The sequence below is a fragment of the Lepidochelys olivacea genome, assembly GCF_965140295.1.
Source record: "Lepidochelys olivacea isolate rLepOli2 genome assembly, chromosome: 1".
Lineage (NCBI taxonomy): Eukaryota > Metazoa > Chordata > Testudines > Cheloniidae > Lepidochelys > Lepidochelys olivacea.
Window position 1 is genome coordinate 115,120,413 of NC_140411.1, and position 144,179 is coordinate 115,264,591.

The following is a 144,179-nucleotide window of genomic DNA, read 5'->3' on the forward strand; positions in this document are numbered from 1 at the left end:
ATTCTTGCCAAAATTACCTAGGACGAGGTCTGAAATGTCAAGCTGGTGGTTCCTGCTGGCACAATTACTTTCTTCTCTCCTGCATTTTCACAACAAGCTTCCCAAAAACTTGATTCACAACCAAGAAAATGATCAAGGCTAAAGCAGATTTAATTAGCAAAGGAACAACAGAGATGGATCCTTCAGTTTTACTCCCTCACCCTTCCTCTCTTAACAGGATGAGTTCACAGTGACTGTTTATATTTATCCAAGGAAAACAGACTGGGGGAATTGGACAAGAGGCACATATATTTTTGTTTAAATCATTCTTGGACATAAGAAATTGGATGCTATTTGCAAGAAGAGTCCAACTTTGTGAAAGTGTTAGTTTCAGGTTCGAGTGGCTGATGTGTACATTAAACCAGAGACTCTCTGAAGCAGCTTCCCCACCCCTAACACCACACACTGAGCATTTTTTAATCAGTCTCAGCTACTAGAGGTCAGCCATTTGCTGTCTAGTAGCATATGCCAGACAAATAACAAAAGCAGGAATCTTTTTTAAAGTTCATTTATATTTTTCCTAATAAGATACACTAAGACAGTCATTTTACATTAAATTTCTAAAATTATGTTTCTCCCCACAACATTTTCACAATTCATTTTCACATTCATTGGCGATGCTATCCCCAAGTTAGGATTGTGCCAGTATTTCTACAGTAAACCCATAACTCACGTTATGCAACTTTTTACTATTTTAAACCTTTTTGCTTTTGTATTGCAGGACAAATCCATAACAGGAAGTACCCTGAATAACATTTACTCCAATTATCAAAGAAAACAGGCATTCAGAACAAAGGCACACACTCCGGTGAATATGCATTTTGAACAAAAAGAACAACAGAACATTAGGAGACCATCAATTAAGTCACATTTCCAACAAACATTTTTATCTACTTTTGTTACGAGTAACCCCTACAATTACTACAACAGAAAGAGAAGTTCTCTTCCATGTGTTCACTTTGCACCTCTGACACCACGTACACCCAGTTTTGCGGCTGCTGCCAGCCTTCCCCAGGCTCTGCAAAAAGGTGTTTAATGGTCATAGCAGCAGCAGAGCTAGTACAAAAAGGTTGGGAGGTAGATGTGCGAGAGAAAGGGTGGACCTGAGCATGTTCAGTGGGGTTGCCCTCAGGCCCACTCAAAAGTTGCTTGTGAATAAACAAAGGAGCAGTTATACTTTAAGTGTTTGTTTGTTTCATTTCTTTACCAAAAAAATCAGGATATGTTTTAAAGTGTGCTCCTCAGAAAGAGGTTTTAATAGTGAATTTAAAAAGTATTCAGTGTGACTGCCTCTCTGAACAGCTGTCTCTCTGCAAGTGAAAACAGAAGCACAAGCCAAGTGGTGGCTGCAGGAACAACACCTTTTTGTAAGGCAATAAAAGGGAGTGGGGCTGCAGACTTGTACAAGTGTAGGTAGCAACTGCCAAACCACAGTCCAACAGATATGCAGGGGGTGGGGCCATGGCCCTAACCAAACACTCTCCCTCTGCAGTTTCTAGCACTAGCTTCAGAACTGGCAGGCTCTTTTGGAGTCCCCAGCATCTGGAGTCAAACTGTGGCCAAGGGTGGAAAGCGGGGTCACGTCATCTTACTCCTCACACCCTCTTCCTCCTAATGCTAGGGAGTCCCTAATTTGGCCCTAAATATGTAAACTCTGTGGGGCAGGGGTCATGTCTTCTTACAAGTCTGTAAACAACTCAGGATAATATGGTACTGTAAAACTAGTAAACATAACAAAGAATCAAAGTGAGACCAACATATATTCTTTAAAAATGAGCAACACAGTGCAAAGGTGAGCAGAGTGCCAGCTTTAATTTTCAATTTAAATTGCCTTTTGGAATTTAAGTCACAACTAGGGTGCTTTATTAGAATACTAAAATGGAAGTTAATGAAATATATATTTACCATTCAAAATAATTCTGCTTCCAGTCCACATGTCCTGTCTATCCTGTTTACTGTAACTATATATTTAAAAACCCAGGCACTTACTTACAGCTGAAGTTTCTTCCACAGCCTGGAAAAGTATTTGTTCTGTTTTGAAAGCACTGACAATTGTATCATACACATTATACAAATATGTTTAGTTGTAATTATTAAAATATTCTTGACAATGGTCTTTCAAGGCCTCAGTAATGTTCCTTTGTAGCAGAAGCATATGCAAGGAGTGTATATTACATTCATGAGCACAATATTTGAGTTTCACTAAAATAGTGGATATACAAGTCAAGAGTCTGAAAACAAATCAAAAAGCCATTTCTATTTAATACAGTCAATATGAAAGTATGCAAGCAGCATAAAATGTTATTCACAGTTTGCAAAGTTAAATAAAAATCTTACGATCTGAAATACACATTTTAAAAGAGAAAGATCCTCCTGTCACAGCTTCTCTATAACAAAGACAGTTGTGCAGATATTGTGCAGAAAAGACTCAAGGAGAAAAGAATCATGACAGCAGCAAATGTTCAGTTGAACTAGTTTTGAAGTCAACATAAGAAACAGTGCAGACATTTTCCTGCTATGATTTAAAAATGTAAGAGTGAACTATTATGAACTGAAATCTTTTTCCACCAACTTTGTCCTGGCATTGTTTTAATTTTCTTTTTTACAGTCAGCTGTGATTAGTCTAAATTAGGATTAACATCTAATGATTTAAAACAAATCACTGATGTGGAAGGGGTGCTTATAGTCTGAAAATGACTGTAAAAACACCACAGTGGCAGCTTCATGTCTTGTCTCAGCTTCCACAGTTGCAATTGTTCAAAAGATGGTTTTCTAATTGTGAGGCTTGCAATCCTAGATTGGAAAGTCAAACTGGGTGCTTTCTGACTCATCTATGACCCAGGACAATTCTGCAACTAGAATTTAAGAAGTGCATTGGTTTGTGCCAAAAAGGATTCATTCTATAGTAACTATGTTGGCTTTGCAGTGCTAACTGCAAATAGCAATTAAAAAACATGTTTTCCCCTCAATATAATAAGTCAACAGAACTTGAAATACACACCGGAAGTGGAGATGACTAAGAAGTTATTTACATATAGTCACTTTCATATCAATAACCACTCATTATAGAAATTCTGTTCTCATAGCAAGATAATTTCTACTGCTGTTCTTGCTGCCAGATTAACCACAGTCCTGATTAATACTATGTTATCAAGGGAATGGACACCAGAATCTCAGGACTGCTTTTCCCTAACCCTGCTCTTGCTGATTAGTGTTTGTACAGTGTGGTATGGCAGCAGTATCTGTTGTAGAGAAAGAGATGCTGGTGGGTCTAAGTGTATATCTTCCCTCCCCTCTGTGTTCAAAAGTGTCATTTTAGGACTGAATAAGACCATATTGGAGAAGAGGTGACAAATGCCTGAAAAAGTCTTGGATGGTAGGTGAGAAGAATGCATATGTACATATAATAAATTTACACACAAATAATGGAGTAATTAAGAGAACAGAACTGGAATATGCAGAGGAAAAAGACAGCATGGGTTAGGAGGAAAAAGTCAAACAAAACACACACACAAGCTGGGGGGAGGGAGTGGGGGAGGAAACGAGCGCACTGTTTACAACAGAATTATTCTTATTCTTACAGATGGAAGTGGTATTTCCAGAAAAGCCATGAAGTAGCAGAATCTAAAATGAAGCACAAACCACTTGACCAAGAGGCAGAGACACAAGGAGGAGTGAAAAGAGAAAGGAGTAATTTCTTTACATTAGAATGCCTGCAAACTGCATCTGCTATAAAAGTTTTCCAAGCAAACACACTTCCTTCTTTCCTGGCAGTTTTATTTAGGATTGTAAACTTCAGCCAATTCAGATCCTTCCTTCTAGATCTTGTTCCTACCTTTGTTCATTAGAACAAAGTCCTTTTATTTCAGTATAGCACGATGGTGCCAGAGCCTGCTTACAACTTCTTGCCTGGTCTTCATTACTCAACCCTCAAGTTGCCTATGCAGATTCCAACCTTAGACAAAGATACCTTAGTTTAAGCCCTCTCCCCTAGAATTTCAGCCCACCTGTGTTGCTGATTCTTGAAAATGTCTGTCCTGGGCCTTCTCTGAACGCTCTCTAGCATCTGATCCAATGTCAGGACTTGAATATCCATCCGACATATTAATATCCCAAACACAGAACAAGTTTTAGCCGTCACTAAACTCTTTGGCCCTAAGCTTTATATTCTGAATCCGTTTTTGCTGCAAACTTTTACTGAGAATTTAGCCAAAGTGAAAACAGAAAATGCCAAATATCTTCAAATTCTCTTAAGAGCCATGCAATATTTTAGAAAGATCATCATGCAGTGCAAACAGTTTGATATACTTTGATATTATAGTATATGGACAACAGATTTATAATAATACAAACTATTCGTTTTCTTCACATTCACTGAGTGAAAATAGCATCCTGAAAATGTATTTTTGAAGTACTTTACTAAGAATTATTTTACCTATTGTTCTAGTTATTAAATATGACATTTTTAATAAAAATAAAATATGTGATCAGTTTGCCAAATTATGCTCTCAAGTAATCAGTAACTTTTCACCCCTTTCATTTTACTTCTGAATACCAACTTGCTTAATCTAAACGTGTTTACAAGAAACAATTAAATAGTTTGGTGCAGTCAGAACCTGTTCTTTAGAAACCCTCTATTCCGATTTTTAGGCTAAGATGCATTGCCTAAGGTAATTTGCAAAATCAGAAAAATAAAACTGTCAATGCTACACATGTAAGGTTCATTCTTCTATAGTAAAATTTCTCTGTTAGTGCAATTGTGGAATGTAAATGTCTAAAAGTTTTCCATTGTTTCATCGAAGTCCTGACCAACTGTGAAGGTACGAAGCCCAACCAGAGGGCCGTGATGCACTTTCTTCCTCACCTGAAGGGAGGAAAAATATGCTTATAATCTTCACCAGCACTAAACAACAACTATGCACAAGTGAACTGAATGACGCAGTCTTATGCGGGAAAGACACAAAACATTTACTTCTGTCAGTTTTCCTACATTCAAATCCCATACTTATGTTCACCAGTTATCTTTTTTGAAGAGATATCTTAAAATACACTCTGGAAAACTGCCACCACTTTGACAGATTTTGTCATCATGAAACACCACTGTTCAGTGTACACTTTGTTTAGAGCAGTGGTCTCTTTTTACACACAAGATCACTTTTTGAATTTAAGTGCAACCCAGGATCTACCCTGCCTGTTCCCCAAAGCCCTGCCCCGCTCACTCCATCCCCCCATTCCCTTCGTCACTTGCTCTCCTCCACCCTCCCTCACTTTCATTGGGCTGCGGCAGCGGTTTATGGTTTGGGATTCAGGAGGGGGTATGGACTCTGGGCTGGGGCCAAGGGGTTTGGAATGTGGGAGAGGGCTCCGGGGTGAGCCTGGGGCAAGGGGTTGGGGTGCAAGCTCTGGGAGAGAGTTTGAGTGCAGGAGGAGGCTCCGAGCTGGGGCAGAGTGTTGGGGTGCAGGAGGCGGTATGGGGTGCAGGAGCAGGTATGGGGTGCTAGATCTGGGAGGAGGCTAAGGGCTGGGGCAGGGGTTTGGGGTGAAGGAGGGAGTTCAGGATGCTGGCTGCGGGAGGGGGCTCAGGGCTGGGGCTTGGGTTGCATGTTCCCGCCAGGCTGCACTTACCTCGGGCTGCTCCTGGTCAGTGGCACAGCAAGGCTAAGGCAGGCTCCCTGCTTCTCCCAGCCCCACACCACTCCCGGAAGTGGCACACCCCTACGACCCTGGCGGGGCGGGAGGCACATGGCTCTGTGTGCTACCCCTCTCTCCAGGCACTGCCCCCGCAGTTCCCAGCCAATGGGAGTTGTGGGGGCATGCTTGCAGGCAGGAGCAGTGTGTGGAGACCCCTGCCACGCCCCAGGGATCACGGGGGCATGCTGGCCGCTTCTGGGAGCGGCTTAGGGCTGGTGCAAGCAGGGAGCCTGCCTAGCCCCATTGCACTGCTGGACTTTTAGCAGCCAGAGATCGCGATCGACTGGCAGAGGCTCCAGGATCAACCAGTCAATTGCGATCTGTGGTCACCAACCCATTAGTTTAGAGTATTTCAGGAAACATGTCTGCATTTGGAAAAGAGATAAAAGGCCTGTTTATTGACTTCACCTTAAGGATCCCAGGTTAGTGGTAAACTCTATTCCCTAGTGATTACCAGAACAGCAGTACTCAATGCTAGGAACCTTTTCTGCCTTGCCATTCCAATTATAAATCCTCCCACTGAGTGCATTAGTGTGTCTACACATTTCACTGTCATGCTCACTTCTCCTTACTTTATGTTCAGCAGTAACTGACTTATTCCTTATTTTAAAAATGATCTGGAAAGGGCATACACTACAGCTGACAATCTAAAACGTTTAGGGAAATTGTAATTAGTTAAATAGGGAAAATGACAATAAATACCCAATAAAAATGTTTTGAATGGGATAATACAAAAAGCCTATTTCAAATTGCAGAGTGAATTTTATTTTTAACTTTTGGCTAACAGTCTTGTTTTATTACAGTTATGAATAGCTTAACTCCCTCCTAAATGACCAGAATAGTTCTATTCCCTGTCTGTTTACACCATGTTCTTGAGCTTTATTGTTCTGGAAGATCTGCACAGAAGGAAGTCACACCACATTTCATTTTGTCTTTTCTACTTTCATATTCTGTTTCTGCAACTTTTTGATAAAACACAAGTACTTCTCATACCCTGGGCAATTGCAACAAGTTTTCCTCTCTCTTCAGGGCTGAGCTGCAACATGGTATCCATTACTGGAAGAAGCCTCTCTCTTTCACTTCCTGCCTTCAGAAATATAAATTGCAGCAGAACATTTTTCAAGTATTCCAGATTAGCAACAGACTTCTCTCGCTCTTGGTTCCTTTCCAGTCGTCTTACTTCACTCTTAAGAAGCTGCACACAGAAAGAGACCATTAAATATTACATTTTCTTACTGATTTTTATAAAATGAACGACGGAATACAAACTACTCTGAGGAACAAAGCACATGTATATTAGACATGCAATAAGGTATTGAAAGTGTTCAGTAGTTTACATAAGATGTGTTCTGGGCAAAGATCCCATGGGGCCTAAAATGTACAGCTGGCCTCCAGATAACACTGTTGGTTCAGAATTCATTTAACCTATTTATAATCTTAAACACCTTTTTGGAAGAGTTTTGCAATATTAGTTACAAGCAATTTAGTTGTATAAAGGAAGTATGGGGGAACAAGATACAGACTGGGCAATTCTGGTGATCAGGAATAAAATGCAAAGAGTTGAGTAGATATGTTACTTGGGTTATGTTTCGGCAAACTATTCACTCATCTAATTAGGAAATATTTATATAGCAAAACAAGTAGTATGCACCCAAATTTTGATATTAACAGACTGTGCACCTCACAAGAACGCTGGTTTGAAGACTGGCTTCAAAAAGCTGTTACATGCAGTTGCAGAAAATGCAAACTGGCTTTGTTAACTAAAGAGGTAAAACAGTTAAAATTAAGAAAAATTAGTTACATGGGAAGAATAATTCAACCTAAACTGTTGTGCTTTTTCTGAGAAGAAATTATGTCTTTTTTTGCATGTGAGAACTGACTTTTACCTTACCAAGTACTGGGTGTATTTTGGCAATGTTATGTACATATGAATAATTTGAAAAAATTACAGGTAATTAAATTTTGCATCTCTCCAAATTTCAACCATTCAAGTTTGAATAATCAGTTTTGTGAAACAACTAATTTGGTATGAAAGTATAAAAGGATTTGCTTGGGGACACATACATACATACAGTAAACAAAAACAAACAAACAAGCCCCCATAAAGAGCAGTATCTAAAATATCAGTGAATGCATGGCTACTAACCTTAATTTGTTCCATTAATATTGCATTGGTTGCTTCTGACTCATGAAGCAATCCATTCAAATGATCAGCACTTTTTGTTGTTGTGTTTAGCTTCTGGACCAGCTCTTCTTTGGTGAGTTCTGTTTGCCATTGAGGTGGCTCTGCAATTTTATATTTCAAAAAAAGATTACTTTGCAGTTTACTTTACATTCAGAGTGATGGTTTATCAAGGACATTTTTCAGAATTACACTGGTTTCATGGTGGCAACATCAAATCATAGCAATGAAAAACTCTGAGAAGTCAGATTTTACATCACCACCCATTACTATTCTTGCTGCCAAACTTTTGGTTTGTGATTTTTTTTGTATATACACAAAACTAAAAAAAGTACTAAAAAGAGTCTGTTGCAATCAAACTATTTTTGTAGAATCTGACTTCAGTGTTTCTTTAAAGGGAGAAAGGTTTGGGGGAGGCACCTCCTGTGTTGTTTTTCCTTTTGGAGGAGGATTTCAATATTTCCTCAAAACTGTTTTTGGACTTGCTTGTCATCTCTGTACAATTAGCCGGTTGTCCTGCATTTCCCTGCTCTACTTTTTTGCGACTTGAAAAGCAAATCCATGCACTTTGGCACAAGTTCCCACTGATCCCATGTTCTCCAGTAGCCCAATCCAGCTCACATTAAAGCCAGTGGAAGTTTTGTGTCTGAATTTAATAGGAGTTGGATGAAAACTTAATAGCCTTCTATGCAGTATTCTGAGCTGTTCTCTTCACACTCACAGTTCCTACAGTTTATGTACTCATTCACCCATCTGTTCTCCTTCCCATGAAAGTCCCTAAATGTAAAATTTTTTACAAATTTTAAGTAGTCTTGGAATCCATGAATAAAAACTGTAACTAACATAACCCTTAATCCCTATTCGAGGACAAAGCTTATACAAAAATTAATAATGTGAATGTACATTCAGTGCTAACAATGCATAGGGGTCTAATGTCTGCAATATGAAGGTATCAAAGTTCAGATTTCTAACCCCTAGAAGATGCTAAATTACTCTCATAAACCTCAGCCAACTCCTCAAGTAGCAATGTTTGTCATAGCAGCAGTGTCTAATGCTCTATTAGAAGGGGTGGGATTCTTAAGGCGCAACTCAGGCTGAGCATTACAGGACCTAACTTTTAGATGACCTGCTGCCAAGTGGAATTCACAACCCCGAGCTAGGAGCCCAGGTTTCCTATACAATGCCTGAAGAAAGTCAGGTACCTAAAAAGGGGGATTTACAGAAGCCAACATGTTGAGTGGAGAGCCATCTAAGCTAGCCAGTAGGAAATGCTCAGGAGAGGGGTGTGGCCTCAGTCCTACCCCTCAAAGGGAGTTAGGTGCGTATCTCCATTCAGGTGTCACAGCCACGAACCATCTCCTGGGGATAGGTGCCTAATGCAAGTCACTCATTTTTGTGTGCACACACACACACACTTTTAACCCATAGCCCAGTGGTTCAACACTCCCCCAGGATGCGGGAGAACTGGTTTGAATCCCCACTCTGCCTGATGTAAAGCAAGGACTTGAACCCAGCTCTCCCACATCCCACTGAGCTAAGGGGTATTCCTGGGGTGAAACTCAATCTCTTCTGTTGAAGCTGTTCCACTTGTATAAAAATATATTTAAAAATACTCATTACACCAGAGAGAGAGTGTTAGGGCACTCTCCTGGGATGTGGGAGACCCATATTCAAGTCCCTGCTCCACATCAGGCTGAGGGGGACTTGAACCTGGGCCTCTCACAACCTACATGAGTGCTCTAACCACGAGGCAACTGGATAAAAGGTCATCACCACCACATTCTCCTCCATTTTATGCATGGATCTATGCATGGATCTATATATTAAGTCTCCCTTGGAAATCCCACCCAAGGTTGCTGCAACACCAGGGAAAAAAAAGTTATGGTAGTAAAGCGGGAGAAAGAATGACAAGTATCTCAATGCTCTAAGGACAACTTTCTATGGCACCCAGAAAAGTACCAAGTAATACTGATTCTGTAACTCAAAATTAGTTAAGTACTTAAACATTTATTATTTAAAAAAAGGTTTTACTTGCCAAATTTTGTTTCAGGAGAATTAAGAAGTTGTTCCAATGATGGCATATAGGTACTGGCAGAAGACACAGACTCTGTGTCAGTTGTTTCCATTCCTTCTCCCTCTTCCCTAGCTACAGTGTGCACATCAAGAAGAGGAAGGTCAGTGTTTCTCCGTTCTCGCAAGTTCTTCACTGGCAGGTTTGAAACAGATGGACCTGAAAAAGAATTTCTTTCGGATGGCATACATTAATAAATAACACTGCTGTATGCTGGGAATGATCACCCAGAAGCCACTCAACCGGATGCGAAGGAGAATGTGAGAACTAAAGATGTTGAATACATCTTTTAGCATCTTAAATTAAGGAGATGTACATAAGCAGTAAAGTGAAACAAAGCATCATGTGAGAAGTTCAGTCATCCGTAAAGAATAAATGAATATGAATAAAGCATATTTCACAATATAAAACACAGCCTTTCACTTCGAAGACACCACTATAACCAGAGCCCAGATTACCAGTGATTTAAAGCGTCTTTTAAATGACCTATGTGAAATAAGTCACTGGTGTAACCATCTTAAATTTGGGCAGTGGGGAAGGTGGAAAGTAAGACCAGAGATGAGGTGCATTAATCCTACAGCCACAGTGAAAGGGAAAGGAGGAGTGAAAAGCTGGACAGTCATCCCCTAAGAGATTGCGCCAATGAACCAAATGGGTTATCTCAGTCCAGTTTCTGGTCCGTGCCCACTCACCCACACAACTCCCAGCAGAAAACATTCTGGATCATCATATCTTTTTTCAGTACATACGCTAAAAATACGAAAGGATGGTGCTGGTTTTACCTGTATCTTTCTAAAGATCAAGGGTTAGTTTTTTACTCTTTTTGGAAGGGTAAGCATTTCATAGCACACCTGTTCATTTAACCATAATTAGTATATGGTTCAGTAACAGTGGTGAGGGATTTTTTTTTAAGTAAAATAGTAGAGTGTTTCAATTTAGAAACTAAACCTTAAGGGATTTTAGTGCTTTTGAAAGTTGCATGTTGACAGATGTGGAAAAAGAGACAGAGACACAAGCTCAGATGAAATAAAGTACCAGCAGAAGCAGCATAAACACAAGCCCCTTCTTCCCCCGTGCGTGCCCCCCCCACAATGTGCCTAGATCCTGAACTGGGGAGACCCCTTCTAAAAGTGACTTTAGCTCAGCTTCCAGAATCAGTCTTCAATTCATTTTCTGAGGCTGCCAACAAGGGTGCCAATTCAGATGGTAATCTTTATAATACTGACTGACCCATTAGGAAATGGGCGGAGACCACCAATTCACTCTATACACGTCACTGTGTGGCCAAAAAACATTTGAGGACTACCAGCTTAGGTTAGGTTTCTAATCTATAAAACCAATATCGGTGCTTACCATTTTATATGTAAAAAACAGTTGGTAAATGGGCACCCCATATGTTTTTGGAGATGTTTGTATGATTACCAACTACAGAGAAGTGATGAATCAGTCTGCCAGTTCGCTAAACATGAATAATCAACAAAAAGGGATTTTTTGGGCTGCAGGACTGTACAAACTTACCTCTTGTGCTAGGTTCACTCTTAAGTTGGAAGAATTGGGCTTCTACTTTGGATAGCTGCTGTTGCAACGTCTCTACAGTTTTCCTATGCTCTTCTTGCAAATGCCTCACTTGATCTCTGAAACTGTTCCGAACAGCTTCGTTCTGGGTCGTCAGCTGACTCACAGTCTGTGCATGCTCTGACTTCAACACCATGTTCTCAGACTGTATAGTACAGACCCTGAAAGGTGAATGTTTACCTTATAGATGATTCCCAGTTATGTTATTTTTTTCCCACTAATTATGCCAACCTCAGGAAAAAAACTGTGCCTCATGCTTCACTGCTAAGCAAAAGAGCCAGGTTCAAGTACCAGGTCCGGTCTTTGTTTCTGTGGCCAACAGGAGCTAAAAGTATCTTTGGTTACTCTCCACCCATACCAAATGCCAACAATTCCAAAGACTATTCCATCCCACTCTCTGTGACAAGAAAGAAGTTTGATAGTACTACACAGGGAAGCAGGAAGAGAGGAGGGGAAGGATGGAGTTTGTTGAAGTGCCCTGAAGCAGAAAAATTTAAGTCAACCATAACACTGTCTGAAAAATTAAAAGTCACAGATGCTCACTCTGATCGAAATAGTGAAGTGGGGGATTGTGGGAAGGAGATATTTCAAAATGTTACCTTTCACAAGGGCACTAATTGGACTTTAAATGGCAATGATGGGATTCCCACCATTCTGTCTGTACTGCAATTTAGATATCTGAACATTTGCATCAGATTACTTCACTAGATTAAATCTTTCAACACAATGGGAGTTCTGTACATGGTACTTAGAAATAGCAAGTAGCACTCAATGAGCTGCAAAAATGTAATCTTTGAAAGTATACAGTTAAACAGAAAAAAGTGTAGGGAAATTTGAGGAGGAGGATGTTTAAAATCCCTGATCTTCAACCATTAAATTCTCATGGAAGAAGCTCCAGAAGGTTGACAGCAAGAAATTAACAGCCCTTGTGGAAATCCCACTAACTTTCTGCACACAATTATACCCCTTCCATGAGTGTAGAGCAGTTCAAACAAACAAATGCTTGGCACCAACTGCACACACAATAATGCAACATATCTTGTCATCAGAGAACCATACTTTTCTCGGAGTTCTGCCTCTTTCGTCACAGTCTCCTGCAGCATCTTATTGTGCCGTTCCAGCAGGGTGTCATGTTCAGACTGCAGTGCTTGAAGTTCAGTGACACTGATTTGTAAATTATGCTGGGCATCTTGTAACTTTACTTTTAGTTGGTCTATCACCATTTCCATGTGTTCTCTAAGGAAAAAAACAATAGATATTTTAAAGAAAGTTATCCCATTTCAGAACAGCCAAATGTATCATTAGTATTTTGGGTAATCTATTCTATTAGATATGAATTACCTTTTCATTACACTAAATGGCTTGAATGATTCAGTGTTATGACAGAAATCTTTCTAGAATCTAACCCTAGCTGAAATGACAACAAAATAGCTGATTTTGGGATTGTCCCAGGAACACATGGCCTGTTCGTGTCCATGTTCCTGGAACAGCTCAAAGCATTGCCTGATTAAGGGGGTGGGGGAAGAGGAGGGAAAGTGTCATTAATAATCCTTTCAGCATTAGACACGTTATGGGGGACAAAGCTAAAGAAGCTGTGGGTGGGAAGGAAAATAGATAATGGGTGGGGTGCAGGTTTAGGTAAGAACTGTCTCTTGGGCATTTTTTGTATATGTTTGTTTGTTTTGCGCCAGCCTGGCAGGGGTGAACACAAGGTACAGGAAAGAAACAGGAGAGGGTTGTGAAAAATTGGGTTGGGGGGAGGTGGCAACCCACAAAAATTAACACCAGAAAAACCTGGCAGTGTGCTATATTCAGATAAGTTGATTCAGGCATGAGAAACTAGAGAAAAAAGGCCAACTCACCTGTCCCAATTCTGAGAAAAATACAACTTGAAGAAAGAACAAACTTATTCAAGCTCTTAGTCCTTACTGATGTGAATAATTCTATTGACTTCTAAAATGAACTATTTGTATGGTTAAGAGTTGTAGAATAACCCTTTAACTCGGGGAGTAATCCATCCTTTAAAATTTTATCCTGTATTATTCAACTGTTGATCAAACTGTTCCACTTACAAATTTCTGAAATTAACCCTTCCCCAACAGCCTATGTCCAGTAGTAACAGAACACTGCTTCCCATCAGAATTCCTCTGCTGGCAAAAGGGGAAGATAAATAAATGAGACTCCCTTGCAACGATCTTGCTTCAAAGAAATTCATGCCCTGACTAGCTAGAATCTGATGAAGAAGTCCTCTGAATTCTCAGTATTTTTTTTTTTTTAAATAGGCAATACCTGAGATGCTATTTTATAGTTTCTATCAGGGATCCCCCATAACAAATCATAGGACTCCCTCTGCTGGATCTGCAGCAGTATTTCCAGACCTGTGCCAAAAATCAGTTAACCACGGCTAAGACTACGATTCTGTCACACATATTTTTAGTAAAAGTCACGGACGGGTCATGGGCAATAAAGAAAAATTAATGGAAACCTGTGACCTATCCATGACTTTTACTAAAAATATGCATGACAAAATGAGGAGCTGCAGGTTCCCCCCATCAACCAGAGGGCCTGGCTCAGAGGTGCAGGGTCCCCCCACCACCTGTGGTGGATCCGAGCCTTGGGGTGCCTACGGGACTCAACTTGCGGGGCACCCCTGGTGGCTCGGACTTCCTGGGAGCCCTGCTGCCTGCAGTGGCGGGGAGTTTGGGGTCTCCCCACTGCCACGGAGCTCCTGGCACCCCGGCCTCTGCCCTGGCTGGGAGCTGCCTGCAGGGCACCCCTGCCTCCCTCTGCAGCTGGGAGCTCGGGCCCCCACAGTTCCCAGCCACCAGGGGTGTCAGGGGACCCTACAGCTCCCAGGTGCTGGGGGCTCAAGTCATGGAGGTCTCTGGAAGTCATGGATTCTGTAACTTCCGTGACAAAATTGTAGCCCTAACCATGGCTTATGCACAATGACTGTCATTTTAGGACACTGACCTCTTTTTGAGGATGACCATCAGGAATGGTTGTCCTGAAACAGGTAACTGCTAGCATAGATCCCACATGGAATTAAGTCTAAGACTTTCTGAAACTGCATTGAATTTGTCTGGCCTATACTTGCACTTAAAAGTTTTCAGTACTAGTTCAGTTCAGCTTCTCACCATGTTTATGCCAGGGAAAGTTTACAGAAAAAGGGTAACAAAGGGTAAAAACTGTTGTTTATGCAAGTTTTCTGGGACTGGAACTGTTTTGTTTTTTTTAAATCGCCATGTCAGTAAACCTTGCTGAAAGCAACTCTAATTGACATGCCGGTAAGAACTGGACTGGCCCCTGGAGCCTTGCCTACACTAGGCCTTTTGCTGATGCTAACAATGGTTCAGTTAAGCTGGTGTGAACAGCAGCTTTTTTGTAAGGAAGGCTGTAGCTGAAAACCATTTTCAACAGTATATTTTCATGCCACAAAACAGGCTTACGCTGAAACTGCTGACCAAAAGGCAGACATTAGTTTCAGCTTCATTCTGAACTCTAGGATCCATCCCCCAGCCAAGCTGAGACAAGAGATAATCCGTGCAGGAAAAAAAAAAGTGTTTTAAGTTTTGGTGAGGGAGAAGGTGGAGAAAGCGAGCATAAACATACATTCATTCAGGAATAAAGGTTACCTGTTTTCTTTTAAATCAGGAAAATAAAGCCTTACTTTAAGATATCTGTGTTATTTAGCTACAAAAAAACAACAAGTCAATGTATCAAAGTGTTTCGCCAACAGCCATTGGGTTCAAACTAGGAGTTGCAACACTAGTTACGGGAAAAGGGGTAGGGTCAACTTGGAAATCAAGGGATTCCTAACAAGGAGTTAGGATTAGACTCGGGTTCTAACCCTGTGCTTGAGTTTTCCTGCCCGCTTTTTTGGTTTGACAATCACACCACTATTCCCTCACCCACCAGTATTTTTTTCCATGTGGACGACACCACAGAAACAGGAGAAACTGGCTGACTAAATATTATTTACTGTAGCACCTAATAGCCCTCGGGGAAACAGTGAAAAATTTCTATTTTTCAGAGTAATATCAAATTACAGATATTTACAGAACATAATCTTAGCAAAAAATAGGGATTTTTAAAATCTTTTAGCTACAGTAACATAGATATGTGAAAAAATTTTAGACTGAAATGTGATTTATAAGTTGAAAGCATCTGTCATAACTATACAAGAAAGGGTAACCTCCTTTCTGTATACAGTGCTATAAAACCCCTCCTGGCCAGAGGCAAAACCCTTTCACCTGTAAAGGGTTAAGAAGCTAAGGTAACCCCGCTGGCACCTGACCCAAAATGGCTAATGACGGGACAAGATTCTTTCAAATCTTGAGGTGGGGGAACAAAGGGTTCAGTCTGTCTGTGTGATGCTTTTGCAGGGAACAGATCAGGAAGGCAGCATCACAATTCCTGTTAAGTTAGTAAGTAATCTAGCTAGAAATGCGTTAGATTTCCTTTTGTTTAATGGCTGGTAAAATAAGCTGTGCTGGAGGGAATGTATATTCCTGTTTTTGAGTCTTTTTGTAACTTAAGGTTTTGCCCAGAGGGATTCTCTATGTTTTGAATCCGATTACCCTGTAAGGTATTTACCATCCTGATTTTACAGAGGTGATTCTTTTACTTTTTTTCTTCAATTAAAATTCTTCTTTTAAGAACCTGATTGCTTTTTCATTGTTCTTAAGATCCAAGGGTTTGGGTCTGTGTTCATCTGTACAAATTGGTGAGGATTCTTATCAAGCTCTCCCCAGGAAAGGGGGTGTAAGTCTTGGGGGGATATTTTGGGGGAAGACGTCTCCAAGTGGGCTCTTTCCCTGTTCTTTGTTTAAACGCTTGGTGGTGGCAGCATACGGTTCAAGGCCAAGGCAAAGTTTGTACCTTGGGGAAGTTTTTAACCTAAGCTGGTAAGAATAAGCTTAGGGGGTCTTTCATGCAGGTCCCCACATCTGTACCCTAGAATTCAGAGTGGGGAAGGAACCTTGACAGCATCCTTTTAAAGTGTTCTGTCTGGGTATTTCAGTAATCCTCAATTATAAAATATGAATGCCAAAAATTAGATGTGAACCAAGAATCATCACATAGATGAACATTTCTGTCACATTACTACAGTTTGTTAGCCAAAAAGACTACTGAAATGGATTTCTCATCCTCTTCCCCCTTTATTTAAATAGGTATACAATAGCAAAAAAAGTCTTGCTTATTGCTGGCTTCATTAGTCTTTGACTACCAAGCACTTATAGACATAATTTTTACCTTTCTTGTTTGGCTCCCTCAGTTTCAGTCTGAGAAGCAGATTTATTCTTTTGTTGTTTTAAAACATTATGAACACGGACTTTGTAGCTTTCAAATTCAGAGGTAACAGCAACTTGTTCTGTCTAGAATATGAAAAAAGAAAACCCTCAATTATATAAGCCACTTATTTATATAAAACCAAATAGTTTCAGTTTTAATTTGTGATCTATATACACATTACATTGTTTAAAGATCAAGAAATATGAACAGTTGCATTTCCTTTTTTTCCTGTGTTGAATGGATGATTAAAATGGTTAAGAGAGCCAGGTCATTTAAAATGCAATATTCCATGATTGGTAGGTAAACTTTTTTTTGGTAAAGGGAGAACATTAGTGTTAATCACATCTGTCTTTCAGATAGTTTACAAATACACAATTTTATATAAGATATTGTAACATACAAATAGTACTATAAAACATTACAATGTTCTTAAAAATAAAAACAACTACACACAAAATATTATAAACAGCAACTCCAATACAAGATGGTGATAGAAACAACATAGACAATCATTTCCTCTGTCAACACACAGGCTTCGTCATAGTCAGCCACTGTTACAGTCATAATCAGACATCTATTTGTACTCAGACTTGATTTCTGAGTCATTCTGGTATTTTTGTTCAAGCAAACAAGATGATGGAAAAATTCCATAGTTTGTTTTTGAAAAAAGTATATACAGTTTATTTTCTGTCTTTTTACTATGCTTATACTAAAATCACTGAATATGTAAATTAAATGTATGTTGATGTAAATTTCCTGCCATAAAAAAAAAAATCAGGTAGCTTTGAAATCTTTGAAAAATCATTTGAAATCTTTGACCACAGTTCTTACAGCAAGACGAGTGTGTATTATCAAACTGACTTGACGAGCACTGCTCATCCAGTATTCAATGTTTTGAATATTTTCTAAAAATACCATCTGTGCAGGATTTTCTCTCCTGAATCTCAGCAAGCGGCGGGTGGAATTCCCATACCTTCTGAATTTGTTTTTTTTAAAACATTGAGGGCAACACAAGTCATGCCCTCTACTGGATGTAATACACCACTCCCTGATAAATATAAATATGGCTCTCTGAATGTTCCAGTTGTTTCTTAACTGTGGTTGGTGAACGAGTTTTCTTTCAGACATTGTACTTCAACAGCCATTGCTACAGCTCTTCTGGCTCCAATGATGTTCGTCAATATAATATTTTTTTAAACAAGTCCCTCACTTTTCCTTTCATTCAGGCACTTGAGTTAAAGTACTCACCCCCCAAATATTTGATAAGCAGCCTTTGTTGTATTTGATGCATCTTCACTTGCTCTGCTGTTTTTGCACCTAATTTCTTAGTTGTGACTTGGCAACTATCTTGATGCTCACCTTTTCATTGGTCACATGCTCCTCTGAGGTGTCAGTACTCTTTTTCTTTTGGAGATGTAGCATCCAAGAGAGAGGACTGGCCACACAACAGCTTCATACCATGTCAGTGTGGCGGAACTACATCCAGGATAGATGCTTTGCATTGCCCACGAAGGAATCAGCCAGGATGTGTGGAAATGCCCAATGAGTCTACAAAGGTTGCCCTGGATAGTGAAGAAATTTGATGAGTTGAGTGCCCCCAAACTTTCCTTGAGGCAAACGAGACACACTCCTACAGGTCTGGTGCCAAGAAACTCTCCCTCTTACAGCTTGGCTTCTGACGGATTAGAGGTTTGTAGGTATGGTATGTTCAAGCAGCTGATTCAGAAGCCATCTATTAAGTAGGACCTAGGGCTTCCAGTGGGAAAGGTTTGTAAGTGTAGCACAGTAAGGCCCATATGGACTCCTTTGCTTTCGCTACAAAAACTGCTTGACTACTTTCTTCGCCCGTCTCAGTCTATTGCACAGACTAACTCCTTCCAGAAATATCTTTTTTAGCTTATCATGAACTAGTCTCAGGTAGAAGTGTATCTCTGCAACCCTTTGTCAGTTTCAGGCAGGGCTCAACACTTCTGAAACCTCCAATTAAAAAAAACACCTCTGCAGCAAAATGCAAACATGGGCCTGATGAACGCTCCTTTAAAACACTAATTCCTATGAACTTAAGTTTCTTACACTGACAGTCATTTTCCTGGTGCTAGTGAATGGACGCACCTTATACCAGATTCATTTTTACAAGGATAAGGTGGTAACGTGGACTCACTTGAGATTCCCATCCGAAGTTATGTTAGTGTTCCACCATCAGTGTCAGAAATCCTTGGGAGTCTATTTCAAGCAGACTAACTCCACCCAATTTTATTTTATTTGATAAAGAAACCAAAGTTGCTGAGCAATGCTGTTACAAAGAGAACTATGTTCCAAAGGCATTTCACATTGCTATTATCTGGAAGCCATGTCAAGGCCTATTTGATTAGATGGATGTATCTACCACAGAGAATTGCAAAGCTGCTACTTGGTCGTCTCTCCAGACATTTACAAAATATTACTCCTTGTATTCAGTTTCCAGAAGATGCTCTGTGCTCCAGAACTTTTCCAAGATGGGGGATTCCAGAGCTCTGCCTCCCCTAAGAAGAATTTTATGTTAAGATGTCCTTTATTTTCAGCATGGAATTTTCTCAAATTGCGATCTCTTCCCACAGACTTGAATGTCGTTACACCTCTTACTATTTATGCTATATATTAACAAAACCTCTGTCTCTTCACACAGTTGGCACTAGCTTTGCTATTGCTGGTCATTGCACCTCTGCTCATGTTCATTTGGGATGTGAGAATCCTGCAAAAATAGTATCTTCAAAAGAGAAAATTACTTGTTTTTGAACTCTGCTTTTCAGATGATGTTGTCTTTAGGACACTCCCTCACCCACCTCCCTCACAGAGTTTGGAGTTTCTGGTTTGTGAGGTTATTTTCTTTTTTCCTCCAAGGCACATATACATTGATCATCTTGAGGTGGCTTCTTTTTCTGGGAACTTGTATATTAATTTAAATGGAATAAATGGGCCAAAGGTGTTAACATAACCCAGTCACTGCCTAACATTAAATAGAGTTAAATGAGGTCTGGGGTTTGGTAAACAGAGACCTCAGTCTACTTAGGACTATGGCAAACACATGGAAAATCTTTTAAATCCTTTATTAAAGTTACAGAAAAGCAAACATAGTTAAAACATTTGAAATGTATTTTAACAGCATTTTTTGTTCCTTTTTCCTTTAGTTGGAAAGAAGTTTAGAATGAAAAATCCCCTTGTTTGACCATCTCTCAGATGGTAATAACTGTCCTCTTGGGAAAAAGAGAAGATGTCAGCTGAGATGGGCTGGGGCTGTTGTTGCTACTGTTAAAGTCTGATCCTATTTTATCTCTAGGGGTATTTGGGATTCAGCTGGAGCTAGTAGGAGTGGTAATCTCATCTGGATCCCTCTCTCTGGCCTGGTCTGGTCAGGACATCACTCAGGATTTGTATGATGGAGGGCTGCCAGGAGATGGTGGCGGGGGCAGCTATGATAGGGAAGCTTGCTTCAGTAGCCTCTGTCTGTCTTCTCCTATCTTCCCCCCAAGATTTTTTTCTTTTTCTTTAAAGGACCCACAAAAGCAACGATGGATGGAATACCCCATCCCCTCATTATTTTGCCCACCAATTAGGCCTAATATTTGATGACAATTTTGTTTCATTAAATTTCTGGTTCTACATTTTTTATTTTTACCGAGCATGATTTCAGTTTAGTCCTTGAATTATATCCTCAATTTAGTCCTTGAATGTGGCCTCTTTTTGTTTGCACTAATTGAGTCTCTCTACCTGGGTCTCTTGCAGCTGTTTATAACATTCATTATTGAAAGCAACTTGACGTACTTCCCATCTTAAAGAGCTCTGTGTAGTCCAAAAGCTTGCCTCTTCCACCAACGAACGTTGGTCCAATAACAGGTATTACCTCACCCAGTGTGTCTCTCTACTTTCCATTGACACTTGTTATTATATCATCTTACAAACTTTTACATACTTTTTACAACCGAGCTCACTATTACAGTACATTTGTCAGCCCAGTTATCACAACAGAGCCTCAGCTCTGGTACAGTCAAAGAAACTGACTATAGTGTTTGGATGGCAGCATTTATATTCCACAGAAGATGGTGCACAACAAGTAGTAAAAGGCCTAACTTGTGCTCTATGCTGCTATTGCTGAAAAGGTCAAAAACCCTTACAAGTTAGGAGAATTCCTTCCAGTCATCTGCCAAGGACCTAAGATCCAGGAGTCAGAATCCTGCAAGATGGTATCTTTAGAGAAGCAAAAGTGCAAGTTAAGTAACTTTGTCTTCTAACAGTCTAAAGAGTTATTACTTATTTTATGAAAAAGTACCTTTGCTGTGTTGCATTCTTCTTGTAGGGTTGCAATTTTCTGCTGGTAAGCACTTAGAGTGCGCTGGTGTTGCTCCAAAGAGGTCCGCAGATGTTCTTGAATCTTGTGTTTTTCTGATGTAAGTTCAGCCAGCTGAATCTGAAAATGAGCACGCATTTCAACAAAGCTAGAATTTAGTCTTCAGAATTGACTCTTCTTTTCATTAGGTGAACAGAGAATGAAAAAAAGCATCCAGATATTCTGGTAATGGGAAACCTAGAAATGACTAGATACAATAAAATTAAAATCTGGTTTTAAAAAATATTAATGTGAAGAAGGCACACAGCCATATGTTCGAATGTATCTGAGCAGTATCACGTGCATCATTTATCATTTGAATTTTACTTAAAATAATGAGAAGAAATGTGCAGACAAATTTTTTGAGAGAATTATTTCATTTTTTCTCAATTGCTTTTTTTTTTTTTTTTTTTTGGAAAGCATAATCCCTATTTTCTGTAAATCAACAAATGTGTCATTTGGCAGCAAGGCAGATGCCTGTTACTAGCCATCAAAATTCATACTGATGAAAATTAACCTCATATTAAGGCTTTTTGCTGGCAATGTGTTTTAAATAAAACACTTTTTTAAAAAAGCGAAGTTTAATAAAGTAGGGCCAAAGGTAGATTAAAAAAATATATCCTTGTCATAGGACTCAGATTCCCTAATTCTCTCTTGAGAGATTAAAAATAAAAAGGGAGAAAGCAGCAAGCCAACTGAATATCTGAACCGTCGTGCATCAGTTCTGAAATACAACAGCAGCAGCACTTATACCTTACAGGGCTTTATGCTAGAAACATCAGAAAAAAGATGCAGAAGAGCAGTCAAATATAGTTTTTATATTTAGGGAAAAAGTATATATAGAAATTGTACTATTTACCCCAATTTCACCACTCATGCTATCACCCAAACCCCAAACAATGATTTCAGCAATGTTAAAGCAGATTAAATTCTCAAATGAATGAACTGAGTCAGATATGCCTCATATGATAGTAACAGATCAGCACATCTGACAGTGTGACAGATGAACCCATCTGTAGATATAAGAGCATATGAGGCTTAAGCACAGGGCGAGAAGACCGGTGATCCTGAGTTCTAACCCTGCTTCTGGCACGGATTTGCTGTGTAGCCTTGGCCAAGTCACTTCACCTCTCTGCCTCAGGCTCCCTGCTGTGAAACGGATATAATAATACACACAACTACCTATTAATTAATTAGTTAATTAGTTAATCCTCACAGGGCTATTGTAAGGATTAACTAGGGTCTGTGAAGTGCTTGTAAATTTAAAATGCTGGAACATGGGTAGGTATATGAGGTTGTGTGTGACAGCATGAGTGATGAAATTGGGGTACATGTTGCTTTTCAACATCTGTTGGAGATGAAAGTGAAAATCTTAAGAGCATGTCAGTGATAATGTTGTAAGCAATATGAAGGTGGCAAGGATGGTAGGACACTTCTTTCTGACACGCTTTTAAGGTTCTGACTGGATGGAAAGTGTCCTGGAGCAACCTTAAGTGTCACTAAATGTAATTTTTTATTTTAAAAAAAACAACACACCTAGGAAATTATTATTTCTACACCCTTGGTTACACACAAGTCAGGGAGGAAAGAGAGGAGTTGGATGGGCCTGGGCATCAGAGAGAGAAACTGCACTGCTGGACCTGCTCCTGGCAGTGCCCACACTCTGAAGGAAGTGAAAGACTACGATGTAGCTCAGGAGAATCATTGTAAGATTTTCCTCTTGGTATCAGAATCACCACCAATCATACCCGTGCCTTAGTTTCCTCTCCAGTTAGCAATTTTCCTCCAGGTGAGTGGGAGACTGGAAGAGGTTTAGCCCTGTGGCCAAATCAATCAGTGCAAATGGCTGTGGCCTCAATTAGGGCAAGAGGGTTAACTCTTTCCCTGCCAATTAGGACATGGACTACATCCCTTCCAACAGAAGAGTAGACGTCAGTACATGTGGTGGAAGTCCTGCTCCCTGCCAACCGAGGCATGGGGTCTATGCACCCATCATCACACTTAAATTTAAAGTCCCTGAAAAACGTACCCCAAAGCAAGCCATTGTATTTAGAAATGACATAACCCTCCAGTTTCAGGGAACCTCTATAAAGGAATCTGCATCTTCCTGAGTTGGGAGCATCTGTTGACTATGGGGACCTAGGTTTGCCTCCCCAACGCAATCCTGTATCACTGTTTAGAATGGTTTCATCATACCCCATAATTCAAGATACAAAGAGTTTCCACTGTTTAACTTTCAGGTCTGGAGCAATGAATGCCCAGGTGAAGTTGGGGCTGCTGACTAATTAGAAGCAAAGTCATTGAAAGTTTACTGACTGAGGGTTTGGGTCTGGATTGAGAGTTCCTAACAGACTGAGAATGTGTTTTGCATTGTAATCAACCAACTGGATCTATTAAATTTATTACTTAATCATGATAGGCTACCTAATAAATCATTTGATAACTTTAAAGATATAACTCAATCTTCTCTGATAGTACACCAGTTAGGATTTTTCATGTCAACAACTGAGAAATCAGAATACCAAAGAGGGCAGGAGAAAGCAGATTAATTTTCAGAGTCAGATTTGTATTCCCACCTCTGTAAATCGGCCTTTAGAATGCTACATACTCTCCAGGTGGCATGTACCTGGAAACTGGGCATTCTAAAGTTGGGTGAGATAGAAGTTTATTTCTGAAAGAATTGTGGCAACTGAAAGACAGGTTATAAGGCTCTATTTCTTGTCCCTAAAGGAAAAGAAGAGGGAACTGACAGCTGGGAGAGGGCTGGGTTTATAGCAGAACTATCAGAAACTGGGGGCAAAATATACTCAACAGAAGTGTTCAAGAATTAACTCAAACAATTCCAAGTAGGAGAAATATTTATTTCTCTGAGGGAAAATTTGAACAGATGTATTTCATCTTGATCCTGAAAAAGTTGTTAAAGGAAGAACTATTTCCTACTATTTTCATGATGCACTGACTGTAACTAGGATTTTAGTTAACAATTTAACGAAGGCATGATGGCAATGAGACATAATAATGTTCTATTCTTGGCAGTTCTCACCACCTTTAATGAAAATAGGAGAACTGTAAATATGCAGCAATACTTTCATTGGGGTTAAGTGAACAGACATCTAATAGTAGTTACTGACTTCCAATCTTCCTATTTTAGAAATATGGGATTCAATTGATGGCTATCACAAAGCGCGTGTATGGAACATGAACGCGTTTTATCCTTTAATGTAGGATGGACTAGTAATAATTTGGCCTGGGGTGAGGGGAGCTACTTTCATAAAGCCTTTGTGAAATCACAGAACAATTTTGTTACATCATTTCTTTATTGATGGACATTTTTAAGGGCATGTCTATATTACAAACTTAGGCTGATTTACAGCCACCGCAATAATTACTGCGGTGGTTTATGGCCATACTACCCTCCTTTTGTCGGTGGTGCACATCCTCACCAGGAGTGCTTCCACTGATTTAAGAGGGGCAGTGTGAGGGGGCTGAGAGCCCAGGCCCCCAGCTGTGTGTACAGCTCCCCACTGGAATCCCAGCAACCCTGCCCCCTCCCACACCCGGCTCTCCATAGCCGGGCAGGGAGAAGGGAACCTGGGGGCATCTCAGCTCCAAGCAGGGAGTCTGGGCAGTAGCCCAGCTCGGAGCAGGGGGCAGCTGGGCTCTAGCTGGAACCCCCAACCTGCCCCTAACTGGACCCCCACCTGCCCTGAGGTGACAGCCTGAGCTGTGAGCAGCTTTCTTGTCAATTTCATGGCTCTAGCAGGGAGCTGTGAAATTAACAAGAATTATAGCTAACAGCTGATGTAAGTAACCTGCAGTGTCTGCAGGACACTGTGTTGCCCTAACTACACCGACATAAGTTCTATGCTTCTCGTAGAGGTGAAATTATTATGTTGGTGTAGTAGGGTACTTACATGGGCGAGACCAAGGCTGTAGTGTATACACTGACATAATTAGGTTGAGGGTTAAGCTGCCTTAAGTCGACCTTACTCTGCAGTGTAGACCAGGCCTAAAGTACTTAACATTGGATTCTGCTCCCTTGTATGTATGCACTGTAACATCTTTATTTATGTAATCATGCGCTATATTTTCCACAAGACCTCTGTCTTGTTCAGTGCAGAAGTTGGCAGGTGTGCATAATGATTAAGGAAAAGGGATGCAGGAAGAGACAGGATCGTCTCTTATGGACAGGATGCTGGATTAGAATCAGAAAAACAAAGTTGTATCCCTGGCTGTCAAATTTCTTTTGGCATGTCTGGAAAGTCACTATACCACAGTTTCAAAACTGGTACTCATTTTATAGATGCTCAATTGGGACATCTATGACCTGATTTTCAGAAGTGCAAAGCACACACAACTTCAACTGAGTTAAATGGAAGCTATAATCTCAGTACCTCTAGAAAAGAGTCAGGCTATAGATGTGTAAAATGGGGAACCCAAAATTAGTGGTGACTTTTGCAAATGTTGGTCTTAATTTCTCTGTACCTCAGTATCCTCACCTGTGAAGTGGGGATAATACCACCTCTCTACCTCCTACAGGTGTTGTCAAGATAAATTCATTAAAGGCTGAAAGGCACAGCAGTGATAAGTGCTACAGGAAAGCACATGAGAAAATAAAACTTCCAAGTGTAGGGCAGCATTTAGATGATGTGCAGTAAATAAGTCCTGGGGCCATTCAGCTGAATAAGAATAAAATGGAATATTCAACAGCTGCCTCATTCTCAGAGCACTGTCTGTCCTGTGAAATGAGTGAGGCAGGGATTCTTTGAGGGCAAAAAAATAGTATGTGAGCACACAATTAAATATTACAGTAGAACCTCAGAATTACGAACACCTCAGGAATGGAGGTTGTTCTTAACTCTGAAATGTTCGTAACTCTGAACAAAACATTATGGTTCTTTTAAAAGTTTACAACTGAACATTGACTTAATACAGCTTTGAAACTTTACTATGCAGAAACTTTAAAATGCAGCTTTCCCTTTTTTTTTTAGTAGTTTATGTTTAACACAGTTGTCATAAATATAAAGGGAAGGGTAAACCCCTTTAAAATCCCTCCTGGCCTGAGGAAAAATCCTCTCACCTGTAAAGAGTTAAGAAGCTAAAGGTAACCTCGCTGGCACCTGGCCAAAATGACCAATGAGAGCTGGTAAAAGTAAGCTTAAGAGGTTTTCATGCAGGTCCCCACATCTGTACCCTAGAGTTCAGAGTGGGGGAGGAACCTTGACAACAGTACTGCACTGTGTTTGCTTTTTTTTTTTTGTCTCTGTTGCTGCCAGATTGTGTACTTCCAGTTCCAATGAGGTGCGAGGTCAGTTCGTAACTCTGAAGTTCTACTGTATCAGTGCACAGACAAGTGAGCAGAATTAAGGTTGTACAGCCAAACTTAATTCTAATATTTCCTAACTTTTGAATGTTTGACTTTGCAACATTTAACACTTAAACGTTAGTATAGTTTTTAAAAAATTTTCCAAGTGTGTGTGTGTGTGTGTTTTAAAAGAAAACTGGAAAAAGACAAATTCTATCACATGCAACAGTGATGATCCAGCCCTCTACATTGGTTATTAACAAAATTTGAATCCATAGCCTTCATAGCCTCACCTCTACCATTTGACTTGAAGGAGTAACTGATCTGATAACAAGAATAGGCAGTTATTCGTTACATGCACCATCTCGCAGAGAGTAATGCGGCACCCATATTGCCAGTCGATAAATGTATTTTGTTACTATGGTTCCAAAACACCCACCCACTGTGGAAACACTATGCACGAGCACAAAATAATTACAAGAAACTGAAAGACTTAGGGTACTATGTTAAATGAAACACTTGAGGACAATTGAGAGAACTGATTAAAAACAAAATTAGTGATACAGCTTTTGTAACAACCTGTTTACATTCTGTAGCATTCAGCCTATATTACCCCATAGCATTCTCTCTAGCTTCTTAAGTCAGAAAGCTTGTGCTAACAACAGAGAGTGAAGTTCCTTGCCTTATAGACTTCCACTTGCTGCTGACTTGCCTCTAGCTCTCCTTTTAATGATGCTTGAAGTATTAGATGGTCATTTTCCTGCAGGATAAAGATATCTTGGTTGATTTAAAACACTAAATATTTTTTTATTTCAAAATCTAAATTGGCAACTAAATTATAAGCATTTTGTATAAAAAAAGCATGTGCAGGAAAATAGGCACTTACAGCTTGCCTTGAATCTGCCAGTTCTTTTTTGGTTTTCACTAGCTGTTGTTTTATCTGGGAGTTCCTTTCCTCATACTGTAGCACAGAAGATTGAAGAGATTCTAAATGCAGAGGTAATTTTTGATGAGCAAAGGAAAAAAACCTGTATGGGGTGCTTTCATAAAAGTGTTGTAAATGTAACCGAAAATGAATGTTGCAAACAAGCAGTTCACCAAGAGTTCGACTTCAAATTTCCAGGTATCATACTGGTTTTCTAACACATCTTCAAGCAAATTGGGGTTATGCTTAAGAGGATGGCCAAAAAAAAGGCAACACACCATTATTTGGTAATGTTTTCCAGTAGGAGCGTTATGACTCTACCAGGGGTTTTCAGCCACTCAGCTCTGTAAAAAGACTCTGAAGGTATCACACTCTGGGATTAACACAGGCACGTGAGAAATGCCAATTCGTCCAGTAAAATATCTGACTATTAGTTTACAGCTTAGTAAACAAGTGACAGATGAACTACAGTAATTCATTTAACATGTGAGAAGGGAATTTTGACAAGTCTTCTTTCAACTGTTTCTTGGCAGCCCTTCTTGTCTCCTGAGCGGAGAAGGTTAAGATACACATACATGAGGTTCCCAAGCTGTTTGCCTCCCCCCCCCCCACATTGGATAAAAGAAGTCCCATTGCAGACAATGAGAAATAGAAAAAGTTAATATTTTACGCACTTATTTCTTCTTGTAGTGTTTCTTGGTTTTGTTTCTGAATTCTGATCTCTTGCTCAAGATCTTCAATTTTGTTGTTTTTATCTGTAATCTTCTGATTAAGTTCTTTCACTAAACGCTCATAATCAGCCATTTCCATATCCATTAGTGTGCTCTTCTGGGCATCCTGCAGATTACATATTTTGTAGTTCCAGTTTAAAATTGCTCGAGCTGATTTGAAGATTTTTGTTTTGAATACTCTGTACTGCAAAACTGTTCCTCACAATTCCAATTTTTGTTAAAGTCTATAGCCAAATATGCAACAGAGGAAAACTTATCCATCAGCATTCTAAATCTCATTTGTTTGTAACAGAATCAAAACAAGGAAACAAGTTACAATATTAAAATTCTGTCTAGTGTTCTGATAAGCATTCTAAAGGAATTTGGCTCTGGGAAAGCAAACAGTCTTGTATTAAGGCACTGGAGTGGGACTCAGGAGATCTGGATTCAATTTCCACTTCCATTCAGTCTTTTGTGTGACCTGGGCTAGTAACAATTTCTCTATGCCTCAGTTCCCCATCTATAAAATGGGATAAGACTTCCTGTCTCCCACCTTTTGTCTTACTTGGATTTTAAGCCTTGTGGGAAGGGATGTTCTATCATGTGTTATGTACAGCACATAACACAGAGGGGCTACAATCTTATTTGGGTCCTCCAAGCACTACTATAACAGAAACAATTACCCTACCCGCCTCGCCAGCTCTAGTTCCTGCATAGTTTTCTGAAGATGTTTCTTTTCCTTCTGAAGCTGCAGCTGAAGCTCTTCAAGTTCTCTTACAGCACTGCTGTGGTCCTGAAAATTAGTTTACATGCTTTTCAGTTACGTAATTTGAGTTCAAGAATGTTTGTTCATGAGGTGTATGTCACAAAATTTATGTTAGTAAGAATGACAGGTTTTTGAAAAAAAACCCTCATAGCCTCCAAATTAAACCCCAGATGGATTATAAAATTAATAGCCATGTTAGTTTAACATACAGTCATAAGGCCCCATTCTATTCTCACTACTGACTATGACAAAACTCTAAATGGGGGCAAGACTGAAAGGGTCAGCCAGGCAACAAAATATGATGCTGTATCTGATCTATAAAGGCAACAAAACCAAACTAGTTAAAATATTTTAAAGATTCAGCTCTAACGGTTTACCACACTTTCAAGAAGTCTTCCCTTCAATCCATTCAGAGAATAGCCCGTGCTTTATTTTTTATGGACCCACAACATTGCTTTTACCTTTATCTTTTGCTCTTTTAGAAATTTTTCAGCTTCCAGTTCTTTATCGACTTTTGCTTTGGCTTTTTGCGTTTCTAATATCTGGGCTTCTAGCAGCGTAACATTAGACTGTAGAGTTTCAATACGAGCCATAAGGTCTTCATTGGCAGAGTTTAGTTGGTCTTGCTAGAATGATATTAGTAACAAGATGAAAGTGAAAGTTAATATTCTTGCAATTCTTACAGGCAGAGATGCTGACTGTGTTATGTTGTTGTTTTTTTAGGAGATACACGAGGATTTCCACCCAACACCCTTTGTAAACTATTTCTGCAGATGCTTGAACATGACAGGACAAAACCATGTCCATACTAACAGTTTAAAACCAGAATAAGAAATAGCCTGGTTTAAAAATGGGTGGCATGATTTAGACACTCCTACAACACAATTTTGAAACTATATTACAACCCTGTTGCAGGTTTTTTAAAAGGGTTGATGGAGAACAGTGGGTAAGCTTGGAAAATAATTCACTAGCTCTTCAGGAACAGCATGCCAACCTCGGCTCAAATACAGCTGCCATAGTTCTGAGCAGATGTTAATGCCATCAACCCTGACTCCAAAGAAGCTACTTCAATACCACCAAATATTGCCAATTTATCTGTTTTAAATGAGATAAAGCTAAGGCACAGGTAAGAGATCTGTCCCTGTCTGGATTAGAGTTGCTGATGTTTTCAGGGTTTGTTTTGAACCACCAGCATTTTCACCATATGGTCTCGTCCTTCCCTTGTTGTGTGAATCCAGAATTAAGGATGAATACATGAAAAAAAAAAATTACCAAACAGCACAATTATTGATCATATTTTGTTCATGAAATATTTTATATCATCAATTTGAAAAAATTCACCTGCTGATAAGCAGTAGAATGTATTCAAGAGTGAGATTGGGAGCAAAAAAGGAGATTTTAAAGTCTCATGAGAGTATTTCAGCCAATCAATGATTGGATTTAGTCCATCATACAACCCACTCATTTTTCAGATGTTTTGGGTGTTGACTGGACACATTTTGCCTCTCTCCTCAGTATTTTCTGAGGGAGACAGGAGGGAAAAAAACCTCACTTCTAGTTTGAAACATTTTTAATTTACAGTTAGTATTAATATTTTAAAATTCTCGGTCCTTACTAACGGCTGCTGTATTTTGTAGAGGGAAGGGATAATATCAGTAAAAGGTAGATATAGCTCTGTACTACCCATTAGATATAAAGGACTTAAAATCTGTATGACCGCTGTCAGTGTTGTGCAGCTGCTCTTTTCTGAGAGCCAGCTCAAGCTCATGTACTACAGTTGTTGACAAACGGGCTTAATTTCAAATTTCTTCAGATTTGGGCCCTGATACTCCAAAAAGGCCCCTATGTTCTTGCAGTTCAGAGAGATATCCAGATATTTTTATAATGTCCCTATTTTCATTTAATTTTTTTTCCAAATCCAAATATTCCAAACACTGGGATTTCTACCTTGTCGAACACAAATATTAATTTGCTCATATGTATTCAAAAATACAGATGGAATTATGAAAATATTTACAGGGATAATTTACATAAGTATGTGTATCAAACTGAAATGGGACTTAAGATCAATTACTTCATATTTGTCATAAAAATTATTTGCTCAGTCACAAAATAAGCTACCTGCTGAGTTGAAGTCTGTAGTTGTCTTGTAAGATCATCTGTCTGATGTTCAAGATTAGTTGCTCGCTCCTTTTCCAAATCCAGCTGTTCTGCTTGCTTGTCATATTCCAGCAGAAGATTCTTGAAACATGCACAAAGCACTTTAATTTTTGTTAAATACATGGAAGCTGTGATGTGCTTATAGCAAATAAATGGGTATTTGCACATTCTTATTATTGTTCAGTACTTGATGTTTCTTATTGTGACATCAGAAGTACCATAGGTGAATTAAAGCTGCAGTTCCATTCTAGGTTCTAGTGAAAACAACTCTTTCAAGTTTTCCTCTCTAGATTTAAGTCATTCATTGAAGAGCTCTAAGTCACCACAGATTTTAAAAAAGGGTATATTAGTAAAGGAATTACTGGTTTTTTGGCAATGGAGGCTGTTGGAACCATATCTTTCATGTTTCTTGATCTGGCACTTTAACTGCATTAACAAGGGTTATTTCCCATAATATTTCTCTTTGTCTAAACTTAACGTTAGCATTCAAATGGTCCTAATTAAACTTTGAAATTCACACTTCAGTGGAAGTAATAGGGTAAGGAGAAGGGAATCCCCAAGTTTGCTGCTGGTATTGATTGGTTGGATACAGTTTTTACACAACTCTGGTTTCACAAGGCAGCAGCATTTTCTATTCATTTATATTCTGATAGCTGCAGTTTTTCCACCGAAAAAAGAATTTATTTAACACTGAAAGAACTAAAGAATGTCAGAAGTTTGCTGAAAAATTTAAATACTGTATCTATGATTTTCTCTTGTCTCTAATATTAAAGGTAATTTTTGGGAGTACTTTGTTGTACATGTTTTAAGGAGACAGTTTTCCTCATGAAAGCACTCTCAATATCACAGGTGTCCCTGCTTGATCACTCTAGCCACTCCAGCCAGATAGAATGGATCAATGGCACTAAGGCAGTGAGCATATTAACAAAAATCTACTTCTGAGCATGCTACCTTACAGCCTCACAACTCCACTGAGGCTTAGGACCATATTTTAAAAGCATGGTTGGATTTATTTATTTATTTTTAAACCAGATATACATGCAAAGGTGAATTGCTTATAATACAAAAAAGTTAAGCAAACTTTAAGGGCAGGTACTGAGCATGGACTATTTCCACATACAAGGATAAATGTTTCTGAAAGCTGAGTCTGTAAAGAGAGGCATTTTTATGGAAACTCTTGCAATTTTAATTATAAACGTAATTGTCATTGTCATTATTCTAGCGCCCCACCACACACACACTTCACGTGAATAACAAATTTAATAAAATAAGTATAATATATGCTACTAGATGCCAAGTATACATGCAGGGATCACTTCATCCATCACTGAAACCTCTGAGGTGAGATATGGCAATTGCTGAACAATGCACAGCAACACTGTACAATAGTTTAGGGCAGGAAGCAAAGAACACTGTAGCTACAGAGGGAAATTGGTAAGCTGACTAATTATGCAAGTAGTGAGTCATGGACACATCAAACTGGAATCAGGCTAGGAAATGCCATCTCTAAATAATATTTTCTGATAAATAAAGCATTTTTTAAGATATAGTACCTCTTACCTTATAGCTTTCTGCTCCTTGGATGATGTCCCTCATAGAAGTAGACAGCTGATCTTTCTCTGATCGTACCAACTCTAATTCTTCTCTCAAGGACTGCATCTTATTACAAAGCAATATGTAACAGTGTGATTACAACAGAACCTTACAATGCCAGAAATTTAGACCTCATGTTGAAAACTTAAGTTACCTCTTTTCTACTGGAATCTAGTTCTTTCCTTGCTTTCACAGCAAATACTTTAACTTTATTTAACTTCTCTTCTCTCTCTGCAGATTGCTTTTCCAGACATACTAAACACAAAAAAACAGAAACTAATTCATCTACGCAACGGAATAAGTAAAATACAAAACAAATATCTATGTGAATTTGAAGACATTAGCAAAATAAAAAAGGATTTGCATCCATTACTACTGAAAAACAGGAAGACATTTAAAACACTTCATTCACTTAAACTTTTGGAGGCCTGGTTTGAAAGCTAAAATTCCCAGCAACACACATAGCTATCATGGTGAACACTTCCACTGCTCCAGAGAGTTCCTTTAGCAAACTTCAGTTTGTTAGGATTTTAAAACTCAAAAAACATGCTTCCAGCTACTCCTGTGACAAATACAGTTGTTTCAATTTGCCATTACTTCCTCCCTAACATTTTAAAGTAACTGCATTTGTCATTTACATGTTGTAGGAATGCAAGGGTGAAGTGTGTTTGTCTGAGAGACAGGAGATTTTATTTCCTCCCTCTTCTCTTGAGGCAGCTGAGGAGTTGTCCCAGCTATACAACTATTTTCTCTTAAAAAAAAAAAAAAGCGAAAATAAAAACAAAGTAAACCCCAAAACACCTTGCCATTATTTTTCTACACACAGAAGTGGGAGAGATTTATCTCTGGCATATCTCGAACCCTTCTTGGACATCAGGAAGTCATTTGCTTATTTTAAGTATTTCTCAAACTAGGGTTAAAAAACGAAAGATGAAGTATGTTAAATAATGGTTTAAAAGTCACAACTAATTAAATGTAAAGGAATAAGAAAAGCACCAATTTTTTCTTGTAGTTCTGCTACTGAAGATTGTTGGTCATTTTTTACAGACGACTTCTCCATGAAATCCTGTGAAATAAAACAAAGATAATGAAATATTACAAACATTTTTGGTATCTGCTAATTCCTTGCATGTCACAATCAGAAACTGATTAATATATATTAAACTTAAGGCCAGAATCTGGGCTATTTCTATACAAACAAGACATAAATATTACGATTTATGTACAATTTGATGTTTTCTTGATAATTTACAAAGATACTTAAAATGTTTGGGCAGGGAAATGATCCTCATAGCAACTGCTTTCCATCCTACCCCGTCAAGAACAAGAAAGGACAGACCATGTAGTTCTTGCCAGCTGCTATTTCTCAGTCATTATCGGGCAGTAACAATGCTCTGATGCAAGGAAGTTCCAGCAAACTTACCACAAACAGGGCAGGGCAGATAACTGATCTAATACCAACTTTAAGTTGTGCTTATTTAAGTTGTAGATTTATAACATTTAAGAGCTAGGAGACATTATTAGGTCATCTAGGCCATCCCTCCTGTAAATGAAGGATTATTTGTGAGGTACTGGTGAGAAAGGGAGAAGATAAAAGCTTACTTGAGTAAAATATAAATGCTAAAGTAACTTTTAGTGTTGCCTTTTTGTTGAGGCACTCTCAATTAGAAATACTTATTAAAAAAACAGATCAGTTGATTTTGGGGGCTGAGGGGGGAAGGGGAAAATGGAGAAAGGACTTTTCTGAAAGGGAAAAATTCATTTTTGGGCCACGAAATAATGTGAAAATACTTTTGAACCTTCATTAAGTCTTAGAGGTTTAGTCTGTATACTGAAATAACAATCATAACCTTTAGAGAAGTCAGTTCGGCTTTCACGTTTCTAAGTTCAGCCTCTCTCTGTTCTAGACTGAGTTTTAGGTTTTGTTGCTCTTCTGTAAAAGATTCCTTCTGTTGCTCTTGTATTTGGCTTTCATAACATGCAAGTTTTTGAGAGATCTCTTCAATACAAGCTAGAAGATCTTGGTTTTCATTCCTTGCTTTCTCATTGGCACTCTTCCTCTCTTGGATGTCTAGCTGCAATGCTGCTTTTTCTGACAAAGCGCCTTCTAATTTTTCTGTTAAGAGACTCTTTTCTTTTTCAACGTTTTCCAGCAAAGATCTGAGCTCTGCACATTGAACTACATTTTCTTCCTGAAGTCTCTCAACCTTCTGCTGTAAATGAAGAACTTTTTCATCATTCTGCACAGTAAGGCTCTGTTTTTCTTCTTTCATTTTTGCTAAGGATTCATTTACAACCTGCAGTAAATTAATAGCATCATGTTCTTCATCATCATCATCTGAAAGTCTGGACCCTATTTGCTCAAGTAAACTGTATAGCTGAGTTTTGACAAGTAATGCATGTGCTTGTTTGTTTTCAAGAAGCATAGTTAAATGGTCTTTTTCTTCAATAGCAATTTGTAATCTCTTTTCTAAACTTTCAGCTTGTTCTTTAAACACTAGCCAATTCTCCTTTTCAGAGGCAACCTTTTCCAGATTACTACTTATTTTGTCTTTTTCCTTATTGATTTTCTCATTTTCCTTATGAAGAGTATATGTTTGAGATAACAGACTCTTTTTATCAAGCAAGAGAGCTTCCATTTGTTCCTCTAATTGCACTAACTTTTGGTTATTCTCATCCTTCTCTTTTAAAGCTTCTTTTAGTGTCTCTGTTAAATCCTCTACATTTTTTTTCAGGTCACTGTTACACTGGTTAACAAATTCTGCTTGTTGCTGAAGTTCCAGAACCTTTTCTTGTTCTTTTTTACACATTTCTTGGAGTTTTTCTACTTCTTCAGCAGAACATTTCAGTTCACTTAAGATACCATCTTTTTGAGAGGCAAGACTAGTCACCTTTTCCTCCAGTTCTTTTACTGTGGTCTCTTTTTGATCAAGAGAGATCACCATTGCCGCATTTGCCTCCTGAAAGCTGACTATTTTATGCTTAAGCTCTTCCACCTCAGCCTGTTTAGATGATAATTTTTCTGCTTCTTCCTGAAGACGACTCACTGTTTCAAGAAGAACATCCCTTTCATTGAAAGCAGATCTGAGTTTCTGCTGTAGCTCACTGACATCAGAAGCTTGCTGCTGCTTCATTGACTCAAACTCCTCACTGATCTTTCCAGCTGATTCCCCCAATTCAGTTTGTAGCGTTTCCAGCGTTTCCCTCAAACTCTCATAATTGAACACTGCGTCTTCCTTCTCCTGTATGAGCTTTTGATACTGTTCCTTAAGATCCTGTATTTCAAAAACCAATGCCATATTTTCTTTTTCCGAATTTGACAATAAAGTCTGATGTAGTTCCGAAATCGCTCTCTCTTGTTTTTCTCTCAGACTTTGAACTTCTAGGTTATGCTCTTTTACAGTAATATCATATTGGTGTCTTGTTGCTTGGAGCTCTGATTTTAGTTTTTCAATTACACAACAATGATCTTCTTTAGCAAGTTGTAGTTCGTTAATTTTAAACTCCAAGTCTTCCCGCTCATGAAAATACTCATCCTTTGCACGCTGGATTTCCTCCTCCAGTTTTAACTTAACATTATTCATATAGGTTAATTCATCTTTTAATATACTGTGTTGAGATTCCAGTTCTTTTAAAATATGTTCTAAGTATTTGACCTTTTCTTCCATTTTTGTGTCCACATAAGTTTCTCCTTGTACATCTTTAACATCTGTCTCATTTTCTTTATTTTTATTTACAGCTTCTCTTAGTTGCTCCAATTCATGTTCATATTTCTCATTACTAGCACATAATTCACCCTTCATGCTTTCTTCTTTTACCAAGTGCTGCTCTGTTAAGTCCAGCTTTCGTCGATTTATCTGGTTTCGCTCCTCTTCATATTCTTTAGAAGTGGCTTCAAGCTGACACATCAATTCTGACACCTCTTCTTGGTGTGCACCCTTCAGTTGTATAAGTTCTTCATGCAGATTATTGATTTCACTATAGTGATGTTCAGAATTATTTTTGATAACTTCGTGCAGATTTTCAATTTCTTTGTTTTTATCCTCACTGATAGCTTCCAACTGTTTGTTCAGACATAAAATCTGTTCCTCATATGTATGCTTAATTTGCTGGACCTCTTCTTGTAGTCTTTTAGTTTCCTCTTGTTGATTACTATGAAGTTCAAGCTGTTCTGCAAGCCCCATTTGTTTCTTCACTTCTTCCTGCAGTTCTTTCTGCAGTTTGGCTAAGTCTTCATTGTATTTGGACTGTGCTCTTCCTACTTCATTCTTAAGGCCTTCAGTATCTTTCGAGTGGTCAATGCTTGATTGTTCCAACTGCTTCTGCAGTTCTTCTGTCTTAGTTACAGCAACCTAAAACAAACATATATGTCAATAATTACACAGAAAGAAACTAAAACCAAAAATAGATAAAAAAATCAGTGACAAAGTCATTCATCTGCATAATAAATGCCATTTGAACTCATGCTAATGTGGAAGTTAGATATCAGTAACTAAACTGGTTAAATTTTACAACCTAATAATTTATCAAGTAATTCAGATACCTGCAAACTTGGATATTGTGATCTCTGAATTGAAAAGGTCTCTGTCCCATGTACAACCAAGGAAATTGGGAAAGAGTTTGGAATAAACAAATCCTTGATGTTGATTAGTGTACCAGAGATGGATGTCATATTAAGTTTTGTGGCCAAAGAACCTTAAAATCCTAAATTATCTGGAACAAGGAAATTACATTTGAGGACTTAATTCAGAATGGGAGAAGAAAAATGTACAAGCAAATTAGGGGAGATAAACTCGCTGGGAACAACAAACTCGCTGCAGGATGCGTGGTCAAAAGACAGAATGTAACAGTGTCGGCAAGTTCAGAGGAGAAGCTGAAAGGAACGTTTTAAGGTTATGATAGTTAATGGATTCTTTCTGCACAGACTGACTGTGATGCTGGTGGACCAGTTGCCAGCTCATGCCAAGGTCTCATAGATTCATAGACTTTAAGGTCAGGAGGAACCATCATGGTCATTTAGTCTGACCTCCCGCACATTGTAGGCCACAGAACCTCACCCATCAACTCCTGTAACAGACCGCTATCCCCTGACTGAGTTACTGAAGTCCTCAAATCATGGTTTAAAGACTTCAAGTTACAGAGAATCCACCATTTACACTAGTTTAAACCTGCGAGTGACCCAAGCGCCATGCTCAGAGGAAGACCAACACCCCGCCCCTGCCCTTGGATCTCTGCTAATCTGACCCAGGGGAAAACTCTTTCCCGAACCCATATATGGTGGTCAGTTGGACCCTGAGCATTTCAGCAAGTCCCACCAGCCAGACACCTGGGAAAGAATTCTCTGCAGTAACTCAGAGCCCTCCCCAACTAGTGCCCCATCACCGGTCGTTGGATATATTTTCTGCTAGCAGTCAGAGACTGGCTACATGCCATTGTAAGCAGTGACATGAGACCATCCCCTCTATAAACTTATCAAGCTCAGTCTTGGTGTTTTGCCCCCACTACTCCCTTTGGAAAGCTGTTCTATAACTTCGAACACTTCTAATCATCAGATGAGTGCCTAATTTCAAGCCTAAACTTGTTGATGGTCCCCAGACCTCAACTGAATACTGACAAATACATAGCTGAAATCAGTCTGGCTCACCTGTATGTTAGTATTGTTACAATAGGTATTGGGATTCCAACAATGTGTTTAGTGTGGAAACTTTATTGAATGCTTGTGAGTTGCTGCAAGCATTAATCTCACTTTTAACGTCTGTATCCCATACGGTAAGGTAATATTTGAGGATTTGCACTGTAAGTCTTTTTAACTGTGTAAATCACCAGACAAGAGAAAGACCTTAACTAGAGTGAAATGCTGGTCTCCAACAGAAGGTGTTATGTCCTGTCCAACAAGGAATGCCCATCAACACCAGACAGATTGGAGAGGAATATTAAAGAGGACAAAATATTTTGTTGTTTACTCTCCCCCAATCCCATGAAGATGAGTTTTGGAAATGAATTCCTCCAATCAAAGCAGAACGGGGAGGGAATTAAAAACCCCTAACAAGGAGGAACTGTATCTCATTGCTGCTTGGATTCTGGAGGCAGGGTTTCTAGACATAAGCAAGGAATCCCCAGCTGTTTAGCCTGGGTTAGCTCTAAAGATCATAGAAGCGTCTATAATAAGCAAGCTCTATATTACCTTTTGAAACTTAAGATTGTAACTCATTTGTGTTCGTATGTTTAACTGTTTTAACCTTATAAATAACTCTTTTCACTTTTCCTATTAATAAATCTGTATGTAGTTTGTTATACGATTGGCTAAAAGTGTGGTCTTTGGTGTGAGTTCTAAGGTGCAATTGACCGGGGGTAAATGACTGGTCCTTTGAGACTGGAAGTAACCTGACTGCTGTTGTGATTTGTGGTATAAAGGACCATTTATCACAAGGGTAGGCTTGCCTAGGTGATGAGATAGATTGGAGTACCAAGGAGTCGGTCTGTGACTCCATATTTAAGCTGTTATAGTGTCTGAGGAGCTTAGACTTGAAAATTGATTGGTGAAATTTAACTACAGAACCCGCAGCCAATTTGGGGTTTGTGCCCTGGTACTTAATAGTCTGCCCTGAGGTTGGTACTCACCGATGCTCCCTCTAATATTTTACGTCCATGCGTGGAATTAATTTTGTTATGTACATCAATATGGAGGAGATGTGTGGTGGGGGTGGGGCGAGGGGTTCGGAGTGTGGGTGGGGCTCAGGGCTGGGATTGGGGCACAGGGTGTGTGTGTGAGGGCTCCGGCTGGGAGTGCGGGCTCAGGGCTAGGGCAGAGGTGTAAGGTTGTGGGGGAGTGAAGGGTTCGGGGTGCAGGGGTGGGGGTGGGGGTCTCCGGCTGGGGGTGTGGGCTCTGCGGTGGGGCCGGGGCTGAGGGATTTGGGGAGCAGGCTGCCCCGACGCTGCGGTGGAGAGAGAGGACTCCTCACCAGCCCTCTCTTGCCACAGCAGCCTAGGGCCGGGGGAGAGGCCCCTCTCTCCTCCCCAATCAAGGACCCTGTGGCTGCATGCCTGCGTTGCCCTTGATAGCCTGCTGTGCAGCCATGCAGCTCAGAGGCAACTTAGATGCCCATGCTCCTGAGTCACAGCAGGACAACTTGACACTGACCATTTAGTCTGTGCATAACCCATTTGTTTTAAGACTTGCAAACAGGTATTGTAATAATTTTGGGAAAGTATTTACATTGGTGATTATAATTAAAAATATACTAACTATGGAGTATTATTAACTAACAATGAACAGAAAAGAATGAGAAAAAAAGGGATTAAAACGTGAACCATATATTCGTAATTATTACGATTAGGAAACGAAAATACGAAGGACTAGCAATGTTTTTAGCAGAAACATGTTATTGCTCAGTTCACTACCTCTGCTTCTTGTTTCCTTTTAGCATTTTCTTTTTTGAGGGCTACGCACTGCTGCTGGATCTCTGCTTTTTCCAAAAGAACAGCATCTAGCCTTTCTGAGAGAGCCTAATTTGGAGAGAGAGTGAGAAGACTGTTGGGAAAAAAAAATGAAAATGCAAAGTCTCAGCAACCTTTGCGAGGCAATGCTACAGAGCTCAGATATTGACCTTCAGATTTTCTGCACATTGTGCAACAGAAAACCAAGACCATTACAATAATTACCTTCAGTTCACATAGAGAAGATAGCAGTATAGTTGTCACTATACTCTAACAAAACACCTCTCACCGTTAATACACTAAGCAGAATGAACTTGCTGCACTGGAAAACTGGTTTCCTATTTTATTATTTATACCTCCAGAAAAAAAGTGAAGTGTAAATAATTGTTTTAACCATTAAACTAATATTTAAACAATCTGAATTTTGTTTCAATAGTTTACAGGTTCTTACACTAACTTTATATCTGAGTAGCTACATAAGTTACTATACTTTCAGCAAGATAGATGCTTTCACTACTAAACTCAAAGTGCCAGTTCAAATCTAAAAATATTTGAATAGTGTATTTATTGTGATAATTTCACAAAATAAAAAGCACTTTTTAACGGTTGGACTGAGTAAAACTGCTGCCCCATTTCTTTATAGTGGCAGTGCAAATGTTCATCATTATGAGCTGGACTACTCTCCTATCAAAGGAGAAACTTAAGAAAAGAGGATTAACATTTTACTAAAAAAAAAAAAAAAAAAAAAAAAAAAAGAACAGGAGTACTTGTGGCACCTTAGAGACTAACCAATTTATTTGAGCATAAGCTTTCGTGAGCTACAGCTCACTTCCGATGTAGCTCACGAAAGCTTATGCTCAAATAAATTTGTTAGTCTCTAAGGTGCCACAGGTACTCCTTTTCTTTTTGCGGATACAGACTAACATGGCTGCTACTCTGAAACCTAACATTTTACTAGTAATTTTTCAGAAAACTTACACAAAAATTAAATATTTCCATACTTGAAGTAAGACTCACAAGATACTTGGTGGAGAATGCTAAAGAAAGTGTCTTATGTGCATGAGAAGGACTGGTCCCAGATAGTCTGAGTAAAATAGTTTGCTATTCAGTAAACACCACCAGCGGAAAGATTTCCCTGGGTCATTTATTATGTATAGTACATCAAAAACAATTATATATTCCCACCTGAATAATATCATCAGCTCCTCCAGCAGCTGGTTTTGATTTGAGTTCAATCTCTTTTTCCAATTCTAAAACAAAAAAAATATTTATATAAAAATTCACCATAATCATTGTTTCACATTTCAAAGAGCAGCTTCTAACTCAGAAGAGAATATATAATTAATAAATACATACATATAATTAATGTATTACAATAGTATAGTAATGACATCAGATTTTAAAAATTTCAAAACACCAACTCAGTGTAACTTAAGAATTTCCTGGCATATTAGTATTCAAAAGTCACATAGTCATCAAAATATACATTAGGCTGAAACTTGGTATATAAAAATGTAGTATTTGCCTCAAATAGATGGGTTAAAAGTTGTGAAGCGTTACATCAGTGAAAGGAAAAAGCAAAAAATTTAGTTTTATCTCTCCACCTGTGACGGGGTGTACAAGACCCTCTGAGGCCCCGTAGCCCTGCCACACCCCACCCCAGAAAAGGCCAGTGGAAAAAGTTATCCAAGCTGTCTAAAGTTGCTGTGGGAGACACAGCCAATCAGATTGGCTGCTCCCTGCAGCCCCTATCAGGGCCCAGTACACTAGTATAAGAAGAGCTGCAGGGCCAGTCTGAGATCAATTCCTTGCTGGAACTGGAGGAGTGTGGCTGGCTGAGGAAGTGACAGGACCTTGGCCAGAGCAGAGCTGGGGGAAGAGTAAGAAGGAGCTCTAGGCTGGTTGTTAGGACTCCATCAGGACAAGGCCCTGAGGTAAGGGTGAAGAAGGTGCAGGGCTGTGGGGAAGTGGCCTAGGGAATCAGAGCAGTGGCATAACTTAGATAAAGGGACATGGCAGATGGCTGCTATCTACAGAGTCCCTAGTCTGGGACCTGGACTAGAGGGAGGGTCTGGGTCAGCCCCCTGTGCCCCCTCAGGCACTGAGGGAAGTGGCCTGGACTTTGAGGTGCCCTAGATGGAGAACTGAACTCTTTAGTGCCCCAGTGGGAGATCTGGGGCCTGAAACACCCAGAGGGCAAAGACATTGCCTCCAGGGGGAAGTCCTGAGTATGGCTCAATACCAGGGCTGAGACCACTGACAGATTCTTAATTAGTCCTGTAGCCTAAGCCCAAGGAGACCTACAGCATGAATTCTCAAACTGGGGGTTGTGACCCCCTCAGGAGGTTGTGAGGTTATGATGTGTGGTGGGGGGGGGGGGGAGAGATCGTGAGCTGTCAGCCTCCACCCCAAACCCTGTTTTGCCTCCAGCATTTATAATGGTGTTAAATATTAAAGTGATTTTAATTTATAATGGGGTGGGAGGATTGCACTCAGAGGCTTGCTTTATGAAAGGGATAACCAACAGAGAAGTTTGAGAACCACTGAGCTACAGAGAGAGAAAGTGCAGGCCTGCACACACTCAACCAGGGGGCACTTGTGAAAGGTGAGTGAACCCTGCTACACTACCCCCCTCGTGCTTTTTTTCTAAACCAGATAATCTATTCCCATAATTAACCCAAAATGGGGTCTGCAATCTTTTACTATTTCTTTTCAAATGAGGCAACATTGAATAATTACACAATAGCTAACTTATTTACAAATATTATTGTACCCCCAAGACAGGCTTGCATGATGTGTGTTTAACATGTAAAATCAATTACTTGTCTTGGAATTTCCACCCTCCCTCTGACAACATCAAAACTTGCTACTGTATGCCATGACACGTAAAAGCAAATACTCTATCAAGGATGGGGAGCAGACACTCAATGAAAGGCCCCACTTCAAGATACAGGTCAGTTATTCTCTTAAGCAAGTTGTTTTCTCCCATCACACTCCTCCTTGCTTGGTTAGTAAAATTTACTATAAGATCAATGCAATTCCTCTTCTTCCCTCCACTCTGAGCTTCCTACCTCTATCCTCTCACAGAAGCAGGGAAAATGGAATAAAATGGGCTGCTGGAAAATCTAAGTTTTTCACCTGGGAATCAAATCCAGAGGTCAAACACTGTAACAGAGAACACTACCATTAAGTCAATACACCAGTTCCCTTCTCTCCCCCAACCCCACTTTTTTTTTAAGTAATACAAAAATCTTGGAACAGCCAAATAAATCCCTTTTCTGTATGGTACCTGTGCATCTTGACTTCACCCTCTGCATAAGCATCATTTGCTTCTTCGCAAATTTGATGAGATCTTCTTTGGACAGTGTATCCAGCTGTAAAATGTGATAGATTACAAAATAAGCTTTCCCTATGCCTGATGACTATAACACTGAAAACCAGGAATATTAAATGTCTGATTCTAATTCTATGTTAACTCTTACAAGTTAACACCAAAGGGCTTAAGTAGCTAATAGCAATGTGAAAGTAAGACTCGGCTGTGAAGGGTTAGCATTCAGAGATGGATTAAAAATCTTCAAGTAAAAAAAAAAATAAGGCCTGCCAAACTGAAAAAGCTAAGGAGGCATTTGAGAATCATGTAAATTGCTGAATGTTTTTAATATGGCATGCTGACTGACATCATTGTGCAAGTGGGTAGTAAATTTAAATGAAGAAATTTATACCCTAAAGAAATGAAAAGTCCATTGTTTGAACTGGAAGCTGCCAAGAGTTTTCTAAAAGGTTAGTAAATTTGCTTCCAGTAATAACTGCCAATAGCGTTAAAGATTTTTCTTCAGCATTCTCCAAAGTTTAACAGGGCTCTCTAGGTTTAACAACCACAATTTAGTTTTGGCAAATAGGAGTCAGTGTTTACCTTTAAAAATTAATCTCTGTTAAATGTTCCCCCAGTAGCAGCTAGTGCAGCAGGTTGTAAATCTGTCCAAATCTTTTACATTTCTAAAGAAAGTTTACCTTCGATTTACCACTTCCTGGTGTGGCATAGGAAGCCACCATATCTTGTCCAGCATCTTGCACCTGAAAAACAAAACAAAGCACAGCACATCAGAACTGAACTCTTCATTAGACTACTAATGGAACTGGTTAAGAACCTGTTGTACCCTGACAGTAATTAACAGCTCTAGTAGAACTTGGAACTCAAGAAAATTAAGATTTAAAAAGAAGAATGGAAGAAATGAGCTCAGATATCCATCACAGATAGCTGGATCAGGATAGATGCATCACAGCATGATTATGTGAGCCAGTATATTCTTAGAAATCTGTCTTTTAGATCTGGAATTCCTAACCAAAGAGCTGGTATACATGGGGGGGGGGGGGGGGGGAGGGGAGAATCTACTTATTTTGTTGACAACTGGTCTGCAAAGTATGGCTCAATAACCTAACAAAAGACCTGCCTTAAAGATGTAGACAACTGAAAATGCTAGTGGAGGAGCAACATTTAAATGAATAGTGATTTTTATGGTAGGATCTTCCAAACTACATTCAAAGAGGTTTACATCATCATCTTGGTCTGGGTTTGGAAGGTGATTTAATGTTCACGTATATTTGGGAAGATAAAATAATAGAAATGTAGGGCTGGAAGGAACCTAAAAAAGTTATCAAGTCCAGCCCCCTGTGCTAAGTAGATCCAGACCACCCCAAAAGGTATTTGTGCAACCTGCTCTTTAAAACCTCTGATGATGGGGATTCCACAACCTCCCTTGGAAGCCTATTTCAGAATTTAACTCACCTTATTGTTAGAAAATTTTTCCCCAATATCTAACCTAAATCTCCCTTGCTGAGGATTAAGCCCATTACTACTTGTCCTATTGTCAGTAGACACAGATCAATTAGTCACTGTCCTCTTTATAACAGCCCTTAACATATCTGAAGATTTGTTATGTCTTCTTTTTTCCCAGTTTTTCAGCCTCTCCTCATAGGTCAGATTTTCTAAATCTTTAATCATTTTTGTTCCTTTCCTCTGGACTTTCTCCAATTTGGCTATCTTTTCTAAAGTGTATTGACCAGAACTGAACACAGTACTCCAACTGAGATCTCCACCAGTGCTGAGTAGAGCTGGTCAATTACCTCCCATGTCTTGCATAAAACACTTCTGTTAATGTACACCAGAACATTAACCTTTTTTGCAACTGCATCACATTGTTTACTCATGTCCAATTTGTGGTCCACTATAATGCCCAGATCCTTTTCAACAGTATTATCTAGCCAGTTATTCCCCCATTTTGTAGCTGTGCATTTGATTTTTTTTTTCCTAAGTGAATTACTTTGCACTTGTCATCTTTGAATTTCCTCATGTTCATTTCACACCAATTCTCCAGTTTAATATCATTTTGAGTTCTAAACCTGTCCTCCAAAGTCCTTGCAATCCCCCCCAGCTTTGTGGTATTAACAAATTTTATAAGCATACTCACCACTCTATTACTAAAGTCATTAATGAAAATATTTAACAATACCAGCCCCAGGACTGACCCGCACTATATGTGCCCTCCCAGTTTTCAATGTTTTCTGTCAAACTACTTTACTATAAAGTGAAAGACTGTTCTTGAAATTTAATCTAAATCACATTTCTCTAAGTAGAGGACCTACACTTTCCTTCATCTTTCTCTTGCTCCTAATGTACTTAAAGAACCTCTTCTTATTGCCTTTTATGTCCCTTGCTAGGCATAACTCATTTTGTGCCTTAACCTTTCCGTAAATGCTTGTGGTCTTCTGTACTCTTCCTTAGCAGTTTGACTGTTTCCACTTTTTGTAGGATTCCTTTTTGATTTTTCAGGTCATTGGAGAGCTCTGAACATGAAAAGTCACTGCTAGTATAAGCTCAAAGTTCAAGCAAGGGCATATGAAAAAGGGAGTGGGACTCCACACACAGACCTTACAGCAATTCTGAGCAAACAGAACAAGAGACAGCATAAGGTGTGTACCAACACAAGACTTCTCTGCCCTACTGTAGGTCAGGGATCGGCAACCTTTGGCACACTGCCCATCACAGAAACCCGCTGGTGTGCCAGAATGATTTGCTTACTTGCAGCATCCACCGGTTTGGCTAATTGCAGCTTCCACTGGCCACGGTTCGCCGTTCCAGGCCAACGGGGGCTGCGGGAAGCACTGGCCAGCACATCCCACACCACTTCTCGCAGCCCCCATTGGCCTGGAACAGCAAACTGCAGCCAGTGGGAGCTGCAGTCAGACAAACCTGTGGATGCTGCAGGTAAACAAATCATCCCAGCAGCCAGCAGATTTCCTTGAAAGGCCCGCATGCCAAAGGTTGACAGTCCCTGCTGTAGGTAGTATTTCCATATTATACAAATTGTACGCCTGATTCACTATTTTTTTTTCCACACTATCAGACTAGATGTATTTACTTTCCTGTTTATTTTACTTGAGTAAAATTCTGATAGTCAGATTTAATTGCAAATTATTAAAAGAGCTTCTACTTAGGTAGGTGCCATACAAACAAATTACACAGAAGTACCATCCCAAACTAAAGTTTTGTAGAAAATATAGTAATTCTAGACATCTTTTAAACAAATCATACTAAACCATGCCATGTTCTGAGATGTGATCCCATAACTTATCAGTTATGTATCAGGAATGTCCACAGAACACTCTGGATTTATCTATTTATTCCACATGGCAAATACAAATGACTTGAAACTTCCTTTGGAAGTATCTTTGTTTCTCTTTGTAACTGCAAAAAAAGTTACATAAATACACATGCCCCAGTCCTTGTGTGTGATAGAAATCACTTAACACTTGTCATGATATTTATGTAAAAAGAATTTCTTTTTGCGAATACAGACTAACACGGCTGTTACTCTGAAACCTGATATTTATGTAGTCCCTGGTTATTTCATTTGACCTGCAGAACTGAGGGAATCTAGTCATTCAGCATACTTCTACAATATTGTCAAGGTCACGCAGAGCTCTTGGGTGCTCTTATTAGGCCTTATAAAACTTCTAAGTAAGTATTGATCTAGTGGCCCCCTCACCGGGGTCAGGATGGAATTTTGCTTCCCACGGTGAAACTGACGAACCCAGCAGGCGCGTAACAGTGTTTTCACTTTCCTCTGAAGCATGAGATTGGCTCCACTCCCCCAAGGAAGATACCAGACTGGAAAGGGGCATATGGTCTGGTTTAGGGGGGCAGTCACCACCCTGCGGCGACCACAGAACGGTCACAAGCAGTGCGAGGATGTAGGCAGCTCTCCCCCTGCCAACCGGGGGGGCAGTTTCCCAGCGGGCACGCAGTGGCCCCGCTCTGCGAGCGGTGGCTTCCCAAGAAGAGGGGCCAGAGGGGCCGGGCTCCAGGCAGAAACGAGTCTGAACTCTCTGTTTTCTGCAACAGGCTCCGTGTGAAGCCAGGGGTGACGCTGCGGCTGCGGGGTTCACGCACAGCGCTTCCCTCTAGCCCCGCACAGCAGCCGGGCGAGGAGCGGGGCTCGCACACAGGGGGGGCCCCTCGGGAAGGAGGCCAGGGGAGGGGGAGCGGTTGCACATGGGGGGGGGGGGCGGCCACGCGCCCAAGATTAAACCCGGCGAGATGCTCCCGCGGCCCCAGTCCCGCCGCGTGCGGGCGCCCACCAGTGACGGGTTAATTCTCCCCCCCAGCGCATCAGCCCGGCGGCGCCCTGCCCCAATACCTCCATGGCGGGGCCGCTCCCGGCGCAGCAGCCGTCGGGGGGGGGGAGGGGAGGGGAGGGGAGGCTTCAGCGCCGCCGCATCCTGCTCCCCGCTTCCGCCTTCGTCACCCCCCTCCCCGCGCGCGCCTCATACGTCATCACCCACGCCAGGCCGGAGGTCACAGTTTCGGGCCCGCCCCCCTCCCGGCTGTTTCTATGGTAACCAGAGAACACGCGGGGGGTTAGCCGCGGCCCGCCCATCTCCTGAACCTAGGCCCCGCCCCCTTCCACGGCCCCGCCCACAAGCCCTGAGGCGGCCACGTCCGACCCGTGACTCCGCCTCTTCTCCCAGGGTCAGCTGGCGGGGCCCGCCCGGGGGGTTGTTAAGTGTCGCGTCGACAGAGCCCCCTATGCGTGTAACTCAAGCGCTGTGGATTCCAAGTGATTTTCTGTGTCCAGTTGTGGATCCAGGCTGTGGGTTATAGTGGTAGGATCAGTGAAACTGGCGTAGTCACTCTGAAAGGCAGGGCGGGGCAGCAGAGAAGACTTAGGGTTTGTCATTATTAGTGACCAGGTTCTGGGCCTGGAGGGACCTTGCATGAGTTCTGTACTAATTTAAATGGGGTGGGGGTGTTTAGCAGTGATTCCCTGCCAAGTTGGGGTTCATGATTGTAGTCAATAATAAGTGTACTGAATTGCATGGGAATTTAAAGAGCCTGTAGAAAGAGGTGAGATTTGAACTCCTGGACTCCTTTTTCCAAGGAGAAGGAACTTTTTCCCCAGAGATTTATGGTCAAATGACAAATTGGGTGGTTTGCTTTGGCACACATTTTTCACTAGGATTAAAAAGTTAAAAATGGTTTAGAAGAAAACATTGTAAATGTAGAACTGATATTCTAGGAATCAGCACAGGATGAACAGTAATGTTGCCCAGCAGCTGGTCTCACAGTGTTTTAGGTTTCAGAGTAACAGCCGTGTTAGTTTGATTTCGCAAAAAGAAAAGGAGTAGTTGTGGCACCTTAGAGACTAACCCATTTATTTGAGCATAAGCTTTCATGAGCTACAGCTCACTTCACTCACTGTAGCTCACAAAAGCTTATGCTCAAATAAATGGGTTAGTCTCTAAGGTGCCACAAGTACTCCTTTTCTTTTTACAGTGTTTTAGATTTCTCGCAAATGGAGTAACAGGAAAAGTGAGGCAATCCAGTGAAAAAGTTACCACAAGGGGTGATAGTTGAACTCTTATTCTTTCTGCATCAATTCATTTTTCATCATCATTACAAAAAATTCAAAATATTCTGTTTTGTTATTACCATTTTAACAAGATTTTTTTTAACAAAATATAGGTTTAAAACTGCACTCTGTAACATAATCTAAACCACTGCGCCATAGTATACTACCCTCAACCAAAAGTGGATCTCTTAATTATGTCAATGATAGTTTTGTACATTGATTGATGGTAGTCTGTGGCCTTTAGCATAGGCATAGTTGGGGGGGCCAGGAAAGGCATTGCCCTCCCCTCCCATACACACAAACTGCAAGCCTCTGAAAGGTGTGGAATTTTCCCCGCTCTCTCAGCCTCATTGGCCTGACTGGCGCTGCCTGCCAAAATATAGAAGTCAAATTATGCCTATGCCTTTATGTAATAACCAAATATTTAATGCCCAATTCTCGGATATGTTAAGGCCATTTTGTGCTGCTCTGGCAGCGAAAACAGCCATAAAAGAGATTTGAAAATTGCTTCAGAATTTCCTTATTGTAGGGAAACATAGTGGTGACATAGAGCCACTGAAATAACTCCTAAGCTGTACATCCACTGCATAAGGAATATGGCAGAGGAAAAAAGTGTATGGCCCAGTCTCCCTTACATCTCAGCGATCTCCAGCTACCAGACTGGCTCAGTGGGGACAAGGGCAGCTGGAGTAAAACACAGCACCATGGAGGTTTGGGGCAACATCAGTATAACATTAGGCTGTGCTAATCATCACATCTGCCCCTAGCTCCACCATAGGGCTTGTTTACCCTTAAAACTGCAGCAGCTATAGCATTTCAGTGAAGGCGCTACCTACACGGAGTGGAGGGCTTCTCCTGTTATAGCTAATTCAGCTACCTGAGAGGCGGTAGCTAGGTTCACATCAACTGGGGGTTTGGTTGGTTTAACAGAGTTTCTTAGGGTGTGAATTTTTCACATGCCTGAGTGATGAAGTTATGCCAACCAAATTTCCTAGTGTAGATCAGGCTTTACGCAGAGAATGAGGATAAGAGGAATTACATGCTCAGCACTTTTGAAAAACAGGCAAGTAACAAAATATGGATTTAGGATCCTATTTTTGAATATCTCAAATGAGGCACAGAGAGAATAAGTGATTTGTTGGAATTCATACAGATTTTCGGTATCAGAACTAGTGACAAAGGCCAGACATCCTGTGCTTCAGTTAAGGGACATCCTTTCACCTCCAGGGAAGACGCACCGCATTCTTTTAAAATGTGTGTGTGTTTTGACTCCAGCTCTGCCTGCACTTTCAACACGATATGTTTGATATGTTTGGGCAGCATCATCAGTGAATAGAAGTTCCCTGATTAGCACCTTTTGGACTCTGTTCTTTGACTTAAGTCATTAAAAGTTGAAGAGTTTCCCATCCAATCTTGTGTGGAGATGCACACTTCAAGGACGTGAAAGATGGAGTGTATTTAAGAGTACCGAGAAGAATATTCCAAAGAGTGTAGGTGCAAGAACACATCCTTGCTTCACTCCACTTTTCATCTCAAAGCTGTCCGAAGTGGACCTGGCAACTGTCCAGTTGCCAATGAACGTATAAGACTTAACAGGGTTGGTGGACATCCTATTGTTTCTAGTATAGCACATAGGCCTGCTCTGCTGACTGCGTTGAATGCTTTGGTTAGGTCCACAATGGCGATGTACAATGGCCAGTTTTGCTCTTTGCACTTTTCTTGGAGTTGACACAGAGAAAATATCATGTCTGAATCCACACTGTGATTCAGGGTAGACATGATTCGCCAGCTGTTGTATACACAACACAGATGACTTTTGTGAAAGTTTTTATTGCTACACTTAGTAGTGAGATACCCCTGTAGGTGTTGTAGTCGCCCTTTTCGCATTTATTTTTATACAAAGTGGTGATGTTTGCGTCATGCATCTCTTGTGGTATCCCACCCTCTTTCCAGCACTTAAGTAGCAGCTGATGTAGATAAGGTGGTAGGCTGTCTTTCCCACACTTGAGGATTTCCTGTGGAATGCCATATTTTCCAGGAGCCTTGCCACTTGATAGCAAAATCAATGGCCGCCTACAGGGGGCTACACATCTAGCTCTGGCATGACATGTAATGTTGGTATTTGGTCAAGTGATTAGCTGGTGATGTTTCCTTCTTGTGCGCACAGCTCTGAACAGTGTTCAACCCAATGAGACAACTGCTTGCTTTTATCTGTAATGATTTCACCACTGTGCGATTTGAGAGGGGCAACCTTGTTGACAGTAGGGCTGCGACCGGGGTCCTGGGGAGGGGACCCTACACTGAGCTTACTCCGTTAGGGCAAACTGCAAAGAATGGGGCAGCCAATCCCCAAAGCTGGTGGATATTCCAATACTTAGAGTTATCAAGCCAATACAAAACAGCTTCTGTGATACGTTACTGCTTGCACAGAAGACAAAACACAGTTCCCTTATAGCAACCCAGCCTTGGGCTTCTGCTCAGACAATCAAGACAAATATAATAAGGATTACTGAAAATCTTATAAGAAAGTTCTACCAATCCCAAAGGATCAAACACATTACCTCCCACATTAATGAATATTTCAGACCTTACCCAAATACACGCTTACAGCCAATTCTTATTAACTAAACTAAAATTTATTAGAAAAGAGTATGTATTGGTTAAAAGATCAGTATACATATAGACATGACTACAGTTCTGAGATCACTTTCATAGTAGAGATGGTGAGCTTTGGAGTTGAAAAGAGTTCTTAGAATTAGTCCATAGATTCAGTCCAATGTTCATATCCAGGGTGATCCAGGTGGTAATGGAGATCTCAGTCTTAAGATTTAAGTTTCCCCTGCATAAAGCATCAAGCAGATCTGAGATAAAAGGGATCAAGACCCAAGGTTGTTTTTTTTTTTTATACATTTTCCTGGCCTCCTCTTGACAGCTCAGAGTCCTTAGGCCAGGGGTGGCCAACCTGAGCCTGAGAAGGAGCCATAATTTACCAATGTATATTGCCAAAGAGCCACAGTAATATGTCAGCAGCCCCCAATTAGCTCCCCCACCCCACTCCCAGTGCCTCCCACCCACTGGCAGCTCCACTAATCAGCACCTCCCTGCACCTCCTGATCAGATGTTTTGTGGCATGCAGGAGGCTCTGGGGAGGAGTGAGGGCGTAGCAGGCTCAGGGGAGGGGGCGGGAAGGGGTGGAGTGGGGGCAGGGCCTGGGGCAGAGCCAGGGGTTGAGCAGTGAGCACCCCCCGGCACATTGGAAAGTTGGCACCTGTAGCTGCAGCCCCGGAGTCGGTGCCTATACAAGGAGTCACGTATTAACTTCTGAAGAATCACATGTGGCTCTGGAGCCACAGGTTGGCCACCCCGCCTTAGGCTAACAATAGGCATCATCCAGACTTTGAAGTAAACCTATTTCCTAAGCATCACCAGGAATTAGCTACACAGATTAACATAACGCAATTGCCTGTTTTCCACAATTTGCAGGTGATCTGCTATATACTTCAAAGAGAGATCAATACAGTGATGTCACTATATTTATGGTTCATTTAAATCAGTGTTTCCCAAACTTAGGATGCCACTTGTTCAGGGAAAGCCCCTGGTGGGCCGGGCCAGTTTGTTTACCTGCCACATTCACAGGTTCAGCCTATCGTGACTCCCACTGGCTGCGGTTCGCTGTGCCCAGCCAATGGGGGCTGTGGGAAGTGGTGCAGGCCGAGGGACGTACTGGCCGCTGCTTCCTGCAGCCCCCATTGGCCGGGTACAGTGAACCGCAGCCAGTGGGAGCCTCCATCGGCCGAACCTGCGGACGCGGTAGGTAAACAAACCGGCCCGGCCCGCCAGGGGCTTTCCCTGAACAAGCGGCATCCCAAGTTTGGGAAACACTGATTTAAATGTTAAGATCTTCTTTTGATCTCTGCATTAACAGAATACAGCACAGACAGGAACTGTTTGAAAACATTGTCAACCTCTAACAATATATATGTAAACACACAAAAACACACAAACATTATTTACCAATATGTCCCTAAAAGTTGAATTTGGGACACTTCTCCTTCAGGATGCTTAACCCTTTCTGGCCATGTGTCACAGGGGCTCAGGGCTCTTCAGGCTGTCATACATGACTTTGAAGTTTCCTGTGTCTGAGGCTGTCTGTATCTCTTCGCAGAGCTTAGTCCAGTAATGATTTGCACAGTGTTTGCTTGCTCGCTGTACCTCGGTACATTTGCACATGGAAGTCTCACTCTGTGTTCTCTGTTGGCTTCTTGTTGTGTTCCAGATAGGCTGTGTTCTTAATGTTGATGAGAGGTAATAGTTTCACTTCATTTTCTTCAAACCAGTCCTTTTTTGCTGGTCTCTTTCCCCCGAAAGCTGTTTCATGGATTGTTGTTCTTAAATCCGGCCAAAATTCCTCTGCCTTCTCTGATAATGACTTCCCATGCATGCTAAGTTCAAAATCCTTCACAAACTCCTGACATTTCCTCTGGTTTTGGGTGTTTAATAGCATTGATTTTGGACTTGCTTCTAGGTTTTGCCCTATGTAGAGTCTTGGCTGTAATCTTCACTTTGCTAATAATCAAGGAGTGGTCAGTGTCACAATCAGCACTGTGGAACGTATGAGCATTCTGCTCTAAGGATAGGTCTTTCTTCCTGACGATAACAAGGTCTAATTGGTGCCAGTGGCCTGATCATGGATGTCGCCATGACACTTTGTGGTGATCTTTTCCTGTAAAATATAAATTGGTAATGAATATTTGGTTTTGGGTGCAGAATTCAAGAAGTCATTGGCCATTCTCATTCATCTTGTCAATGCCAAAATGTCCTAGGCAATCTGGCCATGAGTTGTTGTCTGCACTGACTCTTGCATTAAAGTCACAAAGGAGGAAAAATTGCTCAGTTGATGGTATATTTTGGGTGACTTGATGTAAAGAGTTGTAAAATGTATTCTCCTCAGAGCTAGATTTGCGTGTTGGTGCATAAGCACTAATGATTTTCACAGAACCTATGGTTGCCTGAAGTTTAAGTGAGGTGATATGCTCTGACTTCCCAATGGGTGTTTCTCGGAGCTTTACCCACTTGTTTCTCACAGCAAAATCAACACCGTGCAGACAATTTTCTTTGCTGCTTTTACCTTGCCAAAATAAGGTGTAATTGGCCTCTTGGACAGAACCAGCATCTGCAAATCTTGTTTCCTGGAGTGCTGCAATGTCAACACTGAGTCTGACTTTACAGCTCACAGTCTATCAGAGCTGACTTCCGTATGCTGCTTGTGTATTGTAGGTCATCGTCATCTGTCAATCCTGGACACATGGTCCTGACATTCCAGCTTCCAAGCTGGAAAGTTCTTGGTTTCTTATTTTTGCCAGGTGCAAGGTTTCCATCTGCCTTTCAACTTTTGGTCTAGCCCCATGCACCCCGTGAGTCAGACAGACCATGGTGGATCAGCATCTAACTGTCTTGGGGCTGCCCGGCTTTGTGGTGGACAGTGGCTGACCGATGGAATGCAGTGATTCATCCCACCATAAAAGGTGACCCAATGCCAATCAAGTGGGAGCTTATAACCCATAAATGCCACCTTCCGTGTGGTGTCCATGTTGCCAGCAAGGATGGAGTGTCCACTCCATATGATGTGGCTGCAAGAGCCTGGGCAGTTGATATGAAGGCGCTGCTTTGCCCATGTGTCAGCGTCCCCCTCTCGACTTCACTGGTTTGGATGGGATTCGATACATTTGAAACCAGCTACGTTGCAGGAGTTGCCAGTGCAGAAGAGATCTTCCATCTGCCTGCCTTTTGGGGCTCCACTCTTAGATTGGATATCAGCCACAGCTGAAGGGCCCAACCTGTCCTGCGTGGATCTCATTGGCAAAAACACGGAGTGAATTTGCTCATCCACCTTTTGATGGCATTTCCTTCATCAGAGGTTCCACTACCCTCCTCAGGTGCTCATCTGCCCGAAGCTGTTGGCACTTCCTGAGGTTTCTGGGTTAATTAACCACTGCCCAGCCCTCAGGATTGACCAATATAGTTTGTGCCACTAATGGTCATAGCGGTAGCAGGTTTTCAATTCTGACCTGACAGAAAGCTTGTCAGACACCTATGCATGTACTTAACTTCATTCATGTGACAAGTCCCACTGACACCAGGACCCAGAGTCTTTACATGTAGAGTGGAGAGGATGTGGGGGCAGGGAGGAATCAATATCTTCCTTCTAAACCAGACACAACTGCAAACATGTACTTGTTATTAACTCACGATGACTCCCTGGCCCTTTCATCCCATTACTGCTCTGGTAGGTGGGGCAGAGTAGGGGCTGTATGGCTGGTACACCCACTTCCCTAAGCAGGTGGACAGAGATGGGACTGTGTGTTGCCTCCGCCCTTCACTCCCAATCTGCCAGGGTCTAGAGCTGAGCAAGGATAGCCTGTATAGCAAATTACTTCCTCCTCTGAGTCACAATTCTTTTTCAGGGATTCTCCTATGGTGGCACATCTGTGCCTCAACCCCTATACAGGACTCAATATAAAGACTGAATCTAGCCTTGAATATGTAGTATTGGGGAATACATAAGTGTATGACATTTCACTAAGAATATATACATTATACATATTAATATACTGCCTGAATGAAAAGCTATTAACTATACATACCGAGTATAAATTCTGACTTTGGTCATAAATGCCACAATGAATACTGCTACCGCTACAAATAAACATGCATCATAGTATTTTAGGATTTGGATTTTTCTGACAGTCACACCATAAAACATTCTGAGATGAGGCCAAAGCATTCTAGGATGGGGATCATAGGACAAAAACCTGGCTGATTTTACTATAGCAGAAGGAAAGAGGTTGAGAACCCAGCAGTAGATATAGATTTATCATGTAATATTCATGTTCTGTATCCGTGGTGGGTAACCTGTGGCCCATCAGGGTAATCTGCTGGCGGGCTGCCAGACAGTTTGTTTACATTTGCACAGCTGCCCGCAGCTCCCAATGGCTGCGGTTCACCATTCCTGGCCACTGGGAGCTGAGGGTGGCTATGCAAATGTAAACAAACTGTCTGGCGGCCCGCCAGCGGATTACCCTGATGGGCCGCAGGTTGCCCACCACTGTTCTGTATTGTGTGAAGGAAAGTGATTATTCATATCTGCAATTGTTTTAAGTAAATTATGTAAGCAGATTATGAATTGTACATTTATATCTCTCCAGAAGGAGCTAATCAGATGATATATTACGTGCAGCTAATTTGAGACAGGGTAGATGAGGGGAAAAAAAGGAATTTACAGTTCCATATAATACATAATTTTATTATCTTTATAAGAGAGAATTAGTGCATCCTATTAGTAGCACTTGTCAGATGTTTGGCTGCATGCGTGTGTTCTCTCTGTGTGCTGCACTGGCTCTGGCCAGATAGCCCGTACAGCAGGCTCCGATTGAACTGCTCAAGACCACAAGACTTGGTTTAGTAGCGAAGGCGCCCGGCCAGCTTTCTGGCCAACAAAGCACGGTGCTAATGCCCCGGCTCAGTGATAACAGGTACACTAACACATATATGCCTGTGACAATGGACACAGTTCAGTCAGTGGTGGGACTTTCCACTGCCCCCTAGGCTGGACAAAGGGTTAAGGCAAGGCAAGGTATTCTATCATTTTTAGACTGCGACAAACAATCTAGGATAAAAAGCTTACATATCACCTTACATGTTTCATGACCTGTTTGTTAACTCCCCTTGTACTTTGCTCCTGATCTTTCAGACAAAACGTTCCTATTCACCACCTGACTTTGTACTTTCACTCCTGATGTTCCAGACAAAATATCACTATTCATCACTTTTGTCAAACCGTTTTATCACGTACTAGGTTGGGGTGTTTTTGTGCTGGCCTGCTGGAATGTGTTTACATATTCGTTGGGTTTTAGCAATACTAGTGCCGAGTTCATGTACTGGACACTAGCTTACAGGCAAGCATCTGCTTTTGACAGGGCCTGCCTGTTGCTCATAGCGTAACTTTTGCTGACTTTGGTTCAGGCCTCAGGCCCATGCTTCAGGCTCGCTCTTTCTACTACAGCACTGTTTATGGTGTGTTACGGCAGTGTCAACAGGCCAAATCCTGCTTCCATTGAAAGTCAATGGCAAAGCTCCCACTGACTTCAACAGGACCAGGATTTGACATTTCATGTGTAAGGTGCCTTGTCACCCTAGAGTCCAGTTACTGGAACCTCAGGAATTTTCTGTGACGATTGTACAGAGTGAAAAAATTGCCATCCTTTCGTAATTGAGGGAAACTTCCTTTTTACAGATAAAGTTGACCTGATACTTTAATATCTTGTGTAGTCACTTACACTTGTGCAAAGTGGGCCAGATTCTCACATCTGTTGAAGATGCCCTTTGCACAAGACCTTACAGTGGCATTGAACTCGCATATCCTGTGGGCAATCTATATCATTTCACACCACTGCTGTAGACTGCGCTAAGTGTCTCTGGCTGACTTTAGCCCAAGGAGCCATTTTGGCAGCTGGGGATTACCAGGGTGTAGAGATGCTTCTACCATGACTGCTTTCCCTGACCACTCCCACTGTCCTTGAGTTGCTCAAGTGTAGTCCAGTCTTTAGTGGTTGCCTGTGTCTTAGCTCCGGGCTTTCCAAGCCCGCTGTGAACAGGATTAGCCAATTCAGTGGTTAAAATGCCACCAGCCAATCTAGACTATCACTCCCACCATTGTAACCACCAGTGGGAAGTTTGAAGGGTGAAAGATATCTACACTTAAGCACCCACTGTTGCTTCCAGTAGTAGAACTGCATGGATTGTAGCAATAGTATCTAGTATCTAAAAAGACAAGGCCTCTGTATATGCTTGCAAGAACAAATGCCTGAGACATAGGAGTGTGATACTGCCCACTATTGTGTGTTGGCCAAAGCAATTTAGTTGTATTTTGCAGAAGAAAAGTTTAAAATAAATAATCCAATCCAATCTGGGTTGAATTGGAACTGGAGATTTTAAGAGAAAAGGTATCATGTCCTATTACTGATCCTTATTTTACAGTCCCCCTCAAAAAATCTACTTTAGCTTAAAACAAAGAAACTGACATTTTGTATGAGCAGGAAGGGTACAGTCTAGGTGACAGTTATTTTCCTATTGTTAATTGTACATAAGAGTATTTATGTCATTACATGAAAGTAGTAACTTATAATATAGATTTTATGATACACCAAGCATTGACCTAAGAGCCCGATTTCAAAATATCCTCTAAATTTAAGTGCCTGAGTTTCTGGGTGCCCCCTTTGAGACACCTGGATATTCTGAAATTAGTGGACATGTTTAAAAATGTTGGTCTAAATGCATGCAGTTTTCTTGCACTTACATAATGATTTATGTAACTGACAAAAATCATCCAGTTCCTTTACAAACTTGATGAAGAGAAAAGAAGGATAAAAAACCCTACTGTGTGTCTCTGCCCTAGTTCCTAACTGGCTAAATAATAACTTTCAATCCAAGCATGAGGCAGATCACACACTGTGAAATCAGTGGAATGAATCTAATGTTTGCTCTCATATTGAATGCTAGTTAAGGAGATAGGAAAAAGAGAGCCTCTGACAGTCTCTTTGCTCCATTTATGGTTCTCAGAGCTCCATGCAAGTAGTAGAGAGGTCCCAGCCATCACTTCCTAAAGTCTTTTTCAAATGTCTTGTTCAATGTAAGAGTAAAATAGTTCTTCCAGTCTGTAAATACAGCAAAGCTACAGAGAGATTCAGTCTCCATTAGAGACTTTGACAATTTGTCAATGGGCCCTGAAACAAACTTCAGTATCACAGTGAGACTTTCTCCAGTAGCTAATCCCTAACTCTCAGCTGTAAGAAGAACTCTGTGTCTCTCACCAACAAAGTTGGTCCAATAAAAAATATATTAACTCACCCACCTTGTCTCTTTAATATCCTGGAACCAACATGGCTACAAAACCACTGCATAGCTGTAAAACACATACATGTGAACAGCTAATAGCCATTAGTTAACATTGATTTCCTAGTTATCCACCTCTATCAAGTGCAAGGGGTTGTTTTCTCAAATGTATGTTTATGTACATAAAAAGGACAGAGAGTGGTCAAATGGAGAAAAGTAGCATGGAGTAGTTTGCCATATGATTCTTACAAGTGCAAGTTACAGATATCAGCATGGTTTAAATTGACGTACACACACATAATTGCACTGGTTTAACTAAATTAGCAGAGGTGGTATTAGCCCACTGGGGGCCCTATGCAGGAATATTTTTGGCCCACCACCACCCAATAAAAATAAGGGGGCCCCTTGAGCTTCTTGGGGTTCTAAGCAATTGCTTAGTCTACTTCTGCCTAGCACCTAAAAAAAAAAAATCACATCGTTTAAATCAGTACAAGACTTTGTGTAGACTAGCTATAAGCTTACCTTCAGTATATATCTCCAGCTAGTACTCTACCATAATGGTAAAATGCTGTGGAGTCTCTAGTGCCTTGTTACAGTCCAAACTTGCACTGATTTAACTAAACTGGTTTAGAAACTGATTTAGTAAAATTGGTGCAACCCCCTTATTGGTGCAGCTCCTAAATCAATTTAAGACTGTTTTGTGCCAAGTCAGCTTAAGTCAACTCCTTACCAAATTAAGCTAAATTGATAGTAATACACAAACTCTATATTGAATGGCACTTAAAGTTGTTCTATATATACAACATACCTGACCCAAAACCACAAGAGTAAGGAAATGTAAAATTTAGGCATCTAACAGAACATACACTCCTCTACTCAGAGCGGGACACTGAAGCGCTCCCACAGCCACCAGACAAAGCACAGCAACCTTAACTCAGCCCAATGGGGATGACAGCGTTCCAGCTCCTTCTTTGGCAAACGCCCCACCATGACAAACAGACCAGACTTTCTCAGTATTGCCCATTCTGCACAGCTCTGGAAAAATTACACTCTTATTTGGGGAAGGGAGTTCTAGAAGACTTGTCCTTTTCCTGTCCTTTTGCCTACACCTGCTGTGCAATAGGCAGAGATAAGTAAATCATAAGGCCTGGCTTTGAAGTTTCACATTCAATCCCATGTGTCACAAGTCTCTTTCAGCAGAAGAATTCTTTTTGTGCCGTATAATTCAGGCCATCTCACCTTCTCTGGAGTGAAGTCTTTCAGTTTTTCCATGGCACTTGGGTACCTCAGGATGGACAGCAGACTTAGGAATAGCAAGCACTATTTAAAAGAAATGTAAGAATCTTGTTTAGTAGCTTAAACAGATTCTTTCTACAGCAGTACTCAGAAACTGAAGCCATGTCACCCTGACCTGGGGGGTCTAAGATCCTCAGATTGAATAACCTAAGCACAGTAATGCATGGTCAGCACTTGTATGGGAGGCCTCTCAGGAAAACCAGGGTAAGGTAGGAAGTACCCGGTGTTTGATTCAATACAGAATCTAGAGCAGGGATCGGCAACCTTTGTCACACGGTCGGCACATCAGGGAAAGCTGCTGGCGGACTGGGACGGTTTGTTTACCTGCAGCATCCGTAGGTTTGGCCAAACGCAGCTGCCACTGGCTGCAGTTCACTGTCCCAGGCCAGTGGGGACTGCGGGAAGTGGCATGGGCCGAGGGATGTGCTGGCTGCCACTTCCCGCAGCCCACATTGGCCTGGGCTGGCAAACCGTGGCCAGTGGGAGCTGTGATTGGCCAAACCTGCGGACGCTGCAGGTAAACATTAGCCAGCTGCTTTTCCTGATGGGCTGGCCGTGTGCCAAAGGTTGCCGATCCCTGATCTAGAGGAAAGGTGTTAGGGTGATCTCGTGGTGCTGAAGTTGTTGACTTCAGGATGAGATGCAAAACTGCGGCTTCAGCCACCTGTCAAAGAGACTTGAAATGTTAATTTAAAGCATATGGAAAACAGTGTAGATCTTAGAAACTTTAGAAACACTATGTTGGCCCTTTCATTAAAGCAAGCCATAAAGTATGCTGTTTCTATTTCCCATGCAAAGTTGAGCTTAAAGTATGGCTCTGCTCTGGAGAGTGACTCTGTAATCATGGAGATCAGTGTTTATTGTAGCTCAGTGACCTCAATCAAGTGTGTTCTTCTCACAAGAGGTTTTTTCCCTGACCTACAGCCCCACATACATTGCTTGTGCTTGTAAGAAAAAAAGCTAGTTTCTTTCTATCCCATGCATTCTCACCAGTAAAAGATTCTGATGGTCAAATTAGTCTTTTAGTAACACCTACACAGCTCATTGTCACCCATGGGTTCACACAAGTGTAACTGATTTGGAATTTAGTAAATGCTATTATTCATATACAAGAAGGGGCAGAATCCACAGTTTAAACTCATTTAGATGTGTTGGCTCCTCAGTAATAGGCAGTAAAAAACCCAAATGCTTATTTTGTCACTAAGGTCGGCAAACCTGACTTGGAATATACACAGGAAAGGGATCTGTTGAATAAGATGTTAGCATTTTTACATGGTCCTTTTAGAGTAGAACTACACTTTACCATTTCTCTGAGGTGTGCAGTCATATGATTTTTATGAACATCTCAGGTCCTGGACGCACTTGTCTCTCTTGTGCCTCTCAGTAGCGCTGGTGTATCTATCAGTCTTTCTCCCGGCATGTGCACACCGACCTGTGTTACTCCTTTACCTACTGTTCATGACAACTGAATGCCAGTGTAGTGCATATCTGATCAATTCATAGATTTTAATGCCAGAGGGGGCCATTAGATCATCTAGTCTCTCCTGTGTAACACAAGCCATGAAATGTCACTCTATTATCCCTATACTGAGTCCAATATCTTGTGTTTGGCTAAAGCACAGCTACTTGCTAGTTGCTCTCCGCCAAAAGTAAATTTAAGCTGTATAGCAGGAGCATTAGGCATTACTCTTTTTGGTTGTGCAAGCTGGTGAAGTGGTTCAGGAGAATGACAGCCAGTCACAGCCAGCAAGGGCTTTTCCCCAAGGATAATACCTACAAGCAGAAAGCAAAATAAAAAAAAAAGGCACCAATTAACATAGAAAAGGAAACAAAACTCCTCAGGCTGCTGCTCAATCCAGTCCTCTGGATTGACCCTCCACTGCAGGCAGTCTGTCTCCCGAGACAAACTGTACCATAAATAGGCAAAGCCCTCCATAGACACCGAGAGCCATTCAGTATGTGCATTTACACATATGCTGTAGATATATCCCTTCATTTGTCTTTAAATATGTATTTCTCCACATGTGACATAGGGCTGTGATATTGCCTTTCGCTCTGTACTCTGCATTTGCCGTGGACATTTGTTCTGACTGGGCAGCAGGGAACTCTTTATGAAATAAATCTAAGTATAGACTCGTCCCAAGATGGGAAGATTCTTTCCTTTGGTCTTTTTAGAATCAGATTGTCCAGGGTTCTTGGGTGGATATACACAAAGGGGAAAGGTTCCAGGAATCATCTCACTCATCCCCACGTGCCTTATGCTAGGAATCATCACAGTCTGTCTATGTGACCAGGCCTAGCAGTCAGAGCAGCAATCAGGCTTAGCAATCAGAGCAGGAATCAGAAGCCAGATGCTCGAACCAAGGATCGCAGCTGGAGTCAGAGGCCAGAGCCAAGGGCCAGAACCAAAGTCCGAGTTTAGAAATCAGAGCAAAGGTAGAACAGGGTTACCTGAAGTGAGGCAAGGCAGAGACAAGACTGGGAATAGACAATTACAGGTACTATCACAGCCACATGCAAATACTTGAGTACAAAGCAGTGCTGCTGCTGGACTGAAGAGCTGGTTTGCAGAGCCTTCCAACCATTCAGGTGTTGGAGCCAGTCAGGGAGCCTAATAGAGTCCAGCTGCACTAGTTAGGTTGCTTGGAGACTGGCTCTGCTGCATTCCCTGATTCTGGCACAGTCCCTTAGCTTGGGGCAACACAGAGATTCTCTTTGTCCCCCTGTCAGTGCATCATGGAACAGAACAGGCTCATAGTAGGATGGGGCAGGCTGCACCATCCTTAAGACAGGTATCGGAGAATATTTTCCAGTGCACTGGTGACCTTAGGTATCAGCCCTCACTGAGCTCTCCATGGGGTGGGGTGGCCTCATTTTCTATCCAACTCAGAGATGTGCCTCACAGGCATTATGTAGCCTTTAGTGTTGAAAGATTTTCCTAATTACTGTTGTATATGTGCCCGTGTGAGTCACTTGTGTCCATGGAGAGTCCTGTTCCTGTCCTTTGACAGTGCTTACAGATCTGTGAGGGGAAAGCCAAGGGGAAGGCAACTGAAAGTGGTTGTGGCCTGCTCATTGCCCAGGGCAATTGTCATGGAGCAAGACTTACTACATTTTTCAATCTCTCTTGGGGTCCTGGAGACACCGAACAGGTCATGAGATGGGGATACATTTTTTTTAATGTAAATAATTGATAGCCTTTGGTGAACACCCAACACATCATAGAAGAAGAAAACAATAGACATACAGTAGTTCAGCAGTGACTCTGCTTGCTAGATCTTTGGCAACCTCTACTGGCCCAAAAGAGAAACTGCACCAACAAGCATTTCTTGCACTTTTTCTGTTAACTTTCAGAGTAGCAGCCGTGTTAGTCTGTAGCTCACGAAAGCTTATGCTCAAATAAATTGGTTAGTCTGTAAGGTGCCACAAGTCCTCCTTTTCTTTCTGTTAACTGTTAGCCAAGACTACGGGCTGCTTGTCAATAATTAAAACGCTACAGCTGTAGTGCTTCAGTGAAGACATTATCTACGCTGATGGGAGAAGGGCTTCTCCCAATGGCGTAGGTAATCCACCTCCCTGATGACTTGTCTACATGCACAGCGGTGCAGCTACGCCGCTGTAGCACTTAGTGAAGATGCTACCTATGCCGAAGGGAGAGCTTCTCCCATCAGCACAGTACTCCACCTCCCCAAGAAGTGGTAGCTATGTTGACAGAAGACCTCACCCCTGGGCAACATAGTTATACCAACATAAGTTCATAGTGTAGACCATGTCCCAGAGGCATTAGGTAGGTCGATGGGAGAATTCTCCTGTCGACCTAGAGCTGTCTACACTGGGGGTTAGGTAAATTTAAATATGTTGTTCAGGGGTGTGGATTATTCACACACCTGAGCGATGTAGTTATACCGACCTAATTTCCTAGTACAGACCAGGCCTTAGCTAACCTCTTTCTCCAAGTATCACACTATGTCCTATCTTCCCTGTCTGTCATTTGAAATTTAAGCTCTGTGTGGCAAGGGCTATTTTTGAGGTGAAGTGTCAAGCATAATGTTAGCACTTAATGACAAAATGGGATTGACAACAGCAAGAACTTGTTTAGGTTTTTACTTAGTTACGTCAGCTATAAATTGTGTTGCTTCATTTTCTACAAACCCTCCCCCCCAAAAGAAAGAGAAAATGGCTACGGTATCGGTAATAGTACTATACCAGCAACTAGCTTTAAGTGGACAATACTGGTGTGCTCCTATTGCTACTAATGGCCTTATTAGATGGTTCATTTGATGATTACCAATGAAAGGGTGAAGAAAAGGAGGAGGAGGGGTAAGGAGACAACAGAGAGGAATGGCAAAAGCCCAGAGGTAGCAACGTGACACATCTGAAGAACCCATCAGATGGGGCAAAGTGCACAGACAAAGTGAGAGGAACAGGACAACTACTCATGGGCCACAGTGGCAGAGAGGTATGAGAGCTGTGAGAGGGAAACATCAGTCCAGACACTCAGGCAGAGAGAAAGAGAGTAGTATTTTTATTCTGACAAGAGTGTAGATCTCTTTGCTTACTTGCTGATTTTCTTTACATGTTGATTGTACTAAAGAAAACTAGCAAAAATATTAGGTGCGTTCAAGAGTTCTTTTTATTTTCCTCCCTCTATTTCCTAGTTTAAGAAAGCCACATCAAAGAATATAGTGACAATACTATGGAAATAATATAGTTCATTTGAATGCTGGCACAAAGAGAAGGTTCACTTTATCACCTTCAGCTTTTTATTACCAGTAGGAACGCCTGTGCAGCTTCATTTGTTCCTCTCTGTGTTAGTTTATTTCACTCAGTGGGAACCTAACACACCATACTACCTAAAATTAGACAACCAATCCAATAACGTTACTCTCTAGAGGCAGTGAGCTGATAAATATGTGCTCCATGTTTTGGAGTCTTTCTATAGTTAAGGGTGTAATCAGCTTTCAATTGTAAATTTACTTTGGGCTTCTCTCAACTCTTCAGAAATGGTCTTTTTGTTTAAAATGTTGAATGTGTGGTTTGCAGCCAGAGGAAAAGGCTGTTGGCTAAATTGGAGGTGGTTCAAGCATTCTGTTTCTGAGATATGATGCTCTGAAAAAAATTGGTGCAAATTAAGTTTACAGAGACAAAGGATAGTTTAGTGATTTGGGCACTAGCTGGGAGTTGGGAGACTGGAGTTTAATTCTCTACTCTGCCGTGGACAGACTGTGTGACTTAAACAAGTCTGTGCCTCAGTTCCCCACCCATAAAATGGAGGTAGTAGTACTGCCCTATCTCACCCTGTTGCTGTGAATATACATTGAAGACTGGGAGGTGCTCATATCTATGACTCCCATTACCATAGTAATATCTACACGTATGTCTACACTGCAGCTGGGAACAAGCCTCCGGGCCCAGGTAGCTAGACTTGCACCAGCATGCTAAAAATAGCTGTGTGGATGGTGTAGCACCAGCAGAGGCTTGGGCTAGTGAGCAGAGTTCAAGCTTGGTGGCTAGTCTGAGCCTTTTCTGGTGCTGCAATGTCCACACAGCTATTTTTAGTGTGCTAGAGTGAGTCTGTCTACGTGCGCTGCAGGCCTTGCTCCCAGCTGCAGTGTAGACATACATTAAGTTCTGAAGGTTCTTTTTGTCATATAAAGTTCTTTATCAGATCTACTCCGCAGGACTCTATAGGGCAGATGTTGAAGTGCTAGTTTTGGAGTTATTTGCCTCTGAAATAGAAACATCAGAGTGTTCTCATGGCCTGGTAGAATTTATGAGGTTCCTCACATATGACAAGCCTTTGAACAGGATATGAATGACTTTGTGAAAGCTATACACCTTGTGTCCATGTGCTCTCCCTCGTTCACTCACACAATTCATTTTGCACAAATGTATGCTTCACACCCCCTACCCCATAGAAGTACCAGAGGCAGTGTAGTCTTGTGAAGCGAGGAGAGAATTGGGAACAAAATTGCTCTTGAATTCTACTCCCATCTGTTCCCTACAATATGGTCTTCGTAGTACAGGTACTTTTCACATAATATCTTTCATTCAAAGCTCTCAAAGTGCTTTTACAACACAAATCATGCTTCACAACCACTTTGAGGGGTACATTTATTTCATTATCACCATTTTGTAAATGAGAAAATTGAGGCTCAGAAAGGTTATGTTTAATGACAAAATTGTCAAATGTGGGTGCCTAAAGTTCAGCATATCAGGCCCAGATCCTCAAAAGGTATTCAGGCCCCTAACTTCTGTTAAAAAAAATTTGTGGAAGTTATGAGCCTAAATACCTTTGAAGATCCAGGTCTAACTTCATATTTGGCACTTAGCTAAGCAGTCTGATTTTCAAAGGTGCTGAGACATCTCAGTATCCGACTGACTTCAAAGTATGGATTTAGGTGCCTAGCTTTAGTCACCAGCTGGTTTGTTTGAGGCCTAAGAACAGGTCATTCCTAGAGGTGGAACGAGTATAGTTTTCTGATTCATAGTCCCATAAACTAATTTGTTAGACCAAACTGCTTCCTATGCATGTAATTTAGGGCTAGATCTCATATAGCATGCAATAAGTGTGGGGGGAGAGGAGGGATAAGTAACTTCAAATTCTTGCATGACACCATTTCACCATCTGCAAAGTGTGGCTAATAGTACTTACTTACCACACTAGTGGAGTGTGAGGATGGATTACAGTTTGTCCAGCACACTGAAAACATACAAACAATAACAGCATTTTGCACTTCAGTAGTGCCTTCTATCTCAGGGTCTTTACTTGCTGCTGGGAATGGTTTTGAAAATATTGGATATTACCATCTAAAGTTTACAAATGCAAAAAAAGCAAATGAACAAGACCCCACAACCCTGCTCTTCAGAAGAATTTTATGAACACCAAGAATAAAAGTTAGGGATGAGGGGATAAATTCCATCAGGGAAATCATCCCAGCCACCTCTTTAATTGGGGGGTGGGGTTTTGAGGGACTCCTGCAAATTCTCTACAGTACATTGCTGCTTGACCCTAGTTTAACTGAGATGTTTGTCTCAAAATTAGGTTTACACAGAGGAAGGTGGCTAGTCTGAAATCAGTGGTGTGGGAAACTAGGGCATTGTAATTTTAGATGCACAGGTATTTTGTGAAGCTTTTATAGGGAAAAGTGCTAGTACATTATAGAGAATAATCCCTATGGCCCCTTCTCAGAGCTCCATGCGGAAGGTCAGAGAGGTTCTAGCCGCCATCTTCCTATAATCTTCATCAAATTTCTCATTCTGTGCCATTGTGAAGTGGTTCTTCCAGTCTCCAACAGTCCCTACAATACAGGAAAGCCAAAGAGATACTCAGTCACCATTAGGAAGAATTTTTCCACTTCATCCCAAGTCCTGAAATCCATTATCACTAACTCAAAAGATATTAACAGTTCAATGAAGGGCTAATTCAAAAACACAACAGGAAGGAAGATGAGGGAATACTAAAAATACAAAACAGCAGCACTGTAACAGGTTGACTCACTCCTTAAGGGCTGGGGCTGGCTCAGATCATACTACAGAATGAGCCATAGCTGGGAGAGGTCAGGGTGACTGTCCTATAAAGTGCAAAAGGAGGCTGCAATCAATGAGGAAGCTTAGGAAAATGAGAGACACTGTAGGAAGCATGAAGGACTTCTGCAGGGAAGACCTTGAGACTAAGGGAATTGGAAACTTCTGTGGAGAAACCCAGACAGAATTTGGGCCTAGAAGTTCACGGGCCTGTAGGCCAGTGAGCTAAACTCCAGCTAGAAAGAGCTGGGAGGATGGACTGAGAACAGACTAGGACAGAAGAGCTCTCACTGAGATAAGACACCAGAGCAAAGCATGGACTGTTGTGTGCGGATGGACTTTATTTTGGAACCCTGAGGATTGTTCAGAACTGTTTTTGTTATTAAGCCAGCCCCAGGTGTGTGTGCGGAGGGGGGGAGGGAAAGGTGTTTCTTCTCCATGTGAAAACCTGTATACAGTTCTTAAGGGTCCTGCAAGAGGGAGATTAAAGGGGCAGGGCAGCTGCAAAGCATTCCCTTGCCACAAGAGGGTACTCTGTAAATGGCCACACTGCTACAAGCACCTTTTCTCATGAATGGTGAGATTGAGTGGTCCATTACTGCAGGAGGCTGAAAAGTGTAGTTTGCCATGGGGTTGTCCTTCATTATTTCAAATGTTGTGTGGTGGATGATCTTATCTAGAACCGCATTCTCCAAGTCCTTCTCCAGGAACTGTAACACCTTTTGGATTTCACGCTTTGGATCCTGTGGAAGGAGTGAAATTGGATAAGAAACCGACCCAGGAAGAGGAAACAAATCCGATAGGGAAAAGTTGTGAGGAAGTTTTAAATGTTGAAATCATACCTATGACTGGGGTAGGGGTGGAATCAGATCAGCTGGAGACCAGCTGTTGTTAGCAGAACATTGCTGTGGGGAGCTCATACCTGCTGGAATCTTGAATGGCAATAACAGAGCACTATGAACCCTGACTCACCCCCTCTAGGTCTTCATAGAAGAGGTAGAGAATACAGTTGTTCTCTTTTGCTTCCCACCATCCTTTTGTGTGATCATACTAGCAACCCCAAAGCACTGAAAGAGAAGAGAGTAAGCAGTAGTCAGCAAGTAGCAATGTCTGATCTATTCAGATATCTTAGTTACTTATATAGCCCCCATAAGTGGAGTATCTGAGCACTTAATCTATAGTGTATTTATCCTCACAATGCCCCAGAGAAATAAGGGTATTTTATAGATGGGGAGTTGGCATGGGGGTGGTCCTTTACATTGACAAGAGGGAAAAACAAACAAACAAACAAAAAAAACAGAAAACCAGCAGCATCTAATCTGAGTCTGGATCTACAGACTTGGGTTTAAGGCTCACATTACAGTGCTAAAAATAGCCATGTAGATGTTCCTGCTTGGGCTCTGAAACCCAGTGTGCGTGTGTGGGGTGTAGACAAACACTGAGGCACAGAGAGACTGAGGACTTCTCTACACAGCAAGTTACAGCACAGCAAGCCAGGGCGTCGCTCTACAGTGTGCCAGCTTGCCCCATGGTAATGTCCTTTGTGGGCACTGCTTGTAGCAAGCTAGGCTTTAATCTGGGCGTGCTGTAGCAATGTCACGTTTACATAGGTTTTACTGTGTGACAAGTTGGTGTGGTGTAGATTCACACTTTGGCTTGCTGTGCAGTGACTTCAGAGGATATCAGGGTTGGAAGGGACCTCAGAAGATCATCTAGTCCAACCCCCTGCTCAAAGCAGGACCAATCCTCCAATTTTTGCCCCAGATCCCTAAATGGCCCCCTCAGGGATTGAACTCCCAACCCTGGGTTTAGCAGGCCAATGCTCAAACCACTGAGCTATCCCTCCCCCCTTGGCCAAGGTTACCCGTTAAGTCTGCACTGGAAACATTTTTCAGAGCCCCAGACTATCCTTCCTCTCCAGCTGATTGCTGAGCAATATGCCTTTAACCTCCAAATATATGGAAAAACATTAAACTTTAAAACAAGGAATTTTGGGGTATTAGGGACCCTGGAGGGGAAGGGGATGTCCTTGGAGTGAGAAAGTGGAGAAAGGAAGGGTTTCTTGGTAAAAGACACCAGAATGGAATAGAGTTCCTGTTTAAATGTTTGGAGTAGATTTCCCTACAGTACATTATCAGTGTTGGTTCAGAACAATGGATGGGGGCTGAATATAAATAGCATAAATTAAAAAAACACCAAAAGGCACAGGATGTTGCACAATTCGTTCCATTCACCTTGTCCAGCCATGAATTTCTCCAGAAACTCCTCCCAGGTTCCTGGCTCAGGCATGTTTTAATTCATTCTGTGAAAATGGGAGTATGGCACCAGGGTGTCTTTTGCATTTCTTGCCACATAGGATTATCTGGATTGGTTGTGGAAGCAAGTGAGAGAAAGAAATGAAATATGTATATTTAACATTATAGATGTAGACATGTACAGAGGGTTCTGAGTGTCCTGTTTTGTGATAATCTTTTGAGAGAACACACAAAAGTCATAAACATTTTCTGCTTGGGAGCTGCTATTTCCTGAAACCAAATCTGTGATTGAATGAAGTTCCTTCACTTTCACACAGAAGCGATATATTACAGGGAAGATCATAGAATCATAGAATATCTATGATTGGAAGGTTGGAAGGGACCTCAGGAGGTCATCTAGTCCAATCTCCTGCTCAAAAGCAGGACCCATCCCCAATTAAATCATCCCAGCCAAGGCTTTGTCAAGATGGGCCTCTAGATTTCAGGAGGAGTCTGGAAACCAGCCTTCATCCTATTTAATTTGTTCATTTCCAAATAAAGTAGTCTTGAGCCCCCTTCCCCTCCTTACCTTACACTTTTGCTCCCAGAAGGATGGAGGCACCAGTCGTACAGGGAGACGAGTTTTCAGTGCTCGTGGGGAGGACATCGCTTCAGCTAGTTCCAAGACTGCAAAAAGTTTTGTAGTAATTCTCCAGTGTCCTTGTATCTATATTCCTTTTTGTCTTTGTCACCATCATGTGTGGGATTTTGACTCAGACTTTCCAGGGAAATGCCAGTTTGTATCAGTTTATACATGTGCAACTCTACCTCATTGCAACTCTCCATGGAAAACATGGTATAACAACTTCTATCAACCGTCTGTGTCCTTGAGACTTTGCCTGCATTCTTGAGGAGGAATGCTGAAGGTTGATTCATATACAGATTCATTTTTTCTAGCTTTTTTGGGATACGGTCTAAATCCCTCTAGGGCAGTGCTGAATATTGACTCGTCTACTTGGATGGACCTTATCCCATTTCAGCACTCAGTGAATATTCATTTTACTTTACTTATAGAAGATTATTTCTTTTTAGGACAAGAGAGCCATAGATAGGGTGACCAGATTGTCAAAGTGAAAAAACTAGGACATCTGTCATGGAACGGGAGGCAGTGAGGGTTTTTTTTATTTAAATGAGGATTCAGGATGTGTGCATGAGACAGACAAGATGGAACAAGGAACTTTTTTTTTTTTAAACTTCTCTCATCTAAGTAACCATGTTCTCCTGTCTCACCGTTCTGTCCCCTTTAAGAGTAAGATGAGTATGTTAGAGAAAGTATGGTGAAAGAAAACAGTATTTATCTTTACTATTTTCTTCCAGTCCCAACTCAATGACAGTATTTTTGATCCTATACCTCCAGAGTAGCATTTCTAACAAAAATTCTTCCATTTGTCTCGTCACTATACTGTCCTCCTCCTGGGTTTTCTGGTTTTAGATTAGTTTCTATACTTTTGTCATGGTCTCCCCCCCCCACTCCCGCCGCCACTTCCTCTTGCTTGGTCCTTCCTCTTTTCTCTCCCCAAGAAACAGGTGCCCCTTTTGTCCCCCTATGCCCTGACACAGTCAGGTGTGGAGGACGTGAGACATACAGCAGCTATCCACAGTCAGAGAATTTCTTTGACTATATGCTAGGTCGGGTTGGCTTGAGGACTCACACTCACTGGCAGGCCTCATTGAAGAGCTCCTGCTCATAGACCTGAATAATCATAATGACCTGTGTAGAAATCTCTCCAGATAGCATAACAAATGGAATGGAGATTTTCTTGGAAAACTGTCATCTACAATGGATACTTTTTTTTAGTGGATAAGATTTTCCATTATTTAGAAAGCAAAATTTTGATTTCATAACTTTGGACAAAATTGAGTCCTGTTTGTGTTACATTTACCATTGTATCAGAGCTGAAAGGTCCAGGAAGAACCCACTCAATGAAAGGGTGTTGCAGATAAGTGGTGGCACGTTTACATTTCTCAATGTCTCCATCATGTTGGATCATATCCACAATCTCCTGTATCCATGTTGTACCTGAAAAACATTAGAATTTTACATATTTCCCCAATGCAGTGCAGAGAGACTTTTCTAAGAGAAATGGAAGCTTGTTAAAAACACTGGCTGGATGGTGACCACATTCAAGGAAGACTGGAGAAGTCACAAGGCCATTGCTACAAGAGAACAATAGGCATGGGGGATAGAAAGTGAACAAGGGAGAAAATGCAATGGAAGGAAGAGAAGTTGAAACTTTTAGTACCTCCTGAGTAAAAGCCTCTGGGCTTGCATTTAGGACTCTGTTCTTGTGTGTGGTAGAAATTAATGAATAAAAGTATGGAGTTCAATTGGTTATGAATTGTAGAATTGTTTATTTGTAGAGCTGAGTTAAAGTCAATTTTCATCTCGTGGGAAATTCTGATATTTGACAGTTTTTTTCATCCTGAACTAGGACAAAAATTGAAGAAACCCAAAGGTTTCAATAAATGAAAAATTCTGAAAGTTTTCAATTTGGAAATAACAAAAAATGTTCAACATTCCTGAACTGAAACATTTTGTTTTGAGTCGCTTTGAACTTAAACTGAATCTGTCTGAGTTGCTGGTGTGTCTCCTACGGGTTGTAGTTTGGGTGCTTCAGACACCGATTCTCCCCCATGGGCTGGGCTCCATGACTGGACTACAAATCCCATCATGCACTGTGATGGTTCATCCAGGGGAGACTGCATCCCCGGTGATGCATCATAATCTGGCCAAGGAGTCCAGCCTATAGTAGAGAGTGGGGGTATGGGAAAGTGAACTACAACTTCCATAATGCACTGCAGCATTATGCAGACAGATGCAGTTTAGTGTTGCACTGATCCTAGGCTAAACATTTCAATTATGTGCAACAAACTGAAATGTTCAGATTTAGGATGATCTCACATGAAATATTTTGTTTCAATTTTCCTTAAGGAAAATAAAATTCAGAATAGAAATTTTCCCCACAGAAAATTTTGCAGCAACCATAGGGGGGAGGGATAGCTCAGTGGTTTGAGCATTGGCCTGCTAAACCCAGGGTTGTGAGTTCAATCCTTGAGGGGACCATTTAGGGGTCTGGGGCAAAAACTGGGGATTGGTCCTGCTTTGAGCAGGGGGTTGGACTAGATGACCTCCTGAGGTCCCTTCCAACCCTAACCTTCTATGATTCTATTTGCTGTTAAACATTTTGACCACCTCTAATTATTTGAATGACCACCAGGCATTCAAGAATGTTCTTTAATCCCAAAGTTTTACATATTTTTGTTCATCCAAAATTGCACCTGAAGTTTGTAGTTCATTATTCCTTTATTTGAAAAGTGTAAATAATTTACCATATGATGTAAGTGGCCAACCACAGGACACAAAAAATAAATACTAGCTAGTGAAGACAGACTGAACAACCTGTAGGCTGAAGATGTTGGATCATATTAAAGAAGTTCTGTATTAAAATCACAAATGAGTTTGATTCCCCATAGTTTAAATTCCAGGGTATTACTAATTAAGAGGTCTCTTGGTTTTTGGTACTGTTTCTCTCCCTCTATGTGTGAAACTTGCAAGCTGCTAATTGTGTTAGTACATTCTAAGACAGAGTCTGTTCTCAAAGCAATTCACAGAGAGAGACTCAAAGCAATACTCTAACAACAGAAACAGCACCCAGAGACTCCCCGCCCTTTTGTTGTATTAACAATTGTGATTAAAATAGAAATAGAGGATGTATGTGGATGGATGCTTGGTGTGGATAATAACTGAATGATCAGGGAGGTGCCAGCCTAAGAATCCAGTGTCCATTAGCTGAAGAAGGCGTCAAGTGGAAATAACCAGAGGACCCCCGGAGGGCAGACTGGAATCCACCCAACAGCCTCAAGAATGGGAGAACCAAAGAACAAGATAACATCTGGCAGCACGGAGCCGTCAGGAATGTGCCATCTGCTGATTGATTCAGCAACAGCATGATGAAGCAATTCCCATAGACTGGCATAGGAAGAAATTCCTATAAAAATAGACTCTAGAAAGTGAGAACTTTGGGGTCTGATTCTGCAAACCAACTTCCAGGAGCATCAGATGAGCATCTGACAAGGCCCTGCTCCCTCCTCATGTTCAGGCCACCTGGCCTGTGGCTTGGCGTGAGCAACTCTAAGGCTGGTAACTATGATAACAACCTTGCAGAACCTGTGTGTGTGTGTGTGTGTGTGTATGAATGTGTGAATAAATGAGATTGAATGGAATGTTATAACTATAACTGCTTACTATGATTCTTTCTGTATTCACAATAAATGTGGTATTTTGCCTTTCCCTTTAATAAGATCCTGCTGGTTTTTAATTTATTGGTACAACAAAGATTCATCCAAACCTCTTGGTAAATACTAATAATTAAGGCTATGTTTACACTTAAAACATTACAGTGTAGACCTACATCAGTAGCACTTCAGTGTAGACATTACAGTAGGGGTGGGCAAACTATGGCCTGGGGCCACATCCGGCCCTTCAGACGTTTTAATCTGGCCCTCAAGCTCCCACTGGGGAGCAGGGTCCAGGGCTTTCCCCTATCCAGAACTCCGGCCAGGGAACGGGATCATGGGCTTGCCTGGCTCTGCATGGCTCCCGGAAGCAGCAGCATGTCCCCCGCTCTGGCTCCTAGGGGCAGCCAGGGGGCTCCACACACTACCCATGCCCCAAGCGCTGCCTCTGCAGCTCCTATTGGTCGGGAACCACAGCCAATGGGAGGTTCAGGGGCAGCACCTGTGGATGGGGCAGCATGCAGAGCTGCCTGGCCACCCCTCCGTGTAGAAGCTGGAGGGGGACATGCTGCTGTTTCCAGGAGCTGCTTGAGGTAAATGCCACCTGGAGCTTGCACCCCTGGCTCCCTCCTGTGCCCCAATCCCCAGCCCTGATCCCCCTCCCACCCTCCAAACCCCTCGGTCGCAGCCTGGAGCACCCTCCTGCACCCCGAACCCCTCATCCCCAGCCCCACCCAGAGCCTGCACCCCCAGCTGGAGCCACACTCCCCTCCCCCCACACCCCAATCTCCTGCCTCAGCCTGGAACCTCCTCCCGTACCCTAAACTCATTATTTCCGGCCCCAGCCCAGAGCCTTCACCCCCAGCTGGAGCCCTCACCCCCTTCCACACCCCAACCCCCAATTTCATGGGCATTCATGGCCCGCCATACAATTTCCATATCCAGATGTGGCCCTTAGGTCAAAAGGTTTGCCCACACCTGCACTATAGTGACGCAAAGGGTTCTTCCATCACTGTGGTTAATCCACCTCCCCAAGAGGCAGTAGCTAGGTCAAGGGAAGAATTCTTTGTTGACCTAGTGCTGTCAACACCAGGGGTTAGGATGGCAGAGCTACATCTCTGAAGGGTATCGTTTTTAAACAACCCTGAGAGACATAGCTATGCCAATGTAAGTTTTCAGCATAGATCAGCCCTAACTGATAAACTTGCAGAAATCAGGAATGGTTCATACCCAAGTAACTAACAAAACAAAAGATCCCTCCCCCACAAAACCCACAAGCCCTAAATTCATAATAGTTCAACCAATTCCCTTTGGTTCATTATAAATTGAATGATGATTTTAACCAGGGTTTTGTTAAATTAATACAAATTGTGTGTCGCTGACTATACATTTACACAAACTGAACTAAAGATTTAATCATATGATGCTAGACTATCTATTTGCATTTTGTAAGTGGTTGGTTATTTTTTTCTAAAAAGGAAGCTAGAAGTCACTGGTGCTCCGATGAAAGGCCTATGCTAGTGATTACATACATCTCAAGTCACAAGTCTTGATGAAAGTATTGCAAAGCATGAGTTTCAGTGCAGGCAGATAGTTCTGTCTCAACCCATTTCCACTCCCCTCTGTTCCCACACACCTGCTTTTGTATAGGTTGTGATGAGCAGATCATCAGGTCTGGCTCTGAAGTTCCAGATTTGATCCCACCTGTCACACACACTTTTTTGAAGGAGAACTCCACCCACTTCATCTGTTTCAGAGCATGTCACGGAGCACTCTAGGTTCAGATCTTTCATCTTATCCAGGACCATTGTGTACTGCATGGAGAAGAAACAGGTTGCCAGTAAACAGGTCTGCTCTAAAGAAGTATATGAATGTACTATTCTAATCTCAGCCTGGGACTCAGTGCACTTAGTATGGTAAAAATGTCCACAGTTCTCTGACTCAGTTGCTTAAAGTTAGACATGCCTAAATGTGGTGTTAGATACAGTAAACTGTAGCCTAATTTTCAAAGGTGCTAAGCACCTTGCAGCTCCTACTGGCTTCAGAATGACAGCATCTTTGAAAATCATGCCATTTACTTACCCATGTTTGGGCATTTTAGCCTTTGCATACATTACTTAATGTAAATTAGTGACAGGCACAGGTAAATTACAAACTACGTAACAACTTGGAGCATTATGCTGAGAGGATTTGAACACCCACAGTTTCCACTGAAGTCAAGTGAAGACACCTCACAGGACCAGGTCCTTCTTTACAAAAGAAAACAAATGGCAAAAGCTTAGTAATGTCAGTGCTCCTACTCTTGCTACTGAAAACTAAACCCCATTGGTCCTTTGTAATTGTTCCAGTTCTGGACTTCTATCTTCTGGAATACTGTTGCATTTTACAGCTCTCTCTATCACCTCCATCACCTTTTTCAGTGCTTTTTTGAGCAATGGTAACATATCTGGAAAATTCTGAGATAACTGAAGTTGAAACTGGCTCATTGTTCCTTCTTGTTGCACTCCTCCCACAGAACAGCATGATTATAAATAGTATGCCTGCTGCAATCTAATAGTCACAAAACAGACTGAAGAGGGGTTTTCTGGACTTTGTTTGTTCCTTCTGTCCTCCTGATTCTAGTTTCTTTGCTCTGTCTGGGAAGATGGCATTAGTAAAGGTGCAGGGCTTGGAACCACAAAACTGTACAAGAAACGTGAAGCTGGAGAACTTGGATGCTTCCTGTCCCTGATGTTGCAGTTCCAGGATGAAGAGCGTCTGCTCTCTGCGGGCTGTTCTATTTCTAATCCTATCCACACCTTCTTTAATATAGGTGCTGTCAACAAAGAAATAGTGTAGGAAATTGGGCAGAGCTTAAAAAAGTCCCCTGCAAATGCAGGAATAAGAGGAGGAGACAGCATAGCAATAGTCAATGGCTAGAGAGTTTCTCTGCCTTGCAATGTATGCTCCTTTTTAATATCTGGAGGGATATGTTTTTAATCATATTGTAAAAAAATGTTTACTTACCTATGATGCTAAACACCTGAGATTATTAAAAGAGAAATAGCTCCAGTGAGGGCGATTTGTTTGTAATGTTGTTTAAAGAGTCTCAGAATAAGAAAATTTTCCTGGATATTTGACCTAATCTGTACATATAGTATCTTAAAGGGAAAATAAGTCTTTTTCTGTGTTACCATTAGTATCAGAATGAATATAGTGAATTTTTTTTAAAAAATCTTGTTTAGTTTTCATCACTTACTGTAAACTGCTTGTTTACTTTTTTCATTTTATTCAGTTTGGACAAGGAGAACTGATTCCATGGTCACTAATTTTTGTTTAAAGTCCGTTTCTAGTCAATTTCACTTTCTGATTTTCAGTCATTAGCATGATGTGCAATATTTTAATCCAAACATATATTTAAAAGTTTAAACAACTAATTGTTTTCAGTAACATCATGAGAACATTTCCATTAGATTTTTGTCAAATGTTTGTCCCCTGAACTGGGGACATAAAATAATTAGAAGTAATCTTTTAAATCCATTATTGCCCCACACAGCTGAGTTGCTGATTTTTCCATTATCTATTAGTTATCTAATAGAGGAAACTTTCAGAGCCACTATTGATCTTATGGAGTAATGATAGCAGAGGTTCCTTTTACCATTGCTCCTGAAACCTGCTTCACATGGGTTTTCGCCATATGGAGAAGAAATGTCTCATCTAACTTAGGTGGCTTTTCTCCACCATATTAGAGAAGGCATGGTACTGCTGGCAGTGGTCAATTCCACCACATCCTAGACTTGCAGATGGGCCAGATAAATGGGTAAATAAGTGCCAGACAGATGTCAATACCCTCCTGATTGCCATTTTGGGGGTCGGAAGGAATTTTCCCCCAGGTCAGATTGGAAGAGACCCTGGAGTTTTTCCACTTTGCTCTGCAGCATGGGTCACTTCCTGGTTTGAAGTAGAATAAATGGTGGATTCTCTGTAACTTGAAGTCTTTAAATCAAAATCTGAGGACTTTAGAAGCTCAGCCAGAGGTTATGAGCCTACTACAGGAGTTGGGTGGGTAAGGTTCTGTGCCTGCAACATGTGAGAAGTCAGACTAGGTGATCATGATGGTCTCTTCTGGTCTTAAAGTCTCTGAGCTCCTCCTTCCTACAGCAGGGTCCACTGGCTTTTCATCCCTCCGGCCTGATAAGTCTTGATCAAGGACACCAATATTGTTTAGATAATTGAAGTTGTAATAAAGAGTACAGAGGAAAACAGTCTTAAGATGATGATACAAAAAACTCTGCTCAAATTGACACTGATGCCCTTAAAAAAAGGCATCTAAGATCAACCCACTAGGCTGGAGGAGAGGGACAGGGACATGAAGGGAGAAAGACCAGCAGCTGGACTCTTCAGAAATACCCTGGACATTTGCACCATTAAGAAATGAAAAACATAGCTAAGATACAATACCTCAAACAGAAGTTATGAATGGGATGCAGAAATTACTGGTTCTTTGGTCTGTGATATGCAAGAGGTCACACTACATGCTCTTAATAGTCCCTTCTGTTTGTTTTTTTTAATGAATCTACGAAAATTGAATGGATAATTTTTACTGTGGCCTGACAAAGTGCTAGGAGTTCATTTTTGTTTGTGTTTCACCCCACAGCTCAAATAAATTGTTGAGTTGTCAGTTTTCACAAGTCATATGATATTAGGCATTTTCAGTTAATTATGATTTCGAGAGGTTTCAGAGTAACAGCCGTGTTAGTCTGTCTTTGCAAAAAGAAAAGGAGTACTTGTGGCACCTTAGAGACTAACCAATTTATTTGAGCATAAGCTTTCGTGAGCTACAGCTCACTTCATCGGATGCATACTGTGGAAACTGCAGTAGACATTATATACACACAGAGACCATGAAACAATACCCCCTCCCACCCCACTGTCCTGCTGGTAATAGCTTATCTAAAATGATCATTAAGTTGGACCATTTCCAGCACAAATCCAGGTTCTCACCCTCTGCCGCCCCCCCCCCCACAAACTCACTCTCCTGCTGGTAATAGCCCATCCAAAGTGACCACTCTCCCTACAATGTGCATGGTAATCAAGGTGGGTCATTTCCAGCACAGATCCAGGCTTTCTCACCCTCCCCCCCAGGAACACACACACATAAACTCACTCTCCTGCTGGCAATAGCTCATCCAAACTGACCACTCTCCAAGTTTAAATCCAAGTGTAACCAGAACGTCTGGGGAGGGGGGGTAGGAAAAAGCAAGGGGAAATAGGCTACCTTGCATAATGACTTAGCCACTCCCAGTCTCTATTTAAGCCTAAATTAATAGTATCCAATTTGCAAATGAATTCCAATTCAGCAGTTTCTCGCTGGAGTCTGGATTTGAAGTTTTTTTGTTGTAAGATAGTGACCTTCATGTCGGTGATTGCGTGACCAGAGAGATTGAAGTGTTCTCCGACTGGTTTATGAATGTTATAATTCTTGACATCTGATTTGTGTCCATTTATTCTTTTACGTAGAGACTGTCCAGTTTGACCAATGTAAATGGCAGAGGGGCATTGCTGGCACATGATGGCATATATCACATTGGTGGATGTGCAGGTGAACGAGCCTCTGATAGTGTGGCTGATGTTATTAGGCCCTGTGATGGTGTCCCCTGAATAGATATGTGGGCACAGTTGGCAAGGGGCTTTGTTGCAAGGATAGGTTCCTGGGCTAGTGGTTCTGTTGTGTGGTATGTGGTTGTTGGCGAGTATTTACTTCAGGTTGCGGGGCTGTCTGTAGGCAAGGACTGGCCTGTCTCCCAAGATTTGTGAGAGGGTTGGGTCATCCTTCAGGATAGGTTGTAGATCCTTAATAATGCGTTGGAGGGGTTTTAGTTGGGGGCTGAAGGTGACAGCTAGAGAATCATAGATTAGAATCCTAGAATATCAGGAGGTCATCTAGTCCAACCCCCTGCTCAAAGCAGGACCAATCCCCAATTAAATCATCCCAGCCAGGGCTTTGTCAAGCCTGACCTTAAAAACTTTGAAAGAAGGAAATTCCACCACCTCCCTAGGTAACGCATTCCAGTGTTTCACCACCCTCCTAATGAAAAAGTTTTTCCTAATATCCAACCTAAATCTCCCCCACTGCAACTTGAGACCATTACTCCTCGTTCTGTCATCTGCTACCACTGAGAACAGTCTAGATCCATCCTCTTTGGAACCCCCTTTCAGGTAGTTGAAAGCAGCTATCAAATCCCCCCTCATTCTTCTCTTCCACATACTAAACAATCCCAGTTCCCTCAGCCTCTCCTCAGAAGTCATGTGTTCCAGTCCCCTAATAATTTTTGTTGCCCTCTGCTGGACTCTTTCCAGTTTTTCCACATCCTTCTTGTAGTGTGGGGCCCAAAACTGGACACAGTATCCAGATGAGGCCTCACCAATGTCGAATAGAGGGGAACGATCACGTCCCTCGATCTGCTGGCAATGCCCCTACTTATACATCCCAAAATGCCATTGGCTTTCTTGGCAACAAGGGCACACTGTTGACTCATATCCAGCCCTTCTCATCCACTGTAACCCCTAGGTCCTTTTCTGCAGAACTGCTGCCGAGCCATTCGGTCCCCAGTCTGTAGAGGTGCATGGGATTCTTCCGTCCTAAGTGCAGGACTCTGCACTTGTCCTTGTTGAACCTCATCAGATTTCTTTTGGCCCAATCCTCTAATTTGTCTAGGTCTAATTTGTCCAGGCCTTTGATCAAATCCCTCCACTGGCTCTGTAATGGGTTGGCACCCACTTATCGCAAGCAGCCCCTTGTTCGAGTGTGTATCTGCATCTCTTTCAGTCTGTGGTGACCCATTCTGGCAGTTTCTCTGGCGATTTCTAGTGACTCAGCCCTCCAGCAGAGTTACATGCAGTCTGTATGGAACACAACTCTAACAGACCCCTTCTGGGGTATGAATCCAACAAAGTCTTTAAGTGCTTCTGGCCTTGGTAAGGGGCTGTGCCCCCAGGGCTTCCTCTCTGGAGACTCTTTGCCCACTCTAGTCTGTTCTGGCCCCAGGTCTCCAACAGGGCCTCTTAACAGTTCAGATCCCCCTTCTGGAGATTTGACTGTCTAGTTGTAGGCGATTTCCTCAGTGGCTTATTGGGGGGGGGACCTCAGCCCTTGTGCCACCCTGTTCCTTTAACCAAACTGCTTTCAGTTCCCCAGCTATTTCCCCACCCCCTAGCCTTCATCAATGCTTCACCCTTACCTCAGGGCTCTTCTATGTTCATGCCCAGCAGCCAGCCAGGAGCTCTTTCTCACTCCCCTAGTCCCTGCCAGCACTGAGCTGTCCTTGGTGCTGCTATCCTTCAGTCTGTTAGGAGCACTGACTTCAGTCCTCAGGCTCCAAGCAGCAACTACCTGTCTCTAGCGCTGCAGCTCCTTTTATATGGTCCCCCTGGGCCCTGATTGGCTGCTCTCTGCAGCCTCTCTGATTGACTGTTTCCTTGTAGCCACTCTAGGCAGCTTGGAGAATTTCACTACTGCTCTTTTCCTGGGATGGGTGTGCCAGGACCCTGAGGCCTCCAGCAGGAGGCCTCTGGGCCTAGTCCACCCCGTCACAGGCTCCCATTCAGCTTCTGATACCAGTTTAAGGCTTTGGTCCTTATTTTCAAAGCAATGGATGGTTCAAGCCACAGCTACATTTAAGACTGAATTTGGATCTATGAACCACTGCGACAGCTGCACTCCTCTGAAGCAACACAGATCACAAACCCCAGACAAAGTACATGAGAGCTGGGGACAAAGCATTCTCTGTCAAGAGATCTGTCCGTGAAACATATTTCTAGAGGAGATCAGGTGAATCCAGAGTCTGCCTGTCTTTAGGAAATGTGGCAAAACCTTCCTTTTCCTCTTTCTATCATACAACACTAACAGCGCCTTCTAGCCAATAAATCCCAAGTCTAAGAAATCAAAGACAAAAACCCTGCCCCAAGCAAAGTTCTTACTTCCAAAAAGGAAGAAGTTCCAAGAATCCATGAAATCCACTAGGGACTTCTTATTACTACTGATTTTTTGTGAAAGTCACTCAGATGGTATGGCTATGGGCAGCAATATGAAACCACTAGACAGACAGATAAGAAACTGGGAAATCAGGGAGTGAAATGGGGGTAGGACAGGACAAGAGCGTGAGATGGAGGCAAAAGACTGAGGGGACAAAGAAGAGAAGGTGTGGGCAAGAGATTGTGACTGGATGGGCTGGGATGATCTGGAGGGAGCAAGATATTGATAGAAAAAAGGAATGGAGAGGCATAGAATGATAACTTCCCCATCTCAGAAGTTGATAGAGGGCTGCTATGAGGGGAGGGCTATATGATAGTGCTGTTTCAGATTGAAATGGTCACACAGAGATTCAGGGTAAAAAATAAAGTTAAAAAACTCAGGAGACAGAAAAAAACCCCAAACAGTTAAAAATATTGCTTGATATTTAAGCCAATGTATATTTTAGGGGCTCTGACTCAAGTTTTTTACTCCTAGAACCGGAAATCTTGGAACAGTTTGTTCACGAGCGAACAAGCAAAGAACACAGGAAACTCAAGTAGCAATAATTTTCTTTTAGTTTCCCTTGTTCCAATTTACAGTGTAAGGTAATCTGTGACATTACCACAGACCCTGTATAGTCTATTAACAGGGGATCTAATGTTCTCCTGTTTGTGGCAGCCACATTGGATTTTGTTTGTCCTTCACATGCCTGCACCTGGTGGTTTGTTTCCTGGCCTACACCCCTTCTAGTTACACAACCTGGAGGATAATGCCATTAATCCCTGGGATAAATTAGCTAAAAAGTGAGTGAACAAAGAAAAGTTATGAAGTTGTTTAGTGTTTGTTTCTCTCTTTTCACTACTGTGAATCTGAGTAGCCTGTGAAAAGAGTAGTGTACCAGGTGTCCCGGAGAGAGGTTAGAAAACCCTACCCACAGCTTTAATCCTGCTTTCAGTTTGTGCACTGAATGAGGGATTTCTTCCCATTACTTTTAATTAAATATATTGATTATCAGTTTTTTAACTTGACAAAATGTAGTAAGGACTATATTGATATATTTCTGAATACTAGATTTAGCTTTTTATTCCTTTAAATCAATAGTGGTAGCAATGTTCTAATTAACAATTCTATTAATATATTTTGGACAGAGTTCCATTTTATTAAGTAACAGGAAACATTGATATTTTACCATTAAACCTCATTACTCTCTTCTTACAGTAAGAGGATTGCAGGGATCACGTGGAGGGAGAAAAAGAATATGCAGTGTAAGGGAATGCAGCTAGGTTGCTATGAATACAGCGGAAACCCCTTTCCGGCCTACACAGCACCTCCTTTTTGACAAGCATGTCATAGAAATGTGGATCAAGGTATAGTTCAATTGTGTTAATAAATATGAACAATAGTAAATTACCACATTTTTAATGAATAGGAAAACAGTTTGCTTTTGTTTTGTTTTAATTTTGTGTTAGATTTAAACATCTCTACAAATAAAGTCATAATAATTGAGAGTCTTGTTAGGGATGTGAAGTAGGGATTAGAAAAAGTGTACTTCTGTTACTATTTATATAGGACCAAATGATGGGGATTCTAAGTTGTTACTCTCAAGACAATAGCAAGGTAGTATTAAGTCAGATTTTTATGAAATGTTGCCTACATCTAGATGACTGCATGAGCAAGGAAACAACATTTGGCTTAAAATCTGTAGTCAATATGTTGAAGTCTTAAAATCACCTTGCAACAGTTTATATTTGTATTACATTATTGCAAACGGTAGTCTCCCTCTGGTAGCCAAAACACCATCTTTTAGTTCCCATGTATGTTAGCAAAAGTATGTTTAACATACTCAGCATTAGAATTCAAAGGTTTTTTAATTTAAATCCTGTGGGGTTTATAATATAAATCCTCCCCCCCACGCGCTCTCTCTCTGGCATATGGATAACTACATTTAAAAGCCTATCTTTGGGAAATACACAAACTCTGTTGGAGAAACAAAACATAATTTGTAGGCTTAAGCTAAATTTCCAAACTGGGGTTTCTAAAGCCAGGCTCCTAAATCCATTTTTAGCCACCTAAATAAAAGTGATGTGACTGTCACTGAGGTACTGAGTAAACCTAGCTCACTGAGGTCAATGGAAGCTTTAGATGCAACGGGACAGAAGTACAGTCAACCCTTCCCTGTTTTTTAAAATGAAAATGTTGACAAAAATATTTTATATTTTCTATTAAAATTGTTTCCACACTCATTTTCTAGCCAGCTGTAAGGGCTGCTTTCACACACTCCTCTTCTAAAGCACCTGTACAGGGAAGGCATGATTTGACCTAATTAAAACCACTGAAAACTTGAAATTCACATTCCATTCTTAAACTCCACTGGGCCGAGGTATTACAGTGTATATATTACCAAAGAACACTCACTGTGTTATCTGCCTAAGGGGAGCATTAATTCTGACCTTCATATTAATGCGGTGAGGCATACTTAATTAATGTTTGGGAGGTGCCTAGAAACTGATGGTAAGTACCATGGAAATGACTATAAATAAGCAAAATAAATAATACTCAGTAAAATGGTAAGTGTTACAGATGGAGTGATAGGTCTTAGGCCTCAACAATGCATTTAAGCACATGCTTGAATCCATTCCTGTTCAATAAATCACTTAAGCATATACTTTACTTTAAGTTTCATTGACTTCAGCTGCAGAGATGTCCTCATATTACACCTTCTCTCTCCTGTACGTTTTCCTGTTGGAGGAGGAGATGGAGCCAGCCTTTGTAATAAATCTGTCCAAGCACGGCATGTGTTGGAGACACAGCTACATTAATATATGAAATTGTTACTGTCAGCATGAATAATCATATGACAAATTTTAATTGGATTCCTACAAGCTTTTCCAAATACCTTTTGTCAAGAAAATATACCCATGAAATGCTGCGGTGTCAATCCTTCAGTAGCAGGACATGGTTTTAGCATTGTTTCCAGAAATTACTCAGTACAAATGAAAGGTCAGGTGTACAGTAGGCAGGGTAACACATTTCCATTAGTAAATGAGATTTGCTTTAGACCCACAGGGCACAAAACAAACTTTGTAATAAACATTTATAAAATTTGGTGCCCTTTATAAAGTGAAATTATGGAATTTACTTAAAATAGCTAAACTTGCCATTAGTGGTTCCCTGGGCTAAAAGGTATGTGGTGGGATGTGACAGGGGAAAAATGTCACCAGTACACATAATGATAGAAGTTATTGACTTTGTACAGCTGAGGATATTAAAAATTAAAGAGTCCAGTTGTCATAAATATAAAGGGAAGGGTAAACACCTTTAAAATCCCTCCTGGCCAGAGGAAAAACCCTTTCACCTGTAAAGGGTTAAGAAGCTAGGATAACCTCGCTGGCATCTGACCAAAATGACAAGTGAGGAGACAAGATACTTTCAAAGCTGGAGGGAGGGAGAAACAAAGGCTCTCTCTGTATGTGTGATGCTTTTGCCAGGAACAGAAAAGGAATAGAGTCTTAGAATTTAGTAAGTAAGCTAGCTAGATATGCGTTAGATTCCGTTTTGTTTAAATGGCTGATAAAAGAAACTGTGCTGAATGGAATGTATATTCCTGTTTTTGTGTCTTTTTTGTAACTTCAGGTTTTGCCTAGAGGGATTCTCTATGTTTTGAATCTGATTACCCTGTAAGGTATTTACCACCCTGATTTTACAGAGGTGATTCTTTTACTTTTTTTCTTCAATTAAAATTCTTCTTTTTAAGAACCTGATTGCTTTTTCATTGTTCTTAAGGTCCAAGGGTTTGGGTCTGTGTTCACCAATGCAAATTGGTGAGGATTTTTATCAAGCCTTCCCCAGGAAAGGGGGTGTAGGGTTTTGGGGGAAAGACGTTTCCAAGCGGGCTCTTTCCCTGTTATATATTTGTTAGATGCTTGGTGGTGGCAGCAATAAAGTCCAAGGGCAAAAGGTAAAATAGTTTTTACTTTGGGGAAGTTTTAACCTAAGCTGGTAGAAATAAGCTTAGGGGGTTTTCATGCAGGTCCCCACATCTGTACCCTAGAGTTCAGAGTGGGGAAGGAACCTTGACACCAGTAGTTAAACATTCAGAGGCTATCTGCAACTAAAAATTTACAGAATATTGAATATTCAAGTGGGATCATACAGAGTTTCATCAATATAAGAGGGAATCCACATCATTCAGTGGAAAATAGGATTGAGCCTTAAGTCCGGTGCAAAAATTCTATTGACATTAATGGGAACAGGATCAGGCCCTAACTGGATATCTTGGAGGGATGATATAACTAGAATTGCAGATTTATACTGCAAGGGAGAGGCAGTACTTATGAAGTCACAATGAAGGGGTTTTCTGTTACAGACTACCCTCTGAAATGCTCAGTAATGAGCCTTTTAACCCCTGGTCTACAGCTAAAGGATGATGTGTACATGGTCCCTCTCACCCATGGACTTTTCTATACACAGCTTCATAAAAATAGTGGAACAGCTTTTTTTTGAGAAGGCTCTAGAAACAATATTGTTATGGAAGGTCAGCTACAGCCAGAAATTTAATGAATGGCTTGTAAGAAACAATTTTAAATAGCAACATGAACTCAGCTTTTCAAGAAGGGATGGTTTGCTGTGAACTTGCTTTTCATGATCTGTATTTCAAGCAGTGTCACTAGCTTAACACCAGGCACCATGTGCTGATACCGAAAATGTTGTTGGCCTTTTGTGTGTCAAAATATTGTTCATGCTGAAGACTGACAAGGTGGGCAAGTAATAACAGGGAACGAAGATAAATTGATCCTGGACTCTGACATGTACTAACTATGGCCCCAGTCTTCCACAGGGCCACAAAGTCCTCCAAAGCCCCCTGCAGACCCTCACACCTGGATACAGTGCCAATAATCTCTTTGGTACTCTATACAAGGTCTGTGCATATGGATCTCTTGCAGCCAGCATCTCCTCCTGCTTCTCATTAGCTGAGGTCTCACTGCCACCATTCTTTTTTGTTCACGTGGGCCCTGATTCTACACTGCATCCACGCTGTGCTTGGAGGGAGTGGAGAGTAGCTGCTGCAGGGAGTCAGCTGTTTCTTGGCCACCCAGCCTTGATTCTTGGCCACCCAGCCAAGCAGAAGACATACGCTAACTTCCCTCACTGGTGTAATGTCCATTAGGGACCTCTCACCGGGCATGGGTTCTCTCACCTTCTTCCCTGCAGAAACTGCTTGGACTTCAGAGGTTGTGCCTTCACCAAGCCCTTTTATTTTAAGTTCCCTCCTCCATATCCACAACAATCCCCTTGCAACAGTCTATTTATAGCACCACAATGCCTTTTAGTTCTCTCCCCAGGACCTGAGAGGAACGGAGGGCTCCCTCTCTTCAGGCCACTGTGTAACGAAGCTCAACAAGTCCTCTTTCCCCCTTGGGGCTTCCTTCCTGCCTCTTTATCAGCCTTGGGCTGATGGGCTCATTATCCCCTTATTCCATTCATCCATCCAACCTGATTGTCTAATTACCCCCATTAGTTTTCTCAAGGGGAACCAATTAACATCTGAGTGATCAGAATGCTGGCTCACCTGTTCACTCCCTGTGCTCTGTCACAGGACATCACACCACTGCATAATCAGATACAGTGGAGTTCTGCTCCTCCACACACCCTCACATATAAGGTCTAGCCCCTAAATACTCCCACCACACTGTCTCCTTCTCACTGCCCCCTGTCCCACCCCTATTGCTGTGTGGGGACATGTGGCACAGGAGATAGCAGAGCTGCCTCCACCACTGGAGAATTTCCCCATGCAAGGGGGAATCTCCACTAGCTATCTCCAGCCTTTTCAGGTCACTTTGCCCTGCTTTTGAATGGACTTAGCAGACCAGAGAAACTGGCATATAACCTTTAGAATATATGCTTTCCCTCCCATCCCCATAAAATATTATGTACATTTGTGTTACCACTAGTAATGGAGGTACCTCCTACAGAGCCACAGTAGGTAGATCTTGTTAATGCATGAGGTCATGTGTCATGCCACTAAGAGGCCATAGTGTGGGGGCCAGGATGTGAGCACAAGCCTCCAGCCAGATAGTTTATGGTTCCCACCAGCAAGTGCTGGCTGAGCACATACAATACTCCCACTGTGAGCAGTGATAAACAACATTGTTGTCATGGCCGCTGTAGCCCTCCATGGCAACGTGTCCTGCAAATGCCAGGCCTGTACCACTTCTTATCCCCCTCCTGGCTATCTCAGGTAAAGGCAGGATTTTGAAATTAAAATCCATTGTGAATAATGTAAAATATTCCCTTCTCCTTATTGAGTTATACCAGTATAAAAGAACAGGCCTCAGATCTGAGTGCATGATTTTAATTCTTTTTCTAAAAAGAGTAAGAATTATTTCTATGTCATATGGCTTCATCCACTGATTCATAGCTAGGAGCATTCATGGTGAGCTTCATGCCACAATCATGATGGTTTGTTTTAGCAACCATTTTAAGTTCTTACAAAGCAGTGTTTCATTTGGGTCAAGCATCTGTGTTGTGTAGGCTTGGCTACTTGTGACTGTCTCTACATGTTTTAGATGAAATGACCTGGGTTATCCAACAGGCTAATTGCATACTAAAGTCAAGGTATCCCCTCTTAATGGGGTTTGGGTACTGACAGTTTATATCTGTCCTCTTTCCACTGACTTGTGTACTGTGGCCCAGATTCTCTAGAGCAATGGTCCACAAACTTTTTATCCCATGTCCCCCTTACCTATAAAGTATTATGTCCGTGCCCCCCTGGAGGCCAGGAGTGGGACCGAGGCCAGGACTGGATCTGTGGCTGGGGCTGCAGCCAGGCGCAGAGCTTTGGCTGGGGCCAGGAGCTGCGGCCAGAAGCGGGGCCAGGCCTGGAAGCAGGAGCCGCGGCTGGGAGTGGGACCCGGAGCTGGGCTGTAGTCGGGGGCTGAGGCTTGGGACTGGGAATTAAAGATGGGGCCTGGGCTGGGGCTGGGGCTGGAGTGGAGCTGGGGGAAGAGAGAGCTGGGAAGGGAGCTCCAGCGTGCCCAGCTCCGCCGTGCCCTCCCCACCCAAACATTTCTCCCCCGCAGTTTGGAGACCACTGCTCTCGAGTGTAAGAGCCACATTGAGCTGTGCTGGTGGAGCATCACAGGCTGAAAACAGAGGTCACTGGTGTATCAGTCACTGGTGTATCAGTGTAAGGGATCTTCTGGTGGCATAGAACTGCTTTAACAGCTCCTGTACTACCCCTTCCTGCAGCTGGAATAGCGGCTGTTGTTGAGAGCTTCCCTGTGCCTTGGTGATTCCCTGGAGCCATTGGCAATCAGAGCAAAATTTGATTAGCCCCTAAGGCACGCTAACTTATCCTGAGAACAGAGCAAGATCAGGGGAGTGGAAGGGTGCCTTAAACCCATTTGGACACATCCTTCTTGAGTTGCACTGCTCACTCCTCAGGAGCAGCTGAAGACTGGAGTTGGAGAGTTTAATTCTTGACTTTTCTGGTATTCTAGACTAGAGAGATCAAAGTCTGTCCTGTGCCACCTTAGCCACTAAAGAAACATCTTGACCTTTCATCTGGAACAGTGAAGTGAAGTTTTGTTAAAGTGACACATCTGTTGTTCAAGCTGGGACACCACTTGGTAAAGGCTCCAGTCCTCAGTAAAAAAGACATTTGCTTAGCCAACCAAAGAATAAAGTCTCATTTTCTTTTTACAACATCTGTTTGGAGCTGTGAAATCCCTGATGATATCAAGAATCAAATAGCAACTTCAGAAATTTCCAGCCAGCATAGAATGTGTGATCAGAGGTCAAATTCTACTCATCCCTCTGAAATCACATTTTGATTCTGGTCCTGCTGGGAAAATAGACATGAGAAACCTTACATGAATATTAATTTTTTTAGAAATAACTACCCAGGTGCTACACATTGGTAGAGATTCAGGAATGTATGTTCTTTGTGGGAGAGGGGTTTGGAGAACAATACGTTTGTCACAATCCATGTTAGGTGACAGAAGGACCTATTTGAGCATTAAGGAAATACCTCCTAATGGGGTTAATAAAGGTGGATCTTTTGGCAGCAACTCTTTATGTATGTCATAAAAACCTTGCTCTGTTAAATACATTGCTATGAGGGCTGTAAAGATTTTAGGAGGTTTTCTTGCAAGTATAAAAAGTCATTTATCACCACCACCTTTTTCAGGAACTTTCATTAAAGCCATGGAGTTCAATTCCCTCCCTGGAGAACATGAGTGGTATTTCCTCAGACCTGGCTATTCTGTCAGCATAGGGCAGTTTTAATTTACAGCCATGGTTCCACAGTACATCCTCCAAGTACGCTAGCTACACCTGCTCCTGTCTGGCCCTGACCACTTCCTGGGTTGCACTAGTCAACCTGGGGCCTTGGCAGCATCATGGGCACCTTGCACGATTATGAGGGCCCCACCCAGCCAGTCTTTCTACCAGGAGTGGAAATTTGTGTGTGTGTGTGTGAATAGAGTCTGTAATCTGTGTGTCCATCAAAAATATATTCTAAACCAGTCCCGTACATCCATTTGTAGTTTGACATCTCAAGGGTAGGATGCAGTAATTGGTACAGGTCTGCCCACATCTGTAGGAAAATCAGGGTCCTGCTTCTGATGTATGGAAAAATAAAGATTTTTTAAAAATTTAAGAAAATATTCCCCTTTTCTCAGCCAGCTCTAGTCAGACTATGGTGCGCCTGATTCTCATCTCCCCCAGGTGAGAATTCAGGAATAATGCCATTCAAGGCAGTAGAATGATATCAATATAAAACTAGTATTGGACCCACAAAGTCTGCTGATGTCTCAATTTTCAATGCATCTATTAGTTTGTTTCCTTCAGGCAGTGAAATAAAAGCAGTTAGTAGTTTGTGTTTTTATTTCCCAGAGAACTAGCATCATTTTTAAATGGCACAATCTGTGTTTCAGCATTACCTGACAGACTCAAGATTGTGCTATTGGCTGTGAGAAGTTGTAAACATTAAGACCTTAGTGGCCCCAGAAAGTTGATCTAATGTATTGGAACATGGATGTTGGGGTTAATGTTTCTGTTATCTTTTCCCCTAAGATACAACAACAAGAGAAACTAATGCCAAGGTGTCAAAGAAAATAAGCATGTGGCAGGCCGAACAGCCTCTAGAGTGCTTAAATCACCCAGTGCGTAGCTGTAGCTTCCTTGTCCCTGTAGGACTCTTTTACTGTTGGAAAATAATAGAGAGAGCTATTCTGAACAGTCATTTTGGATGGGTCAAGCCTGACAGATCTCTCTCACATTAGGGTACTACTACTATATACTGCTTAAATGGTCATTGTTCTCTATACAAGATGGAAGCCATGCTGCAGCAGTTCCTGTATTGTGATTAAATACTGTAAAAGATTCAGGACCTGATCCTGCAAATGCTTATGCATGTGAGGAGTTCCATTGATGTAGTCAGAGACTACTCATATACATGAAGTGACTCCTGCAATTTAGTGCTTGCAAGATCAGGAACTTAAAGTGTTTGCCAAAGAAATGTGTCCAGATGAATACATTTTATCCAACCCCCAAATTGATGTATCATGAAACCTGGATATGAGCCATATTCAAAACTTAAACCCAGATTCCTTAGCCTTGCCTTTAGTTTCCAACAAAATGTTGAATATGTGTGTTTTGAAAAAAACAGATTAGCTGTGCTAAAGAACCAATGCAACTCCCATTAAAGTGAATAGCAATATTCCTGTTGAGTTCAGTGGCAGTAGAATTAGGCTGTAAAGGTGGAATTTTCAAGAGTGTCTAAGGATGTTAGGCACTTAACTCTTTTACATACATTTGAAAAATCTTACCTTAAATTGCTATTGTTCTGATACGTTTAATGCTGTCTCCACCAGAATAGAGATCCATTTGTCTAAAGACGGTGGCAGATGTATATGAAGTTTTGGTTCTCTGTGTATTTTGTGTCATATTGTTTGCTGTTATAGCTACACTCTGGCTCCTTTGATCCTGATGTATAATATTGTACATGTAATTTGAAAGACAAGAGGAAAGGCTCTTGCTGTCAACTTTTCTCAATAGGAGACTGAGAACGGATGCAATGTTGGGAAAAACCCCATAGGATTTTTTTTTATTTTTATTTTTTAAAGCACCCATCAAAACAAGGTACTGTAGTCTAAACTGGATGGGTGATAAAAGTGTGGTAAGACTTCAAAAACTTTTCCAGTTAATGCATCTTGTACATCACTGTCATAAAAACATGAGCATCCCTTCTATACCAACTGGGTGGACAACTTCAGCTACTGACCATTATAAACAGAGCACTTCATTTCTCTCTTATAACAAGAAGACAGCTGTTTCTTTTGTAGAATATGAAAGAGAGGTGACTATATAAGACAAATATGTGTTTATTTAAGAATATGAAATATTCGTATTTTTAAATGTCAAAGAAATACCCTGGATAGATTTGTCTACATTCATCAAAAATACTTTTGTATGCATTGACTGTCAAAAGCGTTGAAAGTCTGACAGATCTTTTTGAGCAGAGTATTTTTTTTTTTGACAGAACAGTTTGGTTTCTCAGTCCTGCATCCCTGCTTCACTAAGCAAGGGGTCCTGTTATGTGTGGCTTAGCTCATTTTGAAGTCTCCAGTGGTCATAACCCATAAAACGGAGTCACAAAGAGCCATCAATCAACACAAGATGAGGCTTGGCTCAAGATTTGAATGCTTGAGTCTTTCCGTGGGTATGACATCCACAATGCAATTTATGGAAAGCAATCATTTTTATACTATTGACAATGGATGTCTGAGATCAAGTTCACAAAGAGGTTTTGCTGATGTCCAGCAGGTTCTAAATGTTTAATTAATGAATGCCCTATTTGACTGCATAGTTTCTTCAAGCATGGCATTTTATATAAGAAGATGACCCTAAACATTTTGGGGTCATACTTTCATGTTAATGTTATTTAATCAATAACTCATGCCCATTAATGGGGTTTAGTTGCAGAAATTCAGCCTTTTAGAACAGTGGCTCTCAACCTTTCCAGACTACTGTACCCCTTTCAGGAGTCTGGTTTGTCTTACGTACCCCCAAGTTTTACCTCATTTAAAGACTACTTGCTTACAAAATCAGACATAAAAATACAAAAGCATCACAGTACATTATTAGTGATAATTGTTGACTTTCTCATTTTTACCATACAATTATAAAATAAATCAATTGGAATATAAATACTGTACTTACATTTCAGTGTGTAGTATATAGAGCAGTATAAACAAGTCATTGTATGAAATTTTAGTTTGTACTGACTTCGCCAGTGCATTTTATGTAGCCTGTTGTAAAACTAGACAAATATCTAAATGAGTTAATGTACCCCCTAGAAGACATCTGTGTATTCCCAGGGTTACGTGTAACCCTGGTTGAGAACCACTGTTTTATAAGATTATTTTTCCCCCAGAGTAGCTCATTTTCTGTTTAAAATGAATGTTTGTATTCTTCTTTCTTTTTTAATGCTAATTAACAGTTAACGGGTAAACACTGTCATGGACACCATTCCTAAAATCCAACAAATTAAAACTTTAAGATAGTCTGCTGGAAATGTATCAATGGGTATTTCAAGGTTCTCTCATTGGGAAGCTGAAAAGAAAAGAACCACTGTAAATGAAAGACCTATAAGATTTTGCTCCGTTGCTATCGTCTCAGCAGAGGGCACACAAGTGAACTAATAGAAAACTGCACCCATCCCACTCTGTCCCACAACAGGAAAATGAAAAGGGTAAGAACAAATTCCCAGTCCTAAAGTCTAGGTCTGGAGTTTGCCATCTTGCTGCCACATATTATTCAAGCAGATTGGAAAGTGATTACAGTCCAGCCATTGGGATGTAAGGTTAGTATAATGACAAATTATATCACTTTTCAACAAGATGTCTGCCTCCAGCACTGTGCTTAGAAACACCAACTGCAACTTAAAAAAAAGTAATTTTGCATTTTATTTGGGGTGGAAAGTTCCCTTTGAAATTTCATAGTGCTGGGAAGAAGAAAATCGGTGCAGTTTTCTTCTAATAAATCTAGTTTTCACAATCAAGCTGGCATCACTGATGCTTCTAGACAAAAAAAAGAAAAAAGAAAAAAAGAAAACAAAACATGGCCATGCTAAATGCACTATAAGGTGGGTAGAAAGCTGGCTAGATTGTCGGGCTCAACGGGTAGTGATCAATGGCTCCATGTCTAGTTGGCAGCTGGTATCAAGTGGAGTGCCCCAAGGGTCGGTCCTGGGGCCGGTTTTGTTCAATATCTTCATAAATGATCTGGAGGATGGTGTGGATTGCACTCTCAACAAATTTGCGGATGATACTAAACTGGGAGGAGTGGTAGATACGCTGGAGGGGAGGGATAGGATACAGAAGGACCTAGACAAATTGGAGGATTGGGCCAAAAGAAATCTGATGAGGTTCAATAAGGATAAGTGCAGGGTCCTGCACTTAGGACGGAAGAACCCAATGCACAGCTACAGACTAGGGACCGAATGGCTAGGTAGCAGTTCTGTGGAAAAGGACCTAGCGGTGACAGTGGACGAGAAGCTGGATATGAGTCAGCAGTGTGCCCTTGTTGCCAAGAAGGCCAATGGCATTTTGGGATGTATAAGTAGGGGCAGATCGAGGGACGTGATCGTTCCCCTCTATTCGACATTGGTGAGGCCTCATCTGGAGTACTGTGTCCAGTTTTGGGCCCCACACTTCAAGAAGGATGTGGATAAATTGGAGAGAGTCCAGCGAAGGGCAACAGAAATGATTAGGGGACTGGAACACATGAGTTATGAGGAGAGGCTGAGGGAGCTGGGATTGTTTAGCCTGCAGAAGAGAAGAATGAGGGGGGATTTGATAGCTGCTTTCAACTACCTGAAAGGGGGTTCCAAAGAGGATGGCTCTAGACTATTCTCAGTGGTAGAAGAAGACAGGACAAGGAGTAATGGTCTCAAGTTGCAATGGGGGAGGTTTAGGTTGGATATTAGGAAAAACTTTTTCACTAGGAGGGTGGTGAAACACTGGAATGCGTTACCTAGGGAGGTGGTAGAATCTCCTTCCTTAGAGGTTTTTAAGGTCAGGCTTGACAAAGCCCTGGCTGGGATGATTTAACTGGGAATTGGTCCTGCTTCGAGCCGGGGGTTGGACTAGATGACCTTCTGGGGTCCCTTCCAACCCTGATATTGTATGATTCTATGAAATTTAATACACTGCGTGGGGAAATCATTGTCTGATAAATGAAAAGGGACCAAAAATTTTTGAGGTACCTTGTTTTCACAATTTTGGCCATTATTCAGTAAAGCAGTTAAGCATATGCTTACATTTAAGCATGTGTTAAAGTCTTATTTATTTTAAGTCAGATTGATTTCAAAGAGTCATCAGCATGTGATTAAAGTTAAACATTTGCTTAAATGCTTTGCTGTTCTGGGGCCAAAATTATGTATATAAAGCTCCCTTTTTCCAAAAGAAAAATCCATTTTCTTCCTTTCACTAGTATTCTCCTGTCTCTGAGTTTTCACTTAGGCAGATTCATGCATGCAACTTTTGTTGCAAGCAGCTTTCCTGGAATGGCCGTTAAAGAAACTTTTACAATCACAAAGACAGAGTTCTGTATAACCATAGCTGCTCTTTTAGCTCACCTGTTAGCACTTGGGTAACTTTTTGGAACTGAAGGTTCCCTTAATTTGGAGCAGTATTTTTTGGTCTACACATAGGTAGAAAGTGCAGCTGAATCTGGGCTGTTGTTGTAGTGAAGGAGGCTGTTGTCTGTAGCACCCCGCTTCATTTGTTGCAACTGTTAGAAGTCATGTTATGAATAAGTAGATGACTAGAGGAAGGGAAAAGATGGCCTCTTGATTAAGGCAGTTTATAGATTTTAAGGCCAAAAGAGCCTATTAGGTCATCAAGTCTGACCTCCTCTTTAACACAGACCAAAGAATTTCACCCATTTACTCCTGTATTGAGCCCAATAACTTGTGTTAGGTTAAAGCACATCTTCCAGGAAGCCAAGGTTTGAAGACATCGAGAGATGAAGTATCCACCACTTCCCTTGCTAGTTTGTTCCAATTGTTAAGTCACTTTGTTAAAATTTGTACCTTATTTTTAAATATGAACTTGCGCGGTTTTAACTCTCAGCCACTGGTTTTTGTTATACCTCTTTCCACAATATGAAAGACCACTTAGGACGGAAGAATCCCATGCACTGCTACAGTCTGGGGACCGACTGGCTAAGTGGCAGTTCTGCAGAAAAGGACCTGGGGATTATAGTGGATGAGAAGCTGGACATGAGTAAACAGTGTGCCCTTGTTGCCAAGAAGGCTAATGACATATTGGGCTGCATTAGTAGGAGCATTGCCAGCAGATTGAGGAAGTGATTATTCCCCTCTATCTGGCACTGGTGAGGAACCAGTTTTGGGCCCCCCACTACAGAAAAGATGTGGACAAATTGGAACTGGGCTTATTTAGTCTGCAGAAGAGAAGAGTGAGGGTGAATTTGATAGCTGCTTTCAACTACCTGAAAGGGGGTTCCAAAGAGGATGGCTCTAGACTGTTCTCAGTGGTAGCAGATGACATGACAAGGAGTAATGGTCTCAAGTTGCAGTGTGGGAGGTCTAGGTTGGATATTACGAAAAACTATTTCACTAGAAGGGTGGTGAAGCACTGAAATGGGTTACCTAGGGAGGTGGTGGAATTTCCATCCTTAGAGGCTTTTAAGGCCCAGCTTGACAAAGCCCTGGCTGGGATGATTTAGTTGGGGTTGGTCCTGCTTTGGGCAGGGGGTTGGACTAGATGACCTCCTGAGGTCTCTTCCAACCCTAATCTTCTGTGATTCTATAAAGAGCCCTTTAGTACCTGGCATTTTCTCCTTGTGAAGGTACTTGTACACTGTAATCAAGTCACCTTTCAATCTTCTTTTTGATAAGCTTGTTAAGTTGAATGCTGTCCTGGAGGATTGGATTCTATCCATGCTTCTGCCACAGAGTTCCAATGTGATGTCAGGAAAGTCACTTAGGCCAGGTCTACACTCAAAGGGTGCATGAAAAATCCGACCCACCCGAGTGAAGTAGTTAATCCAATCTAACCCATGGTGTAGACAGCACTAGGTCAACAGAAGAATTCTTCTGTCAACCTAGCTACTACCTCGCTGGGAGGTGGATTAACTATGCCAATGGGAGAACTCTTCCCGCTGCTGTAGTGAGTGTCTATGCTGAAGTACTACAGTGGCATAGGCGCTGACTCCGTGGGTGCTCCGCACCCACCGGCAACCAAACTCCCGCCGCCCCCACGCCCTCCTCACCTCCTTCTCTCCCCCCACAGCATGCCACATCCCCGCTCCTCCCCATCCCTCCCTGCGCTTCCCGCCTGCTGGCCACCTAACAGCTGTTTGGCGGCACTTAGAACTTTGCGGGAGGGAGGAGGAGGAGCGGGGACGCAGCGCACTCAGGGGAGAAGGCGGAGCCGGGGTGGGGACTTGGGGGAAGGGTGGAATGGGGGCAGGAAGTGGGCAGGGTGGGGCAGGGACTTTGGGGAATGGGTGGAATGGGGCGGGGCGAGGGCGGTGCAGGGGCAGGAAGAGGCGGGGAAGGGATAGGGCCAGTGGTGCGGTGGGGTGTGTGTCAAGCACTCACCGGGCAGAAGGGAAGTCGGCACCTACGTACAGTGGCACAGCTGTACTGCTGCAGCTGTGGTGCTGTAGCATTTCAAGTGTAGACAATCCCTTAGGCTTTATCTACATTTCAGGTTTTGCTGCTTTAAATATGCTGTCATAGTTAAAGTGGCCAAACCTCCCAAACATCGACCGGGTTATACTAGTCTAAGTGCTTTTTCACTGATATAACTATGTCTACACTAATGCTTTTACCAGCATAGCTGTGTAGGGAATAAAATCACACTTCTAACCAGCAAAACTATGTGGGTAAAATTTAAGTATAGATCAATCTTTTAGACAAACTGTTCACCATCAACCACTAATTGTGTGTACCTCATTTTCGGGGACCAGGTTTGAAGACATGCTGAGCATTCACTATTGCAGCTGGAGTTGCCTGGAGTTGTTCTTTGAACAAATAAAGATACTCAACATTAAGAAAGAAAAAAAATTAGGCCTTAGGTGTCTCAAATTGTACACCCAGAATTAGTGGATACATTTGACAATTCTGGCTTTAATCTTTCTGTGCCTCAGTTTTTCAGCTCTAAAATAGGGATAATACTAGCTATTTGCACCTGGGTGTTGTGAAGATAAATCCATTGAGGTTTACAAAGCTCCCAGTTTCTATGGTGAGAGCACCACGGGCATACTCAGAAGAATATTAGTCATTTTGTATGCTGTGCAAGATTTGGATGGTGTGTATTAAACAGGACTGGGTCCACCCATTGAACAAAGAAATATTGAAGAACTACTCATCCATTCTGTGGAAAAGATCCTATGTGCTCATGTAATTGAAGTCCGTTTAATAATACATATGCACAAATGGGCTGAATTAAGGTTACACAGGCAACCTCAATTCTAGCATTTCATAACTTTGGAGGGCTTGACTTTGCAACTGTAACATTATTTTAACTTTGTTTTGTTGGATGTATTATCTACTTATACTGTGTAACAGAGAAGATTTTTATTATTTTATTTAAAAAGGATCATTTAGAATGGATCCCTTGTTGAGGTTACAAGGATTAATTCTGTAACATTTGTAAAGCACTTTAAACATATAAAGTGCTTTGACGGTGCTGAATATTACTTTGCCAAGTAGCCAAAAATTTATAATTTTCATTTTCTAAAATTCACAATTCAGACAATGAAATGATTTTACTATATAAAGTTTCCCTGTATAAGGGCCATAAGCTTGGTTTGGATATAAAGCTCAAAGACTTATATGGGATCTGCACATACAAATCTGAAGCTAAAATACGATCCTGAGCATCTTGGATAAATAAGAAACAGACATATTTTAACCAAATTTCTAAGAATGTAGTTTTATCTTATGTTTTCCTGCACACCAAGGCATCAGAGAAATAGGAGTATTTCCATCTACTTCACTGAAACTACTCCGTTCCTTAAACTTAAGTATATGCTTAAGTGCTTTGGTGGATTGGGGTCTAAGTAAGTGCATTGGGAAGTATTAATTAAAATACTGCAATTCCCTTCTCTCAACACTGTTCCACACACCACCCCCAAAAAACTAAATACTATGTTGAATAATTCTGACAGTAAGCAAACAAATATACATTTCACATAGCATTTGGATGAAATGTAAAGATATTTATAAACACTCTGGTCTCCATCAATCACTTCTGTAGTTCTCAGAGTAACAGCCGTGTTAGTCTGTATTCGCAAAAAGAAAAGGAGTACTTGTGGCACCTTAGAGACTAACCAATTTATTTGAGCATGAGCTTTCGTGAGCTACAGCTCACTTCATCGGATGCATGCCGTGGAAACTGCAGCAGACTTTATATACACAGAGAATATGAAAAAATACCTCCTCCCACCCCACTGTCCTGCTGGTAATAGCTTATCTAAAGTGATTATCAGGTGGGCCATTTCCAGCACAAATCCAGGTTTTCTCACCCTCCACCCCCGCACACAAATTCACTCTCCTGCTGGTGATAGCCCATCCAAAGTGACAACTCTTTACACAATGTGCATGATAATAAAGTTGGGCCATTTCCTGCACAAATCCAGGTTCTCTCACCCCCTCACCCCCCTCCCAAAAACCACACACACAAACTCACTCTCCTGCTGGTAATAGCTCATCCAAAGTGACCATTCTCCCTACAATGTGCATAATTAAGGTGGGCCATTTCCAGCACAAATCCAGGTTTTCTCACATCCCCCCCCCACCCCCATACACACACAAACTCACTCTCCTGCTGGTAATAGCTCATCCAAACTGACCACTCTCCAAGTTTAAATCCAAGTTAAACCAGAACATCGGGGGGGGGGGGGAGGAAAAAACAAGAGGAAATAGGCTATCTTGCATAATGACTTAGCCACTCCCAGTCTCTATTTAAGCCTAAATTAATAGTATCCAATTTGCAAATTAATTCCAATTCAGCAGTTTCTCGCTGGAGTCTGGATTTGAAGTTTTTCTTCAATTGTATCCCAGTGTCCACCTATGCAGTTAAGCTAACAACAAACAAGAATCAAAAACACTGAACAGACTATGATTGAAATTGTAACTCCTCTATTATGTTATGCAGGCTTTGCAAAGTCAGAACCAGTAGATGGCACTATTTTGAATAATTGCTCCATAGCTTTGAGGGAACTTGATTGGAGAACTTCTTTGGCAGGTTGGTGTAAATTCTCTGGTATTCTTTTACTTTACTTAAACACTTGAAACCAGATGCCTAGCTGGTGTAAATCAGCCTCACTCCGCAGATGCTAATGGAATTGACCTTTAATGTCACAGATAAATCCAAATATTACATGCCTTCAACCTTTCTGACCCTCACAATAGAATGTGATTGCATTCGCCTTTATTAAATATGAATGAGCCTTGGAGTTTTCACCATGTTTTGTTAAAGTAATCAAGAATTTGTTGTTACCAAGGAAAAATAATTGGTACCCTGTTGTGTGATTGTACATGTAATTTTCCATCTGCTGCTTTTACTCCGTTGCTCCACTTCATAGCAGCCCTTCTATCCCCCTCCCCACAGTACGATTGTGGGAAGACTGAGGGAACTGCTCAGTTAAAATGTCACAGAAAAATCTGCTGCCAGTGATAAGAAGTATCCTTTTCTGGTATTTTGTGAGGTACTTGGGAGAAAGACAAGCATAACAATGCGTCCCTGTGAGGTACAGACTACTGGAGCTCTGCTGATAGAGGCATTTAACCCATGCGTGCGCTTGTGTGTGTTCGCTGATTTTCTTCCACGGTACACTACAGAAACTGGAGCCATCTCCATGAATGATCCTAACCCATGCTGGGCATGACTGTGAGAGCGGAGCACCTGCAATTTCCACTGATTTCAGTGGGAGTTCTAGGCGCTCAGCACCTCTCAAGATCCAGGCCGTACTGAATGTATGGGGTTGCGCAAATATGCCTGTTTATTGGGTAGCAACAAAATAGTGTCATGTAGTCTTCCCCCTTTTTAATGAACAAGGATGCAGGATTCTTTTGATCATTTGTTGCAACAGGTGCTGGAGCACTGTTGACTCTCTCCCCAAATTTAAGGAAAATGAAAGTAGTATTCTGGGCCTGCTAGGACATCCCTGGGAGTCGGGTGAGCAAGGGAAAGGAACAAGAAAATAAAGACTTGGCATATAGATGGGTGAGACAGAGAGGGAATGGGGGACTGGGAAATACAATACATGACAAATGAGTAGCATGTTCTAATGGTTAATTACCATTGCTGTTTCAAAAGAAAATTGCACCTTATTTCTAGCCTGAATGTGTCTAGCTTCAGCTTCTAGTATTAATATTCACATAATATATTTAACATAACTGTGTCACAGTACATTTATTAGCAATGACATCTCTGAAGGCAATACAGAATTCTACTAAATTACTCCTGTGATAATTTGTGGCAACAACAGAGCACACACTGCATGCAGTGCAAGAAGTAAAGGTGGGCATATGCATGTAGCCATTCATAGCAGTACAGGAGCAGGAAAACAAACACCTTGAGCATGGGAACAGGAAATAGAACCAGGAACAGGCAGGGGAGATGCAAACACTGGAAAATCATTATATTATTATTAATTATTATTAATCATGCTTACTACAGTAGTGCCTAAGGGTCACCCAAGAATGGGGCCCTGTTGTGCTAGGCACTGTGCAAACACAGAATAATAGATGGTCCCTGCCCCAAAGAACTTGCAACCTCAATAGACCCAGACAGGCACAGGTGGGGAAATGGGTATAACACACAAGTGCAGTGAACAGTGGGATGCCGTCATGTTAGTTCCATGATTTTTTTGTGTAGTGGGTTTACTTAGAAGGGGGATCAGCTAAATATGGTTTTACATATGGTGTGTGGCGCAAGCTTGTGGCCTAAATTTGGGGTGGCAAATCTACTTTCATGGGCTTTAGTAGAGAAAGTTTAGCAAGTGGAGTTCCCAGGTTCCTTCTTTCCCAATTGCTAGCACACATTCTAACTACTTAGTGCCCTAATTCAGCACTCTTCTCAGTCAAAACTCCCACTTACACTACTTACAGTGGGCGTTTTACCTGAATACAGAGTGCTGAATGGGAACCTCATAGAATTACCACACCTTCTGGCTCTCTACATTGTGTGTTGTTAAAATCAAATAGCAAGGAACCAGAAAATACTGCTATGTCTTTCTGTGATAAGTAGTTTAAGGTCAACTTTTTTTTTTATGTGTAATGCATTGCTTAAAATACAAACACCCTTTGTTTGTGCTGTTAATGTCTGCACCACTGAATGCTTTCAAGGATCCTGGCTACTGTAAAGGATGGCTTAGAAATCTAGTGTAAAAAGGCAGCCAATGCCACTGGGGAATAGAGTACTCTACAAATGACTTGTGGCTTCCATTTACCAGGTTCACAATGTAATGCTCTTTTCACAATGTATATAATTCAGGGTTGAACTTTATGAAACTTAAAGGGATAAAACATTTTTTCAATCCCTTTTAGTTATAGTTAGAAACTTAGAACTGTAACTTAATTACATGTGAGTTTCTTTAATTTCCATGGTTCGAGAATATTTTGCTTAAAAATGAAAAAAACAGAGGCATTTCTTGATATCTTGATTCTCACTCTTCTTCCCACACATGAATGTTATAACATTATAAAGTATGTGGGCATGTTATTTCTCCCAATCCTTACATGAAGAGGGTAGTATATGTAAAACTGCCCCTACACTGTATCTCCAGAGTCCAAGAGCTGCCAAGCACTCACCTCCCTTCTTTGTTTTCCCTATTCCTTGTCCTTGGAGAACTGACCGCAATGACAGGTGAAACCATAAAGATTTGTCTAGACTAGATTTTGGGGTCCTGTTTAATTGATTGCCAGTTGACTTGAGTTAACTAACATAATTATAAAGCTAGTCTAGACACACCACAAACCTTTGTTGCTGAGTCCTAGGATAGATCACAAATGTCTGTGTCCTGAAATAATTATTTGTGGAGTGCCTAGATTGGCATTTACAACTGTTTGTTACTGAGTTGACTAGGAGAATCCTCCATTTTCAGGCCTGCAGGGCTTGAGCTGAGGTGGAGGTCAGTCGAAATAATGCTCAGGGAAGGTATCCATCCACCTGTTGCACATAAAGAGTGCCGAATAGGACCCTAGTTAAGGTCAAGGACTAATCTCCTCTGGAGTCAGTAGTGCCATTAGAGGGGCAGGTTGTTGTTTCAGAAGAAGCTGACAGTTCTAAAAGTGCTAATTGCCTGACAAATCATGTTATCATATATTAAGGGGCAGAGGTAAACCTTTGAGAATCTAAGTCAAACACAAGAGCTCTGACATTAGCCTACCATGGGGTTTCTGGGCCACCTGAAGCTAATCAGAATCCCCAGAGAAGTAATAGGACAGGAATCCTATCATCCATCAATAGAAGCCTACATACTTTCATTGAACAAGGTCTCCAATCTGAATGTATTGCAAAGACCTTTCTTGCAGACTCTTTTGAAGAAGAGGAACTCATTAGGATCCTTATTAGGCTCTCATAGTAAGTTTTCTATTTGTGGCATCAGGACCCATCCCACAAGGCATCCATCCTGCTATAGTACAATAATATTTTGGTTATCTCCTTTGTATTTTTGCCCATGCGTATTCGGTGGGGTCCAAGATTTGGGGGTGTGTTTGGGGTTTTTGGGGGTGGTGGTGTGAGAATGGACTCATTCTCTAGTTTGGCTGGGGCTCACATACCATCTTTAACTGGAGTTGTTTAAGGTCACCAGTTACAATATTTATCTGTATTTTTTCCTTAATTCAGTTTCACATGCACATAATACATGTAAGAACATAAGAACGGCCATGCTGGGTCAGACCAATGGTCCATCTAGCCCAGTATTCTGTCTTTCGATGGTGGCTAGTGCCAAATGCTTCAGAGGGAGTGAACAGAACAGGGACATTTATTGAGTGATCCATCCCCCATGCTCCGTTTAGCCATGGTGGCATTTTTAAAAACATTCTCTTAGTTTTTTTTATTTGGGCTAGCCATATAGTTTGAGCCTCGATTATGATGTTTTAAAAAAATTCCATGCAGCTTGCAAGCATTTCGCTCTTGTGACTGTTCCTTTTAATTTCTGTTTCCTCATTTTTTTGTAGTCCCCTGTTTTGAACTTAAATGCTACTGTATATTGGCTTCTTTGGTATTTCTCCCCCCCCAAGGATGTTTAAATTTAATTATATTATGGTGGCTATTACTGAGCAGATCAGCTATATTCACCTCTTGGACCAGATCCTGTGCTCCACTGAAGACTAAATCAAGAATTGTCTCTTCCCCCTGTGGGATCCATGACTAACTGCTCCAAGAGGCAGTCATTAATTGTGTCTCTGCATCCTGTCCTGAGGTGAAGTACTCCCATATGGGGATAGTTGAAATCGCACATTATTATTGGGGGTTGTTATTATTTCTGTTTTTGTAGCCTCTCTAATCTCCTTGAGTATTTCACAGTCACCATCACCATCCTGGTCAGGTGGTTGATAGTGTATTCCTACTGCTATACTCTTATTACAGTATTTTTAAGCATGGAATTGCTATCTATTGAGATTCTATGGTACTGTTGATTCATTTAAGACTTTTATTATATTTGACTCTATGCTTTCTTTCACATATAGTGCTTCCCCCTCACCAACATGACCTACTCTGTCATTCCTCTCTATTTTGTACTGTGATATTATGTCTCATTGATTATCATCATTCCTCCAAGTTTCTGTGATACTTATTATAACAATACCATTTAATACCATGCACTCAATCTCACCCCTCTTAGTATTTAGACTTCTAGCATTTGTATACAAGCACTTATAAAATTTGTCACTATTTACTTGTCTGCCCTTCATGTGATGCAATTGAATGGGACTCTTTCGTTCGACAGTTTCTCTTCAGTTCCTACCTGTACTTCATCAGCTTCTATCCCCTCCTCTTCCGAGGATATAGAGTATCCCTTTATTAAATCCTCCCCTCAGGGATGTTTCTGTCCAAACCGTCCGCTCCTCCACATCTGTCAGCTTTTCGCCAGCTCTTGGTTTAAAAACTCCTCTCTGAACCTTTTTAATTTTACATGCCAGCAATCTGGTTCTCTTTCTATTTAGGTGGAGCCCATCCTTCCTGTATAGGCTTCTCCTTTCCCAAAAGGTTCCCCAGTTCCTAATAAACCTAAATCCCTCCTCCCAAAACCATCATCCAATCCACACCTTGAGACCCTGCAGTTCTGCCTGTCTAAATGGCCCTGCGCATGGAACTGGAAGCATTTCTGAGAAGGCTGCTATGGAGGTCCTGGACTTTAATCTCTTACCTAGCAGCCTAAATTTGGCCTCCAGGACCGCTCACCTATCCTTCCCTTTGTCATTGGTATCTACATGTACCAGGACCACCAGTTCCTCCTCAGCACTACACCTATGCCTGTCTAGATGTCTTGATGCATGCATGCAGTACATACAGGGGGACTGATCCTTTTGCCACGTAGTCATGAAGAGCACCAAAACAATTCAATGCATTTCAAACAGATGCTGAAGGAAGCCGAAGACTAGAACGACGAGAGCGCTGCCCCTCAGAAATGAGATGCACAGTACAGAGAACTGGGTAGATGCCCGAGCAAAGTTTCCAAAACTGTCCACTCTAATATAATGATTAAGTCACTTCACCCATGTTCATGTCCTATTTTTGTTTGAGTTCTGTGAATGTCTAGTAAATGAGTTCACTGGCAGAAATGTTTGTGCAAGCCAATGTTTTCAAGTAAATATTATGGAATATTCACAGAATGCTAATTTTGAGCAGATAAATGTATTTAAATCTAACCCCCAACTGTAAGAATTACGTTCTGTCAGGGAAAAATTCCTCAGCCCAGGGATTGCCAGGGAGCCCAACCAACGGGACAATGAGACTGACAGAGCTGAAGTACTAGAATCAAGACTAGTCAAGCAAACACTGAATTTCAGATTTTGGATGTTGAATGTTTACCAGCAGTTTGTTGAGAGAAAGCAGTAGGTCAAGGGTTAATCACTCTAATTATTTGGTGAATAATTTTGAATAACCCAAGAAGGTTCAACTCCCACTGAAGTCAATGGGAGTCTTTTCCACTGACTTTAATGCAACTTGGATCAGATCCTCAAAATCATACATTGTTTGTTTGTTGAATAGCCTCCCAGCAAAAAACAAAACAAAACAAGATTAAGTGAGTCATATAAGTTATTTGCTCAGCTCTTGAAACAGGCACAACTCTGTTTTCATAGACAAGTATAATAATTGCATATTGAACATTTCGTATAGAGATGATTTAGCTAAAATGAGGAATTTCAGCAATAAGGACAGAAAAAAGAGGTTTTTTTATTTACATGGGGAAAGTATTTGGAGGTTAGTATTTCATTCTCCTTTTTAGAAATCCACCCATTTAATCTGAGTGAGCTACTCCAAAATATGCTAGTGGTAGAAGGCGTTCCCCTTTTCACAGTAAATCAATGCACTTTTGCACTCTGCTGAATAGTGCTTACTGAAATGGAATCTGTGTACTGCCAACAGCAGATCCCCTCCAGAAAGAAATATTCAATTTTTCTGTTTAAAAGAAACGGAGTTTGCAAAATTTGGAATCAACCATTTAATCACAAACATACAGAAGAGCAAAGGCAGATAACCTAAAGCCCACCCAGAGGTACATTTTAAAACCAATTACCAGGGGTTTTGAAAGCTATGCTCACTCAGCTTAGTGCCAGAGTCACAAAGGGACTTAAGATGTTGAAGTAGCAGAGTTAGACTCCACTGGCATTCACAAAACCCTGCCCAGGTGGTGCCTAACCCTGCAGGGGCCTATGCTTTTGCAGTGAAAGTTTTACAGGTGCCTACGTTTCTGACTCTGGACGTGCACACTGCCTAGCTTAGCTGCTTCAGGGCCTGATCCTAGTGGAAACCAGCAATAAGCTACCATCTGTTAGGGAACAACTGTGGAAGCATAGCAAACTGGGAGTTGTGGTTACAGAGCCACATTTCCTTCCCTGAGATGCTTCTCCTTGTAAGTATGTATCTGCCCTTTGGTGTTCAATATGTTAAGGAGAAGTTGTGTTTATTTTCCATTTCAGAGCAATACTGATTAGAAAAGTGCACAGATTGCAAGGTTTTGATTTTGTGTCCTATCATATTGCGTTCAATAAAATAATTGAACTGACAATGCCAAAAACCTAGAGTTTTAATACATTTGGCACAGAAACCTTCAGCACAGATCATACCAAACAGAAAACCAAGTACCTGCAGCTTCCTTGACGTATAAACATACAAACTGAGTTTACTGGCAATCTAAAGGCTATTGACTGTAAAAACAAACAAACACAAATATACACAAAAAACACACACAGAGTCCATGTGCTTACAAAAATGAAAGCTGTTCTGCTAGCAGCAAATATCTCAAACACCTGGAGATGAGACACTAGATGGCAAAGGTGCTGAGTTACTACAGATAATTCTTTCCCAGGTGTCCGGCTTGTGAGTCTTGCCCACATGCTCAGGGTCTAAATGATCGCCATATTTGGAGTCGCAAAGGAATTTTCCCCTGGGTCAGACTGGCAGAGACAAATTGGGCATTTTTTGCCTTCCTCTGCAGCATGGGGCACAAGTCACTTGCAGATGTAAATTAGTGTAAATGGTTGATTCTCTGTAACTTGAAGTCTTTAAACCATGATTTGAGGACTTCAGTAACTCAGCCAGAGGTTAGGGGTCTATTACAGGAGTTGGTGGGTGATCTTCTGTGACCTGCAATATGCAGGGCGTCAGACTAGATGATCATGATGGTCCCTTCTGACCTTAAAATCTGTGAGTAAACCAGAATCCTCTATGGCAAGGGGCACTAGACATCAGCCTAATTTGGCTGTCATTCACCTCAGCTCTATACCGGAGTCACTGCATTAACTTCAATGGAGTTACTTCTGACTTGTGCCAGGCCAAAGTCTCTCCCAGAGCCACAGGTTATGGAGCAGATGACTGACACAAGAGATCTTTATGCTTCTTTAGACAGCAGGGAAGATTTAAAAAAAAAAAGAAGACATGATAAATAAAACATGGCTCAACATGATTCAGTTCAGCAAGGAAAGAGGCAGAATAATTAAAATCCTCTACACATAAGAGTTTTATACACCAGTAGGAACTCTCAATCACATTTTTATGTGAGCAGAAATCTATTATGCTGTGGTGAAAAATAAGGTGCCTACCAAGTAACTGTGATTAAAATCTAAAATAAATTGTTGTTGGAGGAACAAAGCAAAAAGCAGCCAAGCACACACATTAGGTAGGCTTCGTTATCTGTGGGAGATATTCACTAGGAAAATTGCAGATGTTTTTAGATTGGTTACTATATTTTTTTCTTCACCCAAAGCTTATCAGGGAACAAAGATTGTGACAAGGAATGTCATGGTTTTGCTCTTATTGATCACATAGCATTTGTCTTTGTGCAGTCTTTGTAGAGGTTAAAAGTATGTTAAAATGAATGGTCTTTGTAAAGATTTAACATAACTACAGTAGCAGCACTAGTAGAAAAGATAGAAGGGTATGTTTCAGTTATATATTCAGCAGGTTTCATGCAACTCCCAATATATCAAAAAGAGCTATGTTTACTCTGTAATGCACCCTGTGGAAGTAGTGTGATTGCCTTCATTATAACGTTTAGGAAGCTATCAACAGTAACGACTATTTCTTCTAAGTATGCAGGGTCCACACAGCAATGTCTTTTCACTTCTGGTTTTAATGTGACAGGCGACATTAACTGAAGTACTGGCATAAAAAATGCTGTTTTTCAGGACAATGGAATGTTAGTTGTTAACTCATCCAACAGCTGCCAGAATTGCCCTGCAATTTGTCTTTTAAAGATCAACTGTAGCAATATATTGGCACAGTAACCAAGCTAAGTGGAGCTGTCCGCCCATATTTAAAACTACAGATGGGCCCAAACCACTGTGTTTGGAGACACATTTAAGCAAGCCAGAAGTTGTGGTGCTTGGACTGAGGCTTTGTGTGTGTGGGGTGCGGGTGGGGGTGGGGAAAGGAATAGGAGTCCCTTTCTATGTAAAACTTGTTCATTCTTTTTTAAATGTGAAATTTCAAATTTTCTGAACATTATTTGTAACTTGACTATTGGAGACATTCAGTATGGATGTTAAATAGTTGAGTGTCGTGGGGTCCCACCCCAGAGCAAGCCTCACAAGCACAGAAATGACTCATCAATTGACTCCCCCCCCTTGTGGCTGGTATGGACTTACCAGTTCCTCCTGGTTCTTCCTCTTGGTGGTCTCCTCCTGTTGGTCACCTCCATCTGGGTCTTCTCTGGCTTCGCCATTCAGCCAGGTCACTTAAGAGTTCAGTCGCCTCCTGGGGTATCTAAGTCCAGCTGTAATTACATGGGCCCCAAGCTGGCTTCTCCCAGATGGCCTTCACCTGGCTCCACATTCTTCTTTCATAGAGTAGCCTCTCCCTGGGCTCCTCAAAATTAAATACCACCAAAGCATCTCTCTTGACTCTCATCCCTCTTGGGCTCCTCTTCAGCTCCTTGTTCCTCTTGTGGAGGAAAAGCTTTCATCCTACTTGTGTCCTTGGAGCATGGCCCTTTGTTCCAGGGGTCCACCTGTGGCTTGGCTCTCCAGCCCCACCGGAGTTAGGTCCATTCCTGTGGCTTGGATTGCCAGCCCCAGCCAGCTCAATTGCTCTCCTCCATAGCCAGCCCCGAGCTGCTGGGCTTCCTTCCTTTTAAGTCCTATACCCAGCACAGGTGTGGCAGAGCATGGCTTATTAAACAGGATTGGCTAGCCCAAGGCCTCTTACTCTTAAAGGGCAAATCACCGTGTTACATTGAGGTAATTTGTAAACATTGCTGGTGGTCACTGTATATTGGTGTGTATATTTAATTCCGTTAATCTAAACAACTAACTCTATGATACAAGAGCATCTATCCAATGCTCTTGGCAGTCTTTCAAAATACACTAATAATTAGAAACATCAGTGACCCCCAGCTCAAATAAAATGTCAACAATATAGATATAGCAAAATTCAATTAATGCCACCATGACCCATCCCTACCCACCACTACTCATCTCCTTATGGGAGAGAGAGAAAAGAAGCCCCCAGATAGTGCACATCCATTCGTATGTAAGGATTAGATTAAATGAGGACAGCAACATTGAGCTCAGCTAAAGTGATTTATGGTGTCCCAAGAGATTACAAGAGGGGTAAGACCTAAGGACTCTCTTTCGTCAGCTGTGAGATAGCTATTCTCTTGGAAAAAAATAAAATTTTGGCTGTGAGAAGTCCTTTTAAATTATTGACAGGGATGGTGGCTCCAACAAGTCCTCCTGATGACAATTGTCTATACAAAACTTTGTTTATTTCATTAAGAAGCTCTTTTGCTTTATTTTAATATATTTTGGCAACAGAAAAGTCTATTTTGTTTGTCTATTTGAACTCCAGACCCTGCAATAGTCATCCTTCACTTGGTCTCAGATTACCTGTCACACTCAAATTTAACATATACCATCCAATTTCAGTAGACAGAGCATTATGTAGGTTTTTATCAACTTTAAGTTTCCATCCAATGAGGCTTAAGGACAAGTTCAGTGTTGTATCCGACGAAGTGGGTATTCACCCACGAAAGCTCATGCTCCAATACGTCTGTTAGTATATAAAGTGCCATAGGACTCTTTGCTGCTTTTACAGATCCAGACTAACACAGCTACCCCTCTGAAGTTCAGTATTATTTTTGTTCCCTGAGTGCTGTCAGTGTTTTGGGTGCTGTCCAACAGCCTAATTCAGTATAAATTCTATTTTCATTTGGGTTATTAGCAGGTCATATCGTAACTGCACTGACTATGGACAAATGCCTGGATTATTTCTCTTCAGAGATTAACAGCACCTAAAATGGCAGATACCATTTACAACAGCTGGGGACTAGGGTGACCAGATGTCCCAATTTTATAGGGTCAGTCCCGATTTATGGGTCTTTTTCTTATGTAGGCTCCTATTACCTCCTACCCCCTGTCCTGCTTTTTCACATTTGTTGTCTGGTCACCCTACTGGGGATGTACAAGAACAACAAATATTAAACATTGTATGTGACAGTTTCTCAACCCTAAGACAACCAACATTGGCTCCAAAATTGCTTGTTATATTTAGGACTTATATGGATCCCACTTGCCCCTCCAACTGCTACCACAACTCAGTTCTCCCTTTTATCTGTAAGATCATTGAATGTGCTGTTTACATTTACTGCCTGAAGTTCCTCTCCTTTAATAACATCCTAGATCCTCTCCAATCTGGCTTCTTCCCTTTGCACTCCACTGAAACCACTCTCACCAAAGTCTCTAATGACTCTTCCTCGCCAAAATTCAGAACCAATATTCCATCCTCATCCTCCTTCTCCTTGACCCTGTCAGCCACCTTTGACACAGTCGACCATGCTCCTCTTCTTGAAACCTCATCTTCCCTTGGGTTCCATGACTCTGTACTCTCTGGGGTCTCCTTCTACCTCTCTAATCACTCCTTGAAGATGATCTTCAGAGGATCCACCTCAATCCCCACCCCCTCCAATTTTTTGTGGGGATTTGTGATGAGGTTTATAGACACCCCACCCAGAGACAAGGGGATTGAAGGAGAGGTATTGGGCCATGAAGGCCTGATCCCTCAGCAGCTAAGGAGCATGTTCCAAATGGAAGATCTGCTCAAAAGGAGACTCTGACAATCAACTGGGGCTGGGGGTGGGAGGGAGTGAAAGAGAGACTGTCCAAAGGGGGAAGATAGTTTGCAGTTTCTGGGGGACAAAGTGATCCACAGAAGAGGGTCTGGACTATGGCTAAGACCTAGCTGGGTGGGTAGAGGCCTGCTCCTTTTTCCTCCCCTACTGCTTGATGGGGGAGAATAACTGGATACTGGGAAGAGAGCTGGGGAATGATCAGTTGACTGGCTGAGCAGCTGGGACTAATTAGGAACTCCAGCTGAGGTGAAAGTAGGCTGTGCCCACTCCCTAAATCAACGCCTGGGAGCTAGGAAGTGGCCCATGGAAAGCTTGTTAGGTGCACCAGGAAGAGGTGACCAAGACACCCCATGCCTCTCCTCCTTGGGCCCTGGGCCAGGAACAAGTGGAGAGGGAAGGCCCAGGTCCCTGTACCTTCCCCTCCCTCCCACCTCCATCATTCCAGGAGAACTCCAGGAACTGGGGAATTGGTGGGCCATGGCCTGCACACTGGGCTACTGGCCTGAGTGAAACCCACTACAGGGTGGAAGGACTGTCGAGCCACAGCCTGCCCACTAGGCCTGCTGGCCTCTGAGTGAAACCTGTTACAAACTGGTGGAGAACGTGGCCCAACGTAAGGGATACTGAAAAAAAAAAGAAAGAAGGAAAGAAAAAGGGAGGTAAGGATTTGAAGATGGACATGGACAAACTACTAAAGTGGATTGTGGAGCACCAGGAACAACAACAGCAGCAGCAGGCCCAGCTGCTTCAACAGCTAGCCATTCAGTAGCAGCACCATCTCATTAGAGAGTTAACTATACAGAAGGATCAGCCACTACAGCTGGCATAACAGATGGCCACACTGTTACAGGGAACCTGGCACCAGCGGGGGGCCAGTCTGTGTCTCACTCACACCAAGTATCCTGCTGAAACTAACAAAAATGGAGCTGGATGACAACCCAGAGGCATTCCTGCTAATCTTCAAGAGGGTTGCCGCAGTGGCCAACTGGCCTGTGGAAAACTGGCCCACTTCTCTAGCTCTATGCCTCATGGGAACAGCCCAGCTGTATATCAAAGCCTCAGCGTGGCAGCTGCACAAGATTACCCTTAGCTTAAGGTGGTCATCTTGGATGCCTTTGATAGTTTGATCGAAATTCACCACCATCATTTCCGATGGGAAAGTTTCCCATCTGGGACATGACCACAGGTCGTGGCCCAGCATCTAAGAGAACATTGGTGGCAGTGGCTCCATCCCGATGAGAAAACAGGAGCCCAGGTAGCTGAAAGAGTCACCTTGGAACAGTTTATCCAAGTCCTCCTGGCAGAAGGATGGGAGTTGGTGGTGTGACACCTTTCCAAAATTCTCTTGGAGGCCATAACATTATTCAAGAACTATCTACTCAACACTGGGCCCATAGTGGAGACCCCTGGGGTAGCCAACCCCCATCCCAGTGCAGATCACAGAAGGGATAGCAAGAAAGAGGGGCATGAGAGGGGTATGGCAACCTGACCCCGGCAGGGCTTGGGCTGGGGATCGAGGGTGGTATGTGCGGGCACATCCCCATCAGTACCCAGGCCTAGGAAGTGTGGCTGATCCTAGGAGAAGTCACTCCATGAAGCCAGCAATGGGTGTACGAGACCAAGCAGGGACCCCAGCTCCGGCAACAGGGCCTTGCTTCATGTGTGGGCAACCAGGCCACTTCCATCAAGACTACTCATATGCGGATTGTAACTATCACCAAGTCTGGGTGACTGACTCCAGGGCAAGCAAGAAAGAGCCAAAGAAATTACTGGTTCCCGTACAAGTCAATGGCATGAAGGTGCAAGGTTTGATAGATTTGCGTGGCAGTCAAACTCTGGTGTGGCCTAGTCTGGTGGGACCTGGAATGGACCCACCAGACTAGGACCCCACAGGCACTATATATTTGCAGTGCATCCATGGGGATGTGCACCCGTACCACACCATGTCTGTAGCCCTGGTATCCCACCACTAGACTCATAGATTCATAGACTTTAAGGTCAGAAGGTCATAGACTTTATGATCATTTAGTCTGACCTCCTCCACAACGCAGGCCACAGAATCTCACCCACTCACTCTTGTAATAAACCACTAACCTACGTCTGAGCTATTGAAGTCCTCAGATCATGGTTTAAAGACTTCAAGGTGCAGCGAATCCTCGAGCAAGTGATGTGTGCCCCACACTGCAGAGGAAGGTGAAAACCCGCAGGGCCTCTGCCAATCTGCCCTGGAGGAAAATTCCTTCCCGACCCCAAATCTGGCAATCAGCTAAACCCTGAGTATGTGGGCAAGACTCACCAGCCAGACACCCAGGAAATAATTCTCTGTAGTAACTCAGATCCCACCCCATCTAATATCCCATCATAGGCCATTGGGCATATTTACCGCTAATAGTCAAAGATCAGTTAATTGCCAAAATTAGGCTATCCCATCATATCATCCCCTCCATAAACTTATCAAGCTTAGTCTTGAAACCAGATATGTCTTTTGCCCCCAGTGCTTCCCTTGGAAGGCTGTTCCAGAACTTCATTCCCCTGATGGTTAGAAACCTTCGTCTAATTTCAAGTCTAAACTTCCTGGTGGCCAGTTTATATCCATTTGTTCTTGTATCCATTGGTACTGAGCTTAAATAATTCCTCTCCCTCCTTGGTATTTATCCCTCTGATATATTTACAGAGAGCAATCATATCTCCCCTCAGCTTTCTTTTGGTTAGGCTAAACAAGCCAAGCTCTTTGAGTCTCCTTTCATAAGACAGGTTTTCCTAGGACCAGTTGCTCCTGCCCCTCCTGTTTGCTCTCTGTGAGGTCCCACAGGTGTAAATGGAGTTCTCCCTCTTTGCGTTATTGTGTTGGACAACTGAGTGGAATACTGGACCGCCTTCATCAGACATGGGAGGAGCAAAGTTCCAAGGCAATTAACACGATACAGTAGGTACTAATTTCTCCCTCAGTTATAAAGGTCTTGGCTGAGTTTACAAAGGAGAACACAGTGAAGGTGCAGCAGGGGCAAACACAAGCCTACAACAAGGAGGCCTGCACTGGGGATTTCCAACCAGAGGACCAGGTATTACTTCTACTACCCACTTCAGAATCTAAATGGTTAGCCAGATGGCAAAGTCCCTTTGAAACAGTCAGATGGATCAGTCTGATAAATTACATGATTTGACAGCCCAAGAGGAGGAAGGACACTAAAATGTGTCATGTCAGCTTGCTAAAGGCATGGAAGAATCAGGAAGGGCTTTTGGTAACACTGTTTCCTTCACAACGGGAATTTTGGGCCTGAGGCCTCCATGTCCTCCAGCTTCAACCAAGTGCCATTGGAAGAGGGCCTATAGGCTATGGTCTTTTCAGTGGTGCCAAGTCAGACTCACCTAGTGTTTCACCACATAGAAATTGAGAAGAGAATTTTTGACCATTGCCAAAACACATGTGGGAAAAAATGGAAAGAGAGATATGGGCCATGTTCGACCTTGGGGTAGCTGGGGAGTTGCACAGTAAATGGCGGAACCCCATCATGCTTGTGCCTAAACAGGATGGGTTGCCAGATTTTGCATCAACTTCCAAAAAGTCAATGTGGTGTCCGATTTTGATACACACTTGATGCCAACATTTAATGTATTGTTGGAGAGGGGCCACCAGTTATATCACCACGCTTGATCTCACTAGGGCATACTGACAGATCCTCTTAACCCTGGAGTCCTGAGAGAAGATGGTTGTCTTCATACCATTCACACTATACCAATTCAGGGATTATGTCCTTTTGCCTGCCTGGCTCAATAGCCACCTTTCAGAGGCTAATGTGTCCATGTACATTGAGGATATTGTCATCTATAGCAAGACGTGGAATGATCACATGAAACATGTTGCTGTAATCCTGCAGACTCTCAAAAGCATGGGCTTACATCCAACCCATCCAAGTGCCACTTAGTTAGTCAAGAGGTGATGTACCTGGGCTACACAATGGGAATGAGGTGCCTACTCCTGCTGGTGGGAAACTTGCAAGTCTTGGCAGAATGCTCCATGCCCATCACAAAAAGGAAGGTATGACATTTCCCAGGGTTAGTGGCAGTGGTTCTGGAACTCAGGGTTCTGGGGCTGAGACCACTGCCTGTCAAGTTGACCAGTAACATCTCATTTTTTCCCTTGTGCATCCCTGTCTGTCTGTAGCCATCTGTTGTCTCGTACGTTATACTTCGATCGTGAGCTCTCTGGAGCCAGGACTGTTTCTGTTCTGTGTTTGTTCAGTGCCCGGCATGGGGGGAGGGTGCTGTTCCATGACAAGGGCTCCTAGCTACACTGGTAATACAAATAAGTGTGAATAATAATCTCTCTGCTGGTGTAGACAGGTTGTAGAAGCTCCTCGGCTGGGTGGGGGAGAATTCCACAGACACAGGCTCTTCACAGGGCTGCAATAAGGCCTCAGAGCATGAGCTGTACTGGGTTAGGGCTGGGTGAGGAAAAGAGGTTGTTGGGTGTGTGTGTGTGTCTTCATAATGCTGAGCACTATGGCAATGTTGAGCTGCATAGCAGCCTATAGGCAATCTTCAGAAGGATGCTGTTTTTTGGAGCAGCCATTGGCTGATTTATTTTACTCTGGGAGCCACACTGGTCACTGCTGTAGCACAGAACTGGGAGGGTGCAAGAATGGTTTAAAGTCACCTTTGCCCCCCTCTTCTCCTGGTGGCTCAGTACAGATTATAGACAGCTAATATAAACTGGGGATTGAAAGGGTCTGCATTCAGTGCTGCTTGTTTTCATTTCACTATGATGAGACTTATGGGAGAGAGTTTCTGCCAGGAGCTGAGAAAAATAATTGTTAATCCATAAATATATATCAAAATACTGGCCTTTATTGGTATTGCTATGTGTTTATTTATTGGTATTACTTTAATAGAGTGACATCCTTTTACACCCGCTGAGGATCTGGCCACAAAGCCTACCTGGAGATTGGCTCAGCTGTGGAAGCTAGGGAGGAAGGAAAAAGAAATAGATTGTAAATCAGGGTAACAGAGTGGCTGAAGAAGGGAGAGTCAGGAGTACAGTCACTCACTTCAGCAGTATGTGTGAGTGCTCTCCTGGAGGGCTATCACAGTCAGAGACAAACAGAAAACTGCCTACCACGCTGTGATTTTTATTTAACGGATTTTATTCTGGCAAACAGCAGAGAGAACCTGCCTGTGCAAAGAGAGAGTTGACTCTGACTAAGAAGAAAGGCAGAGTGAAAATAGAAAAACAGTAAACCTGTGAGAACAAAATTATAAAAATCCACCCCCCCAGAGATGCTACTAATTCATGGCTGTTGCCTCTTGTGAAAAGCTGTTTTCTGTATAGTTTAATCTTTTTTTCTCTGCGGATATCCCACAATGTGACCGCCCCATCCCCATACATAAAAGATGTAGTAATGAGTCACACTTTCATTGCAATCATCACACCAACGATAGAACATTAACACTCTGACTATTCCCAGACAAAAATTATGTTAACGTGGAGCTAAGGTTGAAAGTACATATGAGTAATTTAGAGTAAAAGACAATACAGGTATGTTGCAATTATTCTAAAGCAAGCACTGTAAACCTAGGAAATTCAGAGTTAAGGTTAAATTTAAAAGAAATCTAAATGTTTTAAAGTTTGGAAAGTGCCAGTTAGGGCACCCAAACAACCTTAATTCTGCCCTGCAATGATACAATGCAATAACCATTAATGTCTTTATATATTGTGATTTTTTTCCTTCCTGGTGTCATGTAAGCTTCGAAAGAAGAATTTAGTGATTCAGACAGCTAATACATGTAAATCCCACATATTAGAAAGCCAGGAGCTCTGCATACGTCATCCCAAATCATCAACATCTGGAACTTGATACCAGTTCTGAGCTCCTCCTTTTGAGTACTTGACTTTGCAACATTAACATTCTTTTCACATTTTAAAAAACATAAATAGAAAGTGTGTTGCCTGTTTTCATGAAGAAGAGTATGATTAAGTACTGTTTGCAGTTTTTCTTCATCGTGGTGGTATTTCTATATGAATAGCTAATATAGAAGATTCTTAGCCTATTTCTTGTCTCATCGGCTTTATGGGAGTAGTATCGGCTCCTCTGACTTTTAATACTTAGAATCATAGCAGTCTAGTAGTATTGTTTTCAAAATTCTCCATGAACAAAGGAAATATTCTGTTTGGATGAATTAGAATTTCAATAACATTCTAAAGTGTGTTCTGTAACAATGTATCAGAATAAGGCTTGGTCTACACTAGAAAATTAGGTCAGCATAACTACATCGCTCAGGGGTGTGAAAAATCCACACCCAAGCAATGTAGTTAAGTTGACCTAACTCCCTATGGCCTGGTCTACACTATGAGTTTATGTTGGATTTAGCAGCGTTAAATCGAATTAACCCTGCACCTGTCCATACAATGAAGCCGTTTTTTCGACATAAAGGGCTCTTAAAACTGATTTCTGTACTCCTCCCCAACGAGGGGATTTGTGCTGAAATCGACATCGCCATTTTGAATTAGGGTTAGTGTGGACGCAATTCGAAGGTATCGGCCTCTGGGAGCTATCCCACAGTGCACCATTGTGACCACTCTGGACAGCACTCTGAACTCCAGATGCACTGGCCAGGTGTACAGGAAAAGTCCTGGGAACTTTTGAATCTATTTCCTGTTTGGCCAGGCGAGCTCATCAGCACACGTGACCATGCAGTCCCAGAATCACAAAAGAGCTCCAGCATGGACCGAACAGGAGGTACTGGATCTGATCACTGTATGGGGAGAGGAATCCGTGCTATCAGAACTACGTTCCAAAAGACGAAATGCCAAAATATTTTAAAAAATCTCCGACCCATGAGGGACAGAGGCTGCAGCAGGGATGCAACACAGTGCCGCGTGAAACTTAAGGAGCTCAGACAAGCTTACCAGAAAACCAAAGAATCAAACGGACGCTCCGGGACAGAGCCCCAGACATGCCCCTTCTACACTGAGCTACATTCAATTCTAGGAGGGGACGCCACCACTATCCCACCCGTGTCCATGGACTCCAATGATGGGGTACTCTCCGCCATGCCTGAGGATTTTGTGGACGGGGAAGATGATGATGATGAGGAGGAGGAGGAGCTTGAGGAGAGCACACAGCACACCGTTCTCCCCGACAGACAGGATCTTTTTATCACCCTGACTGAAATACCCTCCCAACCCAATGAAGCTGGAGAAGGGACCTCTGGAGAGTGTACCTTTTTAAATATAATACACGTTCTAAAAGCAAGTGTTTTTTAATGATTAAGTAGCCCTGAGGACTTGGGAAGCATTTTCCAGTACAGCTACTGGAAAAGTCTGTTAACGTGTCTGGGGATGGAGTGGAAATCCTCCAGGGACATCTCCATGAAGCTCTCCTGGAGGTACTCTAAAAGCCTTTGCAGAAGGTTTCTGGGGAGAGCAGCCTTATTCCGTCCTCCATGGTAGGACACTTTACCATGCCATGCTAGTAGCAAGTAATCTGGTATCATTGCATGACAAAGCCTGGCAGCGTATGGTCCCAGCGTTTGCTGGCATTCAAACAATATCCGTTCTTTATCTCTCTGTGTTATCCTCAGGAGAGTGATATCATTCATGGTAACATGGTTGAAATAGGGGAATTTAATTAAGGGGACATTCAGAGGTGGCCGTTCCTACTGGGCTGTTTGCCTGTGGCTGAAAAGAAATCCTCCCTGCAGTTAGCCACGCGGTGGGAGGGAGGGGCATTGGCACTGAGCTGTTTGTGTTTGGCTAGCAGGGATCTTCCTGATTGATACCAGCCTCATCTCAGAGAATTGGATGCAGAGGAGTTAGTTTGGTTTCTGCTGCTGCATGTTAACAGGCAAACCACAACACTAAATGGCCAACTCAACATGCTTTGCTTGGTATGGAACAGGAGGGCGCTGCTGTTATGAAGGTTGCAAAAGCTGAAAGACCATGGCTTACCATGGCCGCCTGCAAGCCGAATTCTGTTGCCCGGCCCTGCGTGTGTGATCTCTAACACCAAAGCCGCAGGCATTCAATAGAAGATGCAAAATGCGACCTTGTACCAAAATCACATGTGCTATGTAATGTGACTAGTGTTGTTCACCGTGAAAGAGTATAGTCATTGTTCTGTAAAATGTATCTTTTTAAATACTTCACTCCCATTTTTTTACTCCAGCAGTTGCAAATGTTTCAAGCCTCCCTCCTCCGTCCCAAAGGCGACTCAGATAAGGCGGCAAAAAAAACGCACGTGCGATGAAATGTTCTCTGAGCTCATGCAGTCATCCGGCACTGACAGAGCTCAGCAGAATGTGTGGAGGGACACAATAGCAGAGTACAGGAAAGTGGGCGATGAACATGAGGAGAGGTGGTGGCAGGAAGATCAGAGGAGGCATGAGGCAACGCTGGGGCTACTGCAGGTCAAACGGACATGCTCCGGCATCTGGTGGAGGTTCATGAACGGCAGCAGGATCACAGACTGCCGCTGCAGCCCCTGTTTAACAGCCCTCCCTCCTCCCCTAGTTCCATAGCCTCCTCACCCAGATGCCCAAGAACGCGGGGTGGAGGGGGGAGGCTCGGGACACTCAACCACTCCACCCCAGTGGACAGCCCAAGGAACAGAAGGCTGTCATTCAAGAAGTTTTAAAGTGGCCTTTTCCTTCCCTTGTACCCTCCTCCCACACCCCACCAGGGCTACCTTGTGAGTTATCTCCCTATTTTTATAATCAATTAATAAAGAATACAGGTTTTTTAAATGATAGTGACTTTATTTCCTTTGCAAGCAAGCTGTGATCGAAGGGGGGAGGACGGGTGGCTTACAGGGAAATTAGAGGCAACCAAGGGGGTGGGTTTTCATCAAGGAGAAACAAACAGAAGTGTCACAGAATACCCTGGACAGTCATGAAACTGGTTTTCAAAGTTTCTCTGATGCGCAGCGCTTCCTGCTGTGCTCTTCTAACTGCCCTGGTGTCTGGCTGCGCGTATTCAGCGGCCAGGTGATTTGCATCAGCCTCCCACCCCGCCATAAACGTCTTCCCCTTACTCTCACAGAGATTGTGGAGCACACAGCAAGCAGCAATAACAATGGGAATATTGATTTCGTTGAGGTCTGAGCGAGTTAGTAAACTGCGCCAGTGACCCTTTAAATGTCCAAATGCACATTCTACCACCATTCTGCACTTATAGTTGAACAGCTCCTTACTACTGTCCAGGCTGCCTGTGTACAGCTTCATGAGCCAGGGCATTAAGGGATAGGCTGGGTCCCCAAGGATAACTATAGGCATTTCAACATCCCCAACAGTTATTTTCTGGTCTGGAAAGTAAATCCCTTCCTGCAGCCATTTAAACAGACCAGAGTTCCTGAAGATGCGAGCATCATGCACCTTTCCCGGCCATCCCACATTGATGTTGGTGAAACGTCCCTTGTGATCCACCAGTGCTTGCAGCACCATTGAAAAGTACCCCTTGCGGTTTACGCACTGGCTGCCCTGGTGATCTGGTGCCAAGATAGGGATATGGGTTCCGTCTACAGCCCCACCACAGTTAGGGAATCCCATTGCAGCAAAGCCATCTAGTATGACCTGCACATTTCCCAGAGTCACTACCTTTGATAGCAGCAGCTCAATGATTGCGTTGGCTACTTGCATCACAGCAGCCCCCACAGTAGATTTGCCCACTCCAAATTGATTACCAACTGTCAGGTAGCTGTATGGCGTTGCAAGCTTCCACAGGGCTATTGCCACTTGCTTATGAACTGTGAGGGCTGCTCTCATCCTGGTATTCTTGCACTTCAGGGCAGGGGAAAGCAAGTCACAAAGTTCCATGAAAGTGCCCTTACGCATGCGAAAGTTTCAGAGCCACTGGGAATCATCCCAAACCTGCAACACTATGCGGTCCCACCACTCTGTGCTTGTTTCCCGGGCCCAGAATCGGTGTTCCATGGCATGAGCCTGCCCCAGTAACACCATGATCTCCAAATTGCTGGGGACCGCGGTTTTAGAGAAATCTGTGTTCATGTCCTTATGACTGTGCTGCCGTCGCCTCCTTGCTTGGTTTTACAGGTGCTGGTTCTGCATAAACTGCACGATAATGCACGAGGTGTTTACAATGGTCATAACTGCTGTGGTGAGCTGAACAGGCTCCATGCTTACCATGCTATGGCATCTGCTCGGGCAATCCACGGAAAAGGGCATGAAATGATTGTCTGCTGTTGCTTTCACGGAGGGAGGGATGGAGGGTTGACTGATAACATTTACCCATAACCACCTGTGACAAATTTTTGGCCCCATGAAGCATTGGGAGCTCAGCCCAGAATTCTAATGGGCAGCAGGGACTGCGGGAACTGTGGGATAGCTACTCACAATGCACCGCTCAGAATGTCGATGCTTGCCATTGTACTGTGGACGCACACCGCCGTATTAATGTGCTTAGTGTGGATGCATGCACTCAACTTTACACAATCTGTTCCCAAAAATCGACTTCTGTAAAATCGGAGTACTTTCATAGTGTAGACATGGCCTGAGTAGACAGTGCTAGGTCAATGGAAGAATTCTCCTGTCTACCAACTATCAACTCTTGGGGAGGTGGATTAAGTATGCTGACGGGTGGGATTCTCCCATCAGCATAGGTAGTGTCTACACTGAAGTGTTACAGCAGCGCAGCTGTGCTGTGGTAGCATTTTAAGTGTAGACAAGCCCCAAGACATTTCAGTTAGAAACTGAATGTAACCTGTTCGGCCTTTATTTACAAGTTTGGAGGAATCAGCTGTCTTGTCAAAGCTAAAGTGAACTAATAGATTTTTAAAAAATGCTCCTCCTCATGTTCTAATTAGTGTTTTGACATTTGAGTCTTAAATTGCCATTTCTCAACGGATGGAAAAATACATGAGTGAAAACTTTTACCCCAGGGATATATTACAAATGATTTATGCCATTTTTGGCTGTGACTCACATAGTGAAGAGCCTACTACTGCTATTTATTTTATTTATACAGTTTTACCTCAGAGGAGAAGAATAAAATACATGAGTCAGGATTCCTTATTTAAGCTCTTGACAGATGACGTGGCATTTTGAAAAAACTAGGCAGAAAGAGACAATTATTTCAGTACTGTAACTTCAACAATTTCATGTTTTGATTTTTTCAGCTGTAGATATTCTAGTATAACACTATTGGCCAAACACTATCAACTCTGGGTGCTTAAACTTAGGCACCTAAAAATTTGGCCTGATTATTAGAGGTACAGAGCATTGACAGATTTCTTTGCCTTTGATGAGAGCTGTGGGTGAGTAACACCTCTGAAAAATTAAATCAGGTTATTTGGCTAACTTTAGGCACCCAGGATGAGAGTTTTTGGCCCAGTTTTCAAGTATGCATTAATTTGATGCTGAAAGAGCTAATATAACTTCTCTCTTAAAGAAGTATCTGGGTAGTATATAAGCAATGTGGTACCTGCAAACATGAGGGTAGTTTGCTTTTCATTCACTATATCTATATCACCTGTATGAATAATGTTCAGCAGAGTCTGAGCAAATGTATCTATAAGTTTAGAATGACTTTTTGCAAGTATGTTACAGCGCCGATAGCAGACTATATTCTGCATGTTCATGAGGGCACTAAGGTGCTGATCCTACAAATATGCACACACACATTTAAATTTATGTATGTTAAGTTACTGGGGATATTCAGGCACATAAAGTTGAAAACACTTATATGCATTTTAAGGACCAAGGCTTATGTTTGAAAAGCAAGTTGCAAAGGATTTACAAACAGATTGCAAAATTCCCTAACTAAGGAAATGGATTGCACACTGATAGATAGTTATGGCTGGACCTCCAAGCTATTGCTTTCTGTATATTCTTATCCACATGAAATTTGGTGTAATACTGCTATAGAGGGAAAATGCTACTTTTTCTCTGCAGGAAGATGCCCTGGGCTATTCACTTCCTTACTCCTTCCCCAGAGCAGGTAGGCAGGAAATATGTGAACCTATGGCTCCATTGCCTACTCTCTAAGCCAACACGGAAGTGGAGTAGTAATTTCCCGTTATAGGCTAGCAGTAAATTACTGCCCCTTGGGATCAAGATGGAAGAAGAGCAGACATTGTGACTCCAAGATGAGTCACAATGCCTTCAGAGGCTACTACTAGTCTGGTATGGCTTGTGCACCATCCCTAGTTTACAGCTGTGCTGAAATCAAAATTTAGCCCAGTTTAGATAATTAAACTAAACCGGTCACTTTCATGCTGTTTCTAGTCCCTACCATTGTATAATTCTTGTGCACCTGCACAATGCAGATTTGTGTAGGGTTCCATTTCTGGTGTGGAACATTTATTTAAATTTAAAACAATAGCCCTGTTTTCATTTATATAAAAACAAATAATCACAACATTTTTATTTACACTAGACTTTGTAAACCTACCCCTCTGTTTAGTTTTACAATAGTAACATTTTGGGCATCAATTGATTGACATATTCCTATGACATTTTATTCCCTTAGATGTGAGTAAAATTCCTGGGATGAAATCCTGGCACCACGGAAGTCAATGGGAGTTTTGTCATTGACTTTAATGAAGCTATGATTTCACCCTGTAGTTTATGATAACAAAACTTCACCATATGCTATTACTGTGAATAACAAGACTCTTGTGGGAACTGATAATTCAGTGGTAGAAAAATAATGCATTCTGTTGTTCTATTTTACTCCCAGAGACCTATATTTTTCTGAACTGGCTATTATTCAATCATTGTAAAAATGCAAAGTTGTTTCACCATCCATGAATATGTGATGCTAATTATTTGGTTGCAGTTCTTCTGAGTTTACTGTGCAAAGCTCAGATATAGGTTTAGAAAGTATTGGAATAACCTGTGGTGAATAATTCATTGATCCAAAACCAGAGAAACATGCTTTATTTTTTTTTCCTAATTACAATTTCTGAATATTCCGTTCTTTTTGAATGACACTTAGAATCATAGAATATCATAGAATATCAGGGCTGGAAGGGACCTCAGGAGGTCATCTAGTCCAACTGCCTACTCAAAGCAGGACCAATCCCCAATTAAATCATCCCAGCCAGGGTTTTGTAAAGCCTGACCTTAAAAACTTCTAAGGAAGGAGATTCTACCACCTCCCTAGGTAACGCATTCCAGTGTTTCACCACCCTCCTAGTGAAAAAGTTTTTCCTAATATCCAACCTAAACCTCCCCCACTGCAACTTGAGACCATTACTCCTTGTCCTGTCTTCTTCTACCACTGAGAATAGTCTAGAACCATCCTCTCTGGAACCACCTCTCAGGTAGTTGAAAGCAGCTATCAAATCCCCCGTCATTCTTCTCTTCTGCAGACTAAACAATCCCAGTTCCCTCAGCCTCTCCTCATAAGTCATGTGTTCCAGACCCCTAATCATTTTTGTTGCCCTTCGCTGGACTCTCTCCAATTTATCCACATCCTTCTTGTAGCTGTGCATTGGGTTCTTCCGTCCTAAGTGCAGGACCCTGCACTTATCCTTATTGAACCTCATCAGATTCCTTTTGGCCCAATCTTCCAATTGGTCTAGGTCCTTCTGTATCCTATCCCTCCCCTCCAGCATATCTACCACTCCTCCCAGTTTAGTATCATCCGCAAATTGCTTAGAGTGCAATCCACACCATCCTCCAGATCATTTATGAAGATATTGAACAAAACCGGCCCCAGGACCGACCCCTGGGGCACTCCACTTGACACCGGCTGCCAACTAGACATGGAGCCATTGATCACTACCCGTTGAGCCCGACAATCTAGCCAACTTTCTACCCACCTTATAGTGCATTCATCCAGCCCATACTTCTTTAACTTGCTGACAAGAATACTGTGGGAGACCATGTCAAAAGCTTTGCTAAAGTCAAGAAACAATACATCCACTGCTTTCCCTTCATCCACAGAACCAGTAATCTCATCATAGAAGGCGATTAGATTAGTCAGGCATGACCTTCCCTTGGTGAATCCATGCTGACTGTTCCTGATCACTTTCCTCTCATGTAAGTGCTTCAGGATTGATTCTTTGAGGACCTGCTCCATGATTTTTCCAGGGACTGAGGTGAGGCTGACTGGCCTGTAGTTCCCAGGATCCTCCTTCTTCCCTTTTTTAAAGATTGGCACTACATTAGCCTTTTTCCAGTCATCCGGGACTTCCCCCATTCGCCACGAGTTTTCAAAGATAATGGCCAATGGCTCTGCAATCACAGCCGCCAATTCCTTTAGCACTCTCGGATGCAACTCGTCCGGCCCCATGGACTTGTGCACGTCCAGCTTTTCTAAATAGTCCCTAACCACCTCTTTCTCCACAGAGGGCTGGCCATCTATCCCCATGTTGTGATGCCCAGCGCAGCAGTCTGGGAGCTGACCTTGTTAGTGAAGACAGAGGCAAAAAAAGCATTGAGTACATTAGCTTTTTCCACATCCTCTGTCACTAGGTTGCCTCCCTCATTCATTAAGGGGCCCACACTTTTCTTGGCTTTCTTCTTGTTGCCAACATACCTGAAGAAACCCTTCTTGTTACTCTTGACAAGTCCAGGGTCCGTATCCTGCTGCTTACCTTTCTTCCCTGTGTCAGGATCCTGAACTCAACCAACTCATGGTCACTGCCTCCCAGATTCCCATCCACTTTTGCTTCCCCTACTAATTCTTTCCGGTTTGTGAGCAGCAGGTCAAGAAAAGCTCCCCCCCTAGTTGGCTCCTCTAGCACTTGGACTAGGAAATTGTCCCCTACGCTTTCCAAAAACTTCCTTCCAGATTCTTGAAACTTTCCCATCAAATCGCTGTCCACAGGAACATGTCCCTAGCTTTAATTTTGAATTACTTTACAATACCTAGTTTGAAATACAATAATTAGAATGTGTCAAATTTACTTCTTAGGTCTGTGCAATTTGTCAAATTCACTGTCACTCAGAATTCTGAGGAATATTACTACTTCTGGGAGAACTTTAGAAAGTCTAGTGGTCCAGTTAGCACAAGCCTTGAAAAGTTCAGATGCTTATCCCATCTTACCTAACTTCTTTGAACAGTACTCTCCCCCGTTCCTACTTCTAATATTACCAGTCTCAAACATTCAAAGATCATGAGTCTAGACTGAAAAAAAAAAAAACGGGAGCAGGGAATGAAGAACTCACTTCTGCTGGCTGATAAATTTGGAAGTTCTTCTGGCAAGGGGTTGTGCCTTCTGTTTGTAGAGAGGCTAGCACAATGGGGCCCTGATCCTGATTGGGGCTGCTAAGCTCTGCTGTACTGATACAAACATTCAATAATAATGGTAACTTCTAGACGGTAGGTGAGCAAAGACAAGAGAGGAGCCCATTGGGTTACTTTTACTGCTCCCCAAATGAGAATGGGCCACCTGAGAAGGGGGCAGGAGACCTCTCCTTAACTCCTGCTACTCAGGGTCAGGAGACACCAATCTCTAGGAAAAGGGGATGATCCCTACCAACAGGGGTGCTGGAACAATTTGTACAGTAGGAGGTGCAGAGAGCCACTGAACCAAAATGTAAACCCTGTATATAATGGAATCCACTTCAAACCAAAGCGGTGCAGCAGCATCTCCAGCACCCCTAGTTCCAGCACCTATGCCTACCAATGCGCATTTAAGAAATAACCCTGACAACTGTTCTTTATCTTCACCTGCTGTGGTTGAACAAGGGAGTTATCTAGTCTTGCAACCTCTTTGACTGGCTGTGAGAGGCTGAAAATAGAGAGCTGTGGCATGCTGGATTGGGAACTTCATTTTCATCAACTCTTCACAACTCTCAGGAACACAGAGGGGTGTTTTAACCGTATGCAGGAGGCCAGTCTTGGTCCTGAGGAAGTCATGAGACCTGTATCCACAACCTTCAGCAACCTGCCTGGCTCAGCACCTCCTGGATACAATACATTGCATACGGCCTTACGTGCTGTGGATGAAAACACCAAAGAGAGGGAAAAATAACTGTAATCAGTAGATTGCTCATTATGTCTCTTGCTTCCTGCAGCACCTAGTGTAACTGTGTTACACTGCACCTTGTGCTTATAAGCAGTACAAAAACAGAAAGGAGAATTTAACCTACACATTTTATTAACTCAATATTCCTTCTCTTCTGGCCCAAATGATGCCAACTTGCAAAGTAAATAGTGCTTTGTGTTTTATTTTTTGCACTGACAGCATAGCTACATGAAAAATATTATGACTTGCCTCTGACACATGAGACTGAAAGAATTATTCTGAAGTGCTCCTGAGCCTATGTCACAGTCTTCTATTTCAGTCCTTGTCATGCACTCTGCCTATCATTCATTATAGTTGATGTGTCTAGGGCAGAAAGGCGTCTCTCTTCTTGTTCCCTAGAGGATTTCATCTTGGCTGGCTTACCTTCAATCACGCTAATAGCTCTCTTGGCACAAATTCAGAAAGGCCCTGATATTCACATATTTCACATATTCAGTTCTATTTTTTTAATTTCTAGTTTTAAAAATGAACACGCTGGAGCAGGCCAAAATGAAGGTTTCCAGAAAAGAATTTTGTTGTAATGAAAGCATTAAATTAAACAATATATATTTTTTTAGTCTATAAACCCTTCGGGTGTCCTTGCTAACTTTTCTCCTATGTACTGCCATAGGAATTTGGTTGTTCATTGATTAAGCAATGAAAACTTAGCTCCTGAATTTATTATATCTTGGTTTATGGCAAGTTTTACACTGAGCTGAGGATATGTTAGAACAAAGATATGTTGGATCACAATTACAATCTCTAATTCTTAATTTAATGTCTAACTTCCCCTTAGCTGCTCTGCTTTTTCTCCCATGGTGGGGTTCAGCTGCAGATCTGACATCCTGACGTATCCCACAATCGAGGCAGAAGAAAAGAGATTATCACATAGTGAGGGCATCATTTGGTGACTGTTTAATTTTTTAACCCCTTCCATGTCACAGTTTACTGCACATTCCGCTGCTCCCTGTCTTTCCCAGCCCACTTCTATTTGAATGGGACTTGACAACATATGACATGCAGTTTGAGGAGGAGGTGGAAGGTCTGATGTATGCTAAACTGTAGGCAGGGACAGGTTTTAATTAAGAAAATGACGAATTTAAGATTTAAAGTTGCTTGTTCTCTCTCCTAGGGATTTTATGAGTGTATCCAGGTAAGTGTCAGACATCAGGCTAGAATGCAAAATACATGTCTAGGAATGACATTCACCTTACAAAAAGAAAAGGAGGACTTGTGACACCTTAGAGACTAACCAATTTATTTGAGCATAAGCTTTCGTGAGCTACAGCTCACTTCATCGGATGCTGTAGCTCACGAAAGCTTATGCTCAAATAAATTGGTTAGTCTCTAAGGTGTCACAAGTCCTCCTTTTCTTTTTGCAAATACAGACTAATACGGCTGTTACTCATTCACCTTACAGTAACTCACTAAAAGCAGGAATAACAAAGTCTCATACCTATTTTATTATCTTTTAACTGCTAAACTGGCAGATGACACACATCCTTAGCTATACACTAAAAGTAAATGAATCAAGGAACTCAGGTAAACTGAATGAAACTCTGTTATAGTCCCGAATAGGACTGATTACACAATGTTCCAGGGACGAATGCAGAAAACACAATGGCTGGGAGATTTTTAATGCAATGTTTATTCTATAAGAATGAGCATATTTTTTTAAAAGGACACAATTTTAGTTTGTTTTTACTTTTAAATGCTGGAATCTATTTTTTTTTAGTCTAAATCTATTTTTGAAAACCTTGTTTGTAAAACCCATTGGATTTATTTATCTTTTCAGTCTGAATTTCTTTTATTTAGGGCTGTCAAGCAATTAAAAAAATTAATTGTGATTAATCGCACTGTTAAACGATAATAGAATACCATTTATTTAAATATTTTTGGATATTTTCTACATTTTCAAATATATTGATTTCAGTTACAACACAGACTACATGTATAGTGCTCACTTTATATTATTATTTTTTATTACAAATATTTGCATTCTAAAAAAAACAAAAGAATTCAGTTCTCCCATTACAAGTACTATAGTGCAATCTCTGTTTCATGAAAGTTGAACTTACAAATGTAGAATTATGTACAAAAAATAACTGCATTCAAAAATAAAACAATGTAAAACTTTAGAGCCTACAAGTCAACTCAGTCTTACTTCTTGTTCAACATAGCTCAGGGGTTTGAGCATTGGCCTGCTAAACCCAGGGTTGTAGGTTCAGTCCTTGAGGGGGGCCATTGAGGGATCTGGGGCAAAAATTGGGGATTAGTCCCCCTTTGAGCAGGGGGTTGGACTAGATGACCTCCTGAGGTCCCTTCCAATCCTGAGATTCTATGATTCAATCACTCAGACAGACAAATTTGTTTACATTTGCAGGAGATAATGCTGCCCGCTTCTTGTTTACAAAGTCACCTGAAAGTAAAAACAGGCATTCGCATGACACTGTTGGAGCCAGCGTCACAAGATATTTATGTGCCAGATGCACTAAGAATTCATATGGCCCTTCAGACTTCAACCACCATTCCAGAGGACATGTGTCCATGCCGATGATGGGTTCTGATCAATAATGATCCAAGCGGTGCAGACTGATGCATGTTCATTTTCATGATCTGAATCAGATGCCAGCAGCAGAAGGTTGATTTTCTTTTTTGTGGTTCGGGTTCTACAGTTTCCACATTGGGGTGTTGCTCTTTTAGCTTTTCTGAAAGCATGCTCCACGCCTTGTCCCTCTCAGATTTTGGACAGCACTTCAGATTCTTAAACCTTGGGTTGAGTGATGTACCTGTTTTTAGAAATCTCACATTGGTATCTTCTTTGTGTTTTGTTATATCTGCAGTGAAAGTGTTCTTCAAATGAACAACATGTGCTGGGTCATCATCCGAGAGACTGCTATAACATGAAATATACGGCAGAGCCGGAGACATGCAATTCTCCCCCAAGGAGTTCAGTCACAAATTTAATTCATGCATTTTTTTTAACGAGCAACATTAGCATAGAAGCATGTCCTATGGAATTGTGGCCGAAGCATGAAGGGGCATACACATGTTTATCATATCTGGCATGTAAATACCTTGCAATACTGGCTACAAAAGTGCGAATGCCTGTTCTCACTCTCAAGTGACATTGTAAATAATAAGTGGGCAGCAGTATCTCCCGTAAATGTAAACAAACTTCTTTGTCTGAGTGATTGGCTGAACAAGAAGTAGGACTGAGTGCACTTGTAGGCTGTAAAGTTTTACATTGTTTTGTTTTTAAGTGCAATTATGTAACAAAAAAAGCTACATTTGTAAGTTGCGCTTCCATGATAAAGAGATTTCATTACAGTACTTATATGAAGTGAATTGAAAAATACTTTTTCTTTTATCATTTTTACAGTGCAAATATTTGTAATAAAAAGTAATAATATAAAGTGAGCAGTGCACTTTGTATTCTGTGTTGTAATTGAAATCAATATATTTGAAAGAATAGAAAAATATTTAATAAATTTCTATTGGCATTCTATTGTCTAACAGTGCGATTAATCACAATTAATTTTTTGAATCATGATTAATTTTTTGGAGTTAATCACATGAGTTAACTGCAATTAATCGACAGCCCTACTTTTACTCCTATTCTTTAAAAAAGAAAAAAAAATCATCATGCCTACCTATCTGTAGAAGGGCTGAAAATGTAGGATTGAATTTTCAAAAGCTTTCAGCACTGGCCTAACTTTACCATTGAAGTCAGTGGCTGAGCACTTTTGAAAATCATTACCTAGCGCTCTTGGTGTCCTAAGTGAGGAAGAACACACTCTTCCAGCTCACTGCCGAGGTCCCTGCTCCTGCCCAGCTGCTCCTCTCAATGTGTGACTTTCCTCCTGAGCATGTTCCAGGCCATTGGTCCGCACCTGAGCTCTATTTCTGCAAAGACTGTGCACATCAGTGCTCCCAGTCCCCCTGTAAAACTGCTCGAATGAGCCCTCGCCCATCTCTGAGGCTACCACACTTAGTGCTTCCATTAGGGTGGGGCTGGGTTCCTCTTGTGCTTGCAGAAGGGCATCCCTACTACCTATGCCCCAATTCCTGCTGCCTTGCCCCAAGGGAGGGGAGAGGAGGGACTGTGAATCCAGCCTGGCTCCTTCAGAGCGGTCATACCCTTGGCTGAAATCCCTCGAGCCCTTCTCCTCCCTGGAAGTAAGGGGCGGGGGGGAGTGTGCACCTGGACACAAGCTAGGGTGTCCGGATAGCAAGTGTGAAAAATCGGAACACTTTTTTTGGGGGGGAAGGGAGGTGTTATAGTTCCGTATATAAGACAAAGCCCCTAATATCAGGAAGGTCCCAAAAATATCAGGACAGCTGGTCACCCTAACACAAGCTGCAGTGTGCTCCCATATGCAGGGGAGGGGTGGGGGCCAAAGTAGCAGACTTGGCTCTGTCAGGGCCACCTGGGACCCAAGGAACCCCCCCTCCCCAGCTGCAGCTGCAGCACCACGTGGCCTTCGTCCCTCTCCCCATTGATTAGTGGGAGAGGTGGGGGCCATGGCAAGAAACCTGGCTCCAGCAGGGCCATTCTCACCTGCCGTTGAAGGACCATGTGGCCCCCAGGCTCCTCTCTACCCCCTATGAGCAGGAAGGAGTCAGCATAGAATCCCTCCCTTAGGGGACTCCTGCTCCAAAAATAAGCAGAGCCCCCATGCTGGGGGGTGGGGGCAGAGATATGACCCCTGCAGTGGGGTGGACCCTCTGCCCCAGGGGAAAAGGGTCCCAAAATCCTTACCAGCCTCCCTCTGCATCCTGAGGACTACCACTGCTGGAAGAGGCTCCTCATGGCCCCTGTGCTGGGCTAAATCCTGGGAGCTGGGGAATGCTGGCCAATCAGCACCTCTCTCCCCCAGCTGGCCAATGGGTGCCAGTGACTCCCATGGGGAGGAGCGACCTATTGTCCTCGGCAAGGGTCCCCCTTTCACTGCCAGACCCATCAATTTCCTCCACCCCTTGATGCGGATGGTGGCATTTTTACACATGGTGCCACCAGGCGGCATAACAGTACAGTACAGATAGCATTCCATTACAGGGGGATTTGACCCAGTCTTCTGTTCACCACACGGGTGCCCTAATCACTGGGCTACAAAATCATTGTCATTCTCGCTCGCTCTGGCCCAGTCACTCATTATACACGGTGGAGCAGTTTCAACAGGAGAGACTGAGGAAGCTCCACATCAGACTATCCCAGAGCTCAGTGTTGAGAGCACTCTGGTGGGAAAATCTAGTTCTAATCCTTTTCTTGAAGCCAGAGTTTGAGTTACCATTTTATGGATGTTATCTAAATGTTTTGAAAAACTTCATACCTTTGAAATAATAAGGTTACAACATGCCACTGAAATTGAGGCCAAACTCCCCCTTGATGTCAACCTCGCCCATGATTTGGTCTGCACTTTAAAACTGAGTGTTACTATTTTCTCCACAGTAACAAATTGAAGTTGCGCAAAAACCGGAGTGAAGGATGGAGGGAAAGCACTGGAGTGGGACTCGGCAGACTGCCTTCGTTATCTTGGGCAAGTGAACCTCTGTGTGTCTCATTGCCCTTGTGTAAAACAGGGATAATGCTACTTCTCTATCTCCCAGGAGTTTGGGGAGGATGAATGTTGTGCGGGTAATCGCTATTATGGTGCGGGGGCCTGTATAAATACTTCAATAGGTACAACAAATATACAGTGTCCAGAGCACAATTTAAAATTAAATCTTGATTGAAGAAGATACATTTAGGAAAACATTAATATCGAAAGATGATTTCGCAGATGGCTGGAATTGTTTCTTTAGTGCCAAATCACTGTTCATTCTTTATTACCTTTTCTTACAGCAATTTCATTCCAAACGGGGTTTCCATTCTGAATGCCGAGGCCTTTTGAATGTCTGATTGAAGTGTTACCTTTTCGTGCTTCACATTTTTCCTTGGATATACAAGATTAGGATTCATTTGGGATCAAAATAGGGTATTTTTATGCTAAACTTGATGAAATCATTGTCGGCAACTGTCAAAACAAAAATGACTTGAAGACAGATCATCTTGTTATAGGAGACTTGCTTCAGTAGTCTGGAACTTACAACCAATTTAGTTATGTCAAGGCACTAAGTCCCATTTACAGTGAAGACATGATGTAATAAATAAAAATTAAATTTGTTCTAGCTGATTTAATGATCACACCATTCTAATTAATTTTGGAAACAAAATGGGTTAGAGAACATGTTAACTATGAGCTGCAAAAAAAATTTGCAGATTTATCACTGATGAAAATATTAATTGGAAAATAATGACCTGACTAAGGTGCAAAGGAGCGAGATAATGGTGCGAGTCTTTCACCACTGGGAATCGAAAGGTTCAAAGGAAGATGCAAGGTCACAAGAGAAAATGAGTACGGGCTCACACTAGTTCTCAATGGGCAAGTGACGACTGACACCTTAGGCAGGTTTAGCGTGGGACTTGTCTAACGCAAGGGTGTTGTAGATCACAGGCAGCCCATTGACTTCAGTGGGCTTTGGATTAAGCCTATGCAGAGCTAGCTAGCTAGGGAGGACGCTTGTAGATTGCCTGTTCACAGTATGCTTGATTTCAGCCAAATAGCCATAACAAGCACTAAACAATGAGAGTCCAGCGGCACATCATGGATCCACTTACACATGATTTTACAGAGTTTGCAGGGGATTAAGCAGGTTGTGTGGGTGGTTGCTCTGCCTGTACCTTCCCATGCGTGGCTACTGGTTAGATTTCACCCACACGTAACATGTATATATGGGATTTTCTTGCCTAATTTCGGGGGGGGGGGTGGAGGGGAAGAAAGTAGAATGAAATATACCTTTAGGTTTATGGGATTATGGGATATATGGGATACCTAGGTTCACAAGGGCCCAAAATACAGATTTAATGATGCGGGAGTACAGACTCTTTACCCTAATTATCTGGATTGTAGTATACATACTAACAGCATAAGGGCTCTCTCATCAACCTTTTCCTCTCTGAAACACAGTGCCATTTTCCCTGTGCTTTTCAAATGCACAAGTTCTCCAAAACATCTCCATAAATGCAAGGTTGCTGTTCTAAGTATGTGCGTTCTTAATCGGAATAGGACACGTCTGAATTTCTTGCCTATGTTTATATGAGTAAAGCTCCCTCTCCTTTAAGTCCAGCCAGTACAGAAAACAGTCTGGTCTTTGATTAATGCAACAAAACTTGTGCTCCGTCTGTATGAATAATGAAATGTGTTGTCTGAATCTGTATTCACCCTGACCTATCAGTCATGCTCAGGAAAATTTCTATATCCTGTCCTAGGCACTCATCAGGAAGAATTTCATCCAGAGTCGCTCAGGCAGAGGTCACATGCTGCTGATGTTGGGGGGACGGATAGCTCAGTGGTTTGAGCATTGTCCTGGTAAACCCAGGGTTGTGAGTTCAATCCTTGAGGGGGCCGTTTAGGGATTTGGGGCCAAAATTGGGGATCGGTCCTGCTTTGAGCAGGGGGTTAGACTAGATAACCTCCTGAGGTCCCTTCCAATCCTGATATTCTATGATTCTATGTCTCTACACCATGACTTTCAATATGTTCCCACTCCCCAAATGCATTAGTGGAGACTGACCATTCTGACTTACATAACCTTATATTATCTTTACAGTCAGATCACTGTAAAGCATTAAAAGGGTGCTGCTGCAGGACAAAAAGTGTACTTTCATGCAAGGACATAGCTATCCGCTACTCTCACTCTAAAGACAGGCCAGGGCTTGAAATATGCTATTCTGGGCCTTTTCCATTAAGTCGTCCTCCACTTAGTACCATAATGTAATTAACATTGTGGGTCTCATGGCTCTTTTTAAAGGAATTAGACACCATGACTCACTTGGGCATTATCTGAACAAACTCTCCCACTGCAGAATGACTCAATCATTAAGATTGCTGTCTGGCAACATTCCGAGATATCAAGAACTAAGAGCTAGCTCTTAATCTGATTTAGGGTCGTCTTTAATATTTTTCAAACACCGCAGAATCCTATTCTGAAAAAAAAGTTATGAGTTATTTTAGGTACAACACTGAACCCTGAGCTGTCTTTCAGCATTACGGATCCTTTTAAAGCAATTGCATTTAATTTTGAAATCCACCGCAAAAAGCCAGAGGAAGAAATAGAGCATTCAAAGCAGGGCAAAGTGCACGCAACAAATGGGACACAGAGTTTGAGAGAGCATTTTAAATTATGTGCAACCCTGATTGATTTCTCCCTTCTTCCTCTCTCTGCCTTCTCCCAGGTGTGGTAAAGTTCAATCTAGACCAGTGATACTCAGACCTCAGTGGTTCAGGAGTCAAATTAGTGAACGGCATTACCAAAAAGAGCCACAATGGTGTGAATTCATTGTTTCATTTACTATAGTACTCTGTATTCATATTAACAACAAGGAGTCCGATGGCACCTTAAAGACTAACAGATTTATTTGGGCATAAGCTTTCATGGGTAAACCCCCCCACTTCTTCAGATGCATGGAGTGAAGATTACAGATCCAGGCATTAATGACACATGAAAAGAAGGGGGTTACCTCATAAGTGGAGAACCAGTGTTGACCGGGCCAATTCGATCCGGGTGGATATAGTCCACTCCCAATAATAGATGAGGAGGTGTCAATTCCAGGAGAGGCCAAGCTGCTTTTGTATTGAGCCAGCCACTCCCAGTCCCTATTCAAGTCCAAATTAATGGTGTTAAATTTGTGTATTCATACTTAAACAGTATGAGAGGGGAGATATTTAGTATACTATTCTCACAGCAAAATGAGTGACCAAATATTATTATTTTATTAAGTACAATTGGTTACTAACATAGTAAAAGTGCATCCTGATTGGTTAATAATTAAATCACACTGTGTTTAATATTATGGGCTGCAAATAGCTGCAGGAGGCACATTAAAGAGCCACTTGAAGCTCTTGAGCCTCAGTCTGAGTATCACTGATAGACTCTGGCTGGAGGGCAAGGGATGAAGATATCTTGCAAGGTGTGGAAAATTGGGAAGGCAGGGGGTGCTTACACATGATTTTCTCTGTTTTGGTCAATTGTCAGGCAAAATGGTGCACCTTGGAGTTTGGAACAGTAAGTTTCATGGTGGCATGCCTGTTTCGTAGATTCAAAAGCCAGAAGGGACTATCTAGTCTGGCGTACTGTGTAACACATGCCACACAACTTCCCCAAAATAATTCCTAGACCATATCTTTTAGCAAAACATCCAATCTTCATTTAAAAATTGTCTGTGGTGGAGAACTGCAGGTACACTAAAGGATTTTCTATAGGGCTGACTCTCACTGAAAGGAAAAAGTCTCCGTTCCTATAGGCTGTGTACCAAGACAATAATTTACATTCACCATTGGGCCTATGGAGCTGTCAGTTTAGAAACACTCATTCTTCATCTTGAACCCTTTGGTGCTTGCCCATCCCAGTGACCATCTAAAGCATACAAGACTGGTAAAGATGACCCAAGAAGGTGGAAGGCAAAGACTCCTCTCAAAACACCCAGAAATCGCTTTTAAAAGCAAGGGACAACAAAGGTGGTGCGCACCTTCATCTCCCTCTGTGCTTCACTGGCATTTTTGGGTGTTCTGCATGTCTGAAAATCAGGCGTCTTGCATTTAGATGCCTAAGTTTGGATTTAGGAGCCTAACTTTAGGACCTGGGTTTGAAAATACTGGCTAAGAGTTTCAGAGTAGCAGCTGTGTTATTCTGTATTCACAAAAAGAAAAGGAGGACTTGTGGCACCTTAGAGACTAACACATTTATTTGAGCATAAGCTTTCATGAGGTGTAGCTCACGAAAACTTATGGCTAAGAGTTGTGTGTGTGTTTTCTTTTTTGAATTATGGATCTGATTGAGTCTATTTCTGTGCTGACTACCAGAGAAAAAGCTGATATTTTCTCCAGGAAAAAGGGGCAGGGAATCATTAATAATTTAATTAGCACAGTGAAGCATTATCTAAAGGCTTACTATCAGGTCTAAAATGTCTCACTGAGATAACTGCAAAGCAAACTCATCCCTTTATATATCTGTTCCAGCCTGACAGAGACCACCTCGACTTTCATCTAAGATAAAGCCCAAAACAGAACCAATTCTTAAGATCAAAGTAATGAAATTTCAATTTGTTTGAAATTCACATTGTGGGACAAAAGGAAATTAAAAAGAGCTGGATTGATTTCTTGCTTTTTAAAAAAAGCATGATAATAACCATAAGAGTCTTTAATTGCAAAATTAGTTTTCAAAATTTCAATCTCAAAATTGTATCAAGGGAGAGGCTATACACATATGGTGAAGCTTTGTTGAGAAGCTACTTTTTGAGGCTTTGGATGAACAGTATCTGAATGTGATCACAACCTCGAACAGTCCTGACTGACTGGCATACACCTCACTGAAGTCATACTTAAAGACATACTTAACTGCTACACTGAAAATGGAGGGAGGGATTCAAGTAGAGCCGGATTTAGGGGCAGGCGACCACCTGGCTCACAGATTAATAGACCCTAGCATGCCAATTTATCATCTTATCTGACAGGAAAATCATACGTGCAAATCATGCATCAAAGTAATGAAATGGGCTACAAATGCAATAAAAAAATAAGGTATTCAAAAGTTTAACAAATGGAGCGGAGGGGGCACCAAAGATGCTCCTTGCCTGGGGTGCCATTTGATCTCGGGCCAGCCTTGGATTCAAGCACTAGCCTCAACAAGGTACTTTAACATGCTTAACTCGCAGCATGTGAGTATTCTCATTATTTAGGGGACAATACTCACATGCTTAAAAGTCAGGCGAAGTACTTCGCTGACTCAGTGCCAAAATGATACGTGAGGCTGATAGTCCTATGTTGAGTAAGTGGGGAGAAAACAGAAAATAATCATTATAAAACTTTGCTTTTACATAAGGCCTAAGCCAAAGCCTGCTAAAGTCAATATGTGAAATCCTGGCCTCAATGGGAGTTTTGCTATTAACTTCAGTAGGGCCAGGATTTCATCCATTCAGGCCCATAGTGTCAAAAGTGTTTTATAAAAATGGATGATTATCATCGTTTTATAAATAGTGAATCTGAGGCAGAGAGGTTAGAGGCATACATAATTAAATCTCAGTGGCTCAGTGTTACATTATCCCTTTTCCCTAAAAAGTTAATCAAATACACATACACGTGCTTTGACATAGTCTCTTCCCCTGGCTGCTCCACAGCTACACACCACTCCCCTGTCAGGGCTGACCCCAGTGGATCAGTCTAGCGTAACATTAGCTCTTTGTTGTCTGGAAAGTAATACAAATCCAAGGAAAATATGATGTATTTTACAGTAATTAAAAAAAACCCTTGATATAATCAACAAGCATTAGAAAACATCCACATTAGTTATCAGGGCCAATTCATTTACCTCCCCCCCCCCCAGCCCCAACCCTTCTTTCAAGAAAGAGAAAACCCCACATGTATTCTCTAGCTTTGAGCCTCCTGAAATATTATAGATCCATAATTTCTGTTCTGTGTGTCTGTTCACTGCTGAAGAAATTATTCCGGTGCCTCTGCAACAGCAAATGAAAGAAGAATTGACCTTTTCTTATCTGAACAATGGACGTTCAATCCACCAGAGATACCATTCCTGCTTTATTGAATTATGACATTGACAAAAAGCTCTAAATGTGAATCTTGATCTGAAGGAGCCCTGATCCCAATTTGTACAATAGTTTCTACTAGATGGCTAATCTCTTTGCTAAAAGCTTTGCTGCTTCTGTGTGCAAACTAGAATGTGCACAACAAAAACCAAAATCAATAACAGCAGCAGAAAATCCACTGCTTTCATCTAGCTATTTATCCCAGTTAGTGAAGGCATTTTTATAACTAGGTTAGCTAGCTTCCAGAACAAGCATTATTTTGTACCTGATTCTTTCTGCGAGGAAGGCTTATTTCATTGTAGAAACCACAGTCTTGTTTTATTTTTGTTTATACCTTACTAGAACAAAGATTTAACAAATTTACAAAGGAATAACTTGATGTGGCTTATTTTAGTTTCTCCAAAAAGAGCAAGCATGCTTCTATTGAAACAGGTATTTTATAGATCTTGGTGAGACAGGAAATATGTTTGTGTCTATGGGTATGTCCATATACATTTTACAGCAGGACATTCACACATGGGAGTTTGTGCATAGGAGAGGTTTTGCAGTATAACCTAAGGTGTGAATTTAAACCAAAGGTAGTTATATGGGTGTAACACACCCTTGTTCTTCCCTCATATGGACACGCCTATTCCAGTATGACTGTCCTTTTTTTGGTGTAGCTTACACGGTGTGGAAAGGAGTTTAAGTTATACTGAAAAATGCCATTGTACTGGAATAAGAGTGTCTACGCAGAGAGCTATACAGGTGTAACCATATCTGGTATTTCTGGTACTATGTAACTGGTAACATTTTCCCATGTAAACAAGCCCTGAGAAACAATTTGATGACCACTTCTGAAATGAGACAACCTTCTGAGTAATGTATTTACTGGGAGACAAGTCCTGAAGTAGAATCGGGAAAAAAACTTGTCTCTATGCCTATCTAAAAATCAGTCTCTGGATGAAACTAACCAAGACTGAGATTATGCTGGTATGAAGAGGGAAGCACTACAGAAAACTTGCCTTCTCTAGAACACTCCCTAATATTAAGGTCATTTACTCTGTTAGATTGGTTCAGAGTCTTGGGGTCCTTTTAGGCTCTCCACTGCTACTGGATTCACGAATATCCTCATTGGGTATGTCTACACTGCAATTCAACACCCTTGACTGGCCTACTCTGGCTGACTCGGGCTCATGGGGTTTGGGCTGCAGGGCTGTAAAATTGCGGTGTAGATGGCCAGGCTCGTGCTGGAGCCTAAGGTCTGGGATCCCCCAAAGTGGGAGAATCCCAGAGCCCAAACATCTACATTGCAGTTTTACGGGGCCACAGTCTAAACCCCATGAGCTTAGTCAGCTGACATGGGCCAACTATGGGTACTTAACTGCAGTGCAGATAGACTCATTGTACATCAGCCATCAGTTCAGTTTATCCACTCACCTTGAATAAGCTGCACCTGCTGCAAAATCCAGCAGCCTCACTGCCTAGCAACACAGGTCAGCATAAGCATGTAACCATGATACTCCACTCCCTGCCCTCATTTCTCATTAATCAAAAAGTTCAGTTCAAGATCTGTCATCATATTCAAAGCCTGCCATAGAGATAGGCCTGAGTTCTCTCTTTCTTGGCAACCAGAACCTCCCACAAGATCTGGAACAATTAAACTGTTAACCAGTGGGGGCCGTTTGATAAGTCATGTTATACGAAATTTCCTTCTCCAAGGGAAAAAGTCATTCACTCTGTTTACTGAAGATAATTTCACATCAAGATACCACCAGTGCTTAGGAAGCTACATTGGTTTGCTGCATATTTCTGGGTAGACTTCATAATGCTGATGTTGACCTTTAAAACTGTTAATGGCTGGGGACTAGGTTTCCTTTACTTCAGAGGCTGACTTGCTCTGGGCCATGCTACTGGAGTTGTGACCAGTAGGGATGAAGGAGTTGGAGCTCCCTGCTTATAAACAGCTGGGAATGGCTGACAGGTCATTCTCTGAGAGGGTCCTTAGACTTTGGAATTTGTTTCCCTCCTCGATGTAGATCTTTTAAACTTTCCAGACACACTGCAGAGCTTATCTTTCTTCCCCCAGCATATGGGAAGGTGGTGGTGGGAGGATTAGGGTGGGAGATCCAGAGATGCCTGCTGTGGAGAGGATACTCCATTTTCTGGCATGTGTTTGAGAGTGAATTGAACAATCCCTAAATGTCATATTCAAATAATTTGAAACCATGGAATTTTAACTCCTATATAAGTGTCCTGAGCTTAAGATGGGAGTTTATTCAATGTTTATACATCTAATTACATACAACAGCAGTCTCCTGCCTGGGATAATGCCTTGTACAATGCCCTGGGGAGTGGTGGGAATTCCCCCAAAGTACCTGGGAAATGGCTTTTGGTGGAAGCTGGATACTTCATAACTGAACCAGTGGTTGCCTTGGATATGGCAGTTCGTATGTTGTTAATGAGGTCCTCTGTGCTTTAGGGGGCCAATGCTAATTAGGTAACTTATTATTGATTTGTGCCCATGTAAAGGACATCAACTGTTCGCTCTGTCTCTGTATACCTGAGTTTGTATTAATGTTGCTGCTCTTTATTACAAAGGCTTCCACAGCAATACACTTTTATAGCTTTTAGTAAACACGATTTTGTCATCTTGTGCCATTGCTAATTTAATTTAAAAGTCAGCATGTATTTTCCTTTTTCGTTTTAACCTTGAAATAGTTGCTTAACATCACAAGTGGGCTAAGAAGGATACAGTATGGGCTTGTATCATATACACAGATATGGATCTTTACTTGACTTTTCGTGATACAAATTACATTAGTGAATAGGCCTCAGCATTTATTTTATCACATTTGTCATCCTGAGCTTATATGAGCAATTTAAAGGATTAAGTTGGAGGGATAGAGAAACTGAGAACTCTGTTTAGTGCTTTCAGAAATTTAGTTTTTTATATATGAGGATAAATTTGAGCCAAATGCACAATGAAGAAGTCTTCCAATTCCCTCTTTAGTTATTCATTGCATTTTTATTAGTGTGGCCTGTGACAGTTTTGGAGCAATATTTTTCAGACTGACCCTTCTCCATTAATCTCTCCATTTTGGGTCAAATTGTGCATTGCTTACTCAATCCTCACTAAAACAAAACTCCTGTTGACATCAATCCAAATATAGATTTGGCCGACAGTGTGCAAGGTGAGAAAATGCAGAAGGGAAGGTCAGGTGGGTGACAGATGCTGGATACAAGAAAGCATTTCCTCCGTGTCCACAAATGATGGTATTGTTTGCTATATAGTGCAGTTTCAGAAAGAAAAATCCCTGTCATTGGAAAACTGAACATGGAATTTGCAAGGAGTATACATTATGCTACTATAGTTTGAACCACAAGTAACTTACTTTTGTTGTTTTTCCATTGTGAGCATGATCAATGGATTAATAACCAGGTCAGTTAATACAAACTTACCCACTAGACATGTAGGTTTTTTTTGGTGCTGAATTGCAATTTGTAATATATAAGACAACAACTCTGAAATCAATAGAAACAAGATATCAAATTACAAGGCAACAAACCTAATGTAAAAGGACTTTATGTTACTATTACATGCATAAAACAAAGCAATAATCACAGTCTTGTAAGCATTTCTTGTCCCCAGGAAGATACTGCTGTCCAACTGAATTCCACCAGTTATAGAGTTTTATTTTGATTGATTAATACAGTAACTGGGGACAGTCACCCTATTTTGCTGTTTAAAAGGTCCTGGCTGTGAATTTAGTTAAGAGCTAAGATTTTCTCCATCTCGTTTATCATGTGCGCTGGATTATTGTGTTAGATCATATCACTTAGAGTAGTCACTGTACAACCCGATGGCCCAAAGTTCTTGTACTTTGTAGTGAGAAGGCCTGGCCTCCCTCAGAGGTGGACGCAGAGGGAACACCGCAAGCCATCTGGTGGGTGGAGCTAGGAGGGCCACCCCCGGGACTCCAGAAGTAGAGGGGTGGGACAGGAAGGGGAAATATAAAAGGCCAGCCTAGCAACTCAGTTGGGAGGAAGCCGCAGCTGCTCAAGTGGAGCACCAAGGAGAACCGCTGTTGCCCCAGGGCCCAGCATGAGCTTCTAGGGAGCCCCGATGCTCTCAACATGGAGGAAATACTACCGCTAGCCTTGGCAGTGTGCCCCGGGGGTTGAGGATGACCTGTGGATCCATGTACGCCCAAGTGGGAGAAAAGGAAGCAACCCAGGGAACCAGGCAATAGTCTGGTGGAGAATGAGCCTGAAATCAGGTCAGTGTGTTGCGGGCGGATCCCTGCTGACCCAGTGGTGGACTGCTCCACCACCGTTAGGGCCCTGAGTTGGGATGTGGTGGAGTTGGGCAGGCCTGTGTTCCCTCTGCCACCCCACTCCTGGGGTGGCAGTACTCCCCCTCCTTAGGCTAGGAGGCCTGTGATCCTCCGCTCACCCCAAACCTGAGCCCATAGACTGCGTG

At 41.9% G+C, this 144,179-nt stretch overlaps 1 protein-coding gene and 1 pseudogene across 2 annotated transcripts; both read right to left on the bottom strand.

The window, feature by feature from the left end:
* Positions 1-535: 535 nt before the first annotated feature.
* On the bottom strand, positions 536-47,900 carry GCC2 (GRIP and coiled-coil domain containing 2). The gene is made up of 23 exons (XM_084616947.1): positions 47,810-47,900; positions 44,124-44,186; positions 43,402-43,486; positions 41,298-41,362; positions 40,077-40,181; positions 34,526-37,027; positions 33,672-33,741; positions 32,830-32,930; positions 32,643-32,741; positions 31,044-31,163; positions 29,384-29,548; positions 28,845-28,949; positions 28,121-28,283; positions 27,408-27,508; positions 27,204-27,281; positions 21,160-21,297; positions 16,815-16,936; positions 12,618-12,794; positions 11,502-11,719; positions 9,948-10,142; positions 7,877-8,016; positions 6,724-6,925; positions 536-4,903 (listed from the first exon to the last, which is right to left on the bottom strand). Exons 1-23 carry the CDS (start codon positions 47,813-47,815, stop codon positions 4,833-4,835), a joined length of 5,091 nt encoding a protein of 1,696 aa, XP_084473073.1. The 5' UTR covers positions 47,816-47,900; the 3' UTR covers positions 536-4,832.
* A 19,496-nt stretch (positions 47,901-67,396) lies between these two features.
* Positions 67,397-76,073, bottom strand: LOC311517894 (sulfotransferase 1C1-like; annotated as a pseudogene). The gene is made up of 7 exons: positions 75,902-76,073; positions 71,876-72,049; positions 70,559-70,656; positions 69,970-70,097; positions 68,708-68,802; positions 68,298-68,478; positions 67,397-67,509 (listed from the first exon to the last, which is right to left on the bottom strand). The product of its transcript is annotated as a sulfotransferase 1C1-like (transcript).
* Positions 76,074-144,179: the final 68,106 nt, after the last annotated feature.

Excerpts from the sequence above, each read along its gene's own strand:
- GCC2 (XM_084616947.1), bottom strand. Across the intron at positions 21,298-27,203 it reads AGCAAGTGGAAGTCTATAAG|ATTCAGCTGGCTGAACTTAC; the intron begins GCAAGGAACTTC and ends GCTCATTTTCAG. Across the intron at positions 4,904-6,723 it reads ACTTGTTGCAATTGCCCAGG|GTGAGGAAGAAAGTGCATCA; the intron begins GTATGAGAAGTA and ends TCCTCCCTTCAG.